Source organism: Amborella trichopoda, chromosome 10, assembly GCF_054954075.1.
Source record: "Amborella trichopoda isolate Santa Cruz 75 chromosome 10, AtrichopodaSantaCruz75HAP2 v2.0, whole genome shotgun sequence".
Taxonomy (NCBI): Eukaryota; Viridiplantae; Streptophyta; class Magnoliopsida; order Amborellales; family Amborellaceae; genus Amborella; species Amborella trichopoda.
Window position 1 is genome coordinate 8,156,776 of NC_142345.1, and position 122,836 is coordinate 8,279,611.

Genomic DNA, 122,836 nt, shown 5'->3' on the forward strand with positions numbered 1-122,836 from the left:
AAATTTATTAAGATAACTGCTTTTAAATTCTCAAAGTAAAAAATATTTTTGGGTAAATTTCTTAAGGGATTGTAAGCAATGAGATCATTCACCTTTTATAGAAGGTGGACACAATTCCTTACAGCTATTTGATGTGAAATTAGCTTGGATATGTCACAAAGTTCCAAAAAAAACTTTTGAAGTTTTAATTTGGTCAATAAATTGATTACATTCATATAACTTTGCATTTAATGATCAAGATGATTGTGACATCTTATATAAAAGGTAAATGGACTCATTCTATACTATCCCGTTTCTTAAGACGTTAAGTATTTCGTTTTCATGGCCAAAACAAAGAGCAATCTGGAGCTAATATGATTAACATTGATTTGAACCCCTACATTGATGCCCTTGACGACCTGACGATCAAGCCGGAGGCCTTACCCTTTTTTTTGTAAGAAGACATAAAAGGATGTCAATCGACCAGGCGGCCCAGCCTGGCCTTGAGAAACTAGGCCCAGGCTACAAAATGTCGCCTGAGAACCGGACTAGGGCTGCGCTACAACAGTCCAAGGGCCACATAGAGCCGGTTGGGGCCGAATTTTTTCTTTAAATTCTTTTTTTTTTTCCATATTTTATTTGTGAGTCTATTAAGCCTGGCTTGAACTGGGCTTGGCCAGGCTCAAGACAGCCCTAAGAGGCTAGGCTGGACTCGAGCAAGGGCTTGCCCAGCCAATTGCAAAGCCTACGAAAATACAAAATTTCTCTTGATCTTGATGAAGAGGGATCAAAGACCACCTAAAATGCCCCAATTTGTGATGGTCTCACAGTTTGTCTGGAATGTAAGGGATCCTAGCTGTTGTACACAGAAGCTCTAAACCCGATGAGTTAATATTTGACAAATAAAGTATGAGAAATAAGTCATGAAATACAGAACACAAATATTTACGTAGTTCACTCAAGAGGGCTACATCCATGGGTATGGCAAACAGAAATCCGCTATACCAACGAAAGTTACATCAAAGATTTTGGAACAAACCTCGACAAAAAACCCAAGTCGATCAACACCCTTTTAAACCGATTCTCCCAAACGCCACCATGCCGATCTCTAATCTCTATTCCATAACTAGACCATTGTCTAGGAGGAGAACTACTTTGAGAGCAAACGAGACTTTTCTACAAGGAAAACAACCCAAAATCTCCATGGGGAATCGCTTCTCTATAAGAAATCAACCCCTCACTCTGCTGAAGTCTTCAAAAGGCATTATCAATGTTTCTCTTCATAGGAAGCACTTTTCTCTAAGAGGAAATTGCATCTTATGCAACCTCTCATTCTGCCAGAGTGTTCAGGAGGCAACATCAATGTTTCTCTTCATATGAAGTTCTCTTCACTAGGCGGAAATTGCATATTATGCACATGAGGCTCTAGCTCCTTCTCTCTCTAAAGGAACCGCCATTCTCATATGGTGACCCAAATATGGCGCACATTCTCTCTCTAAAAATAGCTCATATTTAAAGAGATAAATATTAGTTTCTCATTAAAAAAAGAATAGAAAGCGTCATCACGTGAGCTTTTTTGGTGAATCTCTTTTCTCTATATATTGGGCTATTTTTATAGAGAGAATGTGTGCCATATTTGGGTCACCATATGGGAACGGCGGTTCATCTGGAGAGAGAGGGAGCTAGAGCTTCCTGTGCATAAGATGCAATTTCTTCTTAGAGAGAATAAAGCTTATTTTGGACAAAAACATTATAATTGTACCTCTTTTAGACTCCCGAAAATTGAGAGACTTGTTTGTTTATTGTAGAGAAGCAGTTCTTATAGAGATTTTGAGCTGTTCCCATTTTAGTAAGAGAGAAAGTCAATTTCTCGTTGCTCACGCGTCTCTATCCGGTGTTGTCGACATTGCCAGAAGTAAAGAGAATGAATGAAGAGTTATTTAAAGGGTTTTCTCGACTTGGGCTTTTTGTCAAGGTTTGTTCCAAAGTATTTGATGCAACTTTTATTGGTATAGTGGATTTCTGTTTGTCATGCTCGTGGATGTAGCCCTCTTGGGAAAACCACGTGAATCTTTGTGTTCTTGTGGTGTGTATTTCATGTTTTATTTCTCATACTTTATTTGCCAAAAATCAACTCGTCGAGTTTAGAGCCACGTAAATATTTGCGTACTTGTGTTATGTATTTCATGTTTTATTTCTCATACTTTATATGCCAAAAATCAACCCCGTCGGGTTTAGAGCTTCCGCGCTCAACAAGTGGTATCAGAGTCTGGTTTGGGGTTTTTGGTATGGCGGTAAAAGTTTCTACAGTATGGTGGCAAAGGTTTCGAATGCAAAATTCGAGGTGAAGAAAATTAATGGCAAACATTATTTTTCAACAAGAATGGTGAAGAAATTTATTTGGCAAAAGATGAAAAAATTATAAAGGTATCCAATAAAGCTATCTAATGGATTGTGACATAGTGAGCAGATGATTTTGATATCAAGGTGCAGATTGTTGGATTTGATGCTATCCAAAATCACCAACATAAAGAAATCTCATATTTTGTAAGATTGAGATATTCCCATGTGGGATTGCTATTAACCAATTAGATATTCTTTAGGAGTTGGTTATGGGAATAAGTTTTATTTGGATTAGGATAAACTTGAAGGCCTATATTTAAAGAGATAAAGATTAGTTTCCCATAAAATAATGAATAAAAAAGGTCATCACGTGAGCCTTTTTTGGTGAGTCTTTTTTCTCTATAATGGACTATTTTTAGATAGAAAATGTGTGCCCTGTTTGTGTCACTATATAGGAATGGTGGTTCATCTAGAGAGAGAGGGAGCTAGAGCCTCATGTACATAAAATACAAGAAGAGAGCTTCATATGAAGAGAAACATTGATGATGCATCCTGAAGACTCCAACAGAGTGAAAGGTTGCATAAGATGTAATTTCTTTTTAGAAAAAAGAGCTTATTATTAAGAAAAACATTGATGATGCCTCCTGAAGACTCCGAGAAAGTGAGAGGTTGGTTTATTGTAGAAAAACGATTCCCATGGAGATTTTGGGTTGTTTCCCTTTTAGTGAGATAAAGTCTCATTTGCTCTCAAAATTATTCTCTTCCTAAACAGTGGTATAGTTACGGAATAGAGATTAGCGAACGACATGGTGTCGTTTGGGAGAACCGGTTTAAAAGTGTTTGCTCGACTTGAGTTTTTTATTGAGGTTTGTTCCAAAATTTTTTTTGTAACTTTCATTAATATAGTGGATTTCTGTTTGCCGTGCCCGTGGATGCAGCCCTCTTGGGTGAACCAAGTAAATATTTGTATTCTTGTGTTATGTATTTCATGATTTATTTCTCATACTTTATTTGCCAAAAAATCAACCTATCGGGTTTAGAGCTTCCGTGTATAACAAGTAGTATCATAGCTGAAAGTGATATCATGTTACTGAAGATTGATACTAAGAAGAATGCTGCAGACATGATGACAAAGCCGGTTCCATTACAGAAGTTTAAGTTATACTTGGACATGACTAATGTGTTGCCCAAATAAGCGCTTGTGGACGCACGTGTGGAGAAGACGATCAATGGGAATTCAAGCCAAGGTGGAGATTTGTTGATTTATGTTGTATTCCAAGATAAGCCTCGGTTAGGTTTCCATATTTTGTTGGGATGTGAATCCTAGATTTTGGGATACAAATATTTTTTGGATATATCTAAATTGAAACAATAGATAGGGGCATAAAGATTTTGCTTTTATCTTTCTAGGCTTCTTATTTATTTGGGCAAAGTCTATTGTTTATTAGCTAAATTTATGGATAAGTCTTACTTAGATTAGGACGATGCTTTGAGTCCACATGCATAAGGCTAAGTTCATTTTTGATAAAGTTAAGAAAGTTGAGAATGGTTTGACCCACTTGTCATTGTTGTTTTGTTCTCTTTATATAAATATGTTTTTCTAGAGAGAGAAAGCATGTGTGGAAAAGGTGGGTTATACGTGGATGCACTTTTGAGTTTGTCATCTCTTATTGAGATATATTGTAGAGCAAGTGCATAGAGAAAAAATAGAGGGAAACTTTTGGGGATTTTGCGGAAAGAAAATTGTAGAGACGAAGACTTTGTGGGAGATTAAGTCTGTTCTCTCAAGTAAATTGTCTTGTAATTTTATTTCAATGATTTAGTGAAAAACATCGATCGCCTTCATCCATGAATGTAATCACAGTTGTGATGAACCACGTAATCCTCGTGTTCTTTTTCTGTTATTTATTTTCTACTTTAAATTTATTGTTTGTTTTTGTCGATTAGTGTTCTCGTACTTTATTTGCCAAAAAAATCAATTTAGAGCTTCCGCACATAACACTAAACTCTCTTATGAGTTCCAATTTCCTCCTCGTGACAACTCAAAAGTACCCATACGCCCTATGTTGTGATCCCTAGAGTCGGTGAGAAATGAATGTTTTATTTATGTGAATGTAAACTATTTATTTTTTATATGAGAAAGTCAAAATAATTCTAGCCAATATATTAGAAATCCGAATGCTAAAACTGAATCACAAAGTTCGAGAAATTTTGTATTGGGCACTTTGTACAAGACATGTCTAGCCATTTTGATTTAAAGTTTGGTGGTTAAGGGTGAGTATGAGCACCACGCGTCAACAGTAAATGGTCTTCTTATATACTTTCTCTTTTTTAATTAAAAAGCTCATGCTCGTTCCTACAATTGGTTAGCATCACCCCCATCTGTTATCCGTCAATAAGGAACAGTTGAGGTGTGTTGTGCATATGTTCAAACTTTATAGCAATTCATCAGCAACACACCCCGGCCGTACGCTATGAGCATCAGACGGTCTGCATGATGCCAGTTTATTGTAGAAAACTTAAAACGGTAGTATTGTATACGAGCCCTTGAACAACCTCATGCCCTAAACTATGTCCTTGAGAAATGAAAATTATTTAGAAAATGCAGGATCACCACTGCCCAATTATTTCATTGTTGGTTTGTGTTCCTGACCTAAAAGATGGTGGAAAATGGGTTTCCTGAAAAAGGAATCCAACCCAACATTTGGAAAGCCTGTAATTTACCTACCTATCATAAAACCCAATTCCGTGGACCTCTTTCTCTCTATACTCTACCTCTAGTAATGTCTATTGGCTACAATCCAATTTTAAATGGGAAAAGTCCGTATAAGGTTGCAATCTCATATTGTTGAGGAAAAGTTCATCTAAAAAATCCTGTTGTGGGGAATGTTCCCACATAGGACAACCCTCCAACTGATCAACTCGACTTTGAGATGAATGGATACGAGGAAAAAAAAGAATTTTAAGCTCAAAAAATGGTACATCTTGTAAAAAGTTATCTAGACCATCTGTTTTCAAGATTTTCACGTATTTATTGATCTACTCTATCTGTATCATTTTTAAAAGTTTAAATTTCTAACCGAAGATAAAAAGAGATTTTGAAACCATCATAAGAGTTTCAATGCCGAAACGACATCTCTAAGTAAATTTTATAGATGCACCTGACTTGAACAGTATAAGGAGGCAACCTTACGTAAACCTCACCCATTTTAAATCGAAGATTGAAATTAGGATTCCTATTGCTCTTGACAGGTCATATTTGATAATACCGGTCACTTTGGAAGCTTCTAGAGAGGGGAAGGCATCTCAGTTTGTTTTGGCATTTTGCCCCACGACTCTTCTTGCTCCATGACCATTGTGTCATTGTCCTGGCTGTTCCATGACTTTTCCACCTTTTCAATTTCACTGTTACATGACGCATACCTACTTGTAAACAAATAAAAAAGAGAAAGGACCCTCGCCTTGCAGTAATCGTTACTAGTAGTGTTGAATCGAGCATAATTATAAGGGATTGTATAGTATAAGAATATTTATTTTTTTTTGCTATAAAGAGATCACAATTATTTTTTATTATTAAATGTGAAACCCGATCGATAAAAATATATCACAATATTTAATAGATTTATTTTGAACTTTGTGCATAAACAAAAACACATCATCAACTACCTTATATCAAATCCAACGGTAAATGATGATTGTAACCTCTCTATATAAAAAATAAAATAATCTCATTGTATAAATTTCTTAATTATAGTTAGTCCAAAAGATTATATAATCTCATAGAAGTGTGCTAGTTTCAATTACTCTCCCTTGGGAAAAATCTAATGTATAAGTATTTTTAAGATCTCAAATTTTGTGATGTAATCTCTAAAATCTACCAATCAATTTTAAGAAATATGTTATACACCGTATCTTCATTGAAAAAGTGAAATTCTAATTTAAGAGACCATCCAATTTTTAATTAGATCTAAGTGTTTAACAACTCAAAATCAAGGACCTTATTGATAAAATCTTCATATCATTAGGGTTGTCAATGGACCTAATCGAGTTGTCGTTGATCCAGATCTGGCCAAGACATAGTCCATGTTAGACCAGGTATAAGGTGGGTAGAGGTGGCAATAAACGGATGGTTGTGTGTGGCCTAGTTAGCCCGACCCTTAAAAACTAGGGCTTGGGCCATAAAATATGGCTTGAGGGCTAGGCAACTCTGGCACAAGGGTAAAGGCAACCGGGCACAAGTTCATTTGGCCTTGCCCTAAAAGGCCAAGGACTAGGGCCTCTTTAGCCAGATCAAGGCTGAGCATGGGTTGGCCTCATGGGGACTAGGACCATGCTCGTTGCCAGCCCTATAAGCGGGGTCCAGGCCAATCAGATCAGCGTATAACCTTGCAAATTGAATAGTAAGGCTTCCGTACCCATATTTGAGTTGAGTGAACCCGATGAGTGTACTACCGATAAAGGAGTTGGGGTCGTGATAGTAAGAAAGGAGTTGGGGTCGTGATATTAGTACCCTCTACACCATAGTCACTATGTTGTGGCTTTCATTCTCACCACTAACACTAATGAACACTTAAAGTCCTATCTTCCCTATTGAAATACACAAAAGCAAAAAGGTTTTGTTACGATGCATTACTTGTGATGTAGACCATTTAAGTCCTCAGCATTTTTTGGCACTTAGATATCCTTGATTTATAATATTAGATGCCCTTGATTTACAAATACAAAATTTTTCAATAAGAAATTAGTGGCATTCTATTGCGTGCGGTTTGTATTGAGCCGATGCTCTAAACAATCAATGTAAAATGCACCTTCAAATAGTGTTGAGAAATGTGGTTTCAATACTGGAAATTTTTGTGGTTGCCTTAAAATATATTTTCATCTTTAATTATAAATTTTAAATCTTAAAAAATAGTGTAGATCAAGCAGATCTATAACAACTTGAAAATTGCCGGTCCAAAAATGCGCTACAAGGTGCACTATTTCTAAAACTTAAAATTCATTTTTTCTTATGTCCATGCATCTTGATGTTGAGGATATTTGGGCATCAAAAGAACCTCTTCTAATGAAATTTTTGACGTAAGCTCTAATTTGATTGTTTAGAGCCTTTGCTCTATATAAACTTTTTCTCATTTTATTAGTGGTTTAAAAACAATTAGTGTTTCATATGGGTAATATCACAATGTCGGCGATATCATTTTCCACTATAGTTAATAATTGCTTATATTTATGTTAAGAATTTATACTTTTCCTTTAATTAATAACTTAAAATAATCGTATATAGTGAGATCATTTACCTTTTATATAAAGATGTTACAATTACTTACAACCATCCGATGTGAAATCTAATAGCATGGGTATGTCACAAAGTTCGAAAACACTTCTTTTGAAGTTTGAGCTTTATCAATGGAGTAAATGCGGCCATCTAATTTCACATCCAATGGTCAAGATTAATTGTGACCACCTTGTACCAAAAATGAATGGTCTCATTGTATATTTTTCCTTATTTAAAATAATACCCCCATGCAAAAAGTTAATACGTTATAAGATAAAGGTATCAAGTGTCCAAAATTACTGAGTACAATAAATATATACATAATGTGTAGGAGTAACAGCCTAACAAAACCTTTAAAAAAAATACATTTTTTTTGGGTAATTCACTAGAGAAGGCGAGCCCTTACTCATTTTTTGAAATCTTTAAAAGCCTAGACTTTAGTTGGGGCACAAGTGGTGCTACTACCACAACCCCAATCCCAACCTCATTCTCTAAATAATAATAATAATCCTATGAGACCCTCCCACAATCATGTGCGTAGGACCCCAAAAGATCATTATTAAATTTGGCACAGATCTCTCATGGGTATGGGACTCGACTTTTCTAGAGATCTATATCAAATTTAATAGTGATCCTTTGAGATCCTACACACATGTAGATATGGTAGGGTCTCGTAAGATCATTAATTTAATAATAATAAGGTATACATTTTCCTAAGCGAGAGTACGGTAGGGGCGCTTGGTTGATTGCATTACAAGGGGTCCGTTCTGAATTTATTGGAGTCGTGCTCTCACCAGCCAACCGTCCCCAAACTTCAACATCTTTGTCTAACATTGAAAGCAAGGTGCCGCAACATTCAAAAACGAAAAAAGAAAAAAAAAAAAAAAAAAAAAAAAAAAAAAAAAAAAGTGCGGGCGGCGACGCTTTTCGTCCCTTCAATTCAACGCCGTGCATTCCTCCCCATTCAATATTTATACAAAAAACACAAACCCCAATTCTACTAAAAAGGTTCCAAGGTTGAAGGCCTAAACCGTATGCTCAAGGCAGCACAAGCCCAACCCAATTATCAGGAGAAGAAGAGTGTATGTATTATGGCAGAACCGGATCAGCACAGACCCCTTGCCCCGGCAACAGCTGGGCGCAGCAGCAGTGATGAAGAGGGTGCCGCCTCTCGATCGCAATCCCCTGCGAAACGCAAGCGTCGTGGCCTCTATTGTTGCGGCGCGTGCACCCTCATCCTTCTGATGCTTGTGGCGGTTGGGTTGGCCCTTGCATTCACAGTCTTCAAAGTGAAGGAACCCAAGATAAACATGGAATCCATTGCCATCACCAATCTCAACACCAACACCAACACCAACCTCCTGTTAACTGGACAGGTTGCCCTGAACATGACCGTGAGGGTCGGCATATCTGTAAAAAACCCAAACGCCGCATCGTTCAAGTTTCAGAACAGCACGACTTTGGTATCGTACAGGAACGTGACGATGGGTGAGGCCTTTCTCCCTGCGGGCAAGGCACCCGCAGGACGGACATTCAGGGCAAACGTGACCATGGTGGTGTTGGCGGATCGGCTCCTTGGCGATCAGAATCTGGTGCGCGATTTGCTTAGTGGTGTTTTGAAGGTGAGCAGTTACACTCTTGTGAAGGGAAGGGTCAATGTCTGGAACATCGTAAAGCGTCACGCCGATGTTGAGATGAGCTGCGACATTGACATCTCGATCTCAGACATGGCGGTTCGGGATCAGAACTGTAAGCACAGTGTGAAGCTCTGACCTGCCTCTGCACACCGTATATTTTTGGATATTAGGATATATTGTAACACTATGTCCCAAGTTTAAATCCCACTGAACAATCCAAAAATTTATACTTGGGATTATTTTTTTTTAAAAGTTAATTTCGGACTCTAGTTTTCAATCTTGGCTTATTTTTAAGTGATTGTAGCAGCTGAGGTAGCATTGTTTGATATGTAGACAGAAATATGTATTTGTAATTTTGGTTGGTTTAAAATTTTGAGGGACTGTAGCTGCTTAGCCATCTATATTTGATTTGTAATTTTGTAGATTTCAACACTTTTTACAACTTTTTTTTTTTTGTAATTGTTCATGAAACCAAATCATTTTTTTAGATGTGAAAAATGTTTTGATAGGGCTACAACTCTATTAGAATAAGTGAAGCCTCACCTCAAAACTCATTCAAAATTGTAGTTCTTGCATCGAAAAATTTCATGGTAAAAGGCTCGTCACTTGGTGTGATGGTAAAAGGCTCGGTTAACCAGCGCAAAAACACAAGTTCAAGTGTTGAGAGCGGCCACTTCGTACATAAGCCAAAGGTTAGGACCATTTCAAGCCCACCCTCCCTGGACTCTACTTAGGCATGACCCGCACCAGGTTACGGCCCTTTAGTTCTGGCATTGAAAAAATTTCAATCATTTTGACCTTAACAACTATCGTTATAGAAAAAATTAGATTTCAAGCTCTAAAAATAAAATACATTGTAATACATTATCTAGATTGCTCATTTCACCTTAAAAATAAATCTTCAGGGATATGCCGGATCTGTACCATTTTTTTAACATCAAATTTCATGGTCAGTGTTCGACATTGATTTTAGAGATATTATGGAGATTTTCAATGACCAAAATACTTTTTCGTAAAGCCTAGGCTTAAAAAAGTCCATCCCTTAATTATTCCTAGACACCCTGTAGTATAGGATCATGAGGCGCATACCATGTGACTTGGGAATGTGCCACTTAGAACAAGAGAAAAGAAATGGGGCACACGTTCACTCCCCTCTTCCATAAATATATTTAGGTAGGCAACGTTCTTAAAAGAATAAGGAAAAGGACTGGGGGCCGGGATTACCATTAATATGCAGTCCCCCCCTCAAAAAAAAAGGGTGACTAAAAAAAGTGGCAAGTTAGTAGGGATTTGGGCCTACCCAATAGTGAGAATAGATTTAGATATTTCATCATCATGGCACTCAATAATACTACTGTTAAGTCCCCATGCCATTCTCTACACTTAAAAAATAAGAGCAAGCTTTTGTATACTTCCCCTAATATATAGTAGTCTCATACTTCTCCTTATCTAGCTATCAAATCTGAATGAACGGCTAAGATGGATCCAATTACAATGTTACACCTTTACACTATTTAATTTTTAATTTTTTTATAAAATTTAAAAAAATATAAAAAAATATTCTCGATAAAATAAAAATATCAAAATACTCATGAAAGTTTCAGGGGTTTTGGTCATTTTATTTTATTGGAAATCCTTTTTTATATTGTTTTCAGGTGCACCCTATTGAGATGATGGTACGCACTAAATTTCATATTCATATAATTTGTAGAATAAAATACTTTGTGGCATCGAATCTATATCAAACCGTCAGTGGCTTATTTGATCTAAATTAGATGATTAGATGGCGGGAAGTATATAACTTCTATACAGTAGGGAAAGTATAGAAACTTTCTCAAAATATAAAGAGATGGTATAAGAATATACAATAGGGAAAGTATAGAAACTTTCTCAAAACATAAAGCAATGGTATAAGAATATACAACAGGGAAAGTATAGAAACTTTCTCAAAATATAAAGCGATGGTATAAGAACAAGAGAAGAAAATTGATGGCGATTATATTCATTGTTTTCTTTTTCAGTTTTTCTTCTGACCAATTGTATGTACTAGAAATTTTGCAAATGCGTGGGCCACTCTAGGTGCACCTGGAAAGAACAAAATGCCATTGAATGTTTATGTAGTATTTTATGTTGGGTTTAAGTGGCCTTTAAAGGCCTTATGAGTTATTGTAAAATGAAATAGTATAGTGGAACATGAACTCAGTGGGAGTGTGGTCCCTCGTGGACCATACTATGTAAACGATGTTTGTAGATACTGTGATGTACTTAACGATCTAGGCCAATCAGTTGGGAAAAACCTATATTACCTGGGCATAGAGAACAAACCAAGAAGGATTCTAATAGATCATCCCTTGATAAGGTTGGAGCATATGACTAGATGAGTGAGCCGAGGGACTGTGTGACCCTTGCGAGTGATGGTGGCCTACAGAGACGGGGCCAAAGCCTCATCCATGTATCATTACACGGTATGCATATTAATAGATCGTTTGGAAAAGCAAAGAAGCCACATTTAGGGTGAAGCGTATGCATGTATGAGAGAGATTACCCTTATCCACCATAAAGTTGTGGTCGTATCATGTCGAGGTGACATTGACTCGTCTCTAGGGGAGGACCTGTAATCCACAGACTGAGATTGCAACATATTGGCTCATCAGCTAGACTTTGGTGACCCACTAATGAACCGCTGCTTGGACTGTGCGTCATGAAAAATACTAGGTCTATATGATAAAGCAAGTGTGATCTATAGTCCACAGTTGAAAGTGGAGTGTCCCATGATTATTGATTCAATTCCTAAATCATATGGATCATTTTTCCATCAAATTAATTTAATTGTATTTGTTTTATGATATAAATTATTTTAGAATTATTATGTAAATTTTTACGAACCACTAGATATTTTATTTATAATTTTTGGATTTATAAAATTAAATATATTGATTTTACAATGGTTTAAATATTCAAATAATATTCTAATTTTTTTTATTAATTTTAAAAATATAAAAATATCATGGCAGCCCATTGTGCACATGGACCCAAAATATTTCTAGAAGGTGGGGCCCATGAGTGCCTCCCTTGAGTGGCACACCCCACCCTTATTCTCTTTCTTATTTTTTAGTGATATGCTATGTGGCCATATAGTTGGAATATATTGACTAAATATTGAGTTGGTATATCATTGAATGATTTTGTTGAAAAATTGAGTAAACTTATGCTATTTTATGGTATGCACAATATTTTGATTAGATTTAATTTATTTAATTTCTATTGATGGAAAAAAAATTTAGGAAAAGGGGATAATTGTTCTTGCGCCTTTCATAGTGTTGATGGCCCATCTATAGATTGGGTGGCTCAAATCTCTCACCCCATAAGTCACTCAAGATCAATGGTTCATATTCAATCTCACAAGAAGAAGCAAGCAAAGGAAAACCCTAAAAAATCTTAATCTAGTTCAAAGCTTATAAAAAGATATTGTCTCTTCTAAAAAATCTCTACATCTTATCTCTTGTAATTCCATATTTCTCTCTCATATCCCACAAGGGGCACGCCCCACTCATAATTTCTCTCTCTCATGAAAGCTAAGGGGGTATGCCCCACTCTCAAGAAAGTTTCTCTCTCTCATGAAATCTAAAGGCGGTACGCCCCACTCTCTCATCTTTGATCTCTTTCTCCCACATTAGGGTTTTAGGGTTAGCAAAAAGAGAATTCATGTCTCTCAAACTACGTTGCGAAGGGAATTCACCTAAAGTTTGAGTTTGTGTTCCAAGGGGTTGATACTCTATTGGTGTGGCTTGAAATAAATTTGTTTTCTCGATTGAGATTGAAGGTTGATACTTGATTCCACACCATCAGATGGTGGTGACTTGGTGTGGGGTGTAATAAGCCCGGTTGAAGTAATATTTGACACCCTCTTTTGTTTCTTGTCATATTTAATTATATTGTATTTATATTCTCAATCATTAGAATTGTGGATATTTTCTTTATTTAAAGAAAATTAGTTTAATGGCATCAAGGTTTTTAAGGTCTTGAATTTGATAGTTTTATTTTCTTTGAAGCAAGAATTATTGTAATAAGACTTGTAAGTGATCTTTATAAAAAGAAAAGAAAATTGGTGAAAAGAAGAAAATAAAAAAATGTATTCCCCTACAAGATCACATTAGTCTTTCTTTCATATAAAATATTTTTTTACGCGAACCTACTTGAGAAGTGTGGATGCTCAAATTTAGAAGTTAATCAAATATCTTAGAAAATAAAATTAAAATATGAGAAAATTACGTAAATATCCATTTTAGTTTCCGTTATTACTGAATACTTTTCGTTATATCTATTTTTTTAAACTTCCTAACAATTTTTTTAAAAAAAGATGAAACTACCCATTTTGGTTTTTAAAAACCAAAAATTTGAAATTTTCGGTTATTGAATAACCGAAAATTTTCTCTCTTGTGGGTGCTCTGTGTATTCTCTTTCTACCTCTATCTCCATTACACAAGGATTTTAAACTTCCCTTACTTTTTACTGCATCACAGATACGATCTCTACTCATTTTCAGTCATTCCTGCAATTGGTAGCAGCGATCCAGATTCTTATCTGTATTTGGTTGAAAGTATTCACCGATTACCCTCGCAGGTAACCAGATATTTCAGAAACTTTGAAAGTTCGACGCTCCTTTGCTCATCACGCTCAAATTTTATGCTCTCCTCTCTCTCTCATCCCATCAAAATTATGCAATTTTCTAATCTCCCCTACTCCCTCTCTCTTTCTCTCTCTGCTCAAACCCTAAAGGATATAAAAAAGTAAGGGCACTGTCATATATATATTCAATTTAGTAATTCTTGTAATTTTTCTACAAAACCCATTACCATCCCTCTAAAATTTGATTGGTGGCCAAAGAATCACTCAGCAAGAAAAACCACCACTACAAAGGAAAACTCGCCACTACAAAGGATGAATACAGAAATAAAGAAAAAGGAATCCTAGCAAAATCTTTCTGTTTCTCGAGAAGTCTCGAATTTGAAATCAATAACTTTTGTTTTCAAAAGAAATAGCTTAGAAATCATCAAAGCATAGAAAAACCTCTTCGAAAGGAGAAGAAAAAAAAGGGGTAAGAAGTGGAGAGAGAAACCTTCAATATATGAACATTTTTTAAGAGTACAACCAAAAGTCTCGTCTTTACGTTTACAATGTGGAGTTTTAGAGAGAGACAGGTGCAATCTTATTCTTTAGGAAGAGATAGGGGGTTGAGCGACAGGGATAAATCTTCCTCTCTTTAATCCAAGAGTCCAATAATGGTCTAGAGAGAGAGATGGAAGCTATGACATTGAATCTTCCATGTTCTCATTGTCTTCGGGCCTTGATCGAAATCCGCATGTAATGTAAAGAGAGAGTGATAGAGAGAGAATAGGCAGAGGACCCACAAGAGAGAGAGAGAGAGAGAGAGAAAATTCAGGTATTGAAGAACCGAAAATTTTAAACTTTCGGTTTTTAAAAAACCAAAATTGGCCTGATTTCGAATTTGAAATACCGCAATTTTTTTAAAAAAATTTGTTATGAAGTCCAAACAACGGACATATCAGTAATAACGAAAAGTATTTAGTATTTTTGTAATAGCAGAAACTAAAACATATATTTACGTTATTTTTCCTTAAAATATATTATACAATTATGCCATCCAGTTTATTCCTTCTAATCTAGAGCATTGAGAGGGTGCTTATGCACCATTTCGGGGTTCACACAATATAGATACTATACTTCCTAAGATAAATAAGGAAATATATTCAGTCTAACAAATTTCAATTTATTTTTACTCATCTCTAAATATTACTCAAGAATTAAGTTATCTAGAGCTTAGAAAATGTCGCAAATCAATTCCTCCACATCAGTGCCATCCATTTGAGGAACAATTAAATCTAAGGTTCTGAGGAGTATTTTCCTTTTGAAAAACGTTTATGTAAGGTTGATACCGTAAATTGAGAATTAAAGTGCAAATAAAAAATCCATCTGAAAAGACATTGGAAAACTATCTAATTGATCATCTTAACATGGAGATGGATGGATATGGAAAAAAAAAAATTTCAAGTTCCAAAAATAATACATCTTGTAACACATTATCTGGATCGTCTATTTTTAAGATTTTCATGTGTTTATAGATTGTTTAACAAAGTTTAGAGGTGTACCTTGTTAGCTAAAAGTGACAAAGCACGAGACCAACCAGAGATCAAGGAAGGGGTGTCGTGAGGCTGGTGATCGTAGAGCCCGGATTTTTATCTATCCCTTCGTCTTTTAGAGAGATGTACATATTTTCATTGTCGTAGACATCCTCTCTCTGGCTTCCCATTTTTATAGGGAAAGAAGGGGTACCGTTGTATTTCTCCAACGGGTCTCTGAGAAACGAAAAGATTCCTTGATCTCCAACGGGTTTCTGAAGGGTTACGTTCATATAGATATGACCATTGGACAAGGGGTTACGATCATATGGACGTTAGACCATATAACCGTTGAATATATTGAATTTCCCACAAATGTAGGCTAAGACATGTAAGGCGTCTTAGTCATACATATCAACATCTCCCACTTGGCTATGACGGCCGAGCATAATAAATCACATGCATACTCCCACTATTGAGTATAACCTTTAAGAAAATATATTGTCATGAGGTATACTCCTACTTTTGAGTATGACTTTTAAAAAAATATCTAGTCATCAAATTTTATTTATTTATTTAGTTTTTTTTTTTTCACGCTTTTGTGGATATGCCTCTCATAATAAACAACTATCATGAAGACTTTCACACTAATGTGGATTTGTCGCTCATGAAAACTGTCTGACTTAAACATTTTAAGTCTCATTAAGCTAGTCTATCATAAGGATTTTCACACTAATGCAGATTTCTCACTCATAAAACTGTCGGACTTATGTCTGACTTAAATATTTTTAAGTCCCATTAACTAGTCTATCAGGAGGATTTTCACGCTAATGCGGATTTCTCACTCATGAAAACTGTTTGACTTAAATATTTTTAAGTCCCATTAAGCTAGTGTGCTTAGACAGTAGTTCAACACTTAGACCCTTTGTTAATGGATCAACGATCATATCTGATGAGGGCAAATAACTAACAGTTACTTCACCTTTCTCAACTACATCATGAATGTAGTGATATTGGATATCTATATGTCTTCTTTTGGAGTTATTTGCTCCACTTCGAATTAATTTAATTGCGGCTTGATTATCACAAAATATCTGGATCGGTTCGTTAATTATTTGTAGCTTCAAGTTATCTATGAAGCGCTTTATCCAGACGGCAAAAGTACAAGCAGTGCTACATACAATGTATTCTGCTTCCTGTGTGTACCTAACTACACACCTTTGTTTCTTACTAGACCAAGAAACAACAGCCTCTCCAAAGAGAAAAATATGTCTTGAGGTGGACTTATTATTGTCCTTATCCCCAGCAAAATCTGCATCTGAATATCCTATAACTTCAAGCTTCTCTGCTTGAAAGCACAATTTTAGATACTTTGTTCCCTTAATATCCCTTAAAATTCTTTTTACTGCTTTTCAATGAGCTATATTTGGATTACTTTGATATTTACAAACAAGTCCTATGGCATAACTCAAATCTAGCCTTGTACATCTTACTGCATATATCAGGCTACCAATAGCTTATGCATAGGAAACATTAGGCTTTTTTTGTCCTTCTATTAGACAATCCTTCCTAGACATATTTACTCCCTTTTCAACAGGAGTAGACAATGACTTACAATTTTACATTTTAAATCTTTTGAGAACATAGTCAAGGTATCTCTCTTGGCTCAAGCACAACATGCACAACATTTTTTATTTTTTATCTCTAATTATTTTTATGCTTAAGACAAAAGATGCTTCTCCCATATCCTTCATCTCAAACCGAGAAGAAAGTCATGGCTTAGTCTTATCAATCATTTCTAAGTCATGTCTAGCTATTAGGATACCATCTACATATAATGAGAGTATTGTGAATTTACTCTCACTCTTCAAGACATATACACAATGGTCAAATCTATTTCTCACTCTTCAAGACATACACACAACGGTCCAATCTATTTACTTCATAATTATTCGACGTCATAATATACAATGATTGCCAAAATTATTTTAATGGATATGAACGTTGTCACTGGGGAGTGAGTATCGACATAGTCGACTCCCTTTCTTTGGGTAAAACCCTTTGCTACTAACATAGCTTTAAATTTATCAAGCAATCCATCAGATTTTAACTTTCTTTTAAGTACCTATTTAGAACCTATAGGTTTCTTATCTAATGGTAAATCACATAAATCCCAAACTTTATTTTTCTCAATAGAATCCAATTCTTCTTTCATAGCATTAAGCCATTTATGAGATTCTTGTGACTTCAACCAAGGGGCAAAGGAGAGTCGATATGAACAAAAGGGTCATGGATTTCATCTAGATAAAAAATGTTATCTATCTCCTCACTCAAATAGACATAGAAATCATCAAGGTATGATGGATGACCTCTAGACCTATTTTAACCACTTAACATTGGGTGTGTGTGTATTTCAACATCATCATGTTGATCAAGGCTATCTATATCCAGTGTAGGTAGTGGTTCTATCCATATCCAGTGTAGGTAGTGGTTCTATGTCATTTAGGATATTAAGTGGATTATCATTATCCACTACATGTATGTTTTCTTCAATAAAATCTTCTAAGAACTTAGCGTCTCTGTTTTCAATTAGTCCCGTATCTTTATGATAAAATCGATATCCCTTTTATCCTTCAGGGTATCCTATAAAATTACACACTAGAGTTTTGTTTTCTAATTTATTTTTGTACTGATATGGAATCAGGACATGTGTAATCGACTCCCACTTCTTTAAGTTAGATAAATCAGGTTTTCTACCAGTCCACAGTTCATAAGAGATATAATCTATTGCCTTAATTGGAACCCTATTAAGAATATACATGGATGTGCTTATTGCTTCTCCCCAAAAGGTCTTGGGTAGATTAGCAGGAGCCATCATGGATCCAGTCATTTCTAAGAGGGTTCTGTTATGCCTTTCAGCTATTCCATTTTGTCATTTCTAAGAGGGTTCTGTTACGCCTTTCAGCTATTCTATTTTGTTGTAGCGTATAAGGCATAGTAGTGTGTCTTTTAATACCATGTTTTTGGTAATAAGTAATGAAAGCTTTAGATACACCTCCCCTGTCAGTTCTAAGAACTTTGATGTTCCGACCTAATTGATTTTCTACTTCCCTTTTATATATTTTAAGTTTTTCTAAAGCTTCTGATTTATGGTGAATTAAATAAACGTATCCAAATCTAAAAAAATCGTCAATAAAAGTGATGAAGTATGACATTCTTCCATGAGCTTTAACATTGAGGGGCCCACAAATGTCTGAGTGGACCACATTCAATAACTCATTAGCTCTCTCCCCTTTATTGACTGATTGCCTAGTCATTTTTCTTGATAAGTAGTGCTGACAGGTTGGAAATTCTAGATTATTTAGATTTAGAATAAGACATTTATTTATTAACCTACTCATTTTGTCTTTTCTTATGTGACCAAGCCTAAGATACCAAGCACATGCATCAGCTTTCTAATTTACATGAAGTAGGAACAAGTTGTCGTCATCAAAGCATACACTATCAATATAACCAGAATAAGATGAAATATTATTGTTAGCTTTCTGATTTACATGAAGTAGGAACAAGTTGTGGTCATCAACTAAGTGTCCCAAAGCATAAATTTGTCCACGCTTTTCGATTGATACTTTCAATGATCAAAAACAGACTTCAAAGCCATTTCTAATGAGCAAGGGGACAGATACAATATTTCGACTCATAGAAGGGGCAAAATATACATCAGCTAATACAATGTCGATTGTCCCTACATACAAGCTACAAGTTCCTACACCCAATACATTAGAATAGGTGTTGTTCCCCATGTAGATGTGTTTCTCTCCGGCTTTTATCTCTTGAAAGTCCTCGAAGAGGCCTTTTGAACTTGTGATATGTCGATTAGCGCCTGAGTCCACCCACCATCCTTTGATGTTGTGTTGTGCCATTAGGCACTCAGAAACCATACAAACAACTTCATGTCTCTTACTTCCCTTCCCGTTATTCTTTGGATTTTACGAGTTTCTATTTTATGAGCAGCGGTTCTTGAAGTGTCTTGGCTGACCATATAAAAAGCATTTTGGCGGTCCTTATTTAGATTATTGGTTGTAGGGCTTAGATCCTTTGTTTTTTAACCTATTGTTCCTCTTATTAAACTTTTTTTGAAATTTCCGTTTATATTGCTTAGGTTGGCTAAATTTAGGAGGTCCTTGAGCAAGCATGAGTTCACTCTTTTTATCTTTATTCATATGCTCTTGCTCTAAAGCTAGTTGCATAGGTAGGTCCCATACTGTAAGAGATTTTGTATTTAATCTAAGTACAATTGTTATCATCCTCCATGAAAGTGGAAGACTATTTAAAATAGTGGAAACTTGCATGCGCTCGGAGGCTTCATTCCCAGTAATGACTAAGTCCTTAGCCATAACGAGTATCTTGTTAATATGTTCCACTACATTATTACCCTCCTTCATCTTAAATGAATTATATTGCTCTAATAGCAATTGGAGGTATGTTTCAGATGTTGAGTCATATTTAGTTTTTATTGCCTCTAGCATTTTCTTACAAAAACCTTAATAAGGCTATCTTGCATAAAAGGTAACATAGATGTTTTTGCTATGAGGTCATCTTCTAAAATTTTTTCTAACTTTTTCTTTTCTTCTTCAGTCAGTTTATCAGCAACTATTGGTGGATCATCTTTTAGTACATATATGATTCTATCTTGGATGATGAGATATTTCAATTTTTCTACTTTAGAGTGTTTAGCCATTATAATTCTACTGCCCATTTACGAAGATTTTGTATGAGCAAACTTAATTCTTTCAAAGTTCTAAAGAAGCTAAACAAGGCACCAAAAATAATATGTGGTCAATACTTCAACAGAGAGAGCTACAAGTATTTCATCAATAATGTCAGCTATTAATTGATGCCTTAAAAAAATTTATGAAATAGGCAATCTCCAAAATCAATAAGTAAGCACTATAATTATCAAAGATAATATATAATTCGCCTTTATTTTATTTATTTAGGGCTGATGAGCAATATCAAGGTGTATGAGCCCTTACAATAAAAGAACAAATATCAAGTATTCAATTTCTATATCACACTAAGGCAGTAAATGTATTAATTGTATTCAAATATCAGCAATAAAAAAATATAAAAATAAATTATGGAGCAATAAATAAGTTTATATATAATAAAACGCCTAATCATAGTAATAATTGATAAGTATCGTGCTGGTAAGATGTGGAGGCCTCTTTACAAGAGGCTAAGGCCTCAATTCCTGGCCCTTTCACATTGTTGTTACTTGAAACTTGAAAGAATGTGTGCGTCTTTACGGCAAAAAACGTCTTTGCTGTGTACGTCTTTCATATTTCAAAAGCAAAAAACGCCACTCTTTACAGCGAAAGATGCCTTTGCTGTGCGTACGTCTTTCAAATTTCAAAAGCAAAAAACGCCACTCTTTACAGCGAAAGAGGCCTTCTCTGTGTGTATGTCTTTCAAATTTCAAAAGTAAAAAACGCCACCCTTTACAGCGAAAGACGCCCCACTTTTATAGGATTTTTATAGAAAAAGAAGGGGTGCGATTGTATTTTTCCAACAAGTCTATAAAAAACGAAAGGGTTCCTGATCTTCAACAGGTTTATGAAGCCTTACGTTAAGATGGATATAATTGTTGGACAAAGAATTACGATTATATGAATATTGGACCATATGACCGTTGAATATATTGAATTTTTTACAAATGTAGGCTAAGACACGTAAAGCCTCATATCCATATATGTCAACATACCTTTCTTTGAGTGTATAAGGTTGCAAGCTTATGTAAACCTCACCCTTTTATGTTTTCTCTTTGAAGTTTCCACTATGTTATTCAAAAATGTTATCGCAAATAAAAAGATCTCCCTAACCATGTGTTTTGGGGACTAGGTAGGGGAACATGTGTCCACATTGGTCTTTCGCACCAAAGAGTAATTAGAATCATTTATTTAAGAACCACAAAGCCAATTTGGAATTGCCTGAGTTGTGCACAAGATTGGGATCCAAAAAATTGCGGTCCGAAGAACCATGGATTGCCTGACTCTTCTAGTTAATTTTCTTCGTATGAAAATAACATAAAAATAAAAATTTTATCAAACTGCTGTCTAGGGAATCATTTATTTAAGAACCACTGAGCCAACTCGGAATTACCTAAGTTATGCACGGGATTGGGATCTAAGAAATTGCGGTCCGGGGAACCCTGGATTGCCTGACTCTCTAGTTCTTTTTCTTCGTTTGAAAAACTAACATAAAAATAAAAAATTTATCAAATGTAATCTAATCTAACTTAGGAATAGCCCCAGTTGTACCTCACGAATCAGGATCAGAACCCGAACCCGGACCTAGGGTGGCAATGGGCCGGGTATGGGTTGGGTCTGGCTGGATCAGAACCCTAAATATCATTTATGGACCCATACCCAACGGGTCCAAAGAGTTCCAGACCCGTACGCGTGATATGGATTAGAACCCATGACCCAAACCCGTACCGTGGACAAAAATGCCTACATCCCCTTTTAATGCAGAATTCTGTAAAAATCCCTCAAATTTCGTTAATGCAGCTTCGTCCATGAGGAGAAAGTTCTTAAAAAAGACCACATTAAAATGCCAAAAAAAAAGGTACCAAAATCAAATAAAAAGTTGTTTTTGTTGATCTTCCACCAAGCTTCAATATGCAAAAAAATAAAGCATGAAAATCAAATAAAACCTTGCTATTTTTGCTGATCTTCCACCGAGCATCAAGATACACAAAATAGACAAAATCAAATAAAAACTTGCCATTTTTGCTTGGTTTTTTACCGAGCACCAATATGCAAAAAACAAAAACACGAAAATCAAATAAAAACTCACCATTTTTGCTCTTCTTCTACCGAGCGTCAAGATGTAAAGAAAGACTGCACAAAAATCAAATAAAAATTTGTCATATTTGCTAGTTTTTCGCTAAGCATCAAGATGCAAAAAAACGAATGTATGGGAAAAAAAAAAAAATTACGCTGATCAAAGATCCAGCTTAGAAGAGAAGTAGAGTTTCGCATGCCGTAGGATAAGATAAATAAGGAGAGAGAGAGTTTAGCTATCGCAATCGCAAGGGAAGAGAGAGAGAGCGAAAAGATAGAGTTGGGCTTTTGTAGGGGAAGAGAGAGAGTTGGGGTTTTGCGTGGGAAGATTGAGAGAAAAAATACAAATAGGGCTTTTGCAGGGGAGAGAAATAGAGTTTGGAAGAGAGAGTGTGTGTAAAATAGGGTTTGAGAGAGAGAAAAAAAAATTAAAATTAATATATACATATATTCCGGTCAGGTCCACTGAAACCCATACCCGACCCGCGTCTATTTCGGATACTACGTATGGACCCATACCCTACCTGCTAGGTTTAAATCCTGGACCCTGACCCGGACCATGGCGGGTTTACCTGGCAGGTCCCGAGTTGGGTCCAAGTCCATTTCCACCCCTAAGCGGACACCTAGAGAGTCGGGGGACGGTTCTAATTTTTAAAACTGGCTAAGAAAGAACCTAACCTTCCAAGTCTAGGCCAATAAACTAAAGTGCAAGCTTTATTTGCTTCCCTTACAGTATAAAACTCCCATTATCCAACCATCCATTTTGAATTGAGGGCTAAGATTGTCCCAATCACATTGTTACGTCTCTACACTATTTTATTTTAAATATTTTTTTATAAACTATTTTGACACCAAATTTTATCCGTTCAATCCTCTATTAAAATCGTACCAGTAAAAAATATTAAAAAAATATTTTCAGTAAAATAAAATAACCAAAATACCCCTAAAAATTTTAAGGGGTATTTTGGTCATTATATTTTATCAAAAAATATTTTTAATATTTTTTATAGGTGCGCCCCAATGAGAAGACGGAGTATACCAAATTTTATATTCATACAATTTGTATAAAAATAAATAAATAAATAATTTAAGACGGCGGATCTAAGATCAAACGGCGAGTGGCTCTCTTAATCAAAATTGGACGGTTGGATGGTAGGGGAAGCATAGATCTTCTATGCTGTAAAAAAAATATAGAAACCTTTCCCTAAACTAAATGCATGTGTAGTCATTTATGTTATAGAAAGTGTATGCTATAGAAAGTGTATGTGGGAAGTGTGGTGTAGTATTTTCTATAGCAAGTATGGGTATAAAATATTGTATATGTAGTAATTGCAAGTGATGTGTAGGTATCCATGATGTTTTTTTTTTTTTTTTGGATAATTCAGTGGGGAAGCCCTTATCCGTTTTTTTCAAATAGATTAGGAATTAGTTTTTTGAAAGTATTAATGAGATAGTGTCAGTGGTGGTAATGAAAACCACAACATAATGACTAAGATGTGGGGTGCTACCCCTACGACCCAAGCCCCTTCCCTTATCCATGGTATCTTTCTATGCATAATATCCCATGTTTCGATATATTCGGACTTGTGTACTAAGAGATATATCAATATATTAGGGGTTCTCTTTTTATAAACTTTGAGACTCATTCATGGCATCATATGCATAGATTATTTAAGAGAAATTGGCACGCATTTTTATTATTTTATTTATTTTTCACAGCAGGTGGACTTTTATTTATTTTAATAGTTGATAATAGAAACAAAATCTAAAAATAGGAAATTGTATATTAAAAGATAGAAAATAGATATTGCTCTTTCCTTTTGTATTACATTATATATACAATGAATGAACAACCACAAGGTCGTATAGGACACAATTAGTTTCTCAAAGAATTATTTTCTCTCTAAAATGTCTTCATGGTATCAGAGCAATAGGTATCTTTCTTTATAAATTTCCAGCAAGAGTTCAAGGCCAACGATCAACAATTTCTATCGAAAAAAGCAGCGAGCAGCAATCTCCTCACCATTAATTCCGTTCTCTATTGTTAGGTATTTCTCTCTTCTCTCTCTTTGTTTTTTTTTGGCTCTCTCGTACTTAACTTTTCTTTAACCTATAGTCTTTTCTTCTATCAACAATGGCCAACTAATCTCCCCGCTCTCTCTCTCTCTCTAAGATCAAGAACTAATTTGCACCTATATTCTTTTCTTCCATCAACCATAGCCAATTAATTTGTACCTATATTTACACCCAAAAAAAAAGTGATTATGTGTGGCTTCCTATGAATTAATTTGTACCTATATTTACACCCAAAAAAAAAGTGATTATGTGTGGCTTCCTATGAGTTTCCTTTGAGCGAGAGAAAGTAAAGAGAAGGACGTTGGCCTTTGAGGCCACGATCCCATGGTGCTTATTTATGGAGGTGTTCTAAGGCAATATGTGCCAAAACCACCTCAACCTTGTTGTAAATCAGTCAAATCAGCAAGGAAAAATTTTCTCACCATTTTCTACTATCGGCCTCTTTTGGGTTCGAGAAAAGAGATTCAGAGAATAATTTTTCCCGCGAGAATACGGTGGGAAGGCAGTAGAGGACCTGATGAGAATCGAAGTCATTGTAGACCACAATAATATTATAGAGTTAGAGCTTTTCATAGGACATTGGTATCAGAGTAGAACCCACTGAACTGTCGGCCGCACAAGCACTAAGGAAGGTCCAAGAGGCCGATAGTAGAAACCTCGAGGAGACATAATTTTAAATGTGGGCAGATTCAAGCCCTGCATGAGGTGATTTTATGCATTGCAAGTTTGGAACGGACATAACGTTTTTCTGGGTGTTAGAATTGCCATTATGAACCCATTCTGAAAATGGTGGATTGATTTCTACAAGGCCGATATTATGTCTATTTACTTCCAGCAAATGAGGCCAAAAGGTGCTTCTAGGGCCCTAAAAGTTGCCACTAAAGTTTTCTTATTGGGTTTTCAATGTGCTATAATTTTGATTAAGGGTAACTGAATTTGCTAACTTCCTGACAATTTCGCAATGCACATAACAAGATCCATTTCTTTAGATTTCTCCGTACCAAACATAAATTTAAGACAGAAAAGATGAAGGTCCATGACAATTGTGGACTTGACGCAAAATCCATCATATGTCACACTTCAAAATGAGAGGACGAGTTTTTTCCAATTATGGGAGTTTGATGCTAGAGCAATTCAACCATTATTTCAATTATTTTATTTAGTTAATTTGAGATGCTTATTATTGAAGTTAAAATTATTTTTGAGAAATCATACAATAAGACCATTTGATATAAGGTAGTCACAATTAATCTTGACCATTGGATGTGAAAATATATGGCTGCATTTATTCCATTGACCAAACTTAAATTTCAAAAGAAATTTTATCGAGCTTTGTGACATACCTGAGCTATCAAATTCATATTGGATGGTTATAAGTAATTGTGACCTCCCTGTATAAAGGTAAATGCTCGCATTCTATATAATCCCTTTATTTTTAGTTTAAAAATCACATGAATAGTGATAAATTTGGTTTTTTATTTATTGTTATGAGATAAGGTAGTAGAATTTTTATTTGTCATTTTTGGTAGGAGTTCCATGGTGAGTAATGGGTAATTAGGGATTCATGTGGGAGTCCTAAAATTAGGAAAAAGTACAATTCATAAAGGAATTAGGGTTCAATATATAAATGGAGATTAATTCGGGGTTTCAGAGAAAGTTGAGGTTGAAATTTTACTGTATATTTAGTTGAACCATTACAGAGCCATTGAATCCCGAAGTCTAGGTCTCCTTGTAGACATGCCCCCTGAAAGTTTAGCTAAGGGAATTCCCAAAATTATTCTGAATCCTTAGAGACCATACTAGCCTAATATACCTTAGTTCACCCTGATCCATAGCTCATAGTCCATAGACCCTGCCATAGTACGGTTCATAATAGGTATAATGCGGTGTAGTGCGTCATTAAAACCTTCACACTACGTGGAGTGCCGTTAAACCCCTTTTCTTTAGATAAATCCAAAAAATCTTAGAAAACTTGAGATTGACTTTGTCAAGGTCTCTAGAAGAATCCGGAGGATTCTGGCTTATCTGTTGGACGGATTTTGACTAACTTCAGCCCCACCAAATTAAATTCTAAGCTAATTTCGAATACCAATTAGAATAGGGCTAACAAAAAGCCTATAGAAACCCCCCTCTGTTTTAGAACTTAGACCCTTGTGTTCATGTTAAGGATGATAAACGAAGTATGAGATCAAAGAAATGTATTTTCGTTGGTTAAGTGGACGAAGTAAAGGGTTATAGATTATGGTGCCCAAATCTTAAGTCGTCTAAGTTTATTATCAGTTGTGATGTTAAATTTGATGAGTCTGTCTTGTTAGGTGCAAGAAAAGAAAATCACACCAGTGCTGATACAGTTGAGGTGTAGTTAACAACTCCAAAAAGTACCCCAAAATATGTGTCAGAAACTCCTTATAAAATAGTGGAGGATATTAAATATGAGGAGATTGTTGAGCCTACTGCATATGAGGAAGAGCCTCAGCTTGGACGAGGGAAGAGAACCAAGAAGCTAGTAGTGCGGTACGGTTTTGAGTTCATGGTATCTTATGCATTAGCTACAAGCTAAAAGCCATCACTTTTAAGGAAGCTACACAGATTATTAACAATAGCAGGTGGAGTGATGCTATGAATGAAGAAATGGAGTCTCTTCAAAATAATCGCTTTTAGGATCTAGCTGAGTTGCTTAAAGGCAAGAAAGCCATTGGATATAAATGGGTCTCTATGAAGAAAGAATGTTCACATGAGTCCAGTGGTGATCGGTTTAAGGCATCATTGATTACAAAAGGCTATGTACAGAAAGGTGTTGATTACAATGAGATTTTCTCTTTGGTTGTAAAACACACTTTTGTACGGGTATTACTAGTCATGATTGCATTGTTTAACTTAGAATTGAAGTAACTTGATGTCAATACCATATATTTACATGGAAAGTTAAAGGAACATATTTATATGACAGCCTAAAGGATTTGTAGTTAAAGATGAGGATAACCATCATCTAGCTAAGTTATTATTTGGCCTAAAGCAGTCTCCTAGGTAGTTGTACAAGCACTCAGAAGTAAGTATGGTAATTATATTTACTTTAATAGATCTATTGATGGTTCATTCATTTATTTCATGCTCCATATGGATTATATACTTATTGATGCGAATAATTCTTCAAAAATCACTAAATTGAAAACTTATCTTGCTGAAGAATTTGAGATGAAGTATTTGAGTTTAATAAAGAAAATTTTGGGTATAGAGGTACATAGAGACAGAAATTTGGAAAAATTAAGGCTATTTAGAAATGAGTACATGGAGAATGCCCTTGCTAGATTCAGGATGAAAAATGGTACTCCTCTTGTTGCATATTTTAAATTGTCATCAGCATTATCTCTAAGTACAAATGCTACAATGAATATATGTCATGTGTTCCCTATGTGAGCGCATTTGGAAGCCTCGTGCAATGATTTGTACTCATTCAAATATTTCTCATGTTATTAGTGTTATTAGCTAGTATATGGCCAATCAAAGAAAGGAGCATTGACATGCGAAAAGATTCGGCATTACCTAAGGGTTACATCTAATGTAGGTTTGTTGTTTGATAGAAGCAACAAGCTTGGTGACAAGGTTATTGATTAGGTTGATGTTGATTTTGCAGGTGATTTGGACTATGAAAGATCTATTACATGTTATTTATTCATACTTGTAGGAACTCCTATCAGTTAGAGATTGATGCTACAAACTATAGTTGTCTTGTTTATGACTAAAGCGGAATACATAGTTTTTATTGTGGCAATGAAAAAAACCATTTGGCTTAGAGGGCTTGTAAGTTGTTTGTGTTATATTAAGATGTGAGTATTGTCTATGGCAATAGACAGAGTGCAATATATTTGGTGAATAAACAAGTATATCATGCAAGGACAAAGCATATTGATGTCAAATACTATTTTATCTATAAGATAATAGTTGAAGGTGATATCTTATTATTGAAGATTGACACTAAGAAGAATGAGACGAAAATGCAGACAAGTTGGTTCAACTATAGAAGTTCAAGCTAGACTTGACTAATGTGTTGCCAAAGTGAGCACCCGTAGGGCTCATGTAGAGAAGAAAGTTAGTGAGAATATCTTTTAGAATTCAATCCAAGATAAAGATTTATTAATTCTATCTTGAACCCCTATAACTAAGGGATTAGTTTTCCTATTAATTATGTATTGTGATTAACCAACTTCCTATTAAGTAGGAGTCAATTTTGGGAAGTTGTATTTAGATTCAGATGGGGTTGAGTCCACACTTGATAGGATAAAGTTCGACGTATGCTCGAAAATCTATTTTCATCCCTAGTTACAAGTTTTAAATTTTCATATTTGGTACAAATCGAGCATATATCGATAAACACTTGAAAATCTTGAAAATGGATGATCTAGATAACTTCTTACAAAAGTATTTGATTGAATTTGAATTTTAAAATAAAAAAATTAGAAATAGAAAGGGGAAGTGAGGGAAACCTAGAGGTAGAGAGATAGACCGTCTGAATTGGGGGAGAGGGAGATTGAGAGAGAGAGAGACCGTTACTGGGAGTAGAGAGAGCAGCAAACCTAGAGAGAGAGAGCAAGAGAATGAGACAGGGAGACCTAGAGAGAGAGGGATACAAAGATAAATGTGGAGAGAGAGATATAGTGTAACAGAAAGAAAAAGAGCATAGATGATTTGGGAAGAAGTAAAATGAACAAGTTTGCATTTTGTGAAATTATTTATTTTTTGTACAAGAAGGTCACAATTATAATTAGACATTGAATGTGAAATCCAATAGATGAAAGTGTGTCACAACAATTGATAAATTTTATTTTGGACATTGTGTCCAAATAATGACATATCCTCAACCACCAGATTTCAAATCTAATGGTAAATGATGATTGTGACCTTATTATATAAAAAATCAATGGTCTCATTGCATACATTTCCAAAATGGACCACACAAAAATACATAAACTACCATTTTAATTTTTAAACTTCATTTATTTTCTAGAATAATTGATCACCATGTTCAAGATTATCAACCTTTGAACTTATAGAACAAACTTCCATTTCTAAATGAATTTTGGAGGGGTGACTTATATAAGGAAAAAGTATATATAAGGTTCCAACCTTATAATGTAGAGCTACGGATGCACCTCAAAAATCTATTAGAAAAGGTAGTTTTAATGTTGAAAAACCCTTTGATTGATCATCTCGCCATCAAGATGTATAATCATACGAATGCATCTGTAGCTGCACCATACGGATGCATCCGTAGCTGTAGAGGTAAGGTGCACCTTCAAATTTTATCATGGTTTATAATTTTGATGTAAAATATTATTAGGATTATCTCAGAATCTCTTTTTATATCTAATTATAAAATTTTAAATTTAAAAAATAGTTAAAATCAAGTAGATCTATAAATATATGAAAATCTTGAAAATAGACTGTGTAGATAATATGTTGTAAAATGCACTATTTTTTAGACTTAAAATCTTTTTATTTTTCATGGTCATACATCTCGATGTTGAGATGATCAATCAAACGGTTTCAACATTAAAACTACATTTTTCGATGGATTTTTGAGGTGCATCCGCAGTTCTACATTATAAGATTGCATCCTTATATAAACTTTTTCCTTATATAAATATAGACGCTCCAAAACCTCAACTTTATTTCGTTTCTAGTTTTCAAAATGATTTGTATCGTGAGAATATTCCTAAGAATTTGTTTCATTTTTAAAGCATCTTTTCATGTTTGAGAGAATATTCCAAGAGAAAATGAGTTGGTTTGTTTTGTAGTAAACATCGATTCTTCTCAATACTGTCGATATTTATATTATGACTTGCAAATTGTCCTTACAAGGTTCTAGGAAATATTACGTAAGGACAGGAATGTTTTTTCAGTATTGCGTAATGATTCAATTTTTTCCAAAATTTACATGGAAGTCCTATTCTTTACTTTTTTTTTACAAGTTTTACCACGTCCAATGTTGCAAATATCGGTATTTTATATATAAAAATGTATGCAATGAGACCATCTACTTTAGTACAAATACAATGCGGTCACAATTAATCTTGACCATTGGATGTGCAATTGGATAACTACATTTATTCTATTGACCAAGCTCAAACTTTAAAAAAAAAAACATTCGCGTACTATGTGACATACTCATGCTATCAAATTTCACAACGGATTGTTATAAATAATTGTAACATCTTTGTATCAAAAGTAAATGGTCTCGTTGTATACATTTTTTTTATTTATTTTTATTTTTTAAAAACATTGGAGTGTCTCTGTGCTTCGAAAAAAAAATAAATAAATCCAAAAGTGCGAACATCGAACCACCCTTAGACTTCATGGAAATTATAGGGGGAATGTTCTGATGTCACAGTGTCAGACCACCCTCTGGGCTTCCAGAAAAGGGCCTAGAGGTCGGTCGGATGGTATGAAGATCGAACTAATGTCTCTACTTTATGGAAAATGGTAGGGATCGGTCCAATGTTCATACTATTGAACTTGGCCTCTTAGCTTAAAAAAAAAAGCCCAAAGACCAATTTTAGAGTAGTCTAATGTTTCAAATATCGAACCAACCTAGAACTACCCTCTAGCCTCTAAACATCCCTAGAGTTTAAGAAAATAAAAAAACAGCCCTTTGGGGGCAAAATTTGAAAAAATAAAAAAAATAAAAAAGAAAGGTTGAAAATATGACTTATACACAAAATTTTAAAAAATTTGGATCATTACGTGATACCACAAAAAATTTCCCTTCCTTTTTTCCAAGAATCTATAGTATTACAAACTATTCGTTCGTGTATCGTACACACATAATGTGTATTATGTATGTATGTATGTGTTTATAGCCTTCCACTTGAATCAAGTCGCACCTCCTAACAAGTGGTGTATTATGTATGTATGTATGTATTGTAGATGGCCAGCGTTTGGGAATTTTTATTACATATTTTATGTTAATTTTATTTTTATGAATTTCTTAAGTTTATTAGCATTTTTTTCTATATTCCATCTTCTATATAATCTTTTCCATTTTGATAAACTTTTTAGCAGTTTTTATAAAATAAAAAAAAATTACAATTATATTTTATTTTTGGCAAGTTTTCAATGTCTAGTTTGCAATTACGATCTCCTTTTTTGTATCGTGCAAAATTGAGCATCCACTCTTAACTTACCCAAATTACTTGGCTTGGGCAAGGGCCGCATCCTGAGCTACTTGGCTTGAGTAGGGGCTGAGTCCCGAGCCCGAGAGGTTGAACACAAGATAAAAAGGTTTCATTTTGAATATTTCATTTGAATTTTTATTTTTTTTAATTTGAATCTGAAAACAGGAATATAATATAGTTATAGTATTATAGTAAGTAAGTGCATTTTTATATGATTCATGATATAAGGATTCTTATTTTCCCCATATATTCACTTTTATTAATATCAATCAAGAATTTTTTTGAGTTCCAAAATGTTGCAAGAAATAGATTACACCCACATGATGGTTGATTAACTTCATTTAATCCTAAAAACAGGGGTCTAATGACTTTTTTAGATAGGCACAAGCTGTCAAAAAAAAAAGGGTATTTAAAGGTTTTTATAAATTCTCTCATGTGTCTTTGTGTTGCTTGGGACACCCCATTTGTGTTGTCCATTGTACAAAACAAGCTGGCCTGCCAATAAAAGGATTTTAATTAATATCTATTATTTACCAAACCAAAACTGCTTAGATGGAAATTTTAAGATAAATATTTCCAAAATATATGGTTTACCTATGCCTAAGAGAACAGCCGACGATTTTGAAAAGCGTGAAAAGGACAAGCTTTTAAATATCAAATCATTCATGCCTCAGGTGATAGAATATGAGGAAATATATGGAGAGAGAGAGAGGCCATCTCGTTTTTTATTTCTTTTTTTTTTTTTTTTTAAATAAGACACTTATATAAATTTTGGCATGTAAGTGTATTTTTATAAATAAAATTAAATAAAAATAATTATCAAATATTTTAAATAAAAATTACTAAAATAGCTTTAAATGTATGTTGATCAATATTTTTTATTCAAAATTTTTTTTATTAATTTTATTCAATCTTACCTATAAAAATAAACCTAAAACTAAAAGTTTAATTAAGTATAATTTTAAAATAAAAAAATAAAAAATGAGACTCATTATTAACCCTTGGATGAGCATAGTTCAATCTGAACCAATTAAAAGTGCATGTGCACATGTTGTAGACGCAAATACCAACCCATCGCAAATTTGATTAGTGAGTAGCTTAGTTTTTAGTGTGGAAGAGAGGAAAGATTATCAGAGGGGGCAGTCGCGTACTAGGATACGCCAGACTGACTATATGAGAGAGAGAGAGAAAGAGAGAGAGAGAGAAAAAGGAAAGTAGCATGGCAATACGATGGATGGGAAGAGGTACAGGTTGGGTCCGACTGGTCGGCTAGACCAGGACTCTAATAGTCCAAGTTTTGGACTCGAATCCAAACCTTAGGTCCAAAAGTTGGACCCATATTCGTGCCCATCGGGTCCTAAGTCTTGTCGGATCCATTGCCATACTATAACTATGAGTTTTTTTTTTTTTTTTTTTTTTTTTTTTTTTTTTTTTTTTTTTTTTTTGTTTAATACAAAAAAACCCATCACCATACTTTCTATGCAACTTAACCCCAACCTAACCTTTTCTCTTACTTTTTTTACCCAAAACAAACTTTCTATGCAAATACCCCCAAGGGAAAATTTTCACTTTTTTTTAGATGGAAACGGCCTTCCTGTACACAAAAATCATTTTGGACAGATTTGACGTTGACTTTTGGATCCCAGTAGTACATTGCCGGAACGCACCATCACATTGCGGAGCGCACAAGTGCTGGACCGCCTTTTGCAACTGCCGGACCGCCCTTTTCAATTGTTGGCCCGAACTTTACACAGTGTCGAAGCCCTACTACCGGACTACACTTTACACAGTGTCGAAGCCTTATTGGCGAACTGAACTTTACACTGTGCTAGAGCGCTATTGCCGGACCGCACTTACAAGGTGAAATCATTTTGGATAGATTTGACGTTGACTTTTGGACCCCAGTAGTACATTGCCGAAACGCACCTCTACATTGTGGACTGCACAAGTGTTGGACCGCCCTTTTCAATTGCCAGCCCACACTTTACACAGTGTCGAAGCCCTACTGCCGGACCACACTTTACATAGTACCGGAGCCTTATTGTTGGACTGAACTTTACGCAGTGCTGGAACGCTACTGTCGGACCGCACTTAGACAATGCCGAAGCCCCCTATTTTGGTGGGATATATGAGAGAGAGGTGTGGGTAAGGCAAAAGTAAGGGAGGGTGTTTAGTTTTTTTTTTTTTTTTTTTTTTTTTTTTTTTTGGGGGGGGGGGGGGCGGGGTTTGCATGGAAAGTATATTTTGGGGGAAAAGAAGTGGGAGAAAAACTTAGGCTAGGGGTAAGTTGCATAGAAAGTGTAGTTTTGAGATTTTTTTTGGTAATTTTCCCTTCTTTTTTTCTTTTTGCCTTTTTTTTACTGTCATATACTCGTATTATTAGCAACAAGATCACAATCACCCGCCATTAGATTTCAAGTTGTCAGATTTGTCGTTTATTGGCTAAATATGACTACAATTTCTTATTATATACAATCTCTAATACACTTAAAAGAATAGGGTTTAAAGTTGAGTATTTTATCTCCAACGATTTACCGGTATGGGTCGGGTCCATAATAGTATACAGATCCAGGGTTTGGACCTAGACCAGACCTGTGCAATCCAAAAATTAGACTCATACTGGGACCCAAGTTCGGGTCTACCCGTCAATTCCTAGGTCTCGTCGGGTCCATTGCCAACCCCTATATCATGCAACGTGGTTATGTGTTTTTTTATTATAAGCGCACTTAAGGTCTTAAATGCATGTAATCTCAATTTGCTAAAAAAAAAAATGAAAACACAAAAGCCAAAAGATTTCCTAGTCCCGTGGGAGTGTAGTATCGAATTACTCCCTTGGGTATAACACATGCCATGAGTACATTTGAGATCTCAAATTTTGAGGATATAATTTCTACAACCCATAAACTAATCTCAATAAAAAACAAATTCTAAAATAAACTCTATGTACTAGGAAAAATAATGCCTTAAGATTGAATAAAGACTGTCCAAATTTTGAAGAGCTAGATCTAAGTATTACAAACCTCAAAATTCAATTTTTATCTTTTGAAAATAATCATCTAATAGTTCTTATGTGATTTACATAACTTTAAACTAGAATAATCTTTCCAAATATGTGTTTTGCACGAGGGAGTAGACATATAGTATACTACTACAGAAACCTAGTATACGTACTCAAAACAAATTTGACCTCATTTAGACCTGAGCGCTACACCCAAACAACCGTAATTCCATTATTTGTCTTAGTATAACCACTCTAGAGAATTGTGTGATAGCCAGATCCAAGAACCGCCCAAATTTTTATCAAACAGAGCACTTTCTATAAAAAGAAAGAGTGAAAGATAGACTATGTATAAACAGGATTACAGCTATTGGCTTGCCCTTTCTAACTTAACTTATATAGAAATTCCTAAAGAAAATCAATCAATATGAACAGAATTGATGATGAGTTATGTTTGGAGAAGCTATGCGAAACTCTTGAATAATGATGGGCACAAAAAAGGAGGATAAGAAACATTCTCAATCATTTTCAGATGGGGATGCACAATGACGTAATGACGTACTCTTTTTACAAATAGGAGGTAATTATGTGATTATCTATAAAGTGATCATTTATCTTTTATACATGGAGGTCTTAATAATTTTTGTCCCTTAAATTTCAAAACGAGTGGTTGTAAGATTGAATAGACACAAAGTTCCTCAAAAAAAATTCTCTAATTTCATGACTCACAGAAGCCATCAAATTTGACATCTAATAAGTGGGAATGATTGTGACCTCTGAAAGGACACGTGTGATATAGCTGGAGTATATAATAATTTTTTCTTTCTTTTTCAATTCTTTTCTTTTCTATATGGTCTAGATCACTCACAAGAAGTCTTTTTACAATATAACAACTTCAAATAAAATAAAATAAAATAAAAGCATGATCTCAAGAACTTGAAGCCATTTCAAAACCGTATCTTTTTTTATTAACAAATAAAAAACATAACTTATGCATGGAAATAAAAGATATAATGAATAAATATTGAAGAAACAAAAGAAAGTGTTGGAGATTACCTCAATCGAGTTTCTTACACTCCACACCGAGTCACTACCTTCCGAAGGCGCAAGATCTAATGGTCAACCTTCAAAATTTCAACTGGGAAAACAAGTTTGGACAAGTCATACCAATAGAACATGAACCCCTTTGATTACAAAACTCAAACCCTAAGTGAATCCTCTTAGTAACCTAGTTTGAGATATATGTTTTTCTTTTTTACCAAAACCCTATATTCTAATACCCCAAAGAAAGATGACATCATGATAGAGATGACAACTCTCAATAGCCTAAACCCCTTAAGTTCTTTTACAATGTGGGAGAGAGATCTTAAAGATGAGAGAGTGTGTGTGCCCCCTTTGGGCTTTCATGAGAAAGAGAAAACTTTCTTAAGAGAGAGATATATATATTCTAAGTGGGGTGTGCCCCTTTTGTTATGTTAAGAGAGAGAGAGAGAGAGATAGAAAGATATGGTGTAAAGATTTTCGATAGAGACAATCCATTTGAACAAGATTAGGGTTTTTTAAGGTTTTTCTTAGCTTACCTTTCATTTGAGATTGAATATGTAACATTGATCTTGGGTGACTTGTAGGTGAGAGATGTAAGCTGCCCATTCCATAGATGGACCATTAACAACATATGGAGATGCTAGAACGATTATCCCCTACTTTTTAAACTATTTTCCCATCAATTAATTCAAATAAGAATTAATCTATGGTAGTATTATTCTTTCTAATTTATACTCAAGCCTTCTTACACATACTACAAATATGATTCAAAATCTCTACAAGGCTCAAACTTATCAAATGCAGCTTTCTTATCCCACAAGACAAGAGCTTCTGCTCTTCAGAAATGACAAGTTACTTAGGTGGGGCATGCTACCCTTTGTGGCATATAATGGCCCCTACCTAATTTGCTATGGTGGGCCCAAAAAGCTTAATGGGTCTCCCATTCAATTATAATATTTTTATTTTTTAGAAAATTATAAAATTATTATTTGAATATTTAAGTCAATATCTCTATTTTTATAAATTCAAATTTGATAAATAAAATATCCAGAGATTTAAAAAATTATAAAAATATATATTATTAAAATAAACAAAATTAAATATTATGATGGGAAAAGGATCCATATGTTCTAGGAATAAATGTGCACTACTGTGGACTACAATCCAAAATTGACCCAACAGTTCTCATGACGTACAGTCCACTGCAGGGGCTCATGATTGGACCACCAAAGTCAATCAATTGGCTAGGGGATGTAATCCCAATCTGTGGATTTCAAGCTCTCCCTTAGAGATAAATCATGATCTTCTAGACCATGTTACAACCATGACTCTATGGTGCATAAGGGTAATCTTTCGCACATGTACATGTTTCACCCTCAATGATGGATTATTATCTCAGTATGGTTATTTATGTATATGTGTGATGATATAACGATGAGGTTTTAGTCCTGTCTCTATAGATTATTCATCACACATAAAGGTCACATAGAGTGCCTCGGCTCTCATCCGGGCATATGGGTATTTAAAAACCAGTGCATGAATAAACGACAGTTTCCTCCTAAGTTTATAAATACCTCCAAGTTTCAATGTTTTTCTCTTTAATTAAAAATAAATAAAGGTTATTTATTTGGTATATATACATTCACAAACAATAGTTAGATATTAGTGTGGTGGTTTAAAATGATTTTCCATAAAGACTTAGTGGACTTTACAAGGCAATGGGGACTTCTCAAAAACATATTCATAGACTTAGGTTTTTCTCAAAACATCCAATTTAACTTTAAAATACATGCTTAGTCTTCAAAAATCATTTTACCGCATTCACCTTTAATTACCTACCAAGCCATGTCTACAGTCATAAAACAAATCATAAAGATCATCTTATAATTTTATCCAAAATAAAATATGACTAAAGAATAGTTATTCAAACCTGACAAAATACTTCTTTTTAACAAACATGGAGACTTTATCAAGAGATCATCATCACATGGAACTTGTCATATTACTTCACATTATTGGGAGGATGGTCACTAAGATTGAGTTTCATCTCAATACTCCCTTCGGAGTTACATATTTGAATAAGTCATACTCATCATTCGTGTTTCATACTTAGACTCAAAGCCCTTGATTAAATCACATCTCCATGTGTATAACTACATTAAGTAGTTCATACTCAAGCACAAAGAGGCACAAAAACATAAAGTATTCATAAACCGGCTCTTTCAAATTTGTTAACACCTATCACATAATGTCCATACTCTCCATATATATACAAAAAAGAAATAGCCAAAACATAGCCAAAGAAGTATATGAAACATAAAATCAAAGGGTTACTGAATCATATTTTCCTATATGACCTTACCATGTAAATTAATATAGATTTCATACCTAAAAACCATATAGTGCGGTACCTAAGATTCTTGTTTTTTTTATTTTTCTTATTGACCAGCTTTTGTGGTCTTGGAAGAGCATACAACTGATGGAGAATTGATTGGTCATCGGTTTCACATATCACGAAGTGTCCATCTCTTCGATGCTTGGATTCTCCTTTTCCTACACCATGAAGAAATACTTTTCTTTAACCCAACATTCCAAATATTACAAATTTGATTCTCCCACTGATCTTTAGAGTTTTTATGATGTCACCCAGTCTCTCTATATATCCATTCATTTCGAATAAACCAATATGCTTTTATAAGTATTGTGTTTCTTCTTCTTTTTATTATTTCCAAATCGAACATTATTTACATTGAGTGTTATATCTCGCCAACTCTGTATTATCTCTCTCTGAAGTTTTACTATTGTAAATCATACTCATGACACATTATAAAACTTTTAAATGAGCCTTAAAAATATCTCCATTATGAGGAATCCAAAGATGTGCCTTAACATGCCACATTTTTTAATTTACCTCAGAATAGAACATGAGTAACTCATGATAAAAATAGGATATCTCTCAACTTATAAAGAGTTTATCTCTAAATCCTATTGAAAATTGAAATAGACTCAAAAATAGAAAATAGTGATCAGTTCCATCCCTAAATCACACTATGTAATGGGTCTATGATTTAGTGGCATCCACGTCACAATACAATTTTCTCAGTAAAAAATCAGGTTGCACATCTCTCAATAAAATATTTATTTTTCTCAATTCACAAAAGATTTCTTCCTAAAATATTTTTTGTTGAAACTAGAGTGAAAATCAAAGCATAAAATTATGGTGTAAATCCCAAATAATGCTTTTCTTCAAAGAAATAAGTAAGTGACATTCATGTCACAAAATAAATCATACTGCATAATTCTATGATGGATACTATCTAGTAAAATTGTATTTTCTCTCTACCCTCAAGGAGTTTCATTTTCAAACTAATTTTGTTTGAAAGTAGACACAAAATGGTAACACATATGTTTCTACAAGTATCATATCACTCTATTAAATAGGCATAATAAATATAATTATTTATGTCTCAATGAAAATTAAAAGCTTAGTGTGGGCCATAGAATATTCTGTTAACAATAGAAATAAAATCATAACTTATAAGTCATTGAAACAACTTTCATTGCAGAAAACAGCACTTGCGAACCCTTCAATAAATTGATCATATATTTCAAACCACAAAGAATTTATTGATGAAACTATTTTTTAAAAAAGTAGACTCAATTTTATAAGATATAGACAAGTTTCAGCTTAAACTAAAAATCATATAATTGGTGTAAAAAAATCATGGAACTCAATAAACAATTCCTGAAGTTTGCAAGGTCAGAACTGACACCCTTCATTCATGCGTTTATAACTCTCAATTCCGCTAGGATCTCCCACTAAAATTTTGCAGACAGATCTTACTCTCAAAACCACATATTATCATTAAAATATGCAATTGAAAAATATTCCACTATCTTCTGCATATCGCTACTCCAAAATAACACAAAATACTTATTCTACAAAGTATTTTTTCGGTGTTTGAATATTCCAACAATTCTCCACCGGAGGCGTATTACTTGACCACAAAAGTCATTAGCTTTCTTATATCTCATTCCCAAGCTAGATCTAGACTCGAATAATGATAAAAGACTACTAATGATAACAATTATCAATAGCTCTGATACCAATTAAAGAAGGACACGTGTGATCTAGCCGGAGTATATAATTTTTTTTTTTGCTTCTTTCAACCTCCATGTACAAAAGATAGATAGTCTCTTTGTAAACAATCCCAATGATTATTGTATTGGAAGCTAAGCTTAGAAGGATGGGGTTTTTTATGAGTCGGCCGACTCATATGTACATATGCACCCCGTCCACTAGAATTCATTTTAGATTATTATTTTTTTCTAATTTGCTTTTTTTGTACATTCATCATCTAGGGCAAAATGATCATAAATATGAAAAATAAAAAATATACTTTAAAATTAAAAATATTCCCTTTTTTAATATTTTTATGCACCATCCATATCTTATTAATAGATTTTGCGTCCGCTGACTCATTGAACAGTTTCCATCTTAGAAAAGGCTACGTATTATTAGGATCGGGTGAAGATAAGCTCTCTTGGCACCTAATGAATATGGGGAAATTGCCTCAAAAAGCACTTAGAAAGTTATTAGAAATGGTACAAAAAATGAACAACTTGAGGCAACATGGAAAAAACTGATGGGAAAGGTTATTGTACTTCCCCTACATTATAGAAGATATATATTTTGCCCCATCCAACCATCTAATTTAGATCAAGTGAGCCAACTGACCATTTGATCTAGATCCGATGCCTAATAGTATTTTATTTTAAATTTTTTTCTACAAATTGTATAAATATAAAGTTTGGTACATGCTATCTTCTCAATGGGCGCATCTAAAAAAATATTAAAAATATTTTTTTGATAAAATATAACGATCAAATTAACTCTTGAAACTTTCAAAAGTATTTTAGTTATTTTATTTTATTAGAAATATTTATTTTATATTTTTTACAAGTGTGAGTTTAAGAGAGGAGTGGACTCCCAAAATTTTGATGTCAAAAATTTTGTAAAGACGTGACATTGTGATTGGGCTATTTCAGCCATCCATTTAAAATGGACGGTTGGATAGGGGGAAGTATATAAATTTTATGAAGTAGAAAAAGCATAGAAACCTTGCCAAAACTAATACCCCATAGGGGATCATGGTTTGGGTAGGTTATCAAAAGCGGGTAACCACCAAATACAAGTGCAAAAATGGTATTACGTTTTGTTACAATACAGACTTCTAATATAAAGTTGTGATTGAATAGCATTATGACCTCTTCTTCACATGTACCTTTGTGGGTAAGATTTGTAAGTAAACAGATTTGAGATTTATTGAGTTAACATAGGAGCCATATCCAATTCCTCCTGACCATTTAATTTTAAAAGAAAGTCAAAAATAAAAACTTTGGAATATGTTTCTGCCCACTCTAATTTGGATCGTATTGTAAGAACAAAATCAGGGGACAAAGGAAACGTCCTCATGATATTTGGGTCATGAGAGAGATGATATGGACAATTTGAAATAGCATCCTAAAAGAAAACATAAACCCATGCAGGAATGCTAGAAAAAGGTCATATATGAAAGATGATATTTACAAACTCCCAGGTAAACTTCAGTGAGATAGAAGAAATGTAGTGAGGTCATTACGTGAGTAGGAAGAAACTTATATTTTTTATTTTGTTTCTTTTTTTTTCCTTCTTTTTTTTTTTTTTTTTTTACGTCGGATGAAGCTTATTGTGTTACCCAGTATTTGAAAACCCACATCAGCCAAGCAGGTAGGCCGTCCGAAAAACCAGTTTGAATCGGCAACCGAGATCGTTTGATCTGCAAGATCGGGCTAATCCAGCATTTAAAATTTTTATAAATATTATTATAAATATTTTTTTTGGTTTCTAAAAAAGTTGAGGTAGTGCATCATGAATTTTCATTATTTTATAAAAATATATAAATATTGACAGGTTGCTTCCTATCTATCTAAGTGTCGATTGACTATTTACATTCACATCATATTTAAAGCATTTCAAGTTAGTACTTCGTTTAAATTTTTGAAAAAATAATAGAAGCTTTTGGAATAAATATTATAATTACCAAATATATTAATATTTAAGATTTTATACACTTTATTTTGAACAATATAATAATTAAAAGTTACAAGATAGTACCTTATAAAAAAATTATTACATTTTACTATTACAGATATATTAACGAAATGTATATAATGAGAACATTTACTTTTGATACAAGAATGTCACAATCATTGTCAACTATTAAATGTAAAATCGGATGGGTAGTGATGTGTCGCTAATTGAGCACAAAGAGCTGCGATACATTTTAATTTGTTAGATTTCACATCCAATGAAAGAAAACGTGTGACCTTCTCGTAACAAAAAAGAATTGTCACATAGTATACAATCCTATATAGCAATTACAATTTTATAAGATAGTATTTCTATAAATAAATTAATATATTCTTTAAAATAGATATTGCAATTAAAAAATAATTATTGATAGTTAAAAGCTATATATTTTATGAAAAAGTATACAAAGAGACAATTTACTTTTAAGAAAAGGAAGTCTCAATCTTTTTTGTCAAAATCAAATTTCAAACTATAAATCATCATCATCATCGTAGCTTTGTTCTAACTATTTGGGGTTGCCTATACGAATCATGGTCTGTAATTTAGCTCAATCAAATATCATATCCTCAGTGCCAAACGTCCCTATATCTTTTATCACTACTTCCAACCATATCTTTTTGGGCTTACTCCTCACTATTTTTTAGCCTATTATAACTTATAAATATATTATAAATTGTAATAATAATAATTTTAATGTAACAATAATGATTTTAATATAAATAAAAAAATCAAAATAAATAAAATGGTCTCTATAAATAAAAGAGTAATGACTTATGAGACCCTCACAAACTCATGTACGTAAGACCCCAAATGATCACCATTAAATTTGGTACCAATATCTAGAAAAATCAAGTCTCACACCCATGTGATAACTTTTTTAGAGATATGTGCCAAATTTAATGGTGATCTTTTGAAATCCTACACACATAGGTGTAGGAGGGTCTCATAAGATCATTACTCTAAATAAAAACCCCTAACAACTTTTAACATTATAACGTAAAAAAATTATTTCTTTAAAAAATGCAAACTTTTTTTCCTAAAAAGTAAAAACCAAGCATAAAGATATAAAAAACAAATCAATAAAATAAAATAAAGTATTAGCATTAATCTTTGCCAACAGTTTATCAAATAAAACCCCTAAAAAAATCAAACAATTTAATTATAATGTTTTCTTAAAATAGTATTTATCAAGAAACCTTAAACCCAAGCCTTATTTTGGGCCAGATCTATATTAATCAGTATAGATCCATTAAATTGGAGCACTATTATTGTAGAGAGAATGGACACGATTCATTTGAACCAAATTGGATTCAATATTGAAGAAGAAATTGAGCTTTCGGCGGACTTCCACGAACCACAACTTTATAATGAAACAAAAGATTCGAGCTAAAAAGATCAAACTAAAATAATATAAATTGATAAATACAAGTACCCATTGTAGAAGGGGGCGCTATGTATGGAGCCTAGGCTCTAAACAATGAAAGTAAAGTGCACTTTCAACTAGTGTCAAGAAAAGCCGTTTCAATACAGAAAAAATAATGTAGATGGAGCAAATCTATGAAAATTTGAAAATTGATAGTTCAAAAATGCTTTGCGAGATGCACTATTTCTAAAACTTGAAATCCATTTTTTTCTAATGTCCATGCATCTTAATGTCAAGATGATCATTTGAAGATATTTGAGGATCAAAACAATCTTTTTTTAAGTGAAATTTTTGTGGCTTTAATTTGATTGTTTAGAGCCTCAGTTCCATATAAACTTTTTCTTTATAAAAGAGACCTAGACCATTTTTAGATCCTTGTTAGATTTCACATCAAATGGCTAAAAGTGATTGTGATTTTCTTGTATCAAAAACTAAATGGTATCACAGTATACAATTCTTTAAAAATAGCCTTTGATTTTTTTTTGGTTTTTTTTATGCGTTCTGATACTTTTTTTACTATCTGGGACTTGTTTGGTTGGGCCAGTTTACCAGTTTAGCCGGTTGAACCACTTCTGACCCCATATTTGGCTAATTGTTTCGATACGATTTTTCCTACACTGGTTCCATAAGAAAGGACCCAACGGTCTAAACAAGAACCTTTTGGCATCATCTATCGGGGTTGGTAATAAGTCTGCCTGAAGTCAAAAAAATATAGCATGGGACTTGGATCAGATCCAACTCGACCCAAATATAAAAATATGTATTTAACTAAATGTAATTGTCTACAAAGAGACCATTTATCTTTGTACATAGAGGTCACAACTATTCTTGTCCTTTAAATTGTAAAATGGGCGTTTGTAAGAGTGTCATTGTATAGACATAAAATTCCAATCAAAAAATTTTCAGATTTAGTGACTCACCTCAAGCTATCCAATTTGACATCTAATGAGTGAGAATGATTGTGACATCCATGTATAAAAGATAAATAATATATTCATAGACAATCCTATATATATATATATATATACTTCATGTATTGGGACTCAAAAAATATTACTGGGCTCAATTGGACTCGGACTCTACCTATTGGGTCCAATATTTAGACCCATACCCAGACCCACCTCAAGGTCGGGTGGATCCATCAGGTCTACACCTCAAATCCCTGGTCGGGTATATAAAGTTTTAGAAGAGAGATTGTATACAATGAAACTATTTACTTTTAATACAGGGAGGTCACAATTACTTACAACCATTTGATATAAAATATGATAGCTTGGGTGAGTCATAAAGTTAAAAAAAAAAAAATTATCTTTTAGCTCGATCAATAAAATAAATACAACCTTCAAATTTTATGTAATTGTGAACGCATTTCACACAAGCTAGATAACCTCATTATATGCTTTTTCTTTAGGGTTGGTAAGTTTAATCACAAACCCCATGAAGAGAGAGAGAGAAGTTGGGTACACCAATACACAATTTGGGGAAAACAAACACGAGGCTTGCGCATCGGGTAAGATGGCTTCTCGCATGAGCACATGTATGGCCCTCTCTCTCTGTCTAAATCCACCTTTCTCTCTCTAATTTCTCTCTCTAGAGTAGACCCCACCTTTCTCTCTCTACTTTGTCTCTCTAGAGCAGAGGTTTCTCTCCCTTTCACACTCCTGGACCCTTCGTCTCCCTTGCTTCATGCATCTCGTACTACGCTCACATGCAAGGTCCACCTTCTACCTAGACCTCGCCACTTTCTCTCTCTAGACCCACCTTTCTCCGGAGTCTGGACCCACCCGGCCTCCCTCTCTCTCTAGACCACAATGCCCTCTTTCTCTCTCTAGACACCTCGATATATCCCCCTCCCTCCCCCCTCTCTCTCCACCGCAAACTGCATTTCTTTTGTTTTGAAAACTTTGATCTTTTGCATCAATGGCGACCTCTGCAACTCCCATCCTCAAAGATGAGCTCGACATTGTGATACCCACCATAAGGAACCTCGACTTTCTTGAGATGTGGAGGCCTTTTCTTCAGCCATATCACCTCATCATAGTCCAAGATGGGGACCCAACAAAGGTTATCAAGGTCCCCGAAGGGTTTGATTATGAACTCTATAACAGGAATGATATCAACAAGATTTTGGGTCCAAAGGCCTCTTGTATCTCTTTCAAGGATTCGGCCTGTCGATGCTTCGGATACATGGTTTCGAAGAAGAAGTACATATTCACCATTGATGATGATTGCTTTGTGAGTCCCCTCTTTCTGTATCTCTAATTCTCTCCCCCCCTCTCTCTCTCTCTCTCTCTCTCTCTCTGGTCTTTTATTGTTTTTCTTATTTCCAAATCTCTATATCTGGCGTTATCTCTCTCTCTCTGGTCTTTTATTGTTTTTCTTATTTCCAAATCTCTATATCTGGCGTTATGGGCAGTGAATTTTGGTTTCAAGGTTCTCCCATTGTGGAATTTATTGTCTCTGTATCTAGGATAATTTCTGTGAATTGTGGCTTACTTATCAAGGTGCTTTTGATGGTGGTTCAAGTTTTTTAGGTGCTGATTTTTATTATTATTTTAATATAAATTTTGTGCTTTTTGTGATGGGTTGTGGTTTTTTGTTTGGTTTCTTTCATGGTTTTTTTTTTTTTTTTTTTCAATTCTGGTGATAGGTTTCCGTGATTTGGTTGTTTTGCTCATGTTCTCTCTGAAATTTTTGAAATCAAACTGCTTCCTTAATTTTACTGATCCAAGGAAAAAAATTGAGTTTTGTGGTTTTTTATGTGATTGCTTATAGGGGTGTATGGATCTTTCTTTTATAACATTTTTGACTTGATATCTGGTTCTGATCTCCATGTATTTGGTGATCCAGCTTACAAACCAGCACTTGCTATTAATGTTTTTGTTTTTATTTTCTTTTTCCTGTCCTTAATTAAATTTCTAGTTGTTATTGTTGGAGTTGACTCCAAAGAAAAAAAAAACAAAAATTATTTTGCCCCTTTATGTTTAAATTTTTAAAGTTTTCATTGCATTTCTTGTGATGAAATTGTTCTAGTTATATGTATATCTGTGAGCTGTTGACTTTGATCTTTGGCTAAGATTACATTCATAGTTCAGTTAAACTCTCTGAATCTGGTTTCGAGTTGGATTGCTTTCTAGTCTTTTCTATTAAATAGAATTATAGAAATTGGGCATCATTTTAAGTAGTGTGGATTGTAATAAGGCAGATCTGTTAGTCCTCAAGTCAGATATTTGGTTATTGTATTAATTACAATTTGATGATGTTTTACTTGTATGGATTCATATGGCTATCAAATTTTTATGTTTTTTAACTTTTTATTTTTCTGCTGGAGACTTAGATTTTGGGCTTGAAATTGACTATGCTCTGGTTGGCCATTTTTCTCTGGTTAACCCATGCCAACATTGTTTCCTTAACTGCTTGATCAAGGGCACCTTTTTCTTTTGGCAGTAGTCATGTGGTTTAGGCTAACTGTGATTACCTCGATCTTGTGATTTTCATGGTGTCGTTTGTAGCATGTCATTGATTATCTTCTTCACATGTTGGCTAAGATCAATGCTTTTCTCTTTCAAACGAACATTCTCTGATAGCCATCACGTGAAGAATGCATTTTGTGCAACTGAATGTTTTGTATGCGTTATTTGGTTAGATATTGCTTTATATCTTGTTTAACCTACTACGAGCTTACGTCAGTTCATGGAAGTGATATTTGTGATGTTTCATTTTGTTGTCCCTCATTTGTGAACAATGATCTGCCTCTCTCTCTCAGACATACAGAATCACAGATGCATATTTAATACATCATTTTTTCTTCTTTTTTCATTGGTAAGATCAACTTCCCTTGCCCCTTCCTATCTCACCTTTTAGTTTACCAAGTTGAAATGATTGATTGAAGTGTTCTAGTATCTTCTTATGCTTTTCCTTCTCTCTGTTTGTTTGTCATTTAGCTAGTCCGGTTTTTCCATAATTATCATGTTATTTGGTTCTTCTATTTGATCTAAACTCAGCTGCATCTAATCCTTTGTAAAATCTAGCTTCTGTGTTCTTCTCATTATAATTCTGTATTTTCCAAATAATCTTGCTTATATAGGAGTTTATTTCTCATATGCTACTATATAGGAGTTTATTTCTCATATGCTACTGTATGAACTTTATTCAATTTGAAGTGTTTGATGAAGGCTGTTAACCACAGCTAATAGATCACCCCTTCCGTGCATCTCTCCTTCATATTTGAAAATTTGCTTAGGTTTCTCTAGCTAAAGAGAATGATTTTCTTTTGCCCTAGGTTGCAAAGGACCCAACTGGTGAACAGATCAATGCTTTGGAACAACACATTAAAAACCTTTTGAGCCCTTCAACCCCTTTTTTCTTCAACACACTCTATGATCCATATCGCGATGGTGCGGATTTTGTTCGTGGATATCCTTTCAGCCTCCGGGAGGGTGTCCCGACCGCTGTTTCTCATGGTCTTTGGCTCAACATCCCTGATTATGATGCTCCCACCCAACTGGTCAAACCCCGTGAAAGAAACACTAGGTGAATTACTCTCTCTCTCTCTATATATATATAGAGAGAGAGAAAGATGGAAATTCTGTTTCTTTAGTTTTTTGTTGGTTTATTTTTCGAACTTGCGTGGTTAATAATGTTCTAAAGTTCCTATTGGAGTTAGTGAGAAGCTTATTTTCTATCTGTACCAGGTACGTGGATGCTGTTCTAACAATACCGAAGGGCACTCTTTTCCCTATGTGCGGAATGAATCTTGCATTCAACCGTGAACTTATTGGCCCTGCCATGTACTTTGGCCTAATGGGAGATGGCCAACCTATTGGCCGTTACGATGACATGTGGGCTGGTTGGTGCACCAAGGTCTGTGGCCTCTCTCTCTCTCTCTCTCTCAATCGATCTCGAAGTGAGATGCTTATCTCACTCTCTCTTTTCAAAGATTTTCTTCCCCATGTGCTTGTGGATGTCACTTTGTAACTGTATGAAAAGCTCTTTTCAGGAAGCCTGGTCTCTTGTAGGCGCCTTTGAAACCAGCTTTTTAAATAAATTATGCATTTTCCATGTGATCTCACATTGGTTTTTCTCATTGTTCGAACTTAAGATCAGTGTTTTGTTTGCCTTGATTTTCTTTCTGAAGTTTCCTGGGTTTTATGATTTTCTTCGAAGGCATAGGTATAGGTTTACTTTTTCCTTATTCTGTCTGTTTCTTTTAGCCTGTTTCATAGAGTGAATAGACCTTTCAATCAACTCCTGATTGTTTGAGCCATTACACATATCAGAGCTCTCTCTCTCTCTCTTTCTCTCTCTCTCTCTAACTGATTCCTTGATCATTGTGCAGGTTATCTGTGACCACTTGGGATTGGGATTGAAGACTGGGTTGCCGTATATATGGCACAGTAAGGCCAGTAACCCGTTTGTGAACTTGAAGAAGGAATACAAAGGAATATATTGGCAAGAAGAGCTCATCCCCTTCTTTCAATCTGCTACGCTCCCAAAAGAATGCACGACTGTGCAAAAGTGTTACATTGAGCTTTCTAAACAAGTGAAGGAGAAGCTTGGGAAGGTCGATCCTTACTTTCAAAAGCTTTCGGAAGCCATGGTTACATGGATTGAAGCTTGGGATGAGCTCAACCCAAGCTCCAAGTCTGATTCTGCACTCCCCAATGGACCTGCAAAAGTGAAATAGGAGAGGGAGGGAGATTGCTTCCTTTTCATTTTCTCTCCCTTTTCCCATCTATTTCACCATCTTGCAAAGAGCTCCACTTTGAAATCTTGGTTTTCTTTCACCTTCATTTCTAGATTCTCCAATTCTCATTCTCTTAGTATATCTCTCTCCATTGTTCACAGATTTCCTCTCTCTCTCTCTCTCTCTCTCAAACTTGGTTTCCTCTATTTTTAATTTATTCTAGTTTATTAGTGGTATTGTAAGTTTTCTGAGCATCGGATGATCGGATCGTTGTATTTTTGGCATCTGGGCAGCTTTAATTTATAATTTTTGCTGGGTTCTAAATGTTTCATTTACTATTTTCAATACGAGATGGTTCTTATATTTGATTTTATAAAATGTGTGGGGTGGGCATTCTGTTTCAGTGAGAATTTGAATATTTTGAGTGAAATTTATGGAATTGCTCTGTTGTGTGTTTGTGTGGAGAGGGAAGCTTCAACTAAAATTGCACAATTCATGGACGTCTCAAGCAGGCGTTGACTAACAAATGGAATGATATCGCTACCGTGAGTGGTTATCAAGGATAATATCCACATTGAGAAATTGTGTATTTTTTTTTATTACGGGTGCAGTTTGTAAAGAGCCAAAGGCTCTGAACAATCAAAGTAGAGCGCGTGCACTTTCAAATAGTATCGAGAAATGTGGTTTAAATACTGAAAATCTTTGTAATAGCTTTAAAATATATTTTCATCTTTAATTGTAAAATTTGAACTTGAAAATATTGAAAATTGGCTGTCCAAAAATACATTACAAGATGCACTATTTTCAAACTTGAAAGTTATTTTTTTCTCATGTCTATGTATTTTGATGTCGAGATGATCAATTTGATGATATTTGGGCATCAAAACAAACTTCTTCTATTGAAAATTTTTAAGTATGCTCTAATTTGATTGTTTAGAGCCTCAGCTATATATAAACCTTTTCCTTTTTTGAATATACGTGATGGTGATGATGGGTAAAATCTTGTTTCTAAGACCGTGGATGCATGTACAGCTGTGTGAATAATTCACTTTTGAATAGTTTTACACATTTAAAAATTTCTTTGTAATTTTTAAATGTTGTAAAAATTTTACAAGAACTTGGAAAGGGCTTGTAATAATAATAATCTTTGTCTTTTCCTAATTAATTGAAGATTGGCTACGTGAATCCTGATATGCTATATGCAGTCAAAATACCACAAAAATGATTCAAAAATTCAATAACAAATCTTGGTAAGGGAAGGGCTTGTAATAATGATTCAAGAATTCAATGATACATGGCTTGAGACTGGGAGCCACCAGGCCACTCCAATTTTAAAGACCTTGGAATCGCCCTATGCATGCGCTTTTCAGCTCTCTCAAAGTCTTTGCCAACCACATACCATTTTACTCAAAAATCGCATAGAGATATAAAGAGGAGACAGAACGTTACTGAAGTTACTCTAAATGTTATAAAAACAAAAACCAGAAAATAAAATAAAAATAAAAATAATAACAATAAAATTCTAACCTGGTTGAACCAATTACCCACCAGTTCCTAATCGACGATTTTGTTAATTTTTTGTTGTGGAAAAGACAAGAAGAAATGGACGCAATGTTCTTAAAGTTTTAAGAAAGTGCAGGATCCCAAAAATATTCTAAAACATTATTTAAATTACATTAAGAAAATATTTAAATATGATTCAGTGACAGGGGCCTGTGATCCATCGTTTGGTCCGAACTGAATTGTTAAGTATGATGGGCCAAGGCAAAAGGACCGGCCATCTGAACAGATGGCCAAGTTTCTTTATTGTAGTTAGTACAAGTTTAAGAGCTTGGCCGCTTCAGCGAAGTATTAAATATTAGTAACGACAAAGTCGGTGATAAATATGAAGAAGCCAAAAAAACAACGTTGACCCTCCGCTTTGTTACTCACCTGGCAAAGATTATTTTATCCCTTTAGATGCAAGCTGTTGCATCCATGTAGGCACCTGCTATAGAGGGTAACCACCCACATGTTGCCCAAACAACAAATCTACCTATGGGCAGAGTGGCTCAGCTCGGCTCAGCCCGGCCCTTAAAATGTAGGACTCGGTCACCTGAGGGCTGGGCTAAGGCCAATGCTGGGCTGCCCTAGACCTTTGGGGCCAAGGCCGGCACCAGCCAGGCCAATTGCCACCCTTACCCACCAGCTAGTTTGTACATACTCCCACATTTACATTTGTAAGTTTGCTCAGGTCCGTGTGTAAGTACATTCAACATTTTTTAAAAGTGTTTATCGTTCCGAAAACAGCCTCTATCGAACCAAGTTTTCAAGCAGCTAGTTTCCAATTCTGTGAACAAGGATAGCCTAATTAGGAGAGTGAGATCAGACACCTTTTCTGATGATAGAATACTGAGCTGAAAGATTTAATTTAATCCCACCTCATTTCCTTTGTACCACATGTGGTGACCAAAAAAAACAGAAAAGGCCAAGTACAAGCAAAATAAACCAATCCAAGCCAGGCCAATACTTGCAAAAATTAAAATGGTAAAATGAGGGATCTTAGCTTTTAATAACTGTTTCTTCTAGCAATGGAAAGAACAGTCAACATGGTGTAATATTCACATGCAATGCCAAAATACTGAGAACCCTAAAAGCCTTCATGCTTCGCCATATTTGCTCAAATCGAAAGTCAGGGTCCTCGAACAGCTGAAAGGAAACAATAAAGCAGAATCACATATAGTGGAAATATTATAGCTGTCGAGAGAGAGAGAGAGTGAGAGAGAGTTACCTCTCACTATCCCTGTATACTCCAACTAAACCATCAGCCTTGTCATAAAAGCTGTCCTTGAGAGAGATCACTATACTCTGGAACCCCTGTCCATCGTACTCTTCACCATCTCTTTTCTCATTGTGTGATTTTGCTCTGATAAACCCGGCAACCTTGGCAACATTTAAGTTGTCCAAGGCTGCATCCACTTCATCCAGTATAAAGAATGGAGAGGGTCTATAACTGAACAAACCATATACACAGTGAGTTTTAAAGCAAATACATTCTCATAAGCAAACAGCATTTTCACATTAAAAACAAAGGTCATATAAATTCGAGAGAGAGAGAGAGAGAGCACCAGATACCTTCTGAACTGCAAAGTTTAACTACAAGAAGATAGTGCTTATGCAAGAACAGTGCTAGAATGGGAAGGCCCTGTTTTGTTGCATCCATGCTAGAGAGAGAGAGAGAGAAAGAGAGAGAGAGCAAAGTTGTTTAGTAGGTTCCTGGACACCCAAGTGGCAAGGGTGCATGGTCTGGTAGCACTGGGTGGTTCACTCATGCAAATCCGGTGGTCACTTGATCACTTATTATTATATCATGGGTCTGGTTTCTATAAGGTTGCAACCTTAAACAATTCAATTAAAGCGCACCTCCAAATTTTATCATAATATGTAATTTTGGTGTAAAACATTCTTAGGATTATCTCAAAATCTATTTTTATAGCTAATTATAAAATTTTAAACTTCAAAAATGGTTAAAATCAAATAGATCTATAAACATATGAAAATCTTGAAAATGGACGGTCTAGATAATGTGTTGTAAGATACACTATTTCTAGGACTCAATCTTTTTTTTTTCCATATTCATACATCTTCATGTCGAAATGATCAATTAGAGGGTGTTTCAATATAAAAACAACCTTTTCCGATAGATTTTTGAGGTGCATCTTTAATTCTACATTTAAGGTTGCAACCTTATATAAACTTTTCCTTTATATTATATATATTTATAGAGAGAGAGAGAGAGAGAGACCTGTGGATTGCAAAAATCAACGCAAGAGCAGCCACAGTCTTCTCACCACCAGATAACTGCTCCATCTCTCTAAAACGCTTGGTAGGAGGCATTGCTGTGTACTTGATACCATGCAAGTAAGGATCATCCTCGTTATCTAGGTTCAGATATGCAGTACCCCCGTGTGGGTGGGTGCTAGATCTCGTCAGTTGCTTGTAGATCCTGTCTATGTTGGTCTCTATGTGCTTGAATGCCTCCATGAACAACTCATACCTGAACAAATACATATTGAAATTAAACTGAGAAAGATTCCATAGGGATTGTCTGCCATAATCCAATGAAACATGGAGATACGTTACTTCATTTATCACCGTCCAATGATTTGATGGATTGTAATGGAGAAGAAGTGGCGCCTAAAAGAATGGGAATGATTTCCAATGGAGTCATACCCTCTATCATCACCCATATCCATGGAAAGTGAAATGGGTGTCCATAGGATTATACTTTTCCTGATATTTGTGCTTTAACACTAAAATATTAATTAAAATTTCACAAAATGAGCCCCAGGAATGGGGCAGTACATGTTCATCTCAGAATTTTGAGGATAAAAACTGAATTCATTAAGCAACAAAATATGCTAACGTGGCATATAAAACAACATACTATTGGGGCCACATGGATTACTGTACTGCTTGTCAGGCACTAGCAAATGATTAACAAAACAGAAACAATTGGAGGTGGACACGAAGATTAAAAAGCATACCTTTTTTGCTTTACTGAGTTATAGTGATCGGTTGTTTCTCTCTCTGCTTTCCGGGCCACTTCAAGTTCTTCACTTGCCTCTCTCTCTTTCTCTAGCAGGGCCTCATACTGATCCAGTGCCTTCAAGTTGGGTGCAGTTCTTTCAATTTCAGAGGACAACAAATCCATCTTTTGCTTGAACTCTACCTCAAGCTTATCTCTATCAGAGGGTTTTGAGACATGAAGATATTCTTGGCTAAGTTGGCTGTAGTCAAATCTTGGGGAGGGTTGAGATGCATCAGTATCCATTGGGTCAGCTATGGTTGGAAGCTTTATTTGCTCAATCTCGCAATTCTCCAGTATCTCTTGCCTGCGTGACCTTAACTGTTCAATATGTGTCTCCTGTAACAAAAAAGAAGACTATTATTTTTTGTTCTCACTGATTTTGAGCAAATCAGTTCTGCTACTATCGAAAGACCCAACCAAGTCAGAATTTTGAATCACATTAGAATTTCAGCAGGGGATGAACACCAGAAACTAGGATTTAGTACTTACTGCACAAATTTATTTGAAGATAACTCTTTCCTGTTGTTTTCTTAATATGATCAAAACTGTAAAGTTTCAAATCAACTTCAGCCAAGAAGTTGGTTTCAACAATTAAAATTAGGGCAATCTGAAACGTAACTCTTGGGATTGATATTGGCAATCACAATTTCACAGATATTAGCAACCAAATCAGCAGAAGAAAGAAATATGAATCTTTCATAAATTAAGCTGGGTTTTATAGGGATTGATATTAGCAATGAAATTTTTGCTATCTTCACCCATGTGGATGGGCAGAATTTCTATCAACCCATTCATTTTCTATATTATTAGAAAAATATGAGGGCAGATAACAAAGACATAAAATACCAATCCCCTTTTTCTTCAGTTCAGCTCGTATGTCTAATTTTTAGATCGGCACAAAGTTGATGTTCATAGTAAGCTGAATCTGACCTTTGCATTTATCTGACGTTTCAATTTCCCTATGGTCCCAGTGACACTGTTTAATTTCTTGATTTGCTCTTGTACGAGCTTTTCACAATCATCTGCCTTGGACTTCCAACCTATACAAAGGAATAGAAACAAACATGAAAACAGCAAGTTGCAAACTAAATATGCCAAATGAACACATCCCGAAAAAACAATGGCAAGAAAAACCTTCAGGAGCATGCTGTATACGGTGATCGCTTAAGATATGTTATGCCCTTACAAAGCAGGATTTCTTAAGGAAAGTGCAGTGGCTAGCCTCAAAGGCTATGCCAGTTTTCTTTCTTACAAATGAAAAAACAGACGTTATATGGCTTCAGCCTTGGCAGAAGGCGTCGTATGAAAAAATGTAACCCGAGTTAAGCACCCCCAGAATTATGTCATCTTTTTCTTTTCTTTTTTTAAATGGTTAAAAGAAGTCACAACAGTCACAACTTTATAAAGTTTCAACTGCTCCACATCCTAATCTACCTCATCCTTCATGACCATTATCAAGAAGTTCAAAGCACAGCCACTAGAATGGTAATTCAATTGCACAACCACCACTGGTTGTCCAAAACCAAGAAGGCCGAGAACTTTGCAATCTTTGCTCCTGCTCATTCCTGCTCCATGGTACTAAAGCTATTGCATAACCTTATCAATAACAACAATTAATTTGACAGAAGCATACATTAAAACAAAAGAAAATAGATTCACTGCAAATCTTGCCATTTTCCAACATCATTATATGCCAAAGTGCCATTCCCTGTTACTCAGAATTTTTCTGTTTTCTTTTTTCGACATGTCAGCTTGGCTTCCGTTGTCTCCTAAATCTCATGCAATTCCTTTTGCATGCAATAAACGCAAATGCCAGTGGTAACATTATTACGATTACAAAAGAACTCAAATCCAATTTTAAGATATAGAGAGACAAATAGTTAAACAAATTGAACAGAAAAGATAAACAATCATACCATCAATTTCTTGCCTCATTTCTTCCATTTGACTTTCAGCTTCATCAACTATCCGTTTGGCTTCAATTTCTTTCTTTCGAACTGCTTTTAGTTCTTCCTCCAAAGAAGCAATAGAAGATAGAAGCTTCTCAATCGGGGCATCCATGTCCTGCCTTTGCTCGTACTCCAGCCTACCAACAGATGGCCATGAGTCATATCTCAGGATTAAGCCAATGAAAATAATTTTGAACAACGGTTTTATAATTGCTTAGACAAAGTATGGAAATGAAACCTGCAGTATGAACAAAATCTGTCAACATAATTTGTGCTTTGGTGGATCTTGGATGTGTGTGTGTGCACTTATAGGAAAAAATTTCATCAGCTGGCTGGTTTAAATAGTACTGGCAGGAAGCCTCAGATTCAATGCGAGCATATCCACACAGCCAAAGTGTATGGGCACCTTTCATTTTTCATTTTTTCTATATATCATCTTGAGCTGAAAATTTGTGGAGAGGTGCACAAACTCTAGGGGCACAAGAAAAAAGTATTAAAACAACTGTACTCAAAATAAAAATGACAAAATGCCCCTTCCCCTCTCTGTAAACGTGGACTATACTGAGCCGTCCAGCCTATACTGTAGCACAGGCGGGCTTGCTCCCAAAATCAAGTTCCACACACATACATGCATACATAAATACATACACACATGTATGGACAAACACACATACATACATACATATTTGTTGGATTGCCTCCTCTACAAGAAAGAGGATGACTTTATGCACAAGAGTTGATGCATGGGGATTTAATTACCTATTGGAAGTAATAAGAATTAGGCATACGGCGCATACCATCACCTAAAAAGGAAAAACAGTTCTTCTCATGATTCCAGATAACCCTATATGAGATGTACAAGGCATTAATTAACACTAAGATTCAGATGACTACTTTCATACCGGTGGGGACTCCCTCCAATGCTTAACATGTTACCTTGCCTCTTAATTAACATTTCCAAACAACCAAATTCATCATTCTCAGCAACTGTTTGTGCTGTCTAGGTTAGCATGTTAGTTCCATGACTCAATTTATTGGACAAGAGCCCATGACCAATTGCTAAAACTTTTACTGAATAAAACACTGGTGAAGTTCTTTACATGGATTTCCTCTAGTACTTGAATTCTCCTGTGTCATCATATCCAATACTAGACCGCTGCATGCTACAACTTACTGCAACCATGGATATTTTAAGTTGCAATGTTACAAGTCTGGCAAGGAATAAATGTTTCACTGCACTCAATCTGAAATGCCCATACAGGCTCAATACTAATATGCACAATTGTTAAGAGTATATGATATTGAAGGTCGGGAAAACACATAATTTCCAAATCTGAAGAGAAAAAAGTAGAGATTCTTTGGACTTGCAAGAATTAGGATAAAAGATAGTATCTATAATCCAATGGACTATGAAAAACTATAGTACATTGAGGTCACCACCTCCATTGAAATGTGACAGTGACAGAGAACTGGGACCTGCCACTTGCCTCGTGCCATTTCCTGATGGGACCCACTCTCTCCCCATCACCATCCATCATTTCAATGGGTAGTAATGACCCTAACTATGGTTTTTATTAAAGTATGCTGTGTTGTGGGAAAATGGAGGCATTTCCATAAAGTGTGAATACAATGCAATCAACGAATACATACTGGTACTTAAGTTTGGAGAGTTGGCTGCTCAAGCTTAGCCTTCTCTCTGAAATTTCTTCAGCAGCTTTGAGTTGTTTTTCCTCGTACTCACGGATGTTTGCCACTCCAACAGACTTACTGAAATCCCAATAGATACGATCAACGATCTCATTGATCCTGGTTTCAAGCCGTAAGATGTCCTTGTTTCGGTGTGAAACGCGTTTTTTTACCTGGGAAAGCAGACCTTGAAAAATCAACAGGGTGCACATAGATGCTAGCCATGAAGGGCAGTACGAACCAAACAATCACCTCTGCAAGTTGAGGCTTCAGAGCATCAATCTCTCCTTTTAGAGTGCTCCTATCTTTCTTCAACTTTGAGATCTTTTCTTCAATGCTTTTCTACACAGAAAATCCTCAATGTAAACCATGAGATACTCAAAAGTGACTCAAAAGGAAGAGGGAGACAATCACCAAAGACAATGTTTAATTAGCTGAAAACAAAAGACAATGTTTAATTAGCTGAAAACAAAATAACATGTTTATTAGTGTCAGTTTCAAGCGTGCAGGATCCTTCTCCAAATACAATGTTGCTGCGTCGCCCTCGTAATGGCAAATAGTATGGCTATGAAAATCACATCACCAAGAAGAAAGGTCCTCAGAATCGCTTTACACTATCTCCACGAAGCTTCAATTTAATAAGTACCTTCTCCATTTTAGAATACTGGATCTTTTTTTCAAGTCCAGTAATTTTCATAGATGCATCTGACTCCTTCATCTGCATATCTCTAATTGATCCCAGCTCCTCCATTTCTGCTTCATAGCCGTCTTTTTTCTTTTTTAAGGCTTCAAAATAGAAAAGATATCAGCACGTGTATTGTGAAAAAAGTAACATATAACGATGGTATGCAAATTCGAAAATCTAGACTATGAACCTTAAATAGTTAATTTTCTTTTTTACTTTTGATAAACCTTTTTTTTCAGAGAAATGATAAATACGAACCTTCAATATTTTTATCATTCCATTTATGTGATTTTGCTTCCATTCCTCCACTAATCCCACCAGTCATTGTACCAGCCTTAGTGAGGAGGGTCCCATCAAGAGTAACCACTAAAAGCATAAAAGTTCCCACTGATCAGAATTCCATAAACTGCAAATGGAGAAGAAAATACTGCAAAAATGTACGAATTTACCTTTGTACCTCTCCCCACTCCAGCTTAGATGTTTAGCTTCCTCAAGGCCATCACAAACTAAGGTATTCCCAACAGCATACAAAACAGCCTTCTCCAATGCAGGCGGAAATGTTCCCTTGTTAAGATTAAAAACAGTTTTGATACACTATTATTTCTTGGGTCCAATTACTATGCAGATCCAACTTCTCGTATCACCCAAATGGTGAAAAAGAGATATTTTTAGTGATCAATTCATTGAACCGAACAACTTCTCAATTAAAATTGCAGCCAAGCAGTCAATACAACATAAGGAAAACAAGAAACAGTGGCAGGAAACATATTCAAGGTATCTCAAAATGACAGGAAACATATTCAAGGCATCTCAAATATCTCTCTCTCTCTCTCTCTCTCTCTCTCTCTCTCTCTCTCTCTCTCTCTCTCTCTCTCTCTCTCTCTCTCTCTCTCTCTCTCACACACACACACACACACACACACACGCAAACACACACACACACACACGCACAGAGTGTGTGAGTAGGTGCACGCATTGGACATCACACATGCTTGTATGTGTATGCATCCACACACACATGCAGTGTAAGTGAATGGCGACATGGATGTGCCAACAGACACACTCTTATGCTTGTCGCGGTAATTGCAAGTTCCAATGCCCTTTTGTATTTTTTAAACCAATTGTGCTGACCCTAATAATTTCATATTCTATTAAGAACTAAGTCCATTTAAGATAGAAAACCTTCATATATTATATTATACAGTAAATTCACATAAGTAAATAGTCCCAAAAATCTAGTTACCTACCTAATCACACTACGATTAACTTGACAATCCTGAAGATGCATCCATTTTCTAGATTCCGTTTGCAATTCAGTGTTAGGAATTCTATGGACCTTCACAACAACACCAATGCACAATTGCACATGACTGGAAACCATTAGTGGAAAAGTAACATCAGAAATGAAATTCCAGCGGCGCTCAAAAGTTTCCAGATCAGAATTAGAGGATCTGATACTGATAGCAGGAGCACCCTGGCTGCAAGATTCCTACAACAACCAAACTCTGTAAACGCAGAAAGTGTGGCCATTTCCACCACTTGAAAGGCCAATAACACCTTTAGTTAATTTTATTATATCCATCGTCAATTAAAATGCAGTTTTACATTGTTAACTAGAAGTGAGAATCAGCTTCTGTAAATGCTTAACAGCATAGAGGCACATAAAACTTGCAATTTAGTGGCCATAGACTCGTGCAGAACAGTTTCACCAACCAGTGAAGACACAGCAAAGCCTTAATGCTCAGGGAACTAGCTAGCCAACCCTCCAAATGTTCTTTCATGACCTAACCCATGCACCAAACATCTTCGAGGCAGAACTCATTCATAAGACCATTAATGCTCATAAAGGCATGTATGAGTTGTTGAGTGAAGCTGCACATCAAATACTCAAGGTACAAGTGTGAAACTCCAAAGACTCAGTTTTACTGTTTTCGTCGTTAAAAAAATTGAGTTTCACTTCCCATATTTTCTTTTCTTTTTCAGTTCGTAACTCGTAATATTAATGATCATTGGTTAGTTCATAAACAGGGGTCATGATATCCAGAAATATAGAAATACAAGACTCCAGCTACAATGTCAGTTAAGGAAATGCAACTATTTCTCTTCAACCAACAATTACTGATGAGCATTTTCACTCTACCTAGCTGTAGTTCACAGCCTAATAAATGAGAAGAGAAAAGACCAAACATCTAACTAACAGCAAAAGTGCAGCAAAATATTGCTAAAGCACCAGACATTACGAATTCAGAGGATTGGATATTAGAAGGGAAGAGAATCATGCTTTAAACTTATCAAAAAAAAAGCATCATGCTTTCAGCAACCAAAAATTCTTCAAAATCTTTTGGAAACTACATAGCCTTTTAAATTGATCACAAGATGGATAATTGGGAATATCTGTTCATTATATATATATATATATATATATATATATATATATATTGTTATATGTTGCTACATTCTTATAAGGATATTGAATGATATCAAAGATCAGCTTTGCCGTTCCTCCCAATGTGCGCAACTTTTCAAGTACAGGTTTTACACGGATTGATTGCAAAGGGATGAATGTCTGGGGTGGAAGTCGTTGTTCCTTCAAATACTGCAAGTAGACCAAGAATTTTTTGTCATAAAGAGTGAACTATAGAATGCCATAGAATCTTAACCTTCTTCCTGAAAATATGATAGCAGAAGTAAAGGAAAACATTTTAGCACAAAAAGTAACAAAGCAGTGGTACAAAAGTATGCTAAGATACAAACTGAACCTCTGAATGGTTTTGTTACACTTCTAAATAATAAAGATAACCTAAAATTCACTCACCCATTCTTGAAGAGGTTGCTAACACTGTACCATAAAGAACTTAGGAAAGGAAATAGAAGATCAAGAAAGTAGGGTAAAAGATTAAGAAAGTGAGGTAACTACCTTAATACATTCCTTTCCTGTATAGTCATCTTCAACAACTATCGCATCCATGAATCTTCCCATAGCAACAGTAATTGCAAGGTGAAACTTCTTATGGTTTGACTTGCAAAGGTCTGTCATTCGACCATGCACACCTGGGAACAGACGCTTGAGACTCTCAACAGCCTCTGACAACCTAGCATCCCGCTCATTCTCAAACCTGTCAGCCTTCAGCTCACGTAATTCAGTTTCAACTTCATCAATCCTCGCCTTTAACTGATCATACCTTGACCTGAAGATCCAGAAAATAAAACACAAAAGAACCTTCAAATGAGTCAATGTCCTCCACACACAAATGCAACCAGTGGAAATATACAAAGCAGTACAAGATTTCAATTAAGTTTCAAATCAATAGGAAGATGAGATATGGATCAACTAACTTCGATGTTCGATGTGCTTCTTGCATTTGACTCAATTGTACTTTTACTTGTTTGAGCTCTTCATTGTTTCTCCCAAGTGAATCTATAAGCTTTTTCAGTTTAGCTTCCATTTGTTCCTCTTGGGATGCGAGCTCTTGCTCCCGACTCATCTGTTGTTGAAGAGTCCCTTCCAAGTTCTTTTGTAATTCAGTGTCAACTTGCTGCTGCCGATCAAATACCTCTTTTTCCTCTCTCAACTTTGCCGTCTTCATGCCAGCTTCTTCTTTACTGCAATAGACAAAGATCTAAACCTCAGCTACAACTACTACATTTCCAGGTTAAAAGACGCTCACTATAAAGATTTAGGACAGATGAGATGGATTGTCTTAGCACTTGGAGGAACAGAGACTTATGAACATGTTTGAAAATTGGACACGACATTCCTAGACAGATGAGTACCCTAAAGAACTGTGCAACAGCGATTCTCCACCTTTTTCCTCTCCCCCCACATTCCCCCCCTACGCCAACCCAAAAAAAACCAAAAAAAGAAAAGAGAGAGAGAGAAAACATTTCCTGTGGTCTATTGCTATCAACAGCCACAATATGATCCCTACGTTTGAAGCATAAGAATCACATTTTAAAGGCTTAGACACTCGAATAGAAGGCACTAAGGATGGAATCAGTTCAATGGCCATTAAAGACAGAAGCTCAGAGCTCCTAGAGGGGCTAAAAAGGCTTGATCTTAGGTCGGCCAGGCCTTTTGTCGAAGGGCATTCAATGAAAGTGATCAAGTGGGTAGCAAGAGCAATCCATGAGATTGGAAGTATTGAGAAAAAATGTGTTTGAATTATGAAGACCTTCGCAAGTTTCTTTGAGGTATGTGTAGTGTGAAGCCCATGCAGCAGCAGATGGATTCGCCAAGGGAGTGCTTCCAGCCAATGTTTCTGATTAACTTAACGTAGTGTTGCTTCAAGAGGCCAAAATTTTGTAAACATTACATTACTCCCTGACAGGGGAGTGGTCACAGTAATGTAACTTGTAAATCTTTTATAGTTAATTCAATCAGTCAACTGTTTCAAAAAAAAAGAACATGGAACATCATGGAATGCTATTTTATATCCTCAAGAATCAAAAGAAAGCGATTAAGAAGAAACAGTCTTTTTTTTTTTATAATGTTAAATCCAAACATTTATCTATCCAGCCATGAGGTAAATCAATACGGAAAAAATTATGCATCATTCGCATTCCTGGGGCAGTTTCAAATAGATCATATAGCAATTCTCTCTCTCTGAAAATATAGAAGAAAGGCGTATGTGCACCGCTATCAGCCATAAAAGGTCCAAGCCATAATTAATGAGAAGCTATACGACTGAACTCCAACATAATTACTCTGATATAGCTGGCTCTTCTAGGTACTTGAATATTTCCCAACTCTTCCGGTGCATTCACTGTTATTGCCTCAGTGAACATAGTAGCTAAATAATCCCAACGTGTTACATAAGGAAGATATTGTATGATTGTTCGATTTTCTGCAATTTTTTCCATCCCTCTGTGTAAATAACCTAATATGGGTTCACAGTCAATAACATCTTTACCGCCTAGAGTAACTATGAGTCGAAGAACACCATGCATTGATGGATAGTGAGGACCCATATTGACTATCATGAGGTTGTTTCTTGTAGCTGGTACAGTCATATATTTTCTTTCCCCGATTCAATATTTCATTAATTGCTGAAAATGAAACGAAGTTCATCGAAATCCAAGATCTAATGAACCGAATAATCCATGTTAAATACAAATTTCCAAATTAACGAGTCTTTGGCTCCCGAATATTCAACTGAACGATTAATTTTTTATAACGCACTTTATTTTTCTTTGACAAATAAGCCAACATCCGTTGATGTTTCCCCAGAAATTTACGCATACCTCTTTGGGATAAAAAGTCCTTTTTGTGCAGTTCCAAATGTGAAGTAAGTTTCCTTAACTTATCGGTGAAACAGAATATTTGAAATTCAACAGACCCCTTTTTTTCTTCTTTCGAAATAGATGATATAAACGAATTTATGACCATAAAATTCTTCCTTCTTTTTTCCTTCTTACTTTTCCACAAAGATGGATGGATATATGACTTTTCAATCAGGAAGAACAATGCCAGTCATCTCAATCTAATGCACGCAATAATCTGTTTCAATTTTTTTTTTTCTAGCAAATTAATAACTAAAATCGATTGATTCGGACACAAAAGAAAGGAAATATTTCTCCATTCACGAAAGAGAAGAATTTGTACCTCAGAATATCTTGTTGATTCATTCCTAGATCCAATTGATGCATCACTAAATCCGTATCATGTATCGTAGTTTAAGATGGCGTGTGTATCTATCTGTCTTTCTTCATATACACCGGATATAGTACGTGACGTGATAGAGGATAGATAAGAGAATTTAAGATCAACTAATTCCGAATCGTGGATACATACGTATCCTTGACATACTGAAACGAGTACCATTATTGGTATCAAACCAATTCAACCTCGAACAAGTGCATACTCGAACATCATTGACCAACTCCTCATCAATCTCGATTTATTTCAATATGAAGAAAAATTCAACCAAATTGATTGGCTATAAATATAGATAAAAGATGTTGAATAAAATAAGAAGTACGATACCAAGACCAAGGAAGGTATTGGTAATGAAATGGATCAAACTAAACTAAAAACTTTTCTCTATGTCATATCTTTATATGTAACATGAACAATATTCAAATGGGATTAAGGACGGATCGATGTGATAACAAAAACACAGAACACGACTTTATTTAATTGATTCTAGCATTCAGATTTCATTTGATATTTAATTGAATTGAGGGAGGAGAGGACCGAGAATACCCACGAGACAGGTATCTAAGTCAAAAAATTACGCCATTAACCCTATACAACCTATATCCTTTTGAAGTGGCTGTATCCAAAAGATTGAGGTCTAAAAAAATTGGGCCTATAAGCACGCCCTATTACATAAAGCAACAACCAAAAAATATCCAGTGTCCTAGAAGACCTCGATGGTCCAGTGCAAAAAAGGAGGTGGACCATTCGTTGTCTTCCATGTGCGATCATCGCCGCGCACCATCTTTAGCGAGAAGGTCGGAGAAGTCGTTCGACATCCGCCATGTATGCCTCCAACAGACGTTGGTATCCCTGCATAAGTGGTAAATTTCATCAATATCCTAGAAACGTACCAAGGAGGGGTAGTGGTGCCTGCTGCCCATGATAGAATGTTTTTTGCGTCCCCTTCCCACTAAGGATTGGCCCCAAGATGGATTAAAAAATTACAGGCCCATAAGGAGTGCCAATGCTTCGGCAAATTGTGAATCTCCATGTCCGACATATTCTGAATATGTCATGAGAACATTGCGATTGTGGTCGCGGAAGACTCCCCCTACTCCTGAAGGGCCCGGGTTTCCCAAGGAACAGTCATCGAAGTTAAGCTTTATGGCATTTTCTAGAGGAGGCAACTAGTTGTGAGGTCGTTGTAACTTGAAAGGCTGGAGTCGGATAATATTGTCCCATTGCCTGAGGAAAGAACTCATAGGAATCCCACCAAAGATGTTGTGGGTGGAAGCCCAAAAAGTCACGAGTGATGTAACCTTATGAAACAGCCCTGAAACTTCATTTTTGTGTCCTTGAAAGACCCCCTCATTTCTTTCTAGCCATAAAACCCATACGGTAGCAGCGATTGCTGCCCTCCACAAGGTTCTACCTGCTTTGGGCCAAGGACCACCTAAATAATGAAAAAATAAATCTTTTACCGAAGGTGGGAAGTCCCATTTGAGACTAAATAAGTTGTGAATCAGTGTCCAAAGCTCATAAGCCACACTTCAATGTAGAAAGAGGTGGGGAATTGACTCCTCTTTCAGGCACATTACACATCTGTTTGGGAGTGGCAGACCTCTTTTTTGGAGCTGATCGAGTGTGAGAGCCCGTTGACAGTCAGCTATCCAATTGAAAGACTGAACTTTTGGAGGAGCTATTGTGTTCCACACTTTGGAAAGAGGAGAGATGGGATTTAAAGGGAAAGTAGGAGGCTGGATAAGTTTCTTATAGAAAGAGGCTACTAAAATCTTACCAGATGGGGATAGTGTTGTTTATACCAAAGAATCATTCCCTGATGAAGGTAAGAACACCGGGTGAAGCAGCCAATAAGAATGGTGAAAGCTAATGTTTCCTCTTCAGAAAGATTCCTTCGAAAAGTGGTAGTCCAAGTTCTACGCCCCCCCGCCAAGACCATTTCATCTGCAATACTGGACTCTTTGTTGGAAGCAAGTTGAAACAAGTTAGGAAATAGGTCCTTAAGGGGAGCATGTCCAATCCACATATCAGACCAGAAGCGAACTCTATTTCCTTGTTTTGGATGGAAACGAAGTGTTTTCTTGAAATGAGCAAGAGTGGAGGTGAGAGATTTCCAAACTACTGAAGCTCTGCTTCGTGAGGGCCTTTCAGGTACCCAATTGTGATCCGAAATGTTATATTTATTCCGAATCACCTGTGCCCAAAAAGAGTCTGGTTGGGTGGCCAATCTCCACCACCACTTCCTCAATAGAGCCTTAGATCTCTGATACCTAAACCACCTTGGGCTTTGGGCAGTCGGACTCTATCCCAAGAGATTAGATGATGTCTCATTTTTTCGGCTTGGCCGGACCACAGAAAGTTCCTCATCAGTTGGTCCAGCCTATTAGCCACCAACACTGGCATATGGAAGATGGGCATTAAGTAAATAGGGGAGTTAGCCAGTGTAACCTTGACCAAAGTAGAACGATCGGCCAGGGAAAGGAATATTCCTTTCCATCCAGCTAGACGCCTATCAACTCTATCAATCACTTGAGCCGAATGTCTCTTTTTTGGATTCCCTAAACCTAAAGGTATCCCCAAATAAGTGGTAGGGAGGTCCTCTACTATACAGTCCCAGGATGGAATCAAGGATCTGATTTCTTGAAGTGTGAGACCCACTCCCATCATCTTTGATTTTTCCATATTTACTTTGAAGCCAGTGGCATTCTCAAAGCATTTAAGGACGATTCTGAGGTTCTCGATTTGCTGAGGGACTGCATCTAGCAGGACTAGGGTATCATCTGCGTATTGCAAGTGCGATACCAATAGACCTTGTGAGCTACAGAGGAAAGCCGAAAGTAGTCCTTCCTGGTAGAGACGAGAGATAGACCTGCTCACAACCTTGGCAACTATAGTAAAAAGAAAGGGAAATAGCGGGCCCGCTTGACGGGGCCCCCTCGAAGCAGCAAAGAATCCTTTAGGACTTCCATTTATAAGAACCGAAAAATAGGGGATAGAAATACAGCCTGTTATCCATTTTCTCCATCGATGACCAAAATTCATTCTAACCATCGTCTCATCCAGTAATGACCAGTCCACGTGGTCATATGCTTTCTCCCAATCGATTTTGAAAATCAAGCCTGGTTTCTTGGATAGGTGCCTAGAGTGGATACACTCATGAGCTACCAACGCACCATCCAGGATCAGCCTTTCTTGGATGAAAGCTAATTGGGACTGCGAGATGATGAAAGGAAGGACCTGCTTGAGTCTTGAAGCCAAAACCTTGGCCAGAATTTTGTATGTTGAGTTAAGGAAGCTAATTGGACGAAAGTCCTTTAGCTCTTCAGCACCTTCTTTCTTGGGGACAAGGGCTATAAAGGTGGCACTGATAGTTTTGTCGAGGATCCCCCTATGATAGAATTCTTCAAAGAATGGGAAAACCATCCAGCCCCGGAGCTTTGTTTTTGGCTAACCAGTCCTAAAAAGAGAGTCGTACTACATTCACAAAATTATAAACAACAATAATCCTTTTAAAAGGATCAATGGCACTAGCACCTGCAAATTTGTATGAGAATATGCTACTACCACAAAAATAAAATAACAAAATAAAAAGAGGCTACTCGTCTAAGCAGTTGCCTTTTGCATTTATAGTAGCAAAAAACACGAGAAATTAATAAAAGGACATACGGAATTATCAATGTGGTCACCAAAGCCATTTTACGTGATCAACATTGAATGTTGACAACTTACATTCTATGGTATTCCTTCAATTGGTTGTCTGCTAGTTGGAGTCTTCCCCCAACATCTTGGCCTTGCCCATTTAACTCACTGAGAGATGTGCGGACATCCTGCTCATCTTTCTTTAGTTTCTCAATTTCTTCCAATTTTTTCTCCTTCTCTGCTCTCTTTTTGTTCAATTCCTTCTTGCTGCTTTTAATTTTCGAGTTGATTCGAGATATCTCCTCCTTCAGTTTTAGAAGTTCTGGTTGCTAGAATACAAAAGGGTAACCACAAAATGAAGTCAAGAGATATATCTCACGCAGAATGAAACACAAATTCTATGGAAAAAGGAATTCAGCTACAGTACCCACATTAAAGAAAATCACAGGTAGGTATTCTTTACAGTAAACAATCATAATTCTCATAAACTATTATAGCAAACTTTATGGTGAACTTGCCACACAGAAGTGGCCTAATCTGAAACTGAAACCAAAGCACAATTGAATGACCACAATCACAACAGCAAACAATTTTCAATGGCCAAATGTCATAAAAGCAAACAAAGGACGAACAAGAGAAAAAATCAACAATGACATAAGACACAGACCACCAATTATTCGTCAACAAAAAGAAGACAAATAAACTTTGCAGCACTAGTGCTGAAGATCAAAATGAATCTGGACAACAGATATAGGTCGACTGGAACTTGTAGGAACAACAGAGAAGATTGCTGACAAAGAAATAATCACAAACAAACAAGACATGCTCTGTGAGGATCACAATATTGAAACTTGATCACAATATTGAAACTTGAAAAGGACAACATGTTGCTAGTTGTTACAATTCTTTGGGTTTCTAGACTGTTAATGGTGGCTTGGGTTTCTAGACAGTTAACGGGGTTGGCTCCCTTGCCAAAAAATAGGGCTGGCCATGGGCTATATATATATATATAGAAAGAGAGAGAGAGAGAGAGAGAGAGAGAGAGAGAGAGAGATGTATATGAGAAAAAGGCTGTCCCTGACCGGCATTGTTTTAAAATGCGGCTGCATCATGCGGGATGCGCCAGCAACGGCATCACAAAGCATATGCGCTTTGTGGGAGGCACCCACATATGCACCGCATCCTACCGCATATGCGGCCGCATAGCCGCATAGGGCGCATATGCACCCTGCCTGTGAGATGAAAAATACCTTTTGAAAAGGGATTTTTGGGTCATTTGACCCGTGAAAAAAGAGACAGGTGAGGGGGGGGGGGGGGTTGGGGGAGTGTTAAACCCCCCAAACCAGTAAAAACAGCCACATCTGTGGCTTTTGTCTCATCAAATCGAGGGGCAAAAAAACAGAGCAGTACAAAAAAAAAAATTCCATAATCTTTGAATTTCGTCTTGGAGGATCGTGTTGATTTGAGGAAGTTTGAATGAAGATTTGCCAACATTTCGAAGGTTTCAAGGGCCGAGAAGAAATCGATATTTTCTTCAATTAATTGGTAAGTTTTTATTTTCTAATACTCTAATACTTTTTTTGTGGGCAATGCCTCCTTCATAATCTTCTAGTAACAAGTATCTGGCTTGGAAATATGCAAAACTCAAAAATCCAAAAGACTGAAATTGTGTTGTTTGTACTCTTTGTGAAAATACTTATATGGGCATATTTTTCGACAAAAAGAACACTTCGCCAGTATTTCTGGGAATGTTAGAGCATGCCCACAAGCTACCAAAGAGATTGGATATTAGATAATGCATAGATACCTTGAAAAAGCAAAAAGAAAAGAAGAAAATGAAACGAAAATACTTAATGGATGAAATTCAATTATTTGATGAGGCAAAGAGGTACTCCAAGAGATTGGGTTATAAATATCGGTGGTAGTGTTGGAAAAAAAAAAACCCTAAGGGCCAATGGATACATTTTGTACCCCTGACCCAAAATTGCGGTTCAAGCGAGGAGGAAAAAATCAAAACAAATCACAATTGAAAATCAATAAAAGAAAAAAGAGAGGAAGAAGGTATGTCAGTACATTGCAAAGTGGTTTTATATGGTAGGCATTCCTTTCAATACCATAACACTCGATATTTTTGCATGTGTGGTCCAAGCAATTGGGCCATTTGCCCCAAGACTTAATCCTCCTACACTACATGAGATCAGGGAGCCCTTTTTGAAGGATGTTGTGTCTGATGTTAATAAAATTTTGATTTCTCAAAGAGAAGGGTGGAAGAAGTATGGGGCAACTATTATGTGTGATGGATGGTTTGATGAGAAGCAAGGGCATTTATTAATATTTTGGTTAACTGTCCAACAGGTACTTCTTTGTTAAGTCTGTTAATGCATCAGACAAGACACATGATACTACATACTTATGTGACTTGATGTATGCGATTGTAGAATTCGTTGGAAAGCAACATGTAGTACAAATTGTCACTGACAATGGTGCCACTTACGCTACAGTTGGGCATCTTTTGGACTCCTTGCGTAGCTCCATACCAAAAAAAAAAATAGGTTGGAGTAGAAGAAGTTGAATGATTTGTCTTACGTGCAATATAACAAGCGACTTAAAGAGAGGTATCAAAAGTGCATGGATCTCAACCCAAATTGATTATATGAACCTGATGGTGAGTGCACAAGTGAGTGGACCATAAATCCACAAGCAAAGTGTGTGTTTGAGGGGGTGAATCTTAATAGGTATGATGTCGAGCTAGCGACAAGGGCTAATGAAGAAGTACGGTCAAACACTAGAACCAAAAGAGTAAGTTGAGAGCGAGTCGCATATCAGCTCCAGAGATCGAGGTGGAGAGGGGGCTGACTTAGAGGAGACTGAGGAACAAGAAGAAAATGTGGAGGCCACCGAGGATGATAGTGATGATGACGATGCACATGGAGACTCTCTAGATAACTTGGCTGATTAAGATTTGAGATTTAGAGTCTCAAGACTTGAGAAATGATGATGATCTGTCATGACTTTTGAACTCTTCAATCTTCTGAGACTTTTAGTTTGTAACTTTAAATTTGCAGTTTGAAATTTGTGATTATGGTTTTTGAATGTTTATGAATTATGATAATATGATGTCTTCTTAATTCTATTGTCTTCTATAAAGTTAGTTTCAAGTTTCTAGTTTCTAGTTTCTACTTTCAAATGTCTTCTATGATCTATTAGGGGATAGTAGATACGGAATGTCAGATAAATGATACTTTTGGAGTTAATGAATAAATTAAATATGCATCTGGACCTCATCGAGCCGCATCGCTGCATCAGGCCCCCATCCGTATCAAGACCGCATCCCACATTTTAAAACATTGCTGGTCGGCCTGGCCCAAGTCCTGCTCAACCTTGATCTCAGGCCAAGGTGGCCCAGCCCTCGGGCCAAATTTTGTGGCCATGACCCTGGTTTTTCAGGGCTGGGCTGTCTGGCCCATTGCCAGCCCCACCAAAAGGGACGAGTTAGAAATTTTGTTTGTAGAGGATAAAGTCTCTCTCATTAGGGGCCAATTTCCTACTTGTATGACATATGTATGCTTTTTTATAGTATGCAACAAAGTTCAAACTTGAATTATATTTTTAAAATGATAAATTAACATTTCCTTTTTAATATGATACAAACAGAGATGCATTTCAATGCTGACCAATATGGCTAGAAGCACATGTAAATTGACAGTTGATTAAAAACAAAAAGAACTGTAAGGAGCATACACAGTTCAATATCCCCAGAGATTACTTCTTCGGCACATGATGTAACAAAGTCCTCTATTATCCCCTATAATGAGGCATGCAATCCTTCTGAGCATTGAAATTCCATTTCTCAGTTAATCATACAACAGTATAATTATACTTGCCAGATCTTTGATTTCACAAATATCCCATCTGATAACTTGTGTTGTACTTTCAATCTTTTTTCATCTGCCAAATCATTGGCCTGATGCAGAATTCACAACCATTATTAACATTTTGAATTCATAGCCCACCAAGACTTGATAACTATTTACTTCAGGATTCCACAATTTAAAATTTTCTCAATTAAACTTGATTTATGGTAGAAGTGTCGAGCAGTTCCCTAACTTTGAACTCCAACTTGTCTACGAGCATATCATGAAAAACTTTCAACAAAACATAGAAGTTCATAACCCAAAATTTGTTGACCTTTTGTAATTACTCTTGGCCAATGAAGTTAAAACCTGACCATCAAACATACGACCAACCATATTTGCTCTCATAAAATCTTCAGACACTTCCAAAAAACAATGAACTAATGATAGGGAAAGGAAATATCATCATTGTCATCGTCAAAGCCTCTTCCCAATTAATTGAGGTCAGCTACATGAATTCTGGTCTTTCATTCTATTTTATTAAGGGTTATACCCTTAGTAAAGCCATAAGTCCCCATATCTTTCCTCACTACTTCCAACCATGTCCTTTTGGGCCTACCTCTTGCCCTTTTTTAGCCTTCCACTAGACTTATCTCGCACCCCCTGATAGTTATTGTACTGCTTTGCACCACACATGTCCAGCCCACCTAAGTGTATTCTCTCTCATCTTATCGCCTATTAGTGTCATACCTAAATTTTCCCGAATGGAAATATCAAGTTCAAAATTTTCATCATCAGATAACTACATGTAATTTTACACCATACAGGTGTTGATCATTTGTACAAACATCCCATATAGTTGAAGTAAATTGCAGCAAGTGAACATCACAGTTTCCATAATGTTGTCTTAAAACATAAAGGATCATACTCATCTATGAACAAAAAATTCAAAAGTTTACCTTTTTATCAAGATCAGCTTTCTTCTTTGCAAACTTCTTTTCACACAAGAGAGCTTCTTTCAAGTACCCAGCATGTTCTTTCTTTTTGTCATTGACATCATGTTCACATTTCTCCTGGACCTTCACCAGATCCAGAAGATTTCTATTGTCATCTTCAAGCTCATGTTCAGTCTTCTCCATATCATTTTCAATGTTAAATACTTGCCACAAACGGTACTCTTTTTTCCGAGATTTCTGCAAGAAATTATGTCAGCCATCTGAGATATATTAAAGCAAACCCACACATGGTTGAATTTTGATCCTCCCCATCCCAAAAATAAAACACAAATAAAAGAATATCCCGCAATTAAAAAGGAAATCATGTTTTGAAATAGCTACAGTAGACTGGTAAAGCAATCATTGTATACAGCTATCACCGGTAAGGAAAGGAGATTAAAAACCAACCAAATAAGACAGCTGACAAAAATAAATCCAAATGGGCAGTAAACAAACCACATACCAACTCCTCTTGCAAGCGAAGGTGCTCCTCAGCTTCTTTTTTTTGCTCTTTCTTTTGTTTCCTTTCCAAGACAACAGTCCTCTTCTTTTGATAAATGTATGCAGATTTCTCTACAGCCCTTTCCTTCTGCTCTTCCAGGCTCTCATAATCTTTCTTAAGTTCATCAGAACCAGAAATTTGCTCAAGGAGGGCTGTGAGTTCCTTAGGATTCTTTGAGGCAATAGACTCAACATCACCCTTCAGCAAATGACTTTATATCAGCTATAAATCTTTGGTCATTTTATGGGAACAATAAAAGCTGATCGTCAGAGCAAGAAGTGAAAGAATGACAGCCAAACAAATTGTTTTTTTTTTTCTCTCTCTTTTTTCTTATCATAGGAGCCACAAAAACTTGTAAACAGACCAACAACCAAATTTATTTGATGAGCAAGTTGGGGATAAGGTGTTCAAGATAAACAATGCAAACAAAAGGCAGTTCCCTATAAGACCACATAAGAACAAAGAGAATTGAATCGTAAGCATCAGCTTTTAATATATAAGACAATAACAAGTCAAAGTGTCAAAACATTCCAAACAAGGCACTAAGAGAATTCCTCGTGAGGACATAAGGTACAAACTGAATAACTTGGGTCTTTACCATGTATTTTTTCCTATTTTAATCACATTAAAGTTTGATGCTCTACAAAGTCTAGTTAGGTTTTGATTAGAAGTTCTCGGTTTTAGCTGGCAGATATGGATAGCAGAAGAAAGCTAAGAAAGAATTGAAAAAAAGTCTTCAAAATATTCTCTTTTGTGGACTGAGTTTGGCGGTTAGGTTTTTATCATTTGTTTGCAAGAACAATGCTAAAGTTTACCAAGAAGATCCAAATCATGACAACCAAATTCTCTCTAAGTGCATAAAGGCCTTTTGGTTTTGGTTGGAAAATTTTCGCTACATATTGCAGTGACTAGCAACTCAGTTTTGAAATGGTTTCATTAGGATTAGAATTCTTGACTTCTCTACAACTTCTGGTTAAATACCTAAAAAATCATCCTCAACTCTATCAATGCACAAAACAAAACTTTAGGGGCTGTTTGAATAGGGAGTACAAGTTGCTTCACCAAACCATTCTACAAAAGCACCCATTAGCATAGAAGCCATTCCAACATGCAGTGGAGGTAGGCCCCACATCAAACACCCAATTTATGTGAGTTCGGTGTATAGGGCCACACCATCCACTGCCCAAATACACCTTTAAGATTCCAAACCATGACACATTGAGAGAGAGAGAGAGAGAGAGAAGAAGAAGAAGAAGAAGAAGAAGAAGAAGAAGAGAGGGAGAGAAAGAGAGAGAGAGAGAGAGAGAGAGAGAGAGAGATTACAGACCTATACTTGGTGAAAGTACGGGCCTTACAAAAAAAACAAACTGAAAAATGGGGCATGACATAGTATTAGAATACAAATGAATTTTGGTCAAACATTGGTATAAGTTCAGGCTAAAATTGTGAAAATCACAATTTTAAAATTATAAGAAAATAAAATCCAAGCTTCATTCCACCCTTGTTACATTAAAATTTACCTTAAAAAAAAAACCATGTTAAGAGTTTCTGATTTTCAGACAAACTTCAACCAAATAGAACTCAAGAAAAACCACACTTGAAAAAATGAATCAACATATCAAAGTCTAAAACACATTAATTCTGCCCAAGCACAGGGATATAAATTAAAAAAACACGCAACTTCCAATTTAAAGATTTCATCTCATAACCTATTTGAGTAACACATTAGTTTCCTAAAGTATTTTCCCCTTGTATTTCCTAAATCATATTGAAACAAAACTCAGACCCAAATTTCAATAAAGCTTCAGAAACACTGAGCTAAGCATTAATAGCTGTTATATTACTGCTTATTAATGGTGACAATCAATAAGCAATTCAACTAAGGAAATAGCCAGAAATTCTAAATTAGTGCTAGCTACCAAATCGAGAAGAAAAGTAGTGAAAAGACAAGAGTTTGTGAGAAACTAAACTCTCATGAATGGCCAGAAAAACCCACCAAATCCATATTCTTATGAATTGCCAGAAAACTTAAGAAATGTGAAAACCATATGATAAAAATACTAGGAATCCAAGAAATCTCAAAATCTTACAAATTACCTGAAAAACCAAGAAATTCCGAGCCTTCACAAGAATTCCAAAGGACTTCAGCCGACCACTATACTCATCCCAATTCACAATTCTATCATCGATTCGATAATCACTACTTCCAGCCCCAGTAATTGTTCTCGAAAATTTGACATGCTCACCCCCAGCTGTCTCGTAAACGAGTTTCACCGAGGCTCTTCTCCCTTTCTGTTCCTTATCTCTATCATCGCTGGCATAAATTAAGTCCCTCAAATGAGCTCCTCTTAATTGAGCAGATCGAATCCCTAGAACAAAGCTTATAGCATCCATGAGATTCGATTTTCCTGCTCCATTTGGTCCAATAATGGCTGTGAAGTCTCGAAAGGGACCAATAGTCTGGTTTCCTTTGTAGGATTTGAAGTTCTCGAGCTCCAGTTGCAGGATTTTACCAGAGGAAGGGAGAGAAGGCATAATTGGAAGTTACAGGAGGGCATGAAATAAGGTCTTTGCTCCACTGAGGTGGGAATTAGGTCATGGCTGAGTATAGCTTTAATGGTGCAATCCGGTACATTTCGGGGTTTCCATGCAGAGTGCACTGGGAAATTGGTGGGTTAGGGTTTGTTTAAAAGGAGCTTGAATGGCAGAATTCGGATGAATTCAGCTAAGAAATAGGGATTCACCATGCCATTAAAATGGTGATGCAGTTCTGAAGAGAGTAGAAAATGGGGAAACTAGGGTTCCTGAAACAAACGCAAATGCTATGGTTTTGCTTAAGAGCGGGAATTAAAACTCGGGTTTGTTTGAGAGGAGCTTTAATGGAAGGCTTCGGTTGATTCCAGGCAAGTGGGGAGAGAGAATTAGGGTTTTTGAGAGAGGGAAAAGGGTCAAATTACGGTTTTGAATAAAGGGGAATGGAGAGAGTAGGGTTTTCTTCTTTTATGTGAATAAAATTCGGTGGTTTTGAAAAGTAGGTAAAAGAAATGGCGCGAGTCGGTAGAGTGGAAGACTGTTATTTATATGCCGAGTGAGAAAGCTTACAGCAAAAGCTTGCCAACAGTCCTCTGTCGCAATAATGCCCCGTAATCCGATTAACCCGTAATACGTTTTAAACCATTTTAACGTTGGTTTAGTTCCTGTCGGGATCGTAGATTTGGATAAGAACTAGTTTTGGGATGATATGGATCTCATTATGATTATTTCCCTATAATCCCTATTTGGAATATTTTTTTAGAAGTTTCTTAAGTCACTTTAAATCCCCTCCATAAATCTTTATTTGAAATTTTATTTATTTTAAATATTTTTTGGATTATGACTCAAAACAATCTAGACTTGGTGTGGATCGTCGATCTAGCAATCTGACACAAATCTATAGATGAACAATCTTCCCTACAAATTCAGGTTTAAAAATATTGAATTTTCTTTTATGCTATTGTATAAAATGAGACCATTTACTTTTGATACAAGGAGATCACAACTTCTTATAACCATCACATTTGTAATTTGATACTTTGAATGTATTACAAAGTTCAAGAAAATTCTTTTTTAACTTTGAACTTGGTCAATTTAATAAATGTGGCCACCCAATTTCCACATCCAATGGTTAAAATTAATTGTAACCATCATGTACCAAAGGTAAATGGTCTCATTGTATACTTTTTTTTTTATTATTATTATACAAGTAAATTGGTAATAATAATAATAAGTGAAAAGTTAATATAGAGCCGAGGCTCTAAACAATCAAATTAGAGCCTACCTCTACCTCAAAATTGTCACTAGAAGATGTTTTGATGCTCAAATATCCTCAAGTTGATCATCTCGAAATCAAGATGCATGGACATTAGAAAAAAATGGATTTCAAGTTTAGGAAATAGTGTGTTTTGTAGCTCATTTTTTTATCGTCAAATTTCAAGATTTTCAAGTGTTCATAGATCTCTCGATCTACATTAATTTTGAAGCTTTTAAACTTTACAAATAAAGATGAAAATATATTTTAAGGCTATTAAAAAAATTTCAACTATTGAAACCACATTTCTCGAGACTATTTGAAGGTAGGCTCTAATTTTATTGTTTAGAGCCTAAGCTCTATATAAACCACACCCTAATAACAATAGGAAAAGGTTTATATAGAGTCAAGGCTCTAGACAATCAAATAGAGCATACTTCAAATACAAAATAAGGTTGTGATTGTCAGATTGATATAGATTCAATCTGAACTATTGAACTCATATATAGCTGTAAGCTAACTTTAGTATTTTCTTTATATATATATATATATATATATATATATATATATATATATATATATATATATATATATATGGGAATGATTTCATACAACGGTTATATAGTAATATAATGCCATCCCACTTCTAAAAAACCATATTCGTAGCATTTGTATTACACCAAAAATTGCACATACCCTTTCTTCATCCCAATAGTCAATTTTAAAAAACTAATAATAATTAAATTTTCATCATAGATATGGTTAAAATGAGTATTTTCAACAATGAATCTAAACCATCCATTTGATCAATTTCAAGATCTAGAACTTTATGAACTCAAAACCATTTTTTTTCTTTTTCAACATTATTCATCTAGTGATAACAAAGCTATCCAAAAATTTTGAAAAGAGAAAAATCCTTCTAAAGCCTACATCTAAGCAACTTAACAAAATGGACAGCTTATGTTGATTGAATTAAAATAACACTTTCTAGGATGCATTTTCAAATTTTATTTTTTTGTGATTGTTCAATGGAATGAAAAGAGTGTACATTTAAAAATGGGTGCAGTTTGCATACGGATGCATCCGTAGGTGTAGAGGTAAGGTGCAACTTCAAATTTTATCATGGGATATAATTTTAATGTAAAATGTTCTTAGGATTATCTCAAAATCTATGTTTATATCTAATTCTAAAATTTTAAATTTCAAAAATGGTTATCAAGTAGATCTATAAACATGAAAATCTTAAAAATGGGTGGTGTAGATAATATATGGTAAAATGCATTATTTTTTAGACTTAAAATCTTTTTATTTTTCATAGTCACACATCTCGATGTTGAGATGATTAATCAATGGGTTTTTTAACATTAAAAGTACCTTTTCTGATGGATTTTTGAGGGGCATCTATAGTTCTACATTATAAAGTAGCATCCTTATATAAACTTTTTCTTTTAAAAATTGGCATCAAACAAAAGGCACTAAAATGTTTTTGAAGACTGTTGTATTCTATTACTATACAACTGTTACATGAAATCATTTTCCAAGATATATATAAAACTTTTTTTTTCGTTTTTTTTTTAGAGATAGCTTATCAATATATTGTTATCTTATATCCCAAGGGAAATTAAACTCACTAAATTCATATTAGTAAGGGGAAAATATTACCTTATAGTAGCAAAGTTTGCGTGCCTGCAACAGTAGGAGTGAAGTTCCTTCGTCTCGTCAAAAGTTTTTTATAACTCGACTTATCTTATCCCATATTTCACTCACAATTTTCCAACATGGTCATTAGCAAGGGCACAATATTACAGAAGGGGGTGCGAAAGTGACTAGACTATGGAGAATTCCGTGAATTCATAAAAGAACTGACGGATGTAAGATGCTAGGGGCCTTCTCAGGCTTGCACTCTTTGACGATCCAAAGGTTGTGGAAGTTGCATACCTCATTTCAAATTACAAGGTCATGTGACAATTATGTACATTCCATTAATGACTCGCATACCATAGTTTCCGATATAGCTGTTATCACCGAAAAACGGACCAGACTTTTAAAAAGGCCTTTTGCTAGCACTCATGCATATCTAACACGTACAAAAACATGAATTAAGAATCAAATTATCAAGCACCTTCAAGGTCCTCTCTCTCTCTCTGCAAGTGTTCTATAAAAAAAGATTAAAATAAACAATAGCACACTGAATAATGTACATTTGCTATGGAAAACTGAGCACTAAGATCGCAAAGCAAAAGGTATCATTTTAAGTGAAGGCCTGATGCCTTCACATAGAGCAGCACATTGCATTCATCACCCACTACAGCCAATATGCTTGAGCTCGTATCAGCAACAATAGAAGATACACCACCTGTACAAACAATTCCAAAGAGAGAGAGAGAGAGAGAGATTTACCATCAAAACTGTGTGAGAGAGATATACCATCAAAACTGTGTGTGAGAGAGATATTTACCATCAAAACTGTGCAGATTAGCTACTTTCCTCCCACTAGATAGTTCCCACATGTATACCAGTCCTTCATGAGTACCAATAATTCCATAACCCGCTAAAATAGCAGCTGCTTTAGCTCTGAATTTATCAACGAAGCATTCACAAAACTAGTCGACAAATAAAATAGAAATGACACTTCACGGAGGTTCAATTCTTACTTTTAATGCTATGCAACAATACATACAAGTAGTGCAAGACTGACAAAATTTGTTTAGAATCCCAAGAGCAATAGAGTAGATTTCTTTCAGTTCGAGTTCACAATCGACAATCAGCTTAATAGATTATCGTGACAAATGGATTATTTACCTTCCAGAGACAGCAGTTGAAACCAAGCTCATGGGTTCAATCATCAAGACCTAGTTGCACCCAAGTTCAGTTATTCGAAGAATGGCGGAATAAGGGAATGCAGATAAGCCTGGATGCTTGGACCCCTTTGCACAGTTGAACTACAAAGTCGAAAGCTAATCAATCCATAGACAGTAATATGAACCTGCTTGACTAATCATTCATCAAGTCAGTGAAATCGCCAATTAGTGGGGTGAATAAAAGAACAAGCTGTGGAAGCACAGGGTTTCAAATATTCAGATCTAGTTGAAGCAAGATGGGGGTCTAGCCTCTGCCCATGTTTAGTGACTCCCAACCAAAAAGTAAAAGATATCAAAGAACAAGCCATGTCATTTGTAAGACAAGAAAAAAAAATCAATCTTTTGTTTTGCAGTAACCAAAGAATAAATAATGATTAAATAATGGAAGTTTCTCTTTTGGTCTGTTCCCTCTCTTGATAGTCACAAAAGGGATTTGCCACCACATCAAATTAAGTTTTACTCAGTGTTAGGAACTCACCTTGGCCAAGGGACTCGGTCCTTGGCTGAGGCTAGTTACTTGGCCGAGTCCAAGTGGACTTGGTGAAGTCATGCACAGGGCCAAACACCCTAGATAAAACGAAAAAATAGGAAAATTTTCAAAAAAAAGTAAAAGAAAGGTAGTAAAAGTAAAAAAAAAAAACAAAAAACAAAAAAAATTAAAAAGTCCAAATAAGCCTTAAAAAGTATAGAAAAAATATTTTTTAAAAAAATTATTTATAGTTGGGGACATTTTAAGAAAATCCAAAAAGATAAGGAAAGTAAAAAAATAGGAAGTATGGAAAAAGCCACTCACCAAGCTTCATCAAAAACAGCCAAATAAATAATTCATAGAAAAATCCCATTTTCTTTTTTACAATTTTTTGATTTTTTTTTATGTACCCTGAGATGTACACAAAACTCGGGGTTATCCGAACTCACCCATAGGCGGACGCCGAGTTACGTGCCTGAGTCCAAATAGACTTGGGCGAGTCCCATAACACTGGTTTTACTTGTGCCCCAAGATTTTTGGACATGAATTACATCCTCCCCATATTGTAAATCATTTGTCAGCCATAATAATTGTCATCATTTGCCACTGGCAAAGCCAAAAATGCCATAGAAAGCATGGACATTTAATCCAACTCATATTTATTGTTGAGGGTAATTTACATCCAAAAACCTTGGTCAGGTGCATCTGACCAAAGCTACAAATAATGCAAATTTATGTCACCAAATCTCAATATTAAAAAACAGAGAGAGAGAGAGAGAGAGAGAGCACCTTGGATTCAATATGGTTCCCATAACAACAGCATTGTTTACCAGTAGAGCTAACCTCCAACACCCAAAATGATTTCCATCCGAATCTTCTGGTAATTGACTGAGTTGCTCCCCTGGATGTGAAGCTGTAGAGATAAGAAGCCAAACTGCTATTTCATTCCCCTCCAAATTAGACACAGAATAACCCCCCGAAATCCAATCCTCAGTTGCCATTATGGCCTCATCCCTGAGTTCGTCTTCCATTAAACCGGTTATCATTGGATCTCTCTTTTGTCTACTGAATAAACCTATGGGAAGAACATGATCAACGGAACATTCAAAACCAGAGAATCTTCCGAGGAGGACACGCCTTGAGATATCCCTGAAAGGAAACCAGTGGCAACACATTAGTTAGACTACCCAAATTTCATTCACAGTATCATATTTCCTTTTGCTTCGATATGCTGCACTAGCAAGAAAACATTACTAAATAAAAAACTATACAAAGAATGTTATAATGAAAAAAAGAATCCCACAAGGCCACACATATCTTGGAGGTCCCACTTCCCTAAACATTATCCATTTTATAGGCTTCCATGCATGAAAGAGAGCCATCTTCACATGTATGTGTGTGTGTGTGTGTGTGTCTGAGAGAGAGAGAGAGAGGTCATCGTAATATGCTCTTTTGCCATCTCCCATTCTCCTTCTAGATCCTCTATCCTTTAAGCTTTTTTTAGTTTGATACCCTGAAATATGCTCTTCTTAATATGAGTTAACCCCAACCATACTCACCCTAAATTACAGGATAATAGGTGAAAAGATTTAGACATTTTGTGTGACCCCAGATAAAAATCACATATAAGGAGGATGACTGAAAATTTTTCCAACAATTTGAAGTGACAAATAATATTATCATTATTGCAGAAAGCTAAAAAAGATAAAGAAATAGACATATTGTGGATGGTTCACAAAACATAAAGGAAAAAGCAGCAAGTCTTGGGTGGTTATCGACAGAGCTTGCAACATACCAGAAACCAAAGCCTCCATGACTGTTATGACCAATGACGAGATAAGAACACTGTGGTATTTTCCTCAATTCAATTATGGAAGCAGGAGTCTGATTGGAACTCGGCAATACAAATTCCTCCGCAATTGTACTGAATGCGTACATCAAAACAATAAGAACAAGAAAAGCCCAGAAAAACCTTTATGAACAGAAAACCAAGTTGAAAGCAATACAAGAACACAATAGGAAGAATAAAAACTTATGAACTCTACAGTCTATAAACACCATGTAAAGAATATTGAATATTGATAAAACTGGGTGAATGTGCAGTTCCAATATAGTTTAGAACTAAGATGCAGATAATGACACTTGAATAGTTTGTATGTTGAAACCTTTCTCAATTTAGGGAAGATACACTGCAAAAGATGACCTTCTACAATTTAAAGGCCATTACTGAAAGAAACTAAGTCCTCCCCATTTCTAGAGCAAAGGCAAAAGAAAAAAATCCAAAAAGCACCAAAAAGGGAGAAGAAAATAATAACAAAGAGAATGATAAAGAAACAAACAACCATTCTAAGAGAAAATTCACCTCCATGAAGAATTCATAAGCAAGACATGTAACCTCCCACTTGCTCCAGAAGCAACAAGAAAAGACGGTGCACAGACTAATATACAGTATGCAATCTCCATAGTTTTGACCTTAGTCAATGCTGAAACATAACCAAGCTTTACAGCAACTATCTTTACAGCATTTGGCTCACAAATTGAAGAGCACATAGAGCACAAACAATTGAGATCTTGCTCTCTAAAAACATAAATAGTTACAACTAGTAAGTACTAATCAGAAATTCAAGGTACATAAGGAAGACACTGAAAGAATTCCAAGATAAAATATCTTGCAATTAAATGAACAAATAAAAACCTGCAGGCAGGAGCCTGAATAGTGTCAAGCAAAACAAGAGCCTGACCATCAGGAGTAAGTTGTATCCAAGATCTCTCAGTTGCAATCTGGAAAATAGAATCAAGAAAAAAATTACAGCCCACACAATATCCAGCGGTGCTATATAACCACAACAAGAAATATGGAAGAGGTAATGACTCACTTTTATATCAAAGGGTTCTCCCTGCGAAGGTAATGAAATCATCGTGTAGCCTAGAAATGAAGGACAACTTTGATTCATTTCTCTGACTAGAACCTCATAAACAAAAATAGATCGCTCCCTTCTTTCCACAAGACCACATATAACACAAATATAGACAATATCCCCTTGAGTACTCATGAACAAGGAAAGGACAGGATTCGGATGTTCATAGCAGCCAATTAGCTCAATGAAAGGGTTGGATTTATCACAAGGCTTAGAGCATGGTAAAAATGATTTTTCTCGTTCTAAGTCAGTGCTAACTAGTTGTCCTTTCCAACCCAATGTACCAGCATCGGCACCAACAAACTTTGTTGGCCTAGATTTCTCAGAAATAGTTGATGCAGCAAGAGCTTCGTAGTCATGAAAGCATTGTATCTTTTGATCTTGAAGGTGCGATAAACCATCAATCCGACCTGAAAAGTTGCAGAAGTTATGGTTATGGCCGAAAAGACCATGGGCCTCTTTTCCAACTTGGAGATAGGTGTCAATAGAACAAGATGACAATATCTCTTTAGCAGCGGAGGCAACCAGTGTTTGATCTTCAGATTCCATAGTAGGCACTGCACATAATAGATCGTAAGAGTCACACACACTCTTTAAATCCTTGAGGCAAGGCTGGTCATGGAGATAGAGTTCACTGACTCCAGATGACTCATTACATACACCTCTATCTGCAACACCAGATTGATTGATTTCTCCAGAAACTGATGCATTGATAGCAGAAAGTTTCTTAAAGGAACCACCATCATGGATTATATCATTTATCTCTCCGGAATCAAAATTTGTAGAAGCACAAAGAAGTTCTCCTGCTAGGGGCAAAGATGAGATTTCTTCAACAGAATCAGCTACATTCTGTGGAACCTGATGACTAGGCAAAGAAGCAGCAGTCCCAGAATTGATTTTTCTATCATCAAGAGGCATAAAAGGCACTTGAACACCATTATTTGCAAACTTAAGTTCACAAGATGCAGTATCTTTTACTATGGAGGAAGGTCTTTGAATACCAGGTTGAGCTTGATTGCATAGAACATTAACAATTTGAAACTTTCCAACTGGAGAAGCATGTACAGTGGAATCTCCCTCTTGCATGTTCTCTGTTATTTCAATCACTGGTTTCATATCTCTTGCATCAGTATCCATTAGAGGGCATAATCCCAAGGATTCCTTAATCTTGCAACTGGATTTTTCAAGTGGTTTATCTGATTGATTCTTCTCAGGAATTTCCTCATTTTGAATATCACAAATTTGGGTATTCTGAATGTTATTATCCTTGCAAAGTGCTGACTCCTTGGATGGCATACCTCTTTCACAACCAGGTAAGATCATTAAGTCCATATCCATTGAGATTACAGAGGCAGAAAATGGCTGTTGAGAATCTTTGCCATCAGCGAAGCAGGCACCTTTAGCTTCTCTTCCTGAAAGAAAATGTACAACAGGCAATACCACCGAGGGAGCAGATAAACATTTGGGGCTGTTATTAGGAGGTTCCAGATACTCATTTAATGGTGCATCCATTCCACCATAGGAGGGTTCACTGTTTATTGGGTTTTCAGCATTCCGCTTAGGAACTTCTGATTCCTCAGATACATCATCATGCAATTTCAAATTATTGAGATCAGATGCAGTTGCAATAATAGGAGATTGATCAGAAGGTCCATCAAAATCCAAATGAGAAGCTTTCATGCCCTTTTTGCCCTTTAAACAATTTTCATCCTCAAAGCTACCTGCAACAACAGATTCATATTCTGAGGACTGTTTCCCCTCAGTAACCATCTTATTATTGTCAAGGGACATCATGTTTTTGCAGCCATTAGAAGGCACATCAACTTCAAATCCTTTAGAAGGTAAGTCCATCTCCATATGAGTCCTCACATCCTTGTTTTGAGTTTCATTTTCCTTTATTGATAATCCAGTAACAAAATCACCTGCACATCAGATTTACAGGGGATCAAACCAGTAGCATTTGTTTGGAGAAAGGAATTGAATACACATTTACAAAGCAACACTAATAGACCCAGTTTGGACCAGACCGAGTAAGTGCCAGTTTGATTACTTTAAATCAAGAACCAAGGCAAAACAGGTTTTTTGGTGACTTTAATAAAAAAATTGCAATGTTGTGCAGCAATTTTTAAATAAATCGGGTTCAGAAACTGAGTGGACCAAATGTCTGAGGAAGTGTTCAATGACTAGAATATTAGTCAGGAATAAAAGACTGGATTCACTTTGCCAAATGATCTATAATTACTCCATAGGGACCATCTGTTGAACCATGGAAGGTGATGGGGAGAGTGGATTGCACCAGAACTAAGATGACCCCAATGGTAAGTCCCAGTCTCTCTCCATCACTTTGATTATAATGAACCCATAGACTGTTTATCAATTTAATCATCATGATCGCAACGGTAGGTCCCAGTCTATCCATAGAATTATAGTACAATATCCCCAAAGAAACACACAAAAGGCCAGACCTTAACTCGTGGCCATAGCTTTAAGCAAATGCTTAGACATACCTTCACATTCAATGTCACTAGGGCGAGAATTCCCATTGGCCTCTAAAAGAAACTTCAATCCATCCTTATTTACATGAATTCCAGATTTAATTGATGAAGTATTCCTCTTCCATGTGTTAACCTTTTTCTTTCTCGAGTACTTCTGAAGTAAAGGGAGCACTTGTGGAAGAAGCACCATCATCATAGACTTCTCTAATTCTTGACCTGCTGAATCAAAATCACTCTTCTCTGAACTTGTATTTGGAGTACTGGAAAATGTGCCATTTTCCTCTCCTGAATTCAGTTCAGCTTTCAATTTTTCAGAAGAAACCACAACTTTCACAGGACTTGAAATCTTCTTTGTGACTGATATCAGAGGATCCAATTCCAAACTTTCCGAGCTACTGCAATTCCTGTTTACATCATCCTCATTTGTTCCCTCTTTAGATAAATTTTTGTAGAAAACACAAGAATCGTTAGGTTCTGGGGTAACCAGTAGTTGAAGGCCAACAACTCCCTCAGTGCCAAGTTTACACTTGTGGGTCTCTAATGCAGAATCAGCTACATTATCTGCATGAATCCAAAGTTCTTTACTGATAACTCAAGAAAATTGCATCAACTCACATAGCAGCAAGGAGCATTCTAATAAATGGGGCATGCATAATATGCACTCTGAAAAAATTGAGAGAATGATAAATTACCCTGTTGATAATCCAGTGTATCAGGCACATAAGCAGATATTGAGTTCAGCTCTACAACACCAACATCATAAGTTTCCGGGAGGGAATCTGATCCATCAACAGTATCTCTTGACCCATCGAACTTCCAGGAATGCTCTTTCAACGAGGCAGGGCAGGGATTGAGCTGTTGTTGTTCAACCCCAGGAATTTTATCCCCAATAAGCAATAAATCTTCGACCGTTATGATGATGCAACTTGGATGAGCAACATTTTATAAAGACAAAAGGTAAAAGAAAAGAAGAAAGAAGAGTATTATACGTTTCAATGCAAGAAACCATGTGGGCATTCATAAGCAAGACGAAGGAACATACAAGCAGCAGTAGCCCAACTTAGTACCATTTAGTTGCTCTTCTTATGGTAGAGTTCACACAACGGATGACATCTCCAAGAAGCACAAATGCACATACAGTTACATAATTCCCATTTCATTTCAGATATCCATTGAAGCATAATCTAATGAAACAGATGATGTCATGAAAAATGAGGAAGGGATGATGATGACAAATTAAGACCGATAATCCAAGAAAAAAAAGTGTTGAATAACTGAACAATCAAGTTCATTTCAACACACATTTCCATCAAACTGAATGGAAGAGAGATTGCCAACTAACCCAGGAAGTACATTACCTATTATTCAGGCATAACCTTTAAATCAAATGATCAGCTACATAGACCAAGACAACAGTGTTATGACACGATACTTCTTTGTTTGTGTATTTCCTGCAATTTTCTGAAAAAATAATTTATAATGATGGTGAATATAAGTTGTATTCCAATAAAAGGAAAAGCGAATGTATAGACAACTGAGACCCAATTAATTAAAGAGAATTTATCAAAATACCCATGAGAGATGCACTATTTAGCACTTCACATTTCTAATGTTATTCAAACTCATGATCATGTGCCTTTTTATGGGTATTTTGAAATTAAATCACACAATATGGGCAAAATGTTAAATAGTTCATCTCACATGGTTATTTCGATATTTTTCCTTAATTTTTTTGGGCAGTTAACTAAATCTCATTTTCTAAATAGTTGAGATTTAAATGATTCATTTTCTTTCGCAATGCCACAGTGGAAACTCAAAACCCTGTTTCAAGGTTTTCATCGTCACAAGATCTTATGAAGGAGGTTATGAGACCATATTGCTGCACTGTTAATTGTTGCTTTGTTGTTTGTTTACTGTACTGTGAACTTGTAGTAGGCTCTAACTTCTGAATTTTATATAGTAAATAGTAATATAATACAATCATCCTCATCAGAATTTTATATAATAAATAGTAATATTATACAATCATCCTCTTCATGACTAGTGGTAGTAATAGTTATTTGTCTACTATATAGACTTGTTTATCAATATAAATAGAATCTACATTTACCCACCATATAAACTTGTTTATAATTATAAATAGAATATATACACTTATATAACTACATTTACCTACCATATAAAGTTGTTTATCATTATAAATAGAATATACACACTTATATAACTGAGTGGGCGCATATTAGGTGATCTAGCGTGGCCACCTAAATTAGGTCGTTGAGCCCGCCTAAAACGTATATAGGGAAATTTTTTGGTCTGAAAATTATCGGCCATCTTTAGCCACCCCCAAGATCAGTTCCATTAAAAAGATTGCTTTGCGGGTCAAAAATTGCTCCAAATCAATTCTCCCTCAAAGGATAAATCTAAACCATCCATTTGAGGGATGATAGATTTAGGGTTTCAAGAGCTCATATTTTTCCTTTGAAATTATTCAAAACGAGAATCAAAGATGATCTGGAAATTTCAGATTCAAAAAATCTCTCTATGTTTTTGGAGGCTAGACACCTAATTATGTGGTCAAGCTAGACTATATAATATTTTTCCTAAATTAATATATTATCACATATATCCTATCTCACACATTAAGGTTATATCCCAATTAATATTTTTTGAGTTTTTAATTCTTTATTTCTTCTTCTGGATTCTTAGGAATGTGCCTTGCACTTTAGATTTTAGGCAGCCCCCAAAAATCATGAGGCCTTCTCCATGCTTTTTGTTACAATAATTCAAGTAATTTATAGATAAAAATATTCATGGATAAAATATACCAAGCTATGTCCAAAGACACCGAACCTTATATAAATTTAATGGTTTAACCAGAAAATCCTTTTACGATCATGTATACGTCTCACACTTCAAGAATTTAGTGTTAATTGTTCTACATAAAGTAAGCACGACTTCATAGTTACAAATACAAAATAAGAGTGACTGCACTGAAAAAATTATTACAAAATAAAACTCTACAAGTACATGCCTGATCTATATATTATTGGAACAAATGAAATAAATAAATAAATGATTCACATTGAATTCAATGAAAAATTAGTTAAAAACAATGAAAACATCAACTACTCTACGTAGACATTCTGAAAATGCTAAACATTAAAAAACACCTAATTGCTGACAAATTTTAAATTTTCTCAGACAAACTCAGGGTTAATTTCAGCATCAATAATTCTTTGTGTACTTCTAGGGAGATACCTCTTTCGCCAAGGAATCATCAGAAGGGTGGCATAAACTTTCCACAACTGGTTCCAGATTTCTCTCTCTCTCAACCACAGGAATCCACATTTGCAACTTTGGATCACTCGTGCCTTTTTGTCTGCAGTCTTCATCCATAGAAGTGACATCACAATACTCCCAATTAGTTTGATGCGATTCCTCATCCTTCCTCTCATCTAAACAGGATTGTCTCTCTTCAGTAGAGGCAGTGGCTTTTTCATCAACATTCACATTGTCATTTGACATATATCCATTTCCAGAAGGTGTTACTACCTCGGATCTATGTTTCTTAACTGGAACCACCCCATTGGCAATCTTTGTTGTACTTCTGTTTTTACTGCTTCTCTTTCCAGTACTCTGATGCTTTCTTGTGCTTACCACCAAATCTGGACATGAATGTGAGGTTTTAGAATGCACTTCGAGTTTTGAAGAATTACTGGGTGAACAAGGTGATACAGAACTCTGCTCTGCCACTCCATTAGCACTCGCCACAAGTTCACGAAGTAGCCGCTGAACAAGAGGGTTTCTGAAGCCAAAAAGCTGCATTTGAAACCATAGAGCATCACTCAGAGTTTTAAGTCATGATTCAGAGTAGTATTTTTATGGTCTTGCTTCTAGATCGGTGAGCAATTTGTGATATTTTGTAAATAGGCGGGATAGCAATATATGTTTAATGTAACATAAATAAAAAATCAACAATATGTCCTCTATTGATTTAAACACAATTAAGTTCGAGTAGATACATTTCGGAGGAACATCTCCACCAGAAGTGCCACCAAACCTTATTATAGAAAAAGGAAAGGAAGCTTGGTTAGAGTTTTTAAACAAATTTCAAGCATTCAAACCCTTGAACCCCCACACCCAAACTGGGGTATCTACCACTAAGCCAAAGCCTAAGGGAATAATCTTATTATTCAGCATCCTATTAAGTATTAAATGACATAAACATCATAATTAACCATACATGTTGCCAGAACCAAGAAGAGCTTAGTCGACTTGAAAAACAGAAGATAATATGCACAGCAGTTATATAACAAGTATTAAAGATAAGGTACTTGGGAATTGAGTATGAAAAGGCAGGCCAATTTCTATCTAATACTAGGTTACATATAAATTGATGTCACATTATCCTTCCAGTAGATCATTGAATTTTGCAATGTGCAACAGTTCCAACAATTCTTCAACAATGAAGACTGAAAAGAAATTAGCACCACTCAAGTCTTTTATCTATAATATTTTACGATTACCAATGAAAAGTGTAATTCCCACAAACATTTTGGAAGTTGAACTGCATATAACCTTATTTATATTATGAACAGACCAATTTATATCTAATACTAGGTTTCACATAAATTGATTTCTCACATTATCCTTCCAGTAGATCATTGTACGCTGCAATGTGCAACAGTTCCAACAATCCTTCAATAATGAGAATTGAAAAAAAATTATCACCTCTCGAGTCTTTTATCTATAATATATTATGATTACCAATGAAAAGTGTAACTCCCACAAACATTTAGGAAGTTGAACTTATAAAGTTATTTATATTATGAACAGAATGCTCTTGCACACATTACCTTTATTCATCAGTAAAGAAGTTTCAGTTGGATTACATATTTTGAATTAATTTACAAAAATTTAGAGTGGAGTGCTGCAATATCAGTTATGGTGAATAGTTAGAGGGCTGTAAGTAACAAAAGCATAAGATCATTCTTTGATTGGTGAAAAACATACCAACAAAACTTCAGAAAAAAAAAATTTAAATGACGATACATAATATACGAAAAGAATGACACATGAAGTAGCAGTGTTACTAATGTTCCCCCACATGACAGAAGTATGAAGTAGTTCAAATACTATCACAACTTATCAGATTAGTGGACCTTCAGGGACAAAACCACCTCTTTTGATAGTAAGGCACATGGGTGCTTTACAAAAATATTGAGCTCCTCCGTACAGCATGGGTTTCTGATGAATAAACAATTTAGAATATGCAAAGTCTATATTCACAATGATCTGAACACTGAAATGCTCTAAGGTTTTAAACTTAAAGCTACCAAGGGAAATATGGCATGATATATTAAAAGCAGAAACTTAGATGCGTTACTTGAAACGCTAAAGATTGATCAACAAACAAATTTCCGCAGCAGCTTAGATGCGTTACATGAAACTCTAAAGATTGATCAACAAACAAATTTCCACAAATACAACACAAAGATAACGACATCAAAACATCCAACCTACAAAAAGGCTTATAAAATTTTCAAAGCTTTAGATGTGAATTAAATACTAAAAATGGCCTAATTTAAAATACCACCTGAACCCCATCGATTTTGCAAGAGAATCTTTTCCCATGCCACATCTTCACTCGAGTACTGCATTTCTTCTGAAAATTCTCCCAAGCAATATCCGGGGTTTCACCAGTGCCAGAATTCCCATCATCAGAAGAAACCTTGAAATCAAATTTCACCATTGATAATAAGATATTATTCACAGCAGTTAATAACAACTCATTTTGAGTCAGGAAAATTTGCCCAAGTCACTCAAGTCGTTGAGTGGGCAAGTTTTATAAATGAAAAACTCAGGATATGCCCCAGTTTTTCCTTTTATATAATTTTTTTATGTTAATTTGACTAAACTATGGTTTATTCCAATGCAGTGGCATTATGGAATAACTTTCGTGATGAGCTGTGTTCGAACCCACTAAAGACCCCTCATTTTTCCTTTCTAGAATTCTTTACACAACTGAAAAACTTTCTGAGTTTTTGGCTGGTGACTGGGTCAGCCACTGAGTTTAGAGTTTCTCAACACTAATTTGGAAAGTTTTTTCTCTGTTTCTCTTATTTCAGTGTTCATTATTAGCAGAAGCAATCAAAAGCTCCCAAGAGATAAACTGTCTTCACTCAATATAGTGAACTCTACCAAATTATGTGCCCAGTAATCTGATATCCTAAGAATGATACAAAAAGTAAAGAATTATAACCGTAGTATGAACTTACCACAAATAAAGGCCCTTTTGGACCTTCATTAATCTCCATCTTATATCTATCCCCGCCATGAATGCGAACAGCATGATAACCAATTGGATATGGATAGCGATCCTTTCCCTGCACAGTTCATGCAATTAATTAAGCTGATACCAGTGTTTCGAGACTTGCTCGAGGCCACTCGGACTCGATTGAGTTACTTGGCCTTGCCCTAAGGGCGAGGTGAGTTTTATCTGAGTAGGCTATACTGATTTTTAGATGGTAAATATATATTATGTTGTCAACTATACATAGTAAATGCTTGAGTGGCTTGGATAGTGTACGCGCATTCTTTTCAAAGCGACTGGGGTTCGATTCCTCCCAAGTAAGACTTTGTTTTTACTTTTCTTTTTTTTTAGGGTTAAAGAATAGGAGCTTGAAAAAAAAACAACTCTCAATGGGAATGGAACCCATGAGCAAAAAAAACAGCAGCGCTCATGGGAATTGAACCCATGAGCTCTTAAAATGAAGCGTATGAAGGTGGGCGACACAACCAGTATGACATCCAACATCTAATGTTAAAGTCGCGCAGGTTATAGTATTTATTGTATACTTCCTTTTTTTAAAAAAGTGCACTGCAGTAGGACGAGTTACTCGGGACTCGCCGCCCAAGTAATTCGCCTCGGCCAAGGCCCAAGCATCTTAGCCAAGTCGATTTTATGAACACCGGCTGATACAAAGCTCATTGATAATGGAGAAAAACACATTGTAGTTCTTCAAAAGCAGTGGAATCTTGAGATTTAAATGTATGATTAAATATAATGGAAAAGAATTGAGAAAACAAATTGTAGCAACATGAATTAGGATTCAAATCATAACCACGAACAACTCATAATTGGAGAAAAACTTAAATATTATTAGTCATATGAAGTTACCTGCAACTAACAGATATCAGAAGACGAATAACAAAATATAACAAAAAAGCAAAGTGCCGGGACTCGCCTCGGCCATACTCGGCCAAGTCCTGAGTCATGCTCAAGGCCAAAAGGGTCTAAATAAATTTTAAAAAGGAAAATTTTGAAAAAATAAAAAGGTAGTAAAATTAAAATAAGTCCAAAAACAACTTTAAAAAGTTCATGTAAGCTTAAAAAAGCAGAGAAAAAATGGATTTAGAAAAAATAAATTTACAGTTTGGAAGCTGAAAAAAATTTCAAAATATGAAAAATATAAAAACAGGGATTATGGCAATAAACACGCACCAATACATGCCAAAAATATCCAAATCACATAAAAAAATTATATAACATTTCTAATTTTTTACAATTTTTTTAAAAAAATTATACAGCCCGAGTTGTCCACAAAACTCGGGGTTAATGGCAAGCCCGAGTTACTTGCTCAGGCGAATCCTTTCACACCGTGAAAAACAAAACACCAAGAGACTGTCTCCATGAAAATAGATATATCAGCCATGCAACCTCAAACAGAAGGAATATTCATGAGGGCTTTGATCATGACCATAAACGTCTAGTAATCAGAAAAATGCACAGTAAATTTCAAAATCCGAACGAATCCTCTGAAAACAAGGTAACGTCACATAAATGAATCAAACAACATTGAAACAAGAGAAAACACAAAAAACGAATGAGAAAACATCTGCACGAAAAAACACAAAACCCTGAGCATCATAGGCCATAAATGCAGCCACAAACTAAAATTGAATATCCTATGAAATTCTCTGAAAACAGGCTACAATCATATAAATCAACCAAGATCATGAAAACAAGAAACAACACAGAAAATGAACAAGAAAACACCGCCACTAAAATAGTTTCTTCGAGATTAAAACGGCATCAGAAAGAGTAACTATGGTTTCATTGAATTAGAGTACCAATGAGCAAGAATCATACTCGCGAGCAGCTCCAGTACTTTTTGTCCCAAGAACCTCGGTGGAGTACTCCAACGGAGGCTATTTCCAGGCCATCAGGCTTTCCACTAGTAGAAAACTCCATTAAAGGACAGAAATAACAGAAATATAAGAGAATCCCTGGCAAATGAAGATCAATTCTCTTCTAAAAGCTTGCATAAATGGCCAAAAAAGGCAAAAATGGAGGGCAAGATGGAGGAACCTTCCACAAAAGGAAAGAAACAACAAAGAAAGCTGGCCAAAACCCTAGAAAACGTATAGCATTTATCTAGTAGAGAAGCTACCAAAAATGGCAAAAAATGGTGGAAAACCCTAACTCAAGAAAAATGGAGGGAGTGGGAAATGAGAATGGCGCAGCGTTCGTATTGGCGCCAAGGCCTTTTACAGAAAAAGGCGGGATCGTATCTCACGCATGTGGAAACGTTACACGTATGACGTTTTTGGATTCAGGTATAGACCAAATAATTTCCACGTGCGAAATTTAACTTGTTAATATAAAAAATAGACCAAATAATTTCCACGCGCGAAATTTAACTGTTAATATAAAAAATAAAAAGAAATTAATGACGCCGTCGCCGGGGATCGAACCCGGATCACCCGCGTGACAGACGGGAATACTCACCACTATACTTCAACGACGTAATTTTATAGGACGCAATAAACATTATTTACTTACCTTTTATTCCGACCCTTACTAACTTCATTGGTCTCCACTCTCTCGCTAACGTCTCTCCTTCACCGTGGGCTTGGCCGGCCCCTTAAAACGAAGGCATGCGCCGCAAATGGTGGCTTGAAGTCTAGGCCATCATGGCTCAAGCTCCAAACTAGGTTGATCCTAGGCTATGGTCAAACTGGCCTTATACTAGGGCGGGCCTTTTTTTTATCAACCCTACTCGATCACTTGAATACTCTCCCTCCCTCTCTCATGAATACTTCCAAGGAGGAATGAGAATTAGAAGACTCGAGTTTATTGGGCTCTTCTTTCTAAATAGTGGTGGAGAGTTATCCAAGGTTCAAAGCAACTTTGGAAAAAAGGTTTTGGCAGCAAAACATGGTTATGTTCATATATCACACATGATTAAGAAGGTAAAAGGAGGTAAATATGTTTCCCAAATGTGAAATGGAATCTACATATTTGGTAAATATGTTACCCAAATATGTTCCCCTTAAGGTCCAAGCTTTCTTTTGGGTTTCCCTACAAGATAAATGTGTAATTGTCGATAACCTGCGTAAGAGGGGCAAAGTCCTACTACCCAGCATGTGCTTGATGTGCAAACTGGCAGAAGAGACTAGTTGTCATCCTTTCTTATTTGCTACACATGATTGGGCTTGGGCTTTTAGGATGTTGAGTTTTTCACTTATGCTCATAGAGAACCATATCAATGTCATTAACCTTGAATCTAATCAGGCTACCATTTGAAGGAAATTCAATTTGGAAGATTTTTAAAGATACTATTCTTTGGAAAATTTGGCTCGAGCATATAGGAGAACATTTGAGGGTGTCGCTTTGGACAAGGACAGTACCAAGGACAAAAATTTCTAAACATTATTGAATTGGTATTCTACTACCAAAGAAAACAAGGGAGTATGTAGGGTGCATATCTTTGTCAACTTAAAAAGTCAAGCTTTTAGTGTTGTCCCTAAAATTAGACTTGGTGGTACCTGGAAACCTCCCCCAGAGGATTCCTTTAAACTTAACTTTGATTGAAACTCTTTCGGGAATCTGGGGGTGGTTAAACCAGAGGGTGTTCTGAGAAATCATGAAGGCAACACCTTATTTTCTTACACTGGTCTTTGCGGGACTGTAATGGGTAATCATGTTGAGATTTGCTCTCTTGGAAGCATTAGATATTATTCTTAACAAAGGTATTGTCGGTGCTATCTTAGTTAAAGGAGATTCCCTCAATGTAATTAAATGGTGCAATTTGGAGCAAAAGGTTCATTGGTCTCTTCGTACCTTTTGGTTGAAAATCTTTGATATTTGTGCTAATGCTGGTTTGTAAATATCCTCGGCATATGTTGATAGAGAGGCTAATGGCCTAAGTGATCGGCTTGCACCATATTATTTTTAGCAAAAGTATGTGGGAGTTATCTTGAATAAAAGGAGATTCCCTCTATGTCACTGAATGGTGCAATTTGGAACAAAAGGTTCATTGGTCTCTCATACCTTCCAATTGAAAATCTTTGATATTTGTGCTAATGTTGGTTTGCAAATGTCCTCTGCACATATTTATCGAGAGGCTAATGATGTAACAGGCTGGCTTGTTAAACTTGGGAGTTCTTTGTCATCTTTGCATGTTTTAGATATATTGATTTCTACTATCTAATTTGATGTTATTGAAGCAGCTATTAATAAAAGTTATTTAGCTTGTAAAAAAAAGAAGAAGAGAAAAGTAATTATAAACTAAAAAATCATTTACATTTAATACAAGACAGTCACAGTTATCCTTTTTCGCAAATGTGAAAGTTGAGTGTGCCAAAAAAGATAAATTTTTCGTTGTTTTGAGCCTATTCAACATCATATTCCAAGCAAATCAATTTCATAGCTATTGATTAAAAGTAACGATGACCATCGTGTAATAGAGGTAAATTGCTTATGATATACTTCGTCATAAAAAATGTTGAAAACGTGTTGTAACATCATTGCCAACCTATTCTACCATGGTTTCCGCGTTGGTCGTTTTTATTTTTGGGAGGTTAACATATATCACGGGGATATGATAGACTTTTATAAGATGTAACTGTTGCTCCCTTCTTCTATAAATTATCTGTCTTGAGTGTTGTATTTTTCGATGACAGAATAAAGGATATAGTGCTCACCGTGGACTTAGGTCATTGCCGAAGTACGTAAACCTTGTCTCTGTGCAAATGGTTTTCTATTTTTCTAACATAGTATCAGAGCAGGTTTCACTCTATTAATTGTCAAAAAGTTTATTTTCGGTGAGCTCCTATCAACCTCCTCGCTGGAAAATTTTATTTATGGCTCATTATTTCTCTCTCTCTCTCTCTCTCTCGATCTTTGAGTGGGTTTCGTAATTTTTGGCAAAATTTTAGCTGATGAGACCCGATAGCTATGGATCGGCAATATTTAAGGCCTTTTATTTTTCTCTCATGCTTCCAACGTTGGGAATGATTGTGATCGGCAATCGGTGACCGAAAAATATCAATGCTATCATCGCAAGGCTTCCCCTCTAAGAGACCTTTTAGAGAGAGAACATGTTGAATTGCCTGATACTTGTTCCACGCATATCTTAAAAAGAAATCCGCAAAATAAGACGAAAAGACAGTGATAGTCTTCACGAGTGAGCTACGAGATGTCCCCCTCCGTGAGCTCTTTCTAGGGCTTGTCTAATATTTGATCGCACAGAGCCATCACTATGCCGAAAAATATCACCAGAAAATATTCTAGAGAGAGAAAAGAGTATTAGAAGTCAATCAAGTGGCCCTGCAACTTTTTTGAAGTCAATCAAACAGAGGAGGCGAGGGATGGACTTTCTCTCTCTAGCATTTTGTGAAGTATGTGGTAGCTTTTCTGTGATGTCTGTCATTATCAAGTAAGTTTGTTTCTACTCTTTTACAAAAGGTGAAGAGGTGGTCCTTAAGACCATATTATTTCAAGGATGATGTACCTTCCATCGATTGTCAGCTTCCTTCTTTTTGGGATTGGTCTTCTTGTTTTTTGTTCTGTATTTTTTTTTTTGTTCAGTTATTTACATCATGGAAGATATTGTGAATATGACCAATAATCCTGAACCTAAAACTATTATCTATGAAAAAGAGTCAAATACTAGTGATAAATTAATTAGTATCCCTTTAAATGACTCAATTATTTAAGTTGGTCAAAAGTTGTCTCGCTGTCTTTGAGCAGGCGATCCAAGTTAGGATACATCAATGGAAAGAAAATAGCTCCTACTATTGATTATCCCCTATATGAAGATTGGCAATCCAATGACCACAAGGTCATGTCTTGGATTTTAAATTTCATGGAACCAAAGGTGGCCGAGATCTTTACTTCGGCAGACACTGCCGAAGAATTGTGGGATTCGATAAAAGAAAGGGAAAGAAAACAATATTTCTCGTGTTTATGAGTTAAAGCAAAAAATTTCTAAAATCAAACAAGGAGATGAAACTATTACTGAATGTCTTGCTCTATTCAAAATATTATGGGATAGATTAATTTTTTATTCACCTATAACAACTGACGAGAAGATCATTTAAAAGCATGTTGAACAAGACAAATTTTTTTTATTCATTACTGGTTTGAAACCTGAGTATGATAATCTTAGAAGTCAGATTTTGATAACTACTGAACTCCCAACATTTACAAATATTTGTTCTACTATTCATCGGGAACAGACCCGGAAAAAGGTTATGAATGTTGAACAAAGTTTGAATATGAAATAAGTGAAAAATCAGTATTTGTTAATGCTAAGGAGAATACTGAGAAGCAAAAGGATAATGTGTTTGAAAAAAGAGGATATCGTAGAGCTAGGGGTCGTAGAAGGGGTTGTGGTAATAGATCTCCTCTACGTTATGATCATTGTAAAGGAATTGGTCATCTTCTCATAGATGTTAGGAAAAGTACCCTCACTTAAGACCCAATAGAAATCGAATGGGTGAACCTTCATATGCTCAGACTGCCGATATTCAAATTTCTATGGATAAACTGGCTCAATTCTTTCAACAATTTTCAAAAAATGGCTCTTCTTTCACACAGGATCTTCTCATGAGTCAGGTAACTATTACACTCTCCAATCTCTTTTTCCCTCTGATAATAATATTTGGATTATTGATTCATGGGCTACAGATTATATGAATAGAAATAAGAATTCTTTAATGATTTATCAAGATGTGTTTGATAAAGCTCTTGTATCAATTGCAAATGGTTCACTCATTCCCGTTAAAGGAATAGGTAGAACTAAGTTTTTTTAAAAAATATGCCAATTCTGATGTTCTCTTCATGCCCTTATTCCCTTCAAACATTATTTCCACCAGTAAACTAACTCAAAGCTTGATCTGCAATGTTATTTTTTCTCTTTATACTATTTCCTTTCAAGATAGGGTCGCGGGGAAGATGATTGGTGAAGGGAGATTTTCTCGAGGACTTTATTATATTGATAAGAAGATTAAGGCTTTGGTTGCCGATCGTGGAGACTTGAGCAACATTTGGCATTCCAGACTTGGTCATCCTGCCAATAAATCTTTATTTTATTCAAAACCTGAATTATCTATTGACTCTTATAATTGTGATGTGTGTCATTTGTCAAAACATTCAAGACTTCCCTTGCAGTCTTCAAGGATAAGGCTGAATTTTTTTCTTGACTTGATTCATTCTGATGTGTGGCAGACCTGCTTCGGTTGAGTCCTAGAATGGACTGAGGTATTTTCTGCTTTCAATTGATGATTTCTCTAGGATGACCTGGATATATTTGCTTAATGGAGTCGAATATACAAATAAATTTTTTTCTGAATATCTCGTGGATCAAGGCATTATACATCAGACATCTTGTGTCTCTACTCACCAACAGAATGAGGTATGTCCCTAAATTTTTTTGGTCCGAAGTTATCCTTACTGCCTGTTATTTGATTAATAGACTACCAAGCAAGATCCTTAGGAATAAGGCTCTTATTGAAATTCTAAAGGGAAAGAAAAGTGATTTATCTCATTTACGTATATTTGGATGTGTTTTCTTTGTTCACAATAATTCTAAAAAATTATTCAAAAAGATCAGGAATAACACTAAAATAATGTTGAAAGTGACCTTGTTGAAGGACATGGAGAATTGGGTGAGCAAGAACAAGAAGAACCCGTGGCCCTGTCTCCTGACATTATTCACTCTCTTAGTTTTCCATCCTTATGCAGGTTTGATCGTGTTTCTCGTCCTCTGTCACATCTGAAAGGCTTTTTTACTTATCATGTTGGTTTTTATTCCATTCAAAACTATTTATCTTATTACAACGTGTCACAATCATATTTTGTTTTTCTTTCACACATTTATGAAAAAATTGAGCCTACATCTTTTCATGACGCCATTCCCAACCTGTGTGGAGGAAGGCCATAAAAGAATAACTACTTGCTTTGAAAAAAAATCACACATGGGATATTGTCCAATTGCCAGTTGGAAAAAAATATGTTGGATGTAAGTGGGTCTACAAGATCAAGTATAATAGTGATGGGTCAATTGAACGATACAAAGCAAGGTTGGTTGCTAAAGGGTTCACCCAAACCTATGGGGATTGACTATAAAGAGATTTTTACTCTTGTTGCCAAAATGGGAACCATTCTAATCCTTATATCTGTTGTCGATAACCATGATTGGAATCTTTATCAAATGGATATTAAAAATACACTCCTACATGGGGATCTAGGAGAAGATGTCTACATGTATCTTCCTCTAGGACATCCCATGGAGGGAAAGCATGGAATTGTCTGCAAATTAAAAAAGGCTTTATATAAATTCAAACAATCTCCCTGGGCTAGATATGCTAAGTTGTGTGATACTCTCTTTAAAGTAGGATTCAAGATAAGCTTCGCTGACGCCTCCATGTTTGTAAAGAGAAACTTGAAGGGAGTTATTATTGTATTAATTTATGTTGATGACATTGTTATCACGAGAAGTGAAGAAGAAATGATTTCTTTCACAAAAAAATTGATACTAAGGATCTAGGAAAATTGAAATATTTCATAAGGATTGAAGTTGGCTATTCTAAAAAGAGAATATTTTTGTCTCAACGAAAGTATACCTTGGACTTATTAAAAGAAACTGGAAAATTAAGAGCAAAACCAATTGAAATTCCTCTCGAGATAAATAGTAAGATCAACTCCTCTGATGGAGAATCCCTTGAGGATATTAGAAGATATCAAAGATTAGTAGGCAGATTAATATATCTGACTATAACACGTCCTGATATATGTCATGCTATAGGAGTTGTCAGCCAATATATGCATGCTCCTAGAACAATCACCTTGAAGTCGCTGAAAGAATTCTAAGATATTTAAAGGGTTCTCCTGGAAGAGGAATTTGGATGAAAAATAATTTACATGTCAATATTATGGGTTATACTGATGCAGATTGGGCTGGAAATCAGGATGATAAAAGGTCTACAATAGACTACTATATGATGGTAGGAGGCAATCTTGTTACTTAGAAAAGTAAAAAGCAATATGTGGTTGCCAGATCAAGTGCAAAATCTGTATATCGAGCTATGACATCTAGAACTAGTGAAATTGTTTGGATAAAGTTTCTTCTTTAAGATATGGGATTTCAAACTAGAGAACCAATTGAAATGTTTTGTGATAATCGTTCTACTATTCATATTGCTGCTAATCCTGTTTTTCATGAGAGAACCAAACACAATGAAGTCGATTGTCATTTTGTACACAAAAAGGTTCAAAATAGAATAATCAACACCCTTTATATTCGAAGTGAAGACCAGCTTGCTAACATATTCACAAAGGCAGCCTTAAAGTCAAGGTTATAGCAAATTATTTCAAAGTTTGCCTCTATTGATATCTTCGCACCAACTTGAAGGGGAGAGTTGAAAATGCGTTGCCACCTCATTGCCAACCTATTCTACCACGGTTTCCGTATTGGTGGTTTTTATCTTTGGGAGGTTAACATATATCACGAGATATGATATACTTTTATGGGATGTAACTGTTGCTCCCTTGTTCTATAAATTATTGAGTCTTGTATTTTTCCATGAAAGAATTAATGATACCGTGCTAACCGTAGATATAGGCCATTGCCAAACCACGTAAATCTTGTCTCTGTTCAAATGATTTTCTATTTTTCTAACAAAAAATCATTGGAAAAGTCCATAACTCAATGCACCACCATTTGACAAATTGATGGTAAAGCAAAATCGCTCCAAAAGGTTTCGACATTGCAAACTAAGAGGGAGGGACCTAAGAAAGAGTTGTTGTTTGCCTTTTTGAGGATTTTGCCTCGCTTTATCTAATGGGGATTAAGGATTGTAATCTAAGAGGGGAGATACCTATAGGAGATAGGGAGACTTGTCTAAGAGAAAGGATGAAACCAAATTCCGTTAGATTCAAGAGAAAAAAGAATTGAATCTTGTATCTAAGATCTAAATATTTTGGGTTACTTGATGAAAACTCTTCTCTTTTGATGCAATAAAAACTTTGAACTCTGTGGCACACTATTGCCGAATTTAGTAAGGTTGAGATGCAAACATTAGGCTCCTTATGATTAGGTTTTGGGGGAAGATGATAAAGATTAGATTTGGTCCTTCCATCAAAGCAAAACAACAACTCAACCTAGATTTTTTTATAGAGAATGACTTTAGCAACCCTTTCGAGAGAATCTCCTATATTAAACACACTAAATGAGAGTTCAGGAGAAAATATTTTGAATTATTTGGTGTGAACCTTGATTCACGAGATGAAGGAATTGAATATCATATGTAGGATTTAGATGTTTTGAGTTATTCTTGAATTTGAGTAATAATAATATTTTGATCAAATGACAAAGCATTTTAGATTGACATGAGTATAGATCGCACAATAGAATAAAATGTATAGATACTGTAGAGTTCTTAATCATATATTTCTTGCTACAAGTATCAATTTATCATCATCGTCAAAGTTTTTTCTCAACTAATTGGGGTCGGCTACACTAATCTTGATCCGTCATTTTGCTCTATTAAGGGTATATCATCAATGAAGCCATAAATCACCATTGATGTGCCAAAACTTTAATCAATGGTTGATTTGTGGAACTTGACCTAAGTGTTGATTTCTCAAATTTTATATTTTGATCAATACTCATGGTAAAAAACAATTTACCAACCCATCTCCAAATCAACATTAGAATTATGCAATATGTAATGTCATTATCATCATCATATCATTTTCCCAACTATCTAGGGTTGGCTTTACAAATCCTAGTCTGTCATTCTGCTCTATGAAAAACTATAATCTCAGTGTTTTTTTGACAAAATTTAATGTTGGATGCCTACCTAACACAACCCACCTCCTTTACCTAGGCTTGAGATGGGTTAAGAGAAAGTTTAAAGTCATCATCCTTTTTATCCAAAAAATAAGAGATATCCACAACAATTTTTGAAATTTAAAACATAAGCAAAAAAAAAAACTATGATACAACAATAATGAAAACATAACCTAATAGCAAATAACAACCCCAATAAAAAAAATTACAAATAAAAACATATTTCTCGTGAATACAGGAAGAAATTCAAAAATATCTCACTTTGTTTAACAATCAGTATTACAAGATTTTTACTACAGTACAATTCTCTATGAAAAAAATATATCAAAAGCAAGCTAGTATAGAAACTATATACTAGATTTTTCGTAGTCATAGATACAAAGATGAGTAAAAAAGAACTTCAAAGTACATAACAGACCACACAAGAGAGAGAGAGAGACGAAACATCAAAGAAGTACTATCTAAAATACAGGAGATGACAACATAAAACTAGAATGAAAAAAAAACATAAACATTTAATACAATAAAAGCAATAACAGATATAAAAAACACTCAATATAATATGTCATAACTAAAATATTATAAAATCAAATTTTCGCAACCAACAAAACCTTAATAATCTCCACAAGAAACCCTAAAAACCAAATGTCGACTTTAAACACACTGGGTATATTTATTAATGCAATAACAATGGATTATTTATCTAGAAAATTAATCATGAGGTTAATGCTAGAAAATAGCTACGATTGTGACACTTAAATTTCAAAGTCGGATGTCAAGAGGGACTGCCATGACTAGAAATGTAGATCATAGAGCAAGAAAATTTGCAGTCATTGCAAGACATCTTAAATGAGACAGCTGAAACTCTAAATTAAACAATATTCAACTATCATCCACATTTGAAAAATAGAAGACCCAAAACATAGCCAAAATCTGTTAGGTTTAGAAAATATCCACGATTCAACTAACTCATTATCATGAGAACCCACCTTTCTATCAAAACAAACCAGCTTACAAAAACTTTCTATGAGAAGGTTCATACATCTCCTAAAGCCAAATATACAAAAAACATGCCTCTATCTATATATGAAAGAATCAAAACCAACAAATTCCCAAACAATACCGAGTGAATCTCGAAAAACCCCAAACCCCCGTTGAATGCAAGATTTCAAGTACAAACTACCTCGTGGTCAATGCAAATTAATATATAAATTAAAAAACACCCAAATTGATCAAAACAATGATTCAAATGCCACAAAATTACCATGAGAATGATATATATCACAATTTCTGGGGTTGAATGAGGAAAAATGATGAGTAGAACAGACCTTGGCCTCATATTCAAGCCCCGCAAGTGACCTCAACAAAATACATCGATGCTCTGACTTTAAAATATGTAATATAAGATATAATATTAATCTTAATTTCTTCAGGGAGGAAAGATAAATTCACAAAATTTCTCCCAAATCATCAACTAAGATGCAAACTTTCAAATGATTCACAAATCACATAAATTCTTCAAATTACTAAAAAACTCAACAAAATAACATTTTGGCTGCTACATTATACATTGAATATGGAACTCAATCACATGTTCCAATTTTCTTTGAGAAAAACAACATATTGAAATATAAAACCAATCACAATAAGATGAAAAATATTGAGAAGAAGATTACTGAAATGCAAATTCAATAACAACAATTTGACATAATATCAACATAATATAACGATTGCGATACAAAAAATGTGACACTTGAACACTGCATTCCCCTAATTGGTAGCTTAAGTGCCTTCAAATCTGTTTGTAATTAAATAATAATATTAGGGGATATGATATTCCAAAAAGAAATAAATTAATTGAAATAAAAAATAGAAATGTCAAAGTAATTATCAATGACTTATTTAAATCCATCATTCATATCTTTTTGTAATTTGCTAGTATTCTCAAGACACAATAACCCAACATTTTGTATGTTGGCAATGAGTAATGAATCAAATTACACATACCATAACTATAATTATATATATCAGAAACGATGATCCAAAAAATTTGAACTAAAAAAAATAAAAATAACGCTTTTAGTACCTTAATGTATGCTCCAAACTGAGGATGATTGGATCCTCATTGACATGAGGTATTGGTAGGTCTGTTATAGAACTAGGGAACTGGGGATCCTTTGCACTCACTATTTCGGATGATTCCTTTGAAGGTCCAATCTTTTCGAAGAATCCTATAGCCTTAAGTTGTAGGAGTTAGAGGGTTTTCTATGCATGGCCTTAGGACCCTTGGGAGGTAAGGCCTTAGTAGTCTTGGCCTTGGAAGGCAAGACCCTAAAGGCTTTGGCATTGGAGGGCTTCACATCAAGGGTATAATGAACCACTTGAAAATAAATTTTTTTATGAATAAGTCACTCTCCCATCTCCTATTGCTGTCATTTTTGCTACTAGAATTACTCTCACACTATTGCAATTGACAAAACTCCCGCTCTCTAGTGCAGTTGCAATCAATCAGTAAACTTACCCCCCAAACCCCTACCCTTGCACTGGTCTACATACCCCTCAATTGTACTACCTTACAAGAATAACGATCACATTTATTGATTATGGCCTTAAGGATATTAAATACATGGCCCATTCGCCGTGGCAAAATTCTACTTTTACTTTCCTTTTTTTGTATAATTTTTTGAAGCAGAATATCATTTGAATTCAGAGTTAAATGATTTCACTTATTATTGCAATATTAACTTTCCAAGCCTCATTACACGAGTACCTCGTTTTAAATATTTTAAAAAAATAATCCAAATTACCATTATTTAGGCCGGGAACCCTAAAAAGTTGGGGGGATTTTGGTAATTTAGTTGTATTAAAAGGCCCAAGCAAATAACAAAAATGACCATGCTTCTTCGAGAGTAATAATAAATATTTCATAAATATAAAAATATCTCTGATTGTTCAGGCTTAGTACCATGTAACTCACTTTTTATAATTGTGGATGCTTATCAGCCATTGGCTCAAGTCACATGATTGGGGCTAAAGTATCAGAACAGCCCTAGTCATTTAGGGTTCTCATCCATAAATATTGACAATTTGGTAGTTACAAAATAAAAAATAAATTAAAAAAAGTAATTAAATGCAATAGAATCTTAAAAAATTTATTTATAAAGTGAAGATGTCTCTGATCCTATCTTCCACAAATGTATTGAATGAGCCAACTTTACTTCATGGATGGAAAGTAACACCAATTAAGCCATGTCCCATGTTAAGGAAGATGACTGAGGGGTGTTTTTACTTGTTCAAAGACTGTCAAATTTGGAGCCAAGGAACAACACCCACAATTCCATATAGTGTTCCAAAACTTGGATCGATTTGTCCAATTTACAGATCTATGGATTGGTCTGAATTAACAGTCTAGAAAAATATTTGAAAAAATGTAAAAAATAAAATATGGGCTCATAAGAGCTTCATTTTGGTGAAAGCCTAAAAAACACCAAGATAAGCTTAAAAATAAATAAATATAATATTTCTTTTTTGTGGGGGAGATGGAGAGAGATTTGGGAGAAATACAGAGAGAGAGAGAGAGAGAGAGTTGAGGAAAATACAGAGTCAGAGAGAAAAAGAAAAGTTTTGGGAGAATCACATAAAGAGAAGAAGAATGGGGTTTACAAAGAGCACATCTTTCTTAAGATTTGATTGGGCTAAAAAAATAGGATCAAATTGGGTAAAGTTGTCCCAAATGATTAAAAGATATAATACATGAGATCTATATGCCCTACAATATGTTTTGAAACATTGGTTCTATTGAGAAATGAAACTTGAAACTTTGGTTCTGTTGAGAAATAAAACTTAAAAACATGGGGTGTAGAGATGTTTTCCTTATTTTATTTCTAAACTGCACAATAAGTACAATTTTTTTTTATGTTAATAAACATAATATATCATAAATACAAGTATCATGATCTCTATTTTACACATAATAAGGAATGTCTATGGAGAGAGAGTTGGGGGAAATACAGAGAGAGAGAGAGAGAGAGAGAGAGAGAGAGAAAGAGAGTTGGGGAAAATACAGAGTGAGAAAGAAAGAGAAAAGTTTTGGGAGAATCACATAAAGAGAATAAGAATGGGGTTTACAAAGAGCACATCTTTCTTAAGATTTGATTGGGCTAAAAACATAGGATCAGATTGGGGAAAGTTGTCCCAAATGATTAGAAGATATAATACATGAGATCTATATGCCCTACAATACGTTTTGAAACATTGGTTCTATTGAGAAATGAAACTTGAAACCTTGGTTCTGTTGAGAAATAAAACTTAAAAACATGGGGTACATAAATGTTTTCCTTATTTTATTTCTAAACTACACAATAAGTACAATTTTTTTTTATGTTAATAAGCATAATATATCATAAATACAAGTATCACGATCTCTATTTCACACACAATAAGGAATGTATACTATGAGACCATCTATTTTTTTGTACAAGAATGTCATAATCATTTGTAGCCATTAGATTTGAAATAGGAACAATATATAAAGTTCTAGAAAAAATTTATTGAGCATTGCATATAGTCAATGGCATTCCTTAGCCATTTAATTAAATTTGAAATAGGAATAATACATAAAGTTCTAGAAAAATTTATTGAGCATTGTGCATAGTCAATGGCATTCCTTAGCCATTTAAGTTCATATTCGATGGCTAATAATAAGTATGATCTGAAAAGTAAATGGTCTAATTTTATAATTTATCCACATAATTATTCTCTCGCTTACAACAAAAATCAAACCACACTCTGCCTCCTAACCCACCACCTAACCCACCAGATTGTTTTTTTTCTTTTTTTTTTTGTAATGTCTGCCCTAAAAAATCTAATTCTCTCACATATTAGCCTCTCCATCTCTCTCCCTAAAGCTCTCACCCTCTCTCTAAACCCAAAACTGTTCACTTGTGGGCTAATGGGAGAGAGATTAGAATTTGTTTTGGGATTATCTATAAAGAGAATATTTACTTTTTGTTTAAAGAGGTTGCAATCATTTGTATCCTTTGAGTTTCAAAATGGGTAGGGGTAAAAGTGTTATTGAATAGATATAAAGTTTCAAGAAACAATTCTTGAATTTTGTGACTCACCTCAAACCATCCAATTTAACGTCTAATGAGTGATAATAATTACGACCTCCTCGTAATAAAAATAAACGACCTCTCTGTAGACAATTCCACTTTTTTGTTAGGAGAGAAACAACTCTAGAGTTTCCTCGATATAAGGGAAGAGAGAGAGAGAGGTTTATAGGTAGAGAGAGAAAAGAAGGAGAGATCCAGTTTTGTGGTGAGGGGGCCTGTGTGAGGGATCTAATTCATGTGCATCATTATTAGGTTAATTTACGTAGTACATGTATGTACAAATCATTATGGTACTACATGTGGTCAAAATATTATATATCTTCGAAAAAAGAGACCAGCTTAATTGGTTAGCGATGATTTGCAAACGTTCTAGGCACAATGCTTACAATGGGTAGGGGCCTCTCCTCACTAACTCACCCAAAAGAGACGTATTATATATCCATACAGCTATATGCTCATGCTTCTGTGGACCCAACCCAGGAGTTTCGGCCACTCCAAATTTTAGGGACGCCCAACCTCATCAATATACCTAAGCAATATGCTCCCTCATGTGGAACCCCATCAAGAAAAGTTTTGGAACCCTAAACTTTGGGGCTGTAACATCCATAACCCAGGGATTAACCGTTAAATAAAAAATAAAAATAAAAATAAAGGGGAACTCCCTTCTATCTTTTATGCGTCCGAAAAAATTTTCTTACGATTAAATGGAGATTATCTAATTTTCGACGGTTTAATCTAATAAGAAGCACAATCCAATTTTCATTTTTTTGTTGATAAAATTGTGCAAGTCCTGTGCCATTGAGGGCTCTGGACGGTGTACTCTGGCCAAAGCATACTTATAAACTTTTATATATTTTAGGAGCCTATTTGGATGTACTCATAGTCATGGATAATGTACTGTTTCAATAAAAGTAATACGGATAATAAATTATTTATTATTGGTAGTGTCTATCATAACGCTATTAGAAATAAACTCATAACAGTTTTACATCCAAGTTTATCTTTTAGAAAAGAGCTTTTAGCTTTTTCACATTACTCTGCTATAGAAATTACATGTTTGGTCGAAATAGCTAAAAATTAGCTAGAACTTGCTAAAAAGGTTAAGTCATTATATTAAAGGAATATGTTTTGAAGGGCTGCAGCCCTGTCAAAATGAGCAAAAGCTCACCTCAAAATGCACAAAAAAATTACAGTTCTAGCATGTTCACGGATCTACAAGATCTATACCTCTCTTTTAGATACAAATTTCATAGTCAGTTTTGAAAATTGATTTTAAAGCCATCATAAATATTTATGATGCCTACAATTCATTTTAGACCATCATAAAGATTTCTAATGCCCAAAGTACATTCCGAATGACATTTATGGTGAGTCAATACTTTGTTTCGAAAAGCCTAGGTCTTATAGAAACCACATCCTATATTAAATGATCCCATGAATTTACCAAACACCGCCTTACCGTGTATAAAAATCCTTTGCCCCTTTCTTCTTTTTATGAAATGTCCTTTTACCCAGTGTCATCTCACTTCCCATCCCAACCGCCAACCTCTATCAACAGTACTGTATCTTGGCACTCTTTCACCCACAGACATCTCTCTCTCTCTCTCTTATTGTTCTCCACCATCCACAAACACTCATTCTCTCTCTTAACTTCACATCCTTTTATCTCTCTATTGCCAAGTTGTGGGAAATGTAAAGGGTATTGTTTTCTAATCTTCTTCTCCTTTTCATTTTTGATGAACACTTTTATGTCCATGAGTTACAACCATTCACGACATCGAGAGTTTTTGAAGATCATCTGCGCAAAGGAACAAAATTCAGGACTCCCAACTGGGAATCCAGTGAACAAATACATGGCTTTTACCGAAAATCTTGTAAAATGAAAGGAAACAAACGACCCATTTCACATTTCTGCTTTGCCCAATTAATGAGGCTTACCATTACCATCAGTAACACCAACTTCTCTATTAGTATCACTACCCCCCAGGTTGGTTGGGCCTGTCCCCCAACCTGAGGCTGTGCCTGGCTTTCCGTTTGACACAGGTTTCATCGACCATGGTCGGCAATGTACCAGCCTATGGTTAAACCAAGGTTCACCAACTACAGGCCAGCCCACTGCCAGCCAAGGTGCCTTTTCTTAGAAAAGGCGTTTTGCCTTCTTTTGGTATGAGCCTAACTTGTGCATAAGCTTATTAGCGCATCCAGCCAGAGACCAATTCGGCCACTTAATTGTTTCAAGTAGGCAGGGCTTTAGATAAAATAAAACGAGAAAATCCTTGTTCAAGATTAAATGGGGGGTGGTTTGTTGAGGTAAAATAAGGCACACTTCCAAACTTGGCCGTAAAATGTGGTGTAAAAATTCTTAGGATTGCCCTAGAATCTTCTTTTATCTGTAAATATAAAATTTTAAACTCCAAGTTAGTTCAAATCAAACAGGTATAGAAATCCTAAAAATGGATGGTCAAGATAATCCATTGAAGAATGTACCATTTCTAGGACGTAAAATCTTTTCTTTTCCATATCTATATATCTCGATGCTGATCAATTAGATGGTTTAGCCTTTTTCAATGGATTTTTGAAGTGCACCTTATTTCTACAATAGAAGGTGTCGACCTTTATATAAACATTGTCCAAATTAAACTACTGTCTAACACAACTCTTATCTCACCCAGGCAACCAAAATTTTCGTAAGATCAACCTCTACAGCACCCTCCACCACCCACCTAAACTAGCATAAACATCCCTTCTACAGGGCAACTCTTGCCCTTTTTCTCACTATAACTTGGAGAGAGAGAGACCCACTGTCAAGAGGCCTGAGTTATATCGTCTGCCTTTGGCGCTTGGCATCAGGCTGGGCATCTTCATTGTTTCTCATGAAACCATTGATTTTTGAGGGACCCAAAAGAGAAGCATGCTTGCTGGTGATCTTGCGACCAGCCTTAGGCTTTGGCCCCCAGTGATTCTCAGGGTTTGGGAGAAAACGGGCAACTTTCTTTGCTTGAGCTTTGCTCAGCGCTGCACTTGCTCGAGCAAAATTGACCTGTAAAATCGACATTCGAAACTGAAATAAATCAAGAGGAAATGGACCAATCCCCATTCATAAAAGGACTCATTTACCCTGCTCTTCACCAATTCAAAGGATCCATCTCATCTCTCTTTTTCTCTCTCCATTCTCTTCAACATGAAGAAGGGTCTCTTCCTGATCCCAAAATCCTCTCTCCCCCCCCCCCCCTGCTCTTTTTTCCTTTTTCCTCTTTTATACATGAGCACACACAAATATGAGAACATGGGAAAACAGCAAATACCAGGAAATCAACAGGAATCCAACGGATCCAACATACCTCAAGTGTAGGTTCTTTAGCCAGGATCGCATATCCTGACTGGTCGGGAGGTTGTGCTTTCACTGGATGAAGTTTCACCTATCACACAGGTTGGTATATTAGAGAGAAAACAAGAGAGCAAGGCAGTTAATATTTGATCCAGTGGGAACACTTCAAATGTAGAAAGTATTGTATTGTATTGTTACTATGTAGCCAGTAAAACATAATTTTGGAGAGTACCCAGCAGCGCATGATATCCCAGATGACATTCATGGGGGCATCGGTTTTGAGCCCAATAGCAAGTGTATGTGTGCCAGAAATGTGGTACCCTGCATTTATGACTGCAGAGCGGAAGATGATGGCTGAAGGAGAAGTGCATTTCAGAGTGGCACACAGACTGTGAAGGCTCAAATGGAGTGGGACATCAAGTAACTCCTGCATGCAATTAACACAAGATTATCAATATCACCTCTCTCTCTCTCTCTCTCTACCAATCTATGCCCCTCTATCTAGATACTCGCCATTGCTCTCAATGCCTATCCTCTGTGTACATACACATTATATATATATATATATATAGAGAGAGAGAGAGAGAGAGAGGTTGTACATACAGGTCGTAGATATACATCTCTAGAGAGATAGAAGGGCTAGGATGGAAGGATGGGGATCCACACGGGACTTTGCCACTATTTGTCATAGAAGCAACATCATGAAACTACAACTCGCGACTAAAGATTATAAAGAAACCCTCAAGGCAAGAAGGGGGGAGAGAGAGAGAGAAGGGATCGTGGGGTGTGTGTGTTGTGGGTTTAGTAGTACTAGAAGTAGCAGCAGTAATAGTACCTCAGATATGGCAGTTAGAAGTGCAGTGATCCTTTCATGTGCTGGGTATCGATCTTTTGTTGCAAGGACACTTGCTAATGTTGATGTGATCCACTCAGGGTCATGAATAGGGGCAGACCAAATGGGCCCCGCCATGTTAAATCTCTTACCACAGTCACTGCATTCTTGAGGCACCACAGGACCATAACCAGGTGCATACTTAACACTGTTGTTCTTTGATCACACCAAAAAACGCAACAATAAGACTAGCATACCACTTAACACTAAAAAGAAAAAGAGAGACAATAACGGAAAGACTAAATAACATAAAAACCATTTTGATCTTTTATTCTTGGGAGTGAACAAAGAAAATAAAAAGCCGAGTGGTTTTTCAGGTTGAAGGTTTTAAGGAGAAGGAAATCAAACTTGATGAAACTCTAAAATCTGAATGTATACGTCTATGTGTGTTTTTTCTCTTCTTGCTTTACTCACTTTAATTTTTAATTTTATTTTATGGGTAGCGGGGTTTATGGTAGGGGGTTTGGTGGTTTGTTTCAAGCAATCCAGAATTACATTTGAAATCATAGGCATCTTTCCCATTCAATGCGTTCCAAAGTCATAGACACAAAACACTTCATGAAGAGAGAAAAATAATACCTTGGTCACAGTCCTTGCCAAAGGTTGCAGATGGAAAGAATCACACCCAACACACTGATAGACATATGAAAGCTTAATTGGAGTATTTTTCACTTCCTTTGCAGAACTGCATGTAATACAACATCAAAAATATGTTCATATAATTTCTTTCATATGATGCACACAGAATTGAAAAGAGAACATAACAAAACTTACAATAATAAGTATTACAAACATATTGGACAACATTTAGTTGGAAAAAAAAGTGAATGAGTCCAATCAGTTAACAACAACAACAATGCTCACACGAAAAAGACAGCCCACGCACGTGTATATGCGCACGAATACACGAATGTAGAAATCGACCGATACAGAAAGAACTGGAACTACATATCGCTTGTAGCGATTGGCATGGCTCTGCATTTCAAACAAAGAACAAATACACATTAGAATTTGAAGTCAAGCAGGTAAGTGTTGCACACTATAGTCCAATGGAGTATGGGAAGTCTACTATAGTCCATCAGGTCATGGCCATCTAGTTGAATTATGAACAGCAATGGTAAGAGTCTGGGACCCACCAGAACATAACATGACAAAATGGTGGCTCCCACTATCAAATCATTGGCCATTTCGGAATGATAATTAACCAACTGGAAAATGGTTTTCCAATCTCCTTCCCTCACTGTCCCCTATCCCTTCATTGAAGGGTCAGGACCCCAATGGACCAGGACTATAATATTACTTTCCCAAGCAAGTATTACTCAGTGGAATAAAACACAACTATATTAGAAACAATCTTAGGGGCCTTTTCAAATTTTGCGCAAAAATTTCCATTATAAAGTTGCCCCTTGTTTTTTGTACTATGATTGCCTCTTCACCTTTACCCTCACTCAGTAATTTTTCGATGTTCTTGAAATAGGAATGTGAGTAACTACATTATTCATTGTCAGTAATAAATTACCTCGATGCAGGCAATAAGGATTCTTAAAGCCATTTCATGGCAGTACTTTGCCCGAGAAGGGTAGGAACCGTATCTGTTATCATAAATAATCACATTAAGACAGCTGAAATATATAAGTAGTGTAAAAAAAGGCATTAATGTGCCTCCATATGTGAGAGAGGGATATATATAGAGAGAGAGAATGCCCGGGGGGAGTTGCACGTGCCTGATAGTGGGAAGTATAAAAACTTACTTGGAATAGCAAACCTCCCCATTGTTCCCACAGAGTACAGCCATATCAGTAGCTGTGCACATCAACATCCCACCATCCACAACTGATTGAACTGCAGAATCCAAGAAAATAGAAGGTGAACCATAAGGATCGAGGTCAACCTGCAAGACCCAAACCCAAATACTTAAGGCTTTTTCTTGTAGTTCTAAATTAAAAAAAAAGTGAGAAGTTGGAAATCAAAATCTTTGATCACCAGAAGAGAGACTTTATTATAGAACTGTGGATATATAAGCAACAAGAGTAACAACATCGGAGCAAGGATACGGGAATAGAAAAAATATAAGAAATCCCTTGCTTTCACTTCTTCGTATTCTCTCCTTTTCACTTGTTGTCTTTTGTTACACTAATCTTGACGGACCTATGGACTAGCTAAGGTGCTCTTAGTGCTATGTTTGCTAAAAGGGAGATTGTTCGACCTATTAGTTGGCTAACTAGGAAGGCCGGTCTGACTAAAGCAACTACGGACACTAAAGCCGTTCCACTCGTACCCCTTCCCAAGGTGCCCTTTGCTCCACCAGCCTTAATACACTTTCAAAGTCCCAAGGTCATTCATCAGTCAGTCTCTCTGAAAACTACCCGTCAGCTGGTCGGTATTGAATGCCCAAATGGTGACTGCCTCCCCCCCACAATTGAGAATTAGATCAGGAATTGTTCGGCGAGAAGGAAAGATTTTAGGCTTTCATGCCAGGAACAGAGTCCTAAACAGCAGATATTGAAAGATCCCCACTTCCATCTTTTCTGATCCAGGTGGATGGTCAGTGAATCCCGTCCTGAGGTATTAATCAAAGGGTTGGAAGGAAAGCCAATCCATTTATGCCGACTGCTTCCCATCTCGAGGAACCAATCAGGGGCTTTACTGAGAAGCAAGGAAGTCCTGCCAGATTGGTGAGAACCTTTTCCTGAGACAAGCAAAGGCAAAAGGTGCCTGTCTCAGCCCCTAAGTGTCACCCACTGGCTTCTTACCCCCATTCATTTTTTTTGAGATTATCAACCAAAGTTACTGAGGAAGCAGTGAGTCCTGAACTACTCCTTTCTTGTGTCTAATTAAATCAATGGAAAATATCCTATAATCCAATGAATTATCTGAAACCCATAGTACAAAAGGTCATCACTGTCAACAGATTATAGCAGGCTTTTATAGGGTTGCAGCTTTGGAGAAGCTGTGGCATCACCTAGAACACTACAATGGAAACTCCATCGGGACTCCAATTTTTTCCATAAATCAAGGACCTAGACAAAACTAATCAACCAGCACTTCCATTTCCACCCAAGAAAAATGGTTTTGGAGCCTAAAAAGCTGCAAATCTACTTGATCTGGAGAAGAAGGTCCAGGACAAATATTGAGCAGCAGTCAAGATGGAGCATTATTAGCTCTCCAAATCAATTACTCTAGCAGATGCATGATCTATTTAGGCAAATAAATGGATCTGCAGACTTTTTGGTCCTCAAACACCCAAATCATGTAAACATGGGCTCTGGATGTAGTTCTATGGGCTATATCCCAAGGGCCACCAAGCACTTCTCTTTTAATCGAATAATCCATAGAAGATGGTGATTTTAACTTTTTAAGTATCTCATTACCCGCATCCGTGTCATATTTGGAAGGAGGGCACATTCCAATTTTCCTCCACCAGAAGTAGTATTTCACTATACATTTTCAGAAGGGATTGTATACAATGAAACCATTTACCTTTAATATAAAGCGGTCATAATTACTTACAACCATCCAATTTGATAGCTTGGATGTGTCACAAAGTTCGAGAAAATTTCTTTTGAAGAGCTTGGTCAATGGAATAATTGCAGCCACCCAATTTCACATCCAATGGTCAAGATTAATATCTCACCTTGTACCAAAGGTAAATGGTCGAGTGTTTCAAAAAGGGCTAGGCGGGTCCTAGGCGGCCTGGAGGGTCCAAGCCACCCAGAGAGCCTGGGCGGCTCAGTCGAATCCAAAATGGATGCCCATTTGAATAAAAACATTGATATATAGTATAAAAAGTAAAAATTAGGTATTTAGGACACTTACTTTGAGTTTGATTGCTCAATCATCAAACTTCCACCTCAAAAATGTTTCTAAGGACTCAAAATCTTCTAAAAAACCACAATAGATTTATAAAATATCAAAAATTAAATCTAATACCAATGGGTGATGTTTTGATCAATTTTTGTCAACTTTGAGAAACCCTTAGATCCTAAAGAAATCACCAAAAACTAGTTTTTTTGGAGGCCCTCTATCTAAAATTGGCTCCAATAAGTTTTAGGTTTCAAATGATCTTAAAACCATCCTTTCACCCTTTATATTTAAAAAAATAAAAATAAATACAAAAAAAAAATTTCCCCCTCTTGGCAGGGTGCCCGCCTAGGCAGGGCGCAGGTCCTGGGCGCCCCGCCTAGGCGGGTTCCGTACCGTCTAGGCGGCCGCCAAGGGATTGCCACCCAGATTGGCGGCCTAGACCTGGGCGATGCACCCAGGCCTTCTGGACCGCCTAGGCGCTGGGCGGTCCACTTTTTGAATCACTGAAATGGTCTCACTCTATACTTTCCCTTTTCAAAATATTAGTGTTTAAAGTTCTAATATTTTACCAATTCCACTCTAATGAGATATTGACGTTACAAGCACTGATATCACCAGTAAGTTAGTCTCAAATAAAAATCAAGATATCAGTATTTTAAAATCTAATATCTTTTAAACAACGAATTTTTAGAAGATGACATATTCAAATTGGACAACTCTTAAAATATGCAGTCAGTGTTTGATTCTCCACCCAAAACATGGTGGCAATATAGGATCTAAAATGATTTGGCAATCAACCCAGTGGTTCACTCATCGCCTTACTGAAAAAAGCAGAGATTATCCAAAAGAGGGAAAAATTGGAAAGTAGTCCTTCTGCCATTTCTGGCACAAATATGGATGGGTCCTCTCCTTAAGTTAATATCTATGATTCCTGTTGGCACAGAGTCAAAATAAGCACCTCTTAATGGCTCTCTGATAGAACTCCTATCATCCTATTCTTCCCCATAAATATAATCCAGAGAGCCAATGAAATTTTCATCATGAGTATTTCCCATTCCTCATTGAGAAATTTGGAACAAACACAGTGAATGTCATTATGAGCAACCAGAGCACAGTTTCCCAACATCTATCAGTACATAAATCAAGTTGTTCAATTAACAATTTTAGATAATTATTCCCATTTAGTGCCAACACAAAATCTGGTGATCTTTGTTGATTAATAAGCTCTAGTAATTACATTAACTGGTCCAAACAAAAACAAATAAAGACCAGTTCCCAAAATACATAATCCCACAAAGAAGGTTACTTTTAAATGCTGAAAATTCCATATTGATGCATCATGTTGTCTTTCATGAAACAGTAAAATAAATTGGGTAAAAGGAGAGTATTGGAGGAGGGCAAAGTGACAGGAGTAGGAGAAAAGGGATATCTCTTTCAAGTGCATCCTTAAAGGAGAACATGACAAGGAAAATGCTTCAACTAACGAAGAGGTGAGAATCACTGGCTCAAGGTTAAGGGAGAAATTGCGTAGATCCCATGGGGCGAGAAAGACTGCCTTGATGTTAAGGGAGAAATTGTGTAGATGCCTCTGGGATGTCACCTTGACATCCCCCACATTTTTTTTAATGTTTTGAGCATCTTTCTACTTATTTCTATTTTGATTAGCAGTAAGTTTCATCCTCCAAAAATTGTAAATAGTAATTTACTAAGGGTATTGTAAAAAACAAGCATAGGAGAGAGCAAAATCAGATAGAAATGTTAGTCACCATGCAACATCACAAAGTGTGCGTAAGACTGGGGCGACAAGCATATCATCATTTTCCATCTCCCTGAGAATCTCAGAATTAAAAACATGATAGAGGAAACCCACACCAGACAACTCATTAGCATTTTCAGTACTGCCATTGATCAAAATCCATTAAAGGGTATTGCAGATTGAATCTCCATACCACCACTAGGAACTCAAAATAAAGCAATTGTGCAACAAACTAGAAGGAATAAATCAGTACCACATCAAACTCTTTCTCATGAGTGAGCATATAAACTCGAGCATCAGCAAGCTGGGCTTCAACCTTTGAGCAAGCCACAGAACCATTTAATTTTATGTTCCTTTTGCAGGCTTCATAAGCCACTACAAAAAGCAAGAAACCATGATTCAGTAAAGATGCTATTTTATTTCTTTCATTTGATAAAAGAATTAAAAACATTGTAACAAAGGAGTACACCTTTATCATTGTCTATGGCTATAACTGAACCAACCCCATCTACTTCACGGGCATACCTCAATGCTCGCAATCCTGAAGCAGCTAAAGCCTGCAATTCACATGAACAAGAGAGTAAAAAAAAGAAACATACGCAATGACATCTACTGTTAAAGTTATAGCATTATCATTCCCAGTTTAAGTCAATTATAACAAGGGAAAGTATACAATAATCCATTGGACAATGGAAAAAAAAAATGGCCGATCAGGGTCATCACAAACCAATCAAATGATGGGATCCAGCACAACAGGACATGGCACCCTCTCTGTGTCATAGGCCAACATTTAATTGGCCATTAATGGACTCCTTGTTTTTTTATGGTTAACTCCAATGTCCAATCTTCCACTGCATTATCATATTCTGGGCCCTTTAATTGCAAATGTACACACTACATCTAATCAATGAAATCAGCATTAAGCAGAAAAAACAACCTCAAGAATCTTAACCGGCTTAGGTTCGGCCTGTGCTTTAATGGCCATGGTTTCACATGCACCATTTGAGCTATCACTTGGCTTGGCTTGAGAAGCATCCTGACTCACACCATTTAAGTCTTGATAATGTAACACTTTAGATGGCTCTTCTTCATTTACAGGTTCAGACCGTGCTTCCTCTGATTTTTCTTGTCGGGAATCTACCTTTTTGGCTACCTTAACAGGATGCTCTTCCAAGCGTTTAGAAATAAATGTCCTCAGAACTGCGATAGATAAGTCCCTATTGACAACCTAATAAAAAAATTAACTAATGTCAAACATGATTCGTCCACGTGTGGCAGAAAATGCCATCAGAGGAAAATTACATTGACCCAGCAAAAATAACAATGGAAATCTATTAACAAGAGGATGGTTCCACCGGTCACCATTAATTGCATGACCCACAAGCCACTAGATCAACAAGAAGGCCAACGATTACAGATGGTAGTTTTGGTAAGATATACATATGATGGAGAATTCTTTCATATAATGCGTACAATGTGAAGAGATTGACACAAATAAAAGGCACACAATCATAAAATCTAGTACTTCTCATTAACGGTTTTAAGAAGAACATCAAAAAGGTTTTAAGAAGAACATCAAAAAATTGCTTTCTGGATGTGTTTCAAAATTTAGATTCTAGATTTTCTTCTATGTCAAAAAATAGACTGATACAGGTCATAAACCATAACCATCAGAATATACCAGGGAAAGAAACATAATAACCACAGTATGCCAGAATCCAATTTTCTGAAAGAATAGTATGAAAGGTTACCTGAATACAATCAATGCTAGCACTCACAGTAAGGCATAAATAACCCAATAAGGCAATCTACAAAGGAGCAACTTTTTTTTGGCATCTACAGATAATACGATTTCAAGGTCACACACTAGTGAAGGGAAAATGATGACAGATTTCCCTTTTACTGAAACCAATGCCACCAAAAGGATATCAGTATTCAGCGTTCAAAACTTGTAATGCCAACAAAAGGTACAGCATGTTTAGTTCCAAGCAAATTTAAGAAAAGAACATATCTTGAATAATCAAATAAAACAACTAACAAAGAAATCCAAGTAAGCTGTTTCATACCAGAAAGCCTTAGCAGCATAAAATAATTAGATAAATTAAAAATACACAAATTTCTTAGAAAATCGAATAAAGAAAAGCAAAGTAAAGTGAAAGCAGACCATTGATCAGTTGGGAAAACAATAGAAAGAAAAACCATAAGGAGTTTAATAAATTATGAATCCAATTTCGTTGTTTCGACTATAAAAGCGAAAACTTTATTAGTTTTCAGAAATATACAGAACAGAAATCCAATTTGACAACAAAGTACCGTACACAACAGAAAAATAAACTCTTTACAATGTGCTCACAACCAAAAAAAAAAAGGAAAAAAAAAATTGAATCCAATAAAAACAAAGGCGAACCAACAAAGATTTCAATATTTCATTCAACAGAAACAACCATTTTATGTTATATTAAAAATCCCAGTTAAGTACCTGAGTTTTATTGTAGAAAACATCGTTTCCATGCATGAGAATCTCTGCATCTCCCTCTTTGAGGATGGTATACTCCATTGGATCAACAGGAAGAGGTTTAGGTTTTTCATGGCCCTGTCTCTTCTTACTCTTCTCATCTTCAAAAGCCATGTTTCCTAATGATCGTCTCAAAACTGTAGACTGCAACCCTAAATTTCGTACCACTGGTTTTGCAAACTTTGTCAGAGCTGATAGAATCATAAAACCATGGATATATATATATTACCATTTGTAGGATCCCACCCCCTCTACTACCCTGGTCTCTCAAACCTAATTATCCATGATTACCAAAATGCCCTCAAATTTTCGTTTCCTTTTTTTGGTAATTTATTGGGGAAGAGATCCCTGCCCGGTATTCCAAACGGTTTTGAATTTGGTTGGGAAATTATCACTAATATTTCTATATTTTACTATAATCGAAAAAAAACTAAAATTTTTAAAAACCTCACCTACATCTTTTCTCCCAATTTTTGATTTTTTTTGGGACAAAAATAACATTCACGATAGTCTTTTTATTGTAAAGAACATAACGGTAATTTAAATACAGTAATAAGTATTTAAAAAAAAATGAGATAGAAAAAAATAAATAAATATGAAAAATAACTAAAGAGATAAAATAAATAAACATAAAAAGAATTAAAGATGAAATAGATAAGAGAAATGATCCTATAGGACCCACCCCCACCCGTGTAAGACCCCAAATGATCACTATTAAATTTGGCATGGATCGATAGAAAAGTCAAATCCTACACCCAAGTGATAACTTTTATAGAGGTCCATACGAACTTTAATAGTGATCTTTTGGGGTCCTACACACATGGGTAAGGAAGGGTCTTATAAGATTATTACTCAATAGATAAATATAAACAAAGAGAAAGAATAGATCAACATAAAAGAAATTAGAGATGAAATAGATAAATATAAAAAGAGTTTGCCGTATAACATCGGTTAGTGTTTACTATACTTAAAACGCCTGCTCGATGTAAGTTTACGATACTTAAAATACCATATAAAATGCCCTCAGTATTACGGTACTTTAAGTACTGTATAAAATGCCCTTAGTATTATAGTACTTAAAATACCGTATAAAATTCTCTAAATATTATAATATTTAAAGTACCGGATAATATGCACTAACTATTACGATAATACGCCTACCATAAATGTCATTTTGGTTAAAAAAACAAAAAATAAAGGTGTAAATGAGATAAACGAAAGTTTAGAGTTTTTTTCCATTACACTTAAATGAAAGTATATCTACGATAGTTTCCCCAAAATTTACTGAAGAGCCATACTGAGACGTTTACCTCTACAATCACCATAGCCATCAGACTAATAATCCATCAGACTAATAATCGGACTGTTAGGAGTGCATTGTCTTTTACATGGAAGGAAGGAGAGTATCATATTTATCTTTGGGAGTGTTGTGCTAAATATAGATAATATTATTGTAGTTTTTTTCATTAGATAGAGTTGAATGATTTTATAACTCCACGAGTATATTGTCCTGGTAAAGCCCAGCTGAAAAAATAATAGGACACCGAAATTTTGGTTTGATTTTGGAATAAGCATTAAGATAAGTGAACTTAAGTAGATTAGTCATGTGCAACGCAAGCACATGTAATATATGTTAAGAAGTGTGAGTTGGTTCTAATAGAAGACTAAAAAAAACTAAAGCGTAGGCTCGATATAATTGGAAGTAGTGAAAAAAATATGGGGATGCATGGCCTAATTGATGGTATGATCATTGATAGAGCAGCTTGGCAGACTAGGATTTTTGTAGCCGTCCGTAAATAGTTGATAAAAGACTCTGATGATGATGATGATTTTAACAATGTCCATTTTTGCCCAGTGACTCTTTTTTTTGAGGTTGTCTGAAATAATGTTTGAGTACTCGATTTGAGTTTCAAATGTGCTTCCCCCAATTGGGTGTCCCACTCGGGAATATTAAAAAATAAAAGATAATAATTCTTAAAAAATCTCAAAAACTAAGGCATTTATTTGTTTTTTTTTTTAAAAAAAAAATATATTCTTTCATTTTGACAAAGACTAGAAAGTGTTTTAGGCTTTTAATCGGGAATACTTATTTTTTCATTTTTACATAATTTTTTTAATTATTTTAAATATACCCATGATAATTGATTATCTAAATCAGCGGTTTAAAAAACGGATCAGTACCCCAGATCGATCACCCCAATAACCCATCCGGATCGGGAATCAGTCGGATTAAACTTAAAAAAAAATCCAAAAAAATTATTAAATTCATTGTAAATATTTTTTTTCAGGAATCCAATAAAAAATGGGGGTACCACATTATTATCTTTTAGTTTTTTTATCTATATGCGAATATTGAGATGTCCTTTCCCTGTATGAACTTATGTTAACAATTAAATTTACATCATACAAAAGAAAAATCATAGAATTATCATGAATGAAGTATATCATCATACATGGAAAACAATAAAAAATGGATTAAATCGATAAAAAAAATGAGCACTAAAATCTCTTATTTTTTGTCAAGGTAACTTTTATAAAAAATAACCACCAAAATCTTTTGTCAAAATAACTTTTACTTTTTTGACAAAAAATTATTTTTTTGTCAAACTTCTATTTTTTTATCATAACTTTTAATTTTTTGTAAATGTAACTTTTTTTTGTCAAAATAAGTTATATTTTTTGTCAAGATAACATTTATTTATTTGACAAAATTTATTTTTTTGTTAAAATAATTTTTATTTTTTTTCATAACTTTTATTTTTTTCAATATAACTTTTTCTTTATTGTTATTTTTATTTTTTGTCAAGATAAATTTTTTTTTAATTTATTTAACTTATTTTTCTTCTTTTTATTGGACAAAAAATAGGATAAGAGGTAGGTCATACCGACTTAACCACACTACACTATTAGTCTTGGTTTGAATAATCTTTATATATATATATATATATATATAGTTTTACATTCTCAAGACACAACTTAAACCCACATCAGGAAGATAGCCTACTATAAATTAGTCACGGCCAATGGTTTAAAAAGCGGATCGGTGATCCGGATCGAGCACCTCAAAAATCGATTTGGATATTCGAATCGACGATCCGAATCGGGAATAGACTGAATCGGTCAGATTAAGCTTCAAAAAAATCCGAAAAAATTATTTAAATTCATTATAAATATTGTTTTTTAGGAATTCAATAAGAAATGAGCGTACTCCATTAAGAATTTTCATTTATTTGCATGAATATGCGAATATTGATATGTTCTTTCCTTGCATGAACTACTATTTACCATTTAATTTACATCACACAAAAGGATAAACATGGAATTATCATGGAATAAGTATATCAACATACATGGACTACAATAAAGCATACAATTAATAACATATGATCTAAAAAAAAAATGATAGATGACGTCGTTCTTCTTCTTGGTCACGCTGGTGCCATTGATTGAATTCGTTTAACAATTCATT

General features: G+C 35.4%; 5 protein-coding genes, 1 long non-coding RNA gene and 1 other non-coding gene across 20 annotated transcripts; 2 read left to right on the forward strand and 5 right to left on the reverse strand.

Moving 5' to 3' along the window:
• The first annotated feature begins 8,320 nt into the window (after positions 1-8,320).
• LOC18446217 (uncharacterized) lies at positions 8,321-9,651 on the forward strand. The gene has a single exon (XM_006856339.4). It carries the CDS (start codon positions 8,629-8,631, stop codon positions 9,364-9,366), a length of 738 nt encoding a protein of 245 aa, XP_006856401.4. The 5' UTR covers positions 8,321-8,628; the 3' UTR covers positions 9,367-9,651.
• A 4,690-nt stretch (positions 9,652-14,341) lies between these two features.
• LOC148780038 (uncharacterized) lies at positions 14,342-22,626 on the reverse strand. Its single transcript, XR_016041877.1, has 3 exons — positions 22,372-22,626; positions 22,230-22,273; positions 14,342-14,577 (listed from the first exon to the last, which is right to left on the reverse strand). It is a non-coding gene; the product is annotated as an uncharacterized LOC148780038 (long non-coding RNA).
• Positions 22,627-44,933: 22,307 nt separating this feature from the next.
• LOC18446216 (UDP-arabinopyranose mutase 1) lies at positions 44,934-49,072 on the forward strand. The gene is made up of 4 exons (XM_006856338.4): positions 44,934-45,297; positions 47,345-47,595; positions 47,757-47,925; positions 48,401-49,072. Exons 1-4 carry the CDS (start codon positions 44,983-44,985, stop codon positions 48,746-48,748), a joined length of 1,083 nt encoding a protein of 360 aa, XP_006856400.1. The 5' UTR covers positions 44,934-44,982; the 3' UTR covers positions 48,749-49,072.
• Positions 49,073-51,121: 2,049 nt separating this feature from the next.
• On the reverse strand, positions 51,122-75,338 carry TTN8 (Structural maintenance of chromosomes (SMC) family protein). 3 transcript variants are annotated; one of them, XR_016041878.1, is made up of 18 exons: positions 74,385-75,338; positions 72,249-72,485; positions 71,750-71,983; positions 67,027-67,265; positions 60,975-61,241; positions 60,556-60,826; positions 60,108-60,234; positions 58,088-58,195; positions 57,897-58,004; positions 57,600-57,739; positions 57,127-57,295; positions 56,918-57,034; positions 55,235-55,404; positions 54,249-54,358; positions 53,275-53,654; positions 52,533-52,784; positions 51,519-51,740; positions 51,122-51,436 (listed from the first exon to the last, which is right to left on the reverse strand). XR_016041878.1 is itself a non-coding variant. In XM_088848623.1 (18 exons), exons 1-18 carry the CDS (start codon positions 74,820-74,822, stop codon positions 51,388-51,390), a joined length of 3,651 nt encoding a protein of 1,216 aa, XP_088704749.1. In that variant the 5' UTR covers positions 74,823-75,338; the 3' UTR covers positions 51,122-51,387. The 3 variants fall into 3 exon arrangements, 2 of the variants coding, with proteins under 2 accessions (XP_088704749.1, XP_088704750.1); XM_088848623.1 differs by having other exon boundaries at positions 56,918-57,126; positions 57,206-57,295; XM_088848624.1 differs by having other exon boundaries at positions 56,918-57,126; positions 57,206-57,295; positions 72,249-72,517; positions 74,385-74,573.
• A 2,641-nt stretch (positions 75,339-77,979) lies between these two features.
• LOC18446213 (DNA binding protein) lies at positions 77,980-93,400 on the reverse strand. Of its 6 annotated transcripts, none has more exons than XR_016041879.1 (14): positions 92,970-93,400; positions 91,096-91,203; positions 90,414-90,548; positions 88,076-88,636; positions 85,510-85,672; positions 84,830-85,378; positions 82,281-84,244; positions 82,100-82,185; positions 81,767-81,982; positions 81,200-81,328; positions 80,194-80,553; positions 78,877-79,016; positions 78,533-78,648; positions 78,117-78,430 (listed from the first exon to the last, which is right to left on the reverse strand). XR_016041879.1 is itself a non-coding variant. In XM_020674805.2 (13 exons), the coding sequence occupies exons 1-13, from the start codon at positions 93,069-93,071 to the stop codon at positions 78,321-78,323; spliced, it is 4,599 nt and encodes a 1,532-aa protein (XP_020530464.1). In that variant the 5' UTR covers positions 93,072-93,400; the 3' UTR covers positions 77,980-78,320. The 6 variants fall into 6 exon arrangements, 3 of the variants coding, with proteins under 3 accessions (XP_020530464.1, XP_088704751.1, XP_088704752.1); XR_016041881.1 differs by having other exon boundaries at positions 78,877-79,060; XR_016041880.1 differs by having other exon boundaries at positions 78,877-79,068.
• A 16,167-nt stretch (positions 93,401-109,567) lies between these two features.
• Positions 109,568-119,560, reverse strand: LOC18446211 (tRNA (guanine(26)-N(2))-dimethyltransferase 2). Of its 7 annotated transcripts, none has more exons than XR_016041882.1 (12): positions 119,332-119,560; positions 117,790-118,080; positions 117,322-117,409; positions 117,106-117,227; positions 113,044-113,183; positions 112,812-112,884; positions 112,179-112,267; positions 111,872-111,977; positions 111,236-111,440; positions 110,633-110,827; positions 110,414-110,491; positions 109,568-110,112 (listed from the first exon to the last, which is right to left on the reverse strand). XR_016041882.1 is itself a non-coding variant. In XM_088848628.1 (12 exons), the coding sequence occupies exons 5-12, from the start codon at positions 113,109-113,111 to the stop codon at positions 109,891-109,893; spliced, it is 1,044 nt and encodes a 347-aa protein (XP_088704754.1). In that variant the 5' UTR covers positions 113,112-113,134; positions 117,106-117,227; positions 117,322-117,409; positions 117,790-118,080; positions 119,332-119,560; the 3' UTR covers positions 109,568-109,890. The 7 variants fall into 7 exon arrangements, 3 of the variants coding, with proteins under 3 accessions (XP_088704754.1, XP_006856396.3, XP_088704753.1); XR_016041884.1 differs by having other exon boundaries at positions 112,157-112,267; XR_016041883.1 differs by having other exon boundaries at positions 111,236-111,448; positions 112,157-112,267.
• Positions 116,839-116,918, reverse strand: LOC148780039 (small nucleolar RNA U31b). The gene has a single exon (XR_016043495.1). It is a non-coding gene; the product is annotated as a small nucleolar RNA U31b (small nucleolar RNA).
• Positions 119,561-122,836: the final 3,276 nt, after the last annotated feature.

Coding starts and splice junctions, on each gene's coding strand:
- LOC18446217 (XM_006856339.4), top strand. CDS start 8,629: ATGCTCAAGGCAGCACAAGCCCAACCCAATTATCAGGAGAAGAAGAGT.
- LOC18446216 (XM_006856338.4), top strand. CDS start 44,983: ATGGCGACCTCTGCAACTCCCATCCTCAAAGATGAGCTCGACATTGTG. Junction 45,298..47,344: donor CCATTGATGATGATTGCTTT/GTGAGTCCCCTC, acceptor CTTTTGCCCTAG/GTTGCAAAGGACCCAACTGG. Junction 47,926..48,400: donor GGGCTGGTTGGTGCACCAAG/GTCTGTGGCCTC, acceptor ATCATTGTGCAG/GTTATCTGTGACCACTTGGG.
- TTN8 (XM_088848623.1), bottom strand. CDS start 74,822: ATGCCTTCTCTCCCTTCCTCTGGTAAAATCCTGCAACTGGAGCTCGAG. Junction 72,486..74,384: donor GGAATTTCTTGGTTTTTCAG/GTAATTTGTAAG, acceptor CATTTGCTGAAG/GGTGATGTTGAGTCTATTGC. Junction 61,242..67,026: donor TTGAAGGAATACCATAGAAT/GTAAGTTGTCAA, acceptor TGTCTATTGCAG/TAAAGAAGAAGCTGGCATGA.
- LOC18446213 (XM_020674805.2), bottom strand. CDS start 93,071: ATGGAGTTTTCTACTAGTGGAAAGCCTGATGGCCTGGAAATAGCCTCC. Junction 91,204..92,969: donor AGTACTGGAGCTGCTCGCGA/GTATGATTCTTG, acceptor TGAACTGTGCAG/GGAAAGGATCGCTATCCATA. Junction 81,329..81,766: donor CTTATGAATTCTTCATGGAG/GTGAATTTTCTC, acceptor GTACGCATTCAG/TACAATTGCGGAGGAATTTG.
- LOC18446211 (XM_006856334.4), bottom strand. CDS start 119,481: ATGGCTTTTGAAGATGAGAAGAGTAAGAAGAGACAGGGCCATGAAAAA. Junction 111,978..112,178: donor GTATTCGTGCGCATATACAC/GTGCGTGGGCTG, acceptor TATTACATGCAG/TTCTGCAAAGGAAGTGAAAA. Junction 110,113..110,413: donor CTAAAGAACCTACACTTGAG/GTATGTTGGATC, acceptor TCGATTTTACAG/GTCAATTTTGCTCGAGCAAG.